The sequence below is a fragment of the Alligator mississippiensis genome, unplaced genomic scaffold (assembly GCF_030867095.1).
Source record: "Alligator mississippiensis isolate rAllMis1 unplaced genomic scaffold, rAllMis1 scaffold_27, whole genome shotgun sequence".
NCBI classification, from domain to species: Eukaryota; Metazoa; Chordata; order Crocodylia; family Alligatoridae; genus Alligator; species Alligator mississippiensis.
The window spans coordinates 14129-145283 of NW_026775408.1; the positions used below are offsets into that span (position 1 = coordinate 14129).

At 47.3% G+C, this 131155-nt stretch overlaps 4 protein-coding genes across 12 annotated transcripts; 3 read left to right on the plus strand and 1 right to left on the minus strand.

The window, feature by feature from the left end:
- Window positions 1-1577: 1577 nt before the first annotated feature.
- Window positions 1578-24672, plus strand: LOC132243175 (cytochrome P450 2K6-like). Its single transcript, XM_059720232.1, has 9 exons — window positions 1578-1941; window positions 3834-3996; window positions 6969-7118; window positions 9389-9549; window positions 12261-12434; window positions 15234-15375; window positions 17363-17547; window positions 17779-17920; window positions 20551-24672. Exons 1-9 carry the CDS (start codon window positions 1753-1755, stop codon window positions 20736-20738), a joined length of 1494 nt encoding a protein of 497 aa, XP_059576215.1. The 5' UTR covers window positions 1578-1752; the 3' UTR covers window positions 20739-24672.
- A 7427-nt stretch (window positions 24673-32099) lies between these two features.
- LOC132247633 (centromere protein Q-like) lies at window positions 32100-44487 on the plus strand. The gene is made up of 5 exons (XM_059720230.1): window positions 32100-32183; window positions 39514-39643; window positions 42928-43047; window positions 43290-43367; window positions 43767-44487. The coding sequence occupies exons 3-5, from the start codon at window positions 42946-42948 to the stop codon at window positions 43893-43895; spliced, it is 309 nt and encodes a 102-aa protein (XP_059576213.1). The 5' UTR covers window positions 32100-32183; window positions 39514-39643; window positions 42928-42945; the 3' UTR covers window positions 43896-44487.
- A 6203-nt stretch (window positions 44488-50690) lies between these two features.
- On the plus strand, window positions 50691-68228 carry LOC132247629 (glycine N-acyltransferase-like protein 3). 6 transcript variants are annotated; one of them, XM_059720220.1, is made up of 6 exons: window positions 50691-51030; window positions 57230-57332; window positions 60304-60411; window positions 62151-62277; window positions 62995-63121; window positions 64351-68228. In XM_059720220.1, exons 2-6 carry the CDS (start codon window positions 57255-57257, stop codon window positions 64775-64777), a joined length of 867 nt encoding a protein of 288 aa, XP_059576203.1. In that variant the 5' UTR covers window positions 50691-51030; window positions 57230-57254; the 3' UTR covers window positions 64778-68228. The 6 variants fall into 6 exon arrangements, with proteins under 6 accessions (XP_059576203.1, XP_059576207.1, XP_059576202.1 ...); XM_059720219.1 differs by lacking the exon at window positions 50691-51030 and adding an exon at window positions 56659-56942; XM_059720222.1 differs by lacking the exon at window positions 50691-51030 and adding an exon at window positions 56659-56942 and having other exon boundaries at window positions 62154-62277.
- Window positions 68229-72399: 4171 nt separating this feature from the next.
- On the minus strand, window positions 72400-119965 carry LOC106738781 (cytochrome P450 2K6). Of its 4 annotated transcripts, none has more exons than XM_059720215.1 (9): window positions 96700-96915; window positions 96448-96610; window positions 88620-88769; window positions 85599-85759; window positions 78049-78222; window positions 77233-77374; window positions 74954-75138; window positions 74589-74730; window positions 72400-72806 (listed from the first exon to the last, which is right to left on the minus strand). In XM_059720215.1, exons 1-9 carry the CDS (start codon window positions 96883-96885, stop codon window positions 72619-72621), a joined length of 1491 nt encoding a protein of 496 aa, XP_059576198.1. In that variant the 5' UTR covers window positions 96886-96915; the 3' UTR covers window positions 72400-72618. The 4 variants fall into 4 exon arrangements, with proteins under 4 accessions (XP_059576198.1, XP_059576201.1, XP_059576200.1 ...); XM_059720216.1 differs by lacking the exon at window positions 72400-72806 and adding an exon at window positions 73469-73554 and having other exon boundaries at window positions 96700-96918; XM_059720218.1 differs by lacking the exons at window positions 96448-96610; window positions 96700-96915 and adding an exon at window positions 119896-119965.
- Window positions 119966-131155: the final 11190 nt, after the last annotated feature.

Below are 131155 nucleotides of genomic sequence, written 5' to 3' on the forward strand. Positions count from 1 at the left end.
CAGACGGTGTCAGACTTAAGTGGCTAAGAACTGATTATAAATAATATCTTACCTCATTCAAGGTCTGGTCTCCTGAATGATTTGGAAATCAGACATATGGTCCAGGAATATGGAAGGTGGATTGAAATGATAACAAACTGATGGGCAACAGAAAGGCTAGTGGCGTGCATCCACTTGTTAGCTTGCGATTGGATGGTCGTATATATTATAAAGCTGTGTGTTCCTAGGGAGCTATGGATTTGTGTGTCCCCCCAGCATAATTCCCCAGTCAGGTGGGTTGACCAACTGGCAGTCAATAAAGGTTGTCTGATGTCTATTTGGTTTCTTTTACTCACTAGTGAACCTGCAGCTGTGGGACTGGAAGAAGAGTTCCCCTGGGGGCTGCAACACCCTCCCCTTGGCAGATACACACACAAGGCAAATTTGCTTTGCACATAGTCCCCAACTGAAGAAGAGCCAGAAAATGCAGCTACGTGGCTGTTTATGTGTCACCTTTGAATTGGACTCTGCTCCCACTATTCCTAAATTTGATGCCTACTACCTTTTAGCAAAGCCTAAAATTCAGCAATAGACAGTGAAACACAATGGGAGAAGCTCAGTCATGTGAATAATTTCAAACACTAAACCTGGCACCTGTTCATTCAGATGTATTTGCAGGAAGAGAAAAGAAGGAAATAATAAAAAAAACCCCCAAACATTTAAACCTCTATGCCTTGAAATCAGACTGATGCCTGAACATGTTTTCAAAAGTGATATGGAAACATGGGTTCCCTCCCTCTCCCCTTCCCCCTACGTTTAATCCATGTGGGAAATATGGCCCCATCTTCAGTGTTCAGGGGGAAACCAAGAAAATGGCAAGGCAGTTAGGATCCAAAGCAATGAAGGAAGCTCTTTTAACCCAGGCAGATTCATGGTTGAAAAGCCTTAATCCCACATTTTAAAAATTAGCAAGTGGAAATGGTGAGTGTGCAATTTGTGTGGCTCTTATTCTCAAAGAAGCCTAAGGGAAATAGGCACTTTACACCACAGAAAAGTTGGAAAGAGACACTCATTTGGTGCCTTGTGCATGTTGTCTTCTTGAAAACTGTTATAAGAAGCCCAGGTGAAGGTTATGTGATACCTTAGCATGGAGTGGTGGAGGCATTCAAATTTCCTTAAAGAAGCAGAGTGATTTTCTCCAAATTGGTTGTAGTTGGCCACACTTTGATCCCACAAAGCCCCTGGAAATTCCATGTGAGAAGAATTATTGCAATGCTGAGTATTTTTAAGCACATAGCACATTCCTCCTGTCGTGGACGAGTCTGGCATGCCAGCTTCAGGGTCTAGTTAGGAAATATAACCAATTGTTTGCTGAATTTTTGGTATCTGACTTCTCTCATACAAACTGCTGACTGGACAAGCCTCCTGCCAAGGCAGGGGGCTGAACATTCATCCAAGTGAAACATTTACAGATTTGTCTGCTGACTTGTTATGCTGGTTGTTTGAAACGGGGAGCAGGAACACTGTTTGTATTACACAGTGGTGCCTGTTCCCTTCTGAATGTGGATTGGTCGGTGAGGGGGGCGTGGATTAAATGATTTTGCAGGCACAGGAGAGTTTGAGTCCTTTATTACATACAGTGTTTATGTAGTGGTTAGTGAGTTTCTGCATTCGGTTTTCCAGCAAAGGCCATTTACACACACACTCTCTCTCTCTCTCTCTCTTTTTAGTTTTGGATTTTAACCTCTCTAGCCAACTGTTTGTTAAAGAGAAATGGATTGGACTGATCCCACTGGGGTATGCCTGGCATTGGTCATGACTCTTCTGTTTATCATGAAAATTGGGAGGTTCTGGAGCAGCAGCAGTAGCAGCAAGGACATCCCTCCAGGACCAAGGCCCTTACCCATCATTGGAAACCTGCACATTATAGACCTGAAGAGACCCTACCGGACTCTCCTTGAGGTAAGTCTTCTCTCTTCTCCCAAACTGTTTAGTTGCTAAGGTCAAGGGGATTTTGTGCAGCTTTTGGGGCTACCTGGGATATGGCTCCATCTGTGGGTTTAGGGACCCAATGTGACAGTGACTCTATTTCAAGTTCCTAATGACTCTCCTTCCTTGGCTTCTCCTCCCCTTGCTAGTGGTGGCACCATTTTTCCTGCAGCCACTGCTCCCAACTGTGGTCCTTTTATGAGCTGTCCTTACAATTTCTGCCAGCACATGGTATCTCTGCCCATGTCTGGGAAACGCGCATGGTCCTGAGTCGTTACTTCATTGTTACTCCTTGGCACACACTAGGTCACCAGCTGTGCTATTGCCAACTCCTGGCAGTTGAGCCCCTCTTAGCTTCTCCACACACTGACTTTCCTATAGCTGCTCCTACCTCATCTTTCCTGTCTTAACTTTTCCCTTTTCTTTTCTCCAAAGAATCATCATTCTCTTTATTCTTACATTTCTATAACGAGTCATATTGCTGATCATGCCTATAATTCAATTATATTACTGATCCTAAGCTAAGGATGCAACATTGCCCCTTATGTGACCAAATCACTTTTAGTACTATGCACCTTAATGAACTTATTCAAAGCATTCCTCCATACCTTTCATCTCCACCAGTTCATACCAATTGCATCCATCTCATGGGGTTCCTGTCACGACACACTGTTGCCTTGCACACAACTTGAGAACTGGACTTTCTAACTCCTTTTGCTCCAGGCGCTTCTTGTGACTTCCATGTTTTCCTTGTTCTTTCCCCCCAGCAAAAAATGACATGCATTTTTTTTCTCTATATTTTTTATTCTTACAGTCCTTACTTCCATCACTGTCAACACTACTCCAGAGCTGATTGCACATCTGATCCCCTTCATGAGCTTCTAGCGATTCTGAAAGCGATAGCTCATCATATTAATATTTGCTAGTATCTAACATCCATGTCTGATTTTCAGGTGGTCTTCATTTAAATTCCATTTGTGTGAATCCAAGTTTGCATTGGCACGTGGCTCCACCCACAGTGATTTCAAAGTGCAAATTGTCCTTTGATCTCTAATTATCCAGCCAACTAAATAGAAATAACTTTAAGTGAGAATATTTAAAGGTGCTCACAAACATGAACTCCATTCCCACAAACTGGTCCAAAGGAGGCAGAGTGGTAATGGATTGCCAGTTCTTTTGGTAGGTGTGTGAATTATTGTATATTATCACATAGACCACACCTGGGTACAGGGTCAAAGCAGGGTCAAAGCTTAATCTTCAGCTGACTCACCCTCTCCTGCTTAACTAAAGGTGAAACCCTGGCTTCTGGTAAAGACTGGTGTCTATGGATGGATTTATGATTCTGAAAAGAGATGAAGAGTGTTTAGGGCTGTGAAATTGAAGGAGAGAGACCAGGAGCATCTGTCAGAAAGCAAAATTTCCCTAAGAAAAGTTGTCTTGATTAGTGGAACATCAAGATCATTAAAAAGAAGAGATGATCATTAACAGCTGTGGAGCGACTCACTGTTCTTCACTCCACAGCTGTTAATGATCATCTCTTCTTTTTAAGTCAAGTGACCCTCTCAACTTCCTGAATTGTAATACCACAGCTGCTGCACTGTGGAGCAGAAATCAAAGTAGGGTGCTTCTATCTCAGGCAGAAAATCAGCGTCCCTGCTTAATACAAGTGGCTGTGGCAGACGGGTGGGGAGAGGGGCTGATTTTGGGGGAAGATGTGTGTTAAATGCAAAAAAATATAGTTTCCCTTCTGCATTTCAACTTTTTCAAGCAAAGTGGACCTACTCCATCTCTGATACAGCTCCACTGACTCCAATGGATGGATCTGGCCCACTGCTTTAAATGCTTTTCTTTTCTTCCCAATTAAGCTGTCAAAAACTTATGGGCCAGTTGTCAACATTCATATGGGAATCAAGAAGATGGTGGTGCTCTCAGGTTACGAGACAGTGAAGGAAGCTCTGGTGAACCAGGCAGATGCATTTGCAGAGAGACCTAAAATCCCAGTATTTGAAGATTTTTCCAAAGGAAAAGGTGACTTAGATTTCTTCTTCATAGACCAAATTTAGTCGAGGAAGCAGGCCAAGTCTACTCAGGTGGTTGGAGACCTCTTAGGGAGTGTGGATGGCCCATCTTTACCTATCTTCTGAATAATGGCTGGAATCAGTGTGCTCCATGTCCCAGCAGAAAGGTGCAATTGGATTGCTCTTGGGCTATGCTTTGCTTGTCTCTCTAAAACAAGGGTGTGCAATCATTTCAGCTGGAGGGCTGCTTAACCAGTTTTCGTGAGCTGTCCAGTCCTGCAGGGGTAGCCTTGACCCTTGACAGGTGCCTCACCACTTGGTCACCATCTTGGGACCAGAAAACTCACCCCCTAACCCCTGACCTTTGTTATCGGAGGTCCCTCCCTTTGACCCAGAAGTAATCCTTTTGAGAGGGGTGGTTGCCATCTTGGAAATGAAAGAAAAAAAAAGAATTGTATACTAAATGTCAAATATCTGCTATAATATATTTAAATTTTATTTAAAAAATATGTTTGTCCTGAAGTATGTGTGTTTGTATAGAGTATATAGAGGAGATTGCACAATAGCTCAAAATGAAGGTGCGTGCAGGGTTGGGGGGGTGGGATGTGTGGGGTTGGGGAGTAGGGATGTGTGTGTGGTGGGATGTGGAAGGTATGTGTGGGGTGTGGGTATGGTGGGGGGTGTGGGAGTGTGTGGGAGTACGTGTATGAGTGTGGTGGGGGGTGTGGTGCATAGATTCATAGATGTTAGGGTCGGAAGGGACCTCAATAGATCATCGAGTCCGACCCCTGCATAGGCAGGAAAGAGTGCTGGGTCTAGATGACCCCAGCTAGATACTCATCTAACCTCCTCTTGAAGACCGCCAGGGTAGGGGAGAGCACCACCTCCCTTGGGAGCCCGTTCCAGACCTTGGCCACTCGAACTGTGAAGAAGTTCTTCCTAATGTCCAATCTAAATCTGCTCTCTGCTAGCTTGTGGCCATTATTTCTTGTAACCCACGGGGGTGCCTTGGTGAATAAATACTCACGAATTACCTTCTGTGCCCCCGTGATGAACTTATAGGCAGCCACAAGGTCGCCTCTCAACCTTCTCTTGAGGAGGCTGAAAAGGTCCAGTTTCTCTAGTCTCTCCTCGTAGGGCTTGGTCTGCAGGCCCTTAACCATACGAGTGGCGCTTCTCTGGACCCTCTCCAGGTTATCCGCATCCTTCTTGAAGTGCGGTGCCCAGAATTGCACGCAGTACTCCAACTGCGGTCTGACCAGCACCCGATAGAGGGGAAGTATCACCTCCTTGGACCTATTCGTCATGCATCTGCGGATGCACGATAAAGTGCCATTGGCTTTTTTGATGGCTTTGTCACACTGCCGACTCATGTTCATCTTGGAGTCCACTAGGACTCCAAGATCCCTTTCCACTTCCATGCCACCCAGCAGGTCATTTCCTAGGCTGTAGGTGTGCTGGACATTTTTCCTCCCTAGGTGCAGCACTTTGCATTTCTCCTTGTTGAACTGCATTCTGTTGTTTTCTGCCCACTTGTCCAACCTGTCCAGGTCTGCCTGCAGCTGTTCCCTGCCCTCCGGCGTGTCCACTTCTCCCCATAGCTTTGTGTCATCTGCAAACTTGGACAGAGTACATTTGACTCCTTCGTCCAAGTCACTGATGAAGACATTAAAGAGTATTGGTCCAAGGACCGAGCCCTGCGGGACCCCACTGCCCACACCCTTCCAGGTCGAAACCGACCCATCCACCACGACTCTCTGGGTGCGACCCTCCAGCCAATTCGCCACCCACCGGACTGTGTAGTCATCCAAGTCACAGCCTCTTAACTTGCTCACCAGTATGGGGTGAGATACCGTATCGAAGGCCTTCCTGAAGTCTAAGTATACGACATCCACCCCTCCTCCTGTGTCCAGGCGTTTTGTAACCTGGTCATAAAAAGAGACTAGATTGGTCAGGCACGATCTGCCTGCCACAAACCCGTGCTGGGAATCGCATGGGAATGTGTGTGATGGTGTGGGTGTGTGCGCATGGGAATGTGTGTGATGGTGTGGGTGTGTGTGGGGGTGGGGTGTATGTGGGGTGGTGGGGATGAGTGGGGGTCCCAGAGCCACATATGGCAGCAACATGTGGTGCCAGCTGGGCCCAGCCTCATAGGCCCCATAGCGTGTAGCTCCCAGCTCAAGTCTCTGGCCCCATGTGGTGGCAGCATGTGGAGCCAGCCCTGACGAGCCCCATAGCGCACAGCTCCCATGCTCCCAATGGAGTCCCCAGTCCCATGTGGCAGCAGCGTGCAGCCCCACTTGGCCCCGTAGCATGTGGCTCATGCATTCCCACAGGAGTCCCTAACCCCACATAGCAGCACCTATGTGTGGGGCCAGCCCTGCCAGACCCAATATTGAATGACTTCCTACACTCCCAGGCCCGCTTCCCCCGCTAGGAATCCCTGGTCTAGTGGAGCCGTTACCCAGTGGAGCTGAGATACAGCAACAGGGTCACCAGGCAGATGCTTCTTGTCTCTAGCACCCCTCCCTTGGGGCTGGGGGTGGGTCAAGCCAGGCTGGGGTGTGGATTTCTTGCTCAGGAAGCAGTTGGAGATGCTGCTGCAGGGGCACTGGCACAGGCGCCTCCTGTGCAGAGGTGCCAGCTTTCAGAGGGGCAGCCGAAGGCCAGGGCCAGTGCTAATTGTTTTTTGGCTTTGGGAGAGGCCCTGTGGGCCAGATGGCCTTATGATCTAAATCTGGCCCGCAGGCTGTATTTTGCCCACCCCTGCTCTACAACGTGCTCTTCCTGAGGGTTTGTTTCCTTCATTGAAACAAAAACAGACTTGCAAACCTTTAAGTGTTTTGTGGATTGGGGGTGTTGCTTTACCATCTAGCCCTAAGCTAAACAAATACTGTGGATGGAAGAGTGATGTCTTTTGTATTTCTAAGAAAGCATTGCTTTGGATTACTCTTCTGACTTGAAATCTTCTCTTCACTTCAGGTATTATTTTTTCACATGGCCAAAACTGGAAGGTGATGCGAAGATTTGCCCTCTCAACCTTACGGGACTTAGGAATGGGCAGGAGAGTTACTGAGGATTACATTGTTGAAGAGTGTGGATATCTGATAGAAAAGTTTGAATCTCAGAAAGGTGGGTTGGAGCTTAGCTTCAGAAAACCTGTAAAATTTTGGCTTGTGCTGGTTAAGAGCTGCTTTTGTTTCATCCAACTTCCCCCTTTTAGTAAATACCACTAATCTCACTGAGATTTTTTTGCAACTGTTAGAAGAAGAAATGAAAGCTATTTTATGAAAAAGAGAGTTTTACAGCACATGGATGCCACATTTTTCTCTTGGGGGCAGCCAACCATGGAACCTTGAAAGCCCCAAAACACTGCCCCTGCTCCTCCCCAATTTTAGGGACTTAAACATAAGACCCTGTATTCTTCTAACCATGATCAATAAACTCAAAACCCTGGGCCAGAGTGTGACACTAGTAGAAAAGATATGTCCCTTTTGGGCGCAGCTCTTTCATTAGTGATAAACCTTGACCAGTTGAGGGCCATCAGGAATTGAAGTGGGAAGGAAATTTAGGAGCAGAAGGCAATATAATAAACACTTTTTGCTCTGTATTTTACCACAAACCTCCAAAGTCCCCTGGCTGCAAGATCTCTTCAAATGGGGAATATATTTTAGATTTACAGGTTTCCTTAGCATAATGCAGTATTAGTTCTTACTATTTCTGTGCATTGCAGTAAGCAGTTGCTATCTGATCAGAGATGGCTCTGCAGATGTGATGGCTTGGAGTACCTCTCTATGTCCAGTTTCTGGGTTCTGTTTGATTGTATGATCTCCGTATGTGTAGGCCCTTATGGCTGGTTTTTGCTGAGCACTTTCCCCATGCTTCATAGTTTAAGTATAGGGATAGTGATGCCTAAATGACCTGCTCTGAATGGGACAGACATTAAGGATCGTTCAGAAAGAACCAAGTGTTTCCCTAGCAAAATAACAGGATGAATGTAACAGAGGGAAAAACCGTTTTTTCAAGTCTAGCCTCCAGCTGGAGGTAACAAATAAACTGACCATCTGTTGAGAGGCCTTGTCTTACCTGGGGCCAGACTGAGACTGACCTGGAAAGTCACATAGCAGAGTGGACTGGAAGTGATAAAGGGTCCAGTCGTAGTCTGAGCAACTGTCTTGTAGCTCAGAATTCAAAGAGAAGACAGAGGTGGAGACATGACGTCCAGGACCTTAAAAGGACACTGTTGAAATCCCAGGGCACTTACACACATGCAGCAAGGCTGCTGTGATGTCCAGCACGTTAGACCAGACTCAATTAATTGAGTCTGCTGGAGCACGTAAATTGATAGACTCTGGCAGCCTCATGCATTATGTGTATCCATGGTGCGGCACACCTCAGTGTTGAGAAAATGGTGAAGGCACACTTTGAACTAACACACATTTGGTGTGCTTTAGTTCAAAGTGCAATGCAGCCATTTTCTCAGTGCGGAGGCGTGCTATGCTGCTGGTACATGTGATGCGTGGGTGCTTTTAATTAGCATGGCTTGCTAATTAAAAGTGCCCTGGGATGCATCAGGAGCAGGTGTAAAAATGCCCCCAAAGACTGTTCAAGGCTGATAAGGAATTGGGGCAGGGTATGGCATGCAGGGTTCTTCTTATTTTTTTTTTTCTTATTTTCTCTCTTGTGCTGTCTAAAAAAAGCAATTGGTTTGGAATTCCTTCTGTTTATACTGTCACACTGGTTGCAATGGTCACATACCACTGATCAAAGGCCAATGGTTATGTACCCCTGACTGGTTAATAAACTGTAAAACAGTGTAACCCCTTGATAGCAGAGCTTTGGAGAAGGTATGCTTCAACTCCTGGAGATGCTTGTGGTTCCAGCTTCCAAGGCCAGTGAACTATGAGAGCAAAAGATACACACACATGCTTCTTCTGTCCTCAGCTTAAGCCTGGCAGTCATGGATTTTGACCAATTCCAATGTTGGGCGTCTAAAATCCCTTATGTCCACAAGACATGTATGTATGTGCTAGGCTAGGGCAACAACCACACTTGCTTAGTCTGCCTGACTGCAAAGCTGAGCGTAGAATTCCTCTGGGAATGTAAGTGCCAAAAATGCTCTGTAGAAAAACATAGGCACTTAGATGACCTGGAGAGAGTAGAATGTCACTGTTAATCTCTCTTGATCCCTGTTTTCCTTGTATACATGTCTCGTCTGTTTTGATTGCAAGCTCTGTGGAGCAGGGGTATCTCTTATTACGAGTGTGCACAGTGCCAAGCACAATGGTGTCTTGATCTTACCTGGGAACATTATGTGCTACAGTCATACGAGGAGGAATAATAATAGCCACCTATTAACCATCCTATTTCCATAATCTCTTCTTTGATTTGAACATTTTTAGGAAAGCCCTTTGACCCCATTATGATAATGAATGGAGCAGTGGGTAATATCATCGTATCCATAGTACTTGGAGAGAGATTTGGCTATGAAGATCCCCAATTCGTTAAACTCCTACATTTGATCAATGAAAATGTGCGGGTTTGTGGAAGTCCATCAGTTATGGTAAATTTGAATATTTTAAAATCACTGTTCAAATGAATGCATCCTGTTGTATGGCCGCTGCAGAATGTTAATCTTTCCTATTAATCAGAAACAGTCCAACAAACTGGAGGATAATACACGGGTCCAGCTCAGAACTTCTTGCTTTCCAAAACTGAGCGCTGCAGTTCCTGTCGTGTAGCAGGCTGTATCTCCCAAATTGTTCCACGGCCCCTGCATCAAATCATGTAGTCACAGCCAGAGTGGTAGTAATGACAAGCACATGAACACCAACAACAGTGTGCGTGTGCGTGTGCGTGTGTGTGTGTGTATATAGTATAACATACACTATCTATCATTATCATCAGTATTATTATCATGAATACTAATGATGATAATGTTCAGGTCTCTCCAGAAAGGCTCAGTACAGTGCACAATACCTGAAAATAGCTCATAGGATAAGAAACAACATGAGACTCCCCAGTTCACAACCTAAAACTTTAAACTGCACCCCATCCCCCCTCACTTTCACTTCTCTGACAATTTAACCTCAGAGTGCAAACCCTCTAGTGCACTGCAATGGAGCTTCCCAATCCCCATCTTGTATACAAAACATCTTCCTACTCCCCTCCTAATAGAGAGACTTTAATCTGCAGTAGTTAGATACTTATGCTTATTACAAAACCCCCCCAGGTTAGTTAGCTGTTATTACTGATGGCATTAAACTCACAAAGTTGTAATGCATTTTTATAACTATTAGGCTAAGTACAGACAGTCAAAAAGCCCAAGGCTGAATTGATTCAGTCTTTGCAGTTTAGTTTAAGCTGCAGAGATTAAAATGAGAAACAACTGGACAGACATTTACTTTTGAATCAGGGAATGCAGTCACGTGCCTGCAGTGGCTCAAGTCAGAAGCTGGCGGGGGGCTACAGCATGGCCAGTGTTGCCAAGCTCACTTATTATAAGTGGAATTGGGCTTGTTTTTAAAGGCAGTGCGGCTTTTTTTTCTTGTGAGACTTGGCAACACTGAGCACAGCTTTCTGGCAAGTAGCCAGCATGGGCTGTGTTCGCTTCCTTTTCCTGCTGCCCCCAAGGGCTCTGGGATTTGCTCTCCAGACTCACAGCAGCAGGACTCTGCAGGGTTGCTCATCACTTCCTCTTCCTGTTTCCAGGTGCCTGTGGGATTTGTAGTCTACAGTTGCAGCCAGCACTAAGCTTCAGTAAGTTTAGCAGGCAAGCCAGCTCTGTACTCAGGGGAAGGAGGGTTTAGCTGTGAGAAGAGGGTTTTAACCCCACCTCCCAGGCCCCAGACCCTAGCTGGGGTTTGCCTGTAGGGAGAGGGGGGCAGTGCTTGCCTCCCCTGCCAACCCTTCTTTGCTGGAGCAGACAGCTTAGCCCAGCCCAGGGCTGGAGAGTGTGCTGGGATGCTGGGGGATTGTGATTTAACTTGGACCAGGAAGGGGTCAGGGATGGAAGTTTCACAAATTGGTTTGACCCAAATCTGTTAAGTCTGATACTACATTCAACCAGGTTTCTCTTGAACAAGTTTTCGCCATTTTGGAACTGGTTTATGTGCACAGAACTTCTGTTCTGTTACAGGTTTAAATCAGTTTCTGATGACTTAAACTGGTTTATGTGTCACTTCTGTCACTAGTCTTGCTGGTGCTAGGTGGGTATAAATGTGAATGATATTCTAAACTGAACAATTCTCTTTTTCATTTTGCTGTTTGTATTTGGAGATGCTTGCAGTCACAGCAGATGGTCAGGGGAGAAGCTTTTCTATGCTGCTGGGTCTGGTTCTTCCCTTAGCAGAGAGTAACTTCTTCAACCTCTTGTGGCTTAATGCGGGTGAGCGGAAGAAGGCTGGATGCGTTCAGGAGAGGGGAGCCAAGTGGGTGGGTGTCTGCTTCTAAGTGAAGTGTGTGTCCTGATTCCTGCAGGACCGAGGAGCACAGAGCTCTCATGCCTGTGCTTGCTAACAGCTAACACTATTATGCAATAAAAAATGGTAGGTCATTACTTACACAAGGCCATTCTTGATTTCATGGCATTTTTGACAGTTTTGACTGCAGTTAAATAATATGTGGCCAATTGATTAGTCAGTTGATGTTATTTGGTCAATTAATCATAGTCATATAGCTCTCTCCCAGTGGCTGTATCTTTCCAACAGCATTCCCAGTTCTAAGGCATATTGGTCTCACTGAGCTTCAAGGAGAATTCCTGCAGCTGCTCCTCATAAAGCATGCTGGAAAGTGAATTGAGATAAAGGATTTTGTTTTAAACTTGACACTTTAAGATTTGGCTAGCTCAAGTCAGCACATGGAGGGAGTGGCCCTGTCCACACAGCTTCTGTGCCAAGTCAGGGTGGGGCGTTGAGATGCATATCCAAATGACTTGCTCTTACTCAGCAGATCTCAAATCCTGGAACTGGGGGGACATAGCTGTTTCAGCACCACTCTGAATATATGTTTCTGATCACTCTCAGGCTCCCTGTTCTTGTGCAAGCATCTAGGGCCACTCTAAGAAGGCTCAGATAATGAGGAGTGAGGGCTTGGCTGATGATTACACCCCAAGCTCTCAAGATGTGAGCTTACCGTGCCTCAGTTAGCTGGTCAGCAAATGAGGCATAAAAACATTCATTTCCTTTGGTGGAGTGCTTTGGCCTATAAAAGTTACCTGCTCATGAAGTATTCTCAGCATTTATGTTTGTTTTCTCTAACTTCCTTTATTTTTAGATTTATAATCTATTCCCAGCCCTTGGATTTCTCCTGAAGGGCCACAAGGTTGTTCTTCAAAACAGAGATGAACTACATGCGTTTTCACAAGTTACCTTTATAGAACATCTCAGAAAACTGGACAGAAATGACCAGCGCAGTCTTATTGATGCTTTCCTCATAAGACAGCAGGAGGTAATGTCGTTGCAGTTTCTTCTGCCTTGCGTGTTTCCTTTTCAGACCTGATCGTAAAAGTTTAGGCAAAGCATGTACCTATCAAAGTAGCCAAACTTCACAAGTAGCTTGCTGCTGTTAGCCCTTTTTTAACCAAGGAGGGAACGTCTACATGTGCAATGAATTTGAAGTAGGTTTACTGCACACTAAAAATATTGCACAGTAAGTTTACTCGGGAGCACATTTAAAGGGCTGCTCCAACATGTAAGACATGGGAAGTCCCATTGACACTGAGCTATTTTTTAGCTGCTCATTGACATGGAGCAGCTCTTGAGAGCTGCTCTATTTAAAGTGCCGCCCCTCTACCGGGCATGTGTATAGGTGTCAATGGGATGACACTGATGGCAAGAACCATTAAAAAACAGCTCAGTGTCAATGGGACTTTCCATGTCTTATATGTTTTTTATTGTATCAAGGTTTAAGAGTTCAGCCTCTTGCAGGACTCAGGGCCTTGTTACCCATTGGACTTTGAGCTGAGAGCTGATCTAATTAAAACACCCACAGTGTCCTGTGCATTCAGCATCTCACATTTCAAAATGGTGGTGGGGGCACTTTAACTAAAGCTTGTTTGATGAGCGCTAGTTAAAGTGCCCCCACCACCATTTTGAAAGGCGGGGACCCTGAATACACGAGATGCTGCAGCACCCTGGAGTATTCTGATTAGAACTCGATTAACTGAGTCTGCTCTGATGTGTTTTAATTGGAATGCATCGGAGCATGTGTAAAAATGCCCAGTAATCTAGTGCTTCAATCTAAGCCCTTACATATATTCATGACTGGATGGGGTCAAGAGCTCAGACCTTTGTAGACTAAACCTGGCACAGAAAAAATGTGTGCATTTCTCAGGGCATCTGATCAAAGCCTTCTTGGATTAAAGACTTTTTTCACACTTTTTATTATATAGACCAGTGGTGACTAACCTGTGCCACAAGTGCCACTAGTAGTACAGGAAGCTGATGTGGCTGGCACATGATCCCTGCGTGCCAAGTTAAAGGGGGGGTGGAGGTGCTAGCAGTGGGAGTCAAGGGAGCACTCAGGGACAGTAAGGGAATCAAAGCAACGCTCAAGGGAGGGCAGAAATCAGAGTGGTGCTTGGGGAAAGGGAAGCCAGGTAGGGGAAGGCGATCAGTGTGGCAAATAGGGAGGGGACAGAAGTCAGGGGTAACTGCTGGCTTAAGGGTTTGGCTCCAAAGAAGCTGTGGGGTAGGTATTGCCAAATTCATTGTTGCCACGTTCTGGTGGCAATGGGATTTGCCGACACTGGGCGATGATTATTATACATTCACAAAGATTCATAGACGTTTAGGGCTGGAAGGAACCTCGGGAGATTATCAGGTCCAGCTCCCCTGCTCTGGGCAAGGAAGACTGCCGGGGTCAAATAACCCCAGCAAGGTGTGTGTCCAGTCTCCTTTCGAAGATCTCCAGGGTAGGCGCCTGCACCACCCCCGCTGGGGGGCTATTCCAGAGTGGTCACTCGAACCATGACGTTTTTCCTTATATCCAGTCTGAAACCTTCTTCTAGGAGTTTATAACCATTGCTCCTGGTTTTCCCCTGGGGTGCTTTGGTGAATAGTTGTTTGCCTAGCCCCTGATGCTCTCCCCTGATATATTTGTAAGCTGCTACCCAATTCCCCCAAAGTCTTTTCTTTTGCAGGCTGAACAGTCCCATATGTGTCAGCCTTTCTTTGCATGGCTTGCTCTTCAGGCCTTTAATCATATGAGTGGCTCTTTTCTAGACTCTCTCAAGCATCTCCTCATCCTTCTTGAAGTGCAGTGTCCGGAACTGGATGCAGTACTCCAGCTGCGGCCTCACCAATGCTGAGTAGAGCGGGAGAATAACTTCCTTAATTTTACTTGAGATGCAAGCTTGTTAAGTTACAGCTTCCCAGTCATGGCTGGTGAGAGAGATTTTGGGTGTCACTACTTCCTGCTGGTGGGGGAGCATCCCGCCTCCCCTTTTGGAAACAGGAAATGGAGAAATTCTGTATTTGAATTCTAAGCTCAATTCGTAAGTGTTGAAATAAATTTCTTGGAATGCAAAACTCTAGAGCTCTTGGTTCAGAGATGATACCTTATACTAGATCGACTAAGAAATTGCAAAAAAAACCAACCTTTTTCTGCAAGGTTTTGGGCGCACACACCTTTCTTTAGGCTGGACAAATCCAAGATAGTAATAATCCTCTTACTTAGAAAATAAACTTAATTTTGCACAGGGGAACTTTGAGGCTGGAAGTCTGTTCCCTTGGGTCTGTGAGAGTCTTTTGTGTGAGTTGGTCTTTGATGTGCAGATAAGGCTGTTCTCATCCCTGGCGGCGTCGGGTGTCAGGAAGGCAGGGAGGCTCAACAAATCTTTCCTTCTTGTTCAGCATTGAAGCGTATATTTTCAAAATAATAATAATATAATAATAAAATATTCATACATTATTAGTATATATTATTAATAATACATAATGCCCATACTATTATATTATTAATAATATATAATATATTATTAATACTAATATGATAATAACATATTTCCAAAATAATAATGAGCTCTAGAAGTAAATTTCTAGAGTTCATGCTTCTGATTTATTTACACACAGGTAAATTGCAATTATTATTACACTATTATTTTTTTCTATTAAGAAAGAAAATTCTCATAATTTGTGGGTACCCCCCGGGGTTGGGGACTCAGTACAACTGTACTCCCGTTCTTTCTGTCTCCCTCATGGGTTCTGTTTCTAATGGAGACCTTTGAGTCTTATTTTTTCCCTCCAGGAAGAAAATGACACAAATAGTTATTTCCAAGATGGCAATCTGAAAGCCCTCATAACCAACTTGTTTACTGCTGGCTTGGAGACCACTTCCACCACGCTGCGCTGGGGCTTTCTGCTAATGATGAAGTACCCCGAAATTCAGCGTAAGTGCTTTTAGGAGAACAACAATGGTGCTCAGCACACTGCATATTGAATTGGGGAACCCCCAAACCAAGGTGCTAGTAGCTTGAGGAAAGATAGTGAGGCCCTTCAGTAGAGAGCCATCAACAACTCCATGTCCTCTATGGCTCATGTTGTAAATGAGTTAGGGTTTTTATTTTCCTGCAGCCAGATTTGGATCTCAGTGGGTGTGTCTACATGAGACACTAAATGCACAATAGATTAATTCTACTGCGCATTAGCACATCACGGCAAAAGCTGTGGTTCTGCACCTTTAGTTAATACCTGTTATTACAGGTACTAAACTTAATGCACAGGAACCATGGCACATTAATACACGTGTAGACACGCCCAGTTACACCTATGTAAATATGGAGCTGTTGGGTTCTGGTCAATGGAAGTGCTTTCCTCTTGCAACTTTATAGAATTCAGTGTACCGACATCAGCACAGCTCTCCTGGGTTCAGGGCTGGTGCCCCTTACTTGCTGAAGGAAAGGGTCAATGATGCACTGGATGATCCAGACTTTGGCTCTGTAACAGAATAAGTATTGCTGTTGTTATAAGAACATATAAGATAACAAAAGAACTGCAATTTATTGGGTGAGATGATAGGTCCATCTTACCCAGTATCCTGTATTACAGTGGCAGAGAGTGGATGCTAAAAGGGAGAGTGAACTGTGTATGACCGCAGTTTCTTTTAGGGCTGTGTGAAGCTTTGGTCCCTAATTCAATACAACGGAGATTTGTCCTGATTCGGTGGCTGAATGTCTAAATCCAAATTGAATCAGAGGACCCTTTAATTTCTCCGAATCAAATCGGAACCCTCCGAATCAATATGGAGAGATTCAGAAGGATTCGGAGATTTGGACATACACACAGCTTTAAATGTTTTTCCTACATACCTCTAGGTAGCAGATGGTTCATGAACACCGTGATGCTGGGACACATGGAATGTCCCACAGAAGTGTGGGGGGCTCCCCAGTGCATTCGGCAGCAAACCCAGAAGTGAACCAGAAGCACTTCCGGTCCAATGCCGGGTCCACAGGGCAATGTGCTGGGGGGCTCCCTGGCACTGCCTGGCTCAGTGACTGGTGCCTCCTAGGTCTGGGGGGGGGTACCTATTGTCCCCCCACAGCCAACTGCCGAGCCAGAGGGTGTGGGGGGGGGGGGGCAGTGTGCTCCCCTGCAAACTTGGAAGTGAACTGGAAGTACATAGTATCTATATATAGTAATAGTATCTATATATATAAAGAAGATGATCAAAACATTTCATCTCTCTAAAAGCAATTTCAGTTTTAAATTTGATTTTAATTCTGTATTACATTACCATACATAAAAGTATATAAAAGTAAATGTGAAAAAGTCAAACAATTATTCATCAAAATGGAATATTTTTGCTCCAAAATGGTTAATGAAATAGATTTTTTCCAAAACAATGTGAGCTGCTCATTTCAATTTAATCAAAAAATTCCTTTCAATTTAACATTTTTGCTATATAAGAACACAAAGGACAGTCATTTCAACATAAAAAATACATTTTTTTTCTGAAAAGGCTGACATTGGATGTTCATTAGAATTGGTTTCTAGTTTTCTTCTAAAGCAACATTATAGCAAACTCAAAAGGAATTTGTGAACCGTTCTGATTTTGACAGAACTTTATAATCTAGAATACCGAGAGTCCATCAGAGTCCCTCTCTTCAGCTTGAGTTAAATGGCTGCATATTATTATTTGGCAATTTAATGAAGTGAGTGGGTTATCTATGTGTCTTCAGAAGCTCTCCATTCAATTGTGATAGTCCTGAGCAAATACAATAAGGTCAGTACCCCATTATTTTTGGAAGTACAGAAATTTCTGAGAGTTGTCTGTATGGTTGCAATGTAATTTCATGTATTCCATAGCAGAAACATACAGCATTTCTTTGGGATCAGTGAATTCAGGTCTCCTCCTTTAACATTTACAAATGTTTGCAGAAAAAGTCCAGGAGGAGATCGAGAGAGTCCTAGGATCAAACCCTCCACGTATAGAACATCGTAGTAAGATGCCCTACACAGATGCAGTTGTTCATGAAATTCAGAGGTTTTCTAACATCCTGCCAATGGACTTGCCTCATGAGACTACAATGGATGTAACTTTAAAGGGCTACTTTATCCCAAAGGTGAGCTGCCAGCAGCACTGCTTTGCTTCTCTTTTCTTATTGTCTTTATTTTTCTTAGCTGTAAACCCTCTGGAGTCCTGGCTCAGTTAGTTCTTGTTAAATCAGACTGGATCAGATGTCCTATGGCAGTATTGACGGGATTTATTGCTGTACTTTTTAACTCCTATTACCGTAGGAGTGATCAAATGACCATATTCCTCTATGGGATAACTCCACAAATTTGATTTCCAGGGAACTTACATCATCCCCCTGCTGGCCTCTGTGTTGCAAGACAAATCTCAGTGGGAGAAGCCAGATGCTTTCTATCCTGAGCATTTTCTTGATGCTGAAGGAAAGTTTGTGAAGAAGGAGGCCTTCATGCCTTTTTCAGCAGGTACTGTCTGTTTTCTATTTATTGCTGGGAGGGAAAGATGACTAAGAGTCAGGAGATTATAACCTCATCCAGTGGCTCTGGCTATGTCAAAGCCTAACATTTCCCTAACTGTCCCTTGCTTGGGACAGGTCCATGTTGGATTCAGTATCCCCCCATCAATGTAAGGGGGTGTGGTGATGAAGAGGTTAATACGTCTTGTTATAACTAGAGAGGTATGTGTACGTGCAACTCACTCTGCACTCCTGCCATAGGCTGCCCCTTTGCTGACCTCACTCTGCACTCCTGCCATAGGCTGCCCCTCTGTTGACCTCACTCTGCACTCCTGCCATAGGCTGCCCCTTTGCTGACTTTACTCTCCACTCCTGCCATAGGCTGCCCTTCTGTTGACCTCACTCTGCACTCCTGCCATAAGCTGCCCCTCTGCTGAAACCAGCTGTTCTTAGAACTGGTGGTTCAGGCTCAGGAGTCAGAGGTGGAGAAGCGTGGTCCTTGCCACATTGCCCAGTCATGTACCATTGGCTATGAAAACTGGTATCCTCTGCTCAGCTAGTCCAATGGGCTGCTAGACTTGAGCAGACCTTTGTCCATGATCCTAAATGGAACACTATGATGTCCCTAATGGCAAGAATATATATAAATTGTGTTTTATTGGGCATATGTTGGGCATACATTGTTGAATTGGGTATATATTAGGCATATGTCTAGGAGTGCCCATCTGGCACAATGTATTGTGTGGTCCTATTTTAAGGAGAGCATGGGACAAAATCAATTCTTATTGATAAGATCTGTCCAAACTTAAAGCTTTATGAGGCTATCCATAAATCAGGTGAAAGTAGTGCAAATCATGCCAGCTTGCTTGTTAGATAGAGTTTCTCAGAGTTTCAGGGCATCTGTTTTCAGTGACTAGCACTGCTGGTTTCCTGAGGGCAGTTTAAAATGTTGTTTTGACTAGCCCTGAACAAAAAAATCTGGTTTACAAAGATTTTGAAAGCAGATTCATCATATGGAAATAGATGCACGTTTTTTTTTGTTTTTTTTTTTGATGGTCTCTATAAAACTCAGTTGAAATTTTTCATTTTTAAATACTGTGATTGTTCCGATAGGAAATTTCTGACATATAGGGCAAATCTACATGTGCTATTAATGCTATAAAAGCTTACTGTGCAGTAAAATACTGAGCAGAAAGCCTTCCCTGGGAGCATGTCTACACATGCTTCCTATTGGGAGCAGCCTGGTACAGGGCTGCTCCTACCCTGCCTACAGCAGTTGGGGGAGCTCCAGGCCCTGGGGTGCTAGCCTGGGGGTTGGCAGAGAGCATGTGGCCGCTCTCGATATGCATGGGGCCTATTTGGGTAGGGAATGGCTGGAAGCTGCCCTAGAAGTGGGACAGCTCTTGGCCTCTTGCTGTGCAGGGAAGCAGAGAGCTCCCCAGTCCTGGTTCTGCTCTGCTCCTGGCTCCTGTGGGGAGCAGGGAGCTGAGCAATGCCAGTATAGGGGGAGTTGGGCAGAGAGCTACCCCGTCCTACTGCTGCTTGGCTCCTGGGGGTTGCTGGGAGCTGAGCAGCACCATGACTGGGGGAGCTCCCTGTCCCCTATGGTCCCCTAGGGGCAGGAGCAAATTTGCCCCCAGTCAGCATCTAAACATGTGCTACCATGTAGTATCTATTGCACAGCTAGTTTACTACTTGTATGTACAGGTAGTAGCTAACTGCTCAACAGACTAAGTTACTGCATGGTAAATGGTGTACATGTGTAGATGCTGATGCTTTCCTGCACAGTAGATTAGTCTACTACACAGTAAAGTATCTCATGTAGACACACCCACAGAGTTGGATGCTTGATTTCACAAATGCACTTTAAAAATGTGACTAATTTGCTCAATCCAAGAATAACATCAATGATCAAAGATAAGTCCATTTGACCTAACAGCTATTTCTGCAGCAAACGGCCCACAGCAGAGTGATATGGCCAGGCCCATAGCCAATCATCTTTAACTTCTCCAGGCTAAATGACCATCAGGGCTCCTGGTTTTCTCTGATAAAAAAACCCCATTTTTTTAAATGAAAAAAGTAACACAAACCCCACATTTTCCCATGAAAATGAAATGCTACACACACGCACACGCACGTGTGTGTGTGGATAGTACTGTTTTATTTTAATCATGGAAAAATGTGGATTTTGGGTTACTTTTTTAAATTTGAAAATTGGGGATTTTTTATTTTATTTGAGAAAACCAGGATCCCTGATGACCATGGACTCATTTACAGCTGGGTCACCTGGGAGAACAGAGACTGTGTAAGTATTTAAGAATGGGTTAGATACGTACTGGACTGGGCTGGTTTGGTCGGGGGTTGGATAAGATGACCTCCTGAAGGCCCATCTAGCTCTACTGTTCCATGATGATATGGCTCCAGAGCACGGCTTGGACATATAGCTCTGAAAAAGTAGGAGAACACCTTAATTTCTCTGATGTCTCACCTCTCATCCCTTGATACCTGACATAGATGTTTATGCTCTGAATTAACATCAGTTAAGTGAGAGGAGAAGCTGGCCTGTGGCATTCATTTCTCTTTCGTGTTAAAGAAGCAGCTGCTTTCAGCGTGCCCTGGTGTTTGTGTGTTTCCTTGCAGGCCGGAGGATGTGTGCAGGTGAGACTCTTGCCAAAATGGAGCTCTTCCTCTTCTTCGCAAGCCTCCTGCAGAGGTTCACGTTCCAGCCTGCCCCTGGCGTTTCCCGCTTAGACCTGGACCTCACCCCTGCAGTCGGGTTTACCACACCCCCAATGCCCCATGAGATCTGTGCAGTGCCCCGGTCCTAGGGTTCGCAAATCCCCTTTCTTCCCATGTGTGTTCTGTGCTGCAGCTCTGAGGATACAGTGAGATTCAGTCTCTGCACCTTTGGAGGCTGTTGTGCTCTCTGTGGATGATATCCAGCTTGGCAGCAAGGTCCTAGGAGGAGTAAGGATGGTAGAAGAAGAAGGCAGGGGGGGATTGCAGCACCATGTAGTCTCTGCTGCTGTTGATTTTACCGATCCCACACGGAAAGCAGGATTTTTTGCTTTCTCTACCTTGTGATGTTAAAAATAGGTTAAGCAACATGTATGCAAAACACCCCCTTTCTTTTATGAATAGGGATCTACTGAAATTGCAATTGTGCAATTTCTGTGGAAACCGTGAATTCAGGCAGGTTCTGTGAAAAAGTGCAGGCTCTGTGCTTCTGGTGGGCTTGCTTGAAAAAAAAACAAACACCCAACAACTTACTGGCAAGCAGAAAAGCCCTGCAGTCTTGGGGCATGGGGGTTGGGGGAGGAGGGAGGGTGGGGAGAGTTGTGGGGCGGGGATGATTACGGCTGGAAATGTGGAGGCAGGGCAGGGCAGGGCATGGGTGGAGCTGGCTGCATGGTGTGGCAGTGCCACAAGTTCCTAACAGCCAGACTGGGTTGGTGGTGGCATGGAGTGGGGTGCAGGACAGCAGCAGCTCATTTTCAGCCAGGCCAGGGTAGGCAGCAGGTGGGAGCTGCTACATCCCTCTGCATCAGAGCAGGATCGGTGGGGTAGGGGGACAAAGCACTGGCAGCCCAACTTCTATTTTGCTCCTGGCTGACATCACCCAGGGGTGCAGCAGCAGGCAGAGCACACGGCAACTAGCGGGGTGCAGCAGGGGTTACCCCTGCTGCCAGGGCCCCCAACCTGTGCTGAGTACAATGTCCAGGTCTGGCAGGCTCCAGCAGTTTCAAAAACAAGGAAAAAAACATAATACGCACAAATTCTGGATGCCTTAAATACATAGGTATTATGTGCCAATTGCTACAGCCATGTTTAGGATCAAATTCATTGTTTTCAAATTTGCTCCTCACTTCCATGTATTCAGAGAGCATGTCTACACATGCAATTAATGTGACTGAATATAGTGAGCTGGCCAGCCAGACCCAGACAGGGACTGCACAGCCACCTGGGCTGTGGTATGGACACCACAGCAGAGCTGCCTGCACTTCTGGGCCAGTTGCTAATAGGCCATAACTGCACAGTTGGCCTTCATGCAGCACTGCTGTCATGTCTTCTGGTGCTTCTGCTCTGCCCTCTGGGCAGCTATCATCAAGAAGATATCCTTGAGCTGCCCCTGCCCCCTTTGCTCACCAGGATGTGGGGCACTGAGTAGCACTGGGATGCCAGGGCCGTGCCCCTACCCATGCCCTTGCCCCTCACTCCTGACCCACCGTCTCTGCCTACTCTCACTAGCTCCCTTCTGGCCACAGCTCTGTCCCAGCACCAGGACATGAGTCCAGCTGTGGCTGTCCCACCAGCTGCTTTGTGGAGCTCAGAAGTGCCAGCCTTTACTGTTCTCCTTTCTGCACCTGTACCCAGGCCCCAACAATCCCCATGACATCCTAGGGAGCCCACAACTGGGGCTCAGAGACTGGGCTGAGCAGGCCCCTTCCCTTCCAGGCCAGCCTTCCTTTGCATAGGCTGCTTTAGGGGAGCAGAGGCTCTAAGCCTGGCTCTGGAGGCCTCACTTACCCAGAGTGCTTCTCCATCCCTGACCCCTATCTCACTCTATCTCACACATACACACCCCTGCTGCCACCTCCACCACACCTTGCCCAGCCCATCACACTCCCCAAGTGGTTCCTGAGGCCAGGAGCCCCCCCAGGCTGGGGCTGCATATCCCAGCACTAGTATGCACACAGGACAGGGCTGCAGTGTGACAGTTGGCTCTGCAGCTGTGGCTCCTGCCAGCAGTTCCCACCCTGTCTGGCAGCTGGGCACACAGAGTATGAGATTTATGGGAGAGATGTGGGGTTGTGGGGTGGGGGGAAGGGTATGGGGAGGTTTGTGGCTAAGTGTAGGGTCTGTGGGGGTGAGGCTTGTGGGCATGGGGCTTGTGCAGAGGTTTGGGGGGTGTGGGGTTTGTGGGTGGATTGTACGGGGGTTTGTGGGTGTGGGGTTTCTGGGTAGGTATGTGAGTGGGAGGGTTGTGGGGGTAGTTTGGGATGGTGGGGTTTGTGGGTGAATTGAGGGAGGGTTTGTGGCTGTGGGAGGACTGTGTGGGGGTAGGGGGACTGTGGAGGTGGGAGACTGCTTGGGAGTGGTGGGTCCCCTGCCTAACCCCCTGCACAGTGTACAGCCCCTGCCCCCCACTGCAGCAGCAGCAGCGTCCTGTGGGGGTGGTGGGGTGGGGGGATTTTGGTTGGAGGGGACTGTGGATATGGGGGGACTGCTTGGGAGGGGTGGGTCCCCTGCCTGCCCCCCTGCACAGTGCACAGACTCCCCCCACAGCAGCAGCAGCAATGTCCATCAGGGCGGTTATGACCCGTTCTTGGCAGAGACCCCTGGCAGCGTGCGGTGCCACCTGAGACTGGCAGCTGCACATGCCACACAGCACTGGCCTGGCTGGTAGCGTGCACCCTTGGACAGAACCACGTTGCTCTCACCATCACTCATGGCTACTGGCACCCCACACAGAAGCTGTGTACTATTGGGCTGGACCGGCTCCATGGAGGCAGGAACTGGCTTGGCCTGATAGTGCACGGCCCCTGTTTGCAGTGCCAGGAGCTGCAGGTGAGAGCAAGAGCCAGCCTGGTTTTGCTTGAGGGCACATGCCAGCAGCCAGGCTGGTGCCAAGTGTAGCCACCAGTCTGAGGTGATGCTGTGCTGCCAGGGGTCTTTGCCAATGATAGGTTATGAGAGCTCTGATAAGCACTGCTGCTGCTGCTCCTGTGGGGGGGGGGGGGTGGGGTGTCTGTGCACTGTGCATGTGGCAGGCATAGGGATGCTCTGGCTGGGTGCCAGAGTATCTCCTTGGAGGACCTAGCCTCTGGCTGCCTATGGGCATGCTCCAACAGAGTGTCCTGCTTTGCTTTTTTTCTGGTAGTTTTTTTTTTTTTTTTTTTTTTTTTTAATACTGGGATTACCAGCATTGCCACAGGTGCTGGCCCCAGCTGTATAAAAAGCTTCCCTGGTGAGCAGATCAGGGCTACTTGCCGTCAGGAGCTTCTGAGGCCCAGCCAGTTGATATATGTGGACACTAGCTCCCTGTGTCAGCTGGACTGCTGCAGCAGCCCTGACCTAGAGTGGCCTTTGCATCCTCTACCCACTACAGCAGTCTGGCAGTGGGGGCTGCTCCCTAGCTGTAACCTGATGCCACCTGTGACAGCATCCAACCACTTGGACCTGCATCCCCATGTCTGCACACCTGTCAAACCTGGACAGGGACCACACGGCCACTTGGACTCTGGTATGGGCACTGCAGCAGAGCTACCTGCACCTCTGGGCTAGCTGCCAGTGGGCCATGGCTGCACAGTTGGCTTTCATGCAGCCCCTGCCCTGCTGTCTGGGCAGCTATCACCTGAAAGATATACTCATTGTGCTGGCCTGCTTTGAACTGTCAAAGCATATCCTCCTGGCCCCCAGTGGCCAGAAGGTCCACCGTCTCATCTGCCCTCCAGCTGGGTCCTGAATGCCAGCTCTGGGCAGGCTCCTCTGCCTGGGTCCTGCCACTTGCCTCACTAGTGGGAATCCTGGTGTTCCCTGTTTAAAAATGGCAAATTCTTTGATAAAGAATCCCAGATTCATAAATTAAAATACCCCCAAATCTGTATTCTTTCACAATTAAAATGAAGTGTCACTATATCTGTGTATAGAGAGATAGAGATTGATCAGTTGGGCAATGTTTTATTGATATGTTAACCAGTTAAACCAGTTTGGAAGCCTACCAGTGCCTCTATCATCACAATAAAATAAATTATAAATATCTATATGCTTTGGTGTTTGCTTTGGGCTTTTTATCATAGAAAAATCAAAGGTCCCCCTGCCAGCTTTGTTAACCAGGATGTGGGGACAGCTTCCCCTTTAGGCACAGCTCCCACCAGCAGGTCCCATCTTGTCTGGCAGCTGGGCATGCAGGGTTTGAGATGGGGCGGGGATGTGGGGTGTGTGGGGGATGTGGGAATGGGTGTTGGGGAGTTGGGGTGAGGTTTTTAGGGGGTGGTATGTGTGGGGTTCATGGGTGGATATGTGTGAGGTGTGGGTGTGGAGGGGATGTGGGGTTTGTGGGTGTGGATGGGTGGGATTTGTGGGTAGGTCTGTGGGGTTTATGGGTTTTTCAGGGAGGCTTGATGGGGGGTGGCGCCACATGCTCACCCTCCACCTCCCCGTGGTGCACAGCCCCTACTGCTGGCAGCAGCAGCCAGCCAGGCTGTTGGGGTGCTCATGGCCTGCTACAGGCACAGCCCTGGAGAGGTGTGGTGCCACCTGAGACTCAGAGGCTATACGTGGAAAAGGGAGCTGGCCTGGCCCACTGGAGCATGCCTTTAAACAGGACCAGGATGGCTTCTGCCACCACGTGGGATCCCAGCACTTCATGCAGGAGTTGTGCACCATCAAGCTGGGCATGCATGGCTGTGTTCCATGGGGAGGTAGAGGTGTGTGTGTGTGTGTGGCAGCCTCCCTCAAACTCTCCACACCCCCCACAAACCCCATACCCACAACCCTTCCCAGAAACCCCACAGTTGCCCACCCCTATAGCACCCCCCACACAGTCCACCCACCCCCATATCTCTGCTTACAAGGGACAGATCCTGCATCTGAGACACTGCTGCCAGCCTTGCCCCACTTCTATCTGTTCCAACACACTAAAGCAGTACCTTGCACACTAAAGCAGTGTGCTGGAGCAGCACTGGCATGTGGCAAGCATAGAGATGCTCTGGCTGGGTGCTAGAGCATCTCCTTGGAGGACCCAGTCTCTGGTTGCCTCTGGGCAGGCTCCAGGAGTGCGCCCTGTGCCGCTTTTTTCCAGGGTGTTTCGTTTGATACTGGGATTTCCCGGTATCAGATGTCAAGTCCGCACTGGCACAGGAAGCATTTTTTTGTTTGTGGTGTGCCTTCTGTAGTGTCTGAAACTTCTTTGAGATGCTGCAACAGGCACATGCAATTTCCTAGTTAATCTAATAAAAGATATCATTTCTTATAGTTTCATAGTTTCATAGTGCTTAGGGTCAGAAGGGACCTAAATGTGATCATCAGGTCCAACCCCCTGCCCCGGGAAGGAACAAGTGCCAGGGTCATAACACCCCAACCAAATATCTGTCCAGCCACCTCCTGAAGACCCCCACAGAAGGAGAGAGCACCACCTCACTTGGGAGTCCATTCCAGAGCCTGGCAGCCCTAACTGTAAAGTAATGTCTCCTGATATCTAGCCCGAACCTTCTCTCTAACAATTTGTGGCCATTATTCGTAGTAACCCCTGGTGGTGCCCGGGGGAACAGAGACTCCCCCAATTCCTGCTGGTCCTCCCTGGTGAGTGTTTAAATGGCCACCAGATCCCCTCTCAGCCTTGTCTTGTGGAGCCTGGATAGATTCTGGCCCTTCAGCCTCTCTTCACAGGGCCTCGCCTGCTGCCCCTGACCATGTGAGTGGCCCTCCTTTGGGCCCTCTCAATGCTAGCCACATCCCTCTTGAAGTGCGACACCCAGAACTGGATGCGGTACTCCAACTATGGCCTGACCAATGCCACATAGAGGGGAAGGATCACCACCCTGGACCCGCTTGTGATGCATCTGTAGATGCACGACAAGGTGCAGTTAGCCTTACTGACTGCTTCCCCACATTGGCAGCTCATGTTCATCCTGGATTCAGCAATGACTCCAAGATCCCTTTCTGCCACCATGTTGACAAGAAGGGAGTTCCCCAGCCTATAGGTGTGTTGCTGGTTCCTTCTCCCTAGATGCAATACCTTGCACTTGTCTGCATTGAATTCCATCCTATTCTCATCTGCCCACCTCTGTAATCTGTTTAGATCTAACTGGATTCTGTCCCTCCCCTTCAGCGTGCCTACCTCACCCCACATCTTGGTGTTGCCAGCAAATCTGGACAGTGTGCTTTCCACACCCACATCCAGATTGCTGATAAAGATGTTGAACAGTACAGGCCCCAGGACCAAGGCCTGGAGGACTCCACTGCCCATATCCCTTCAGGTCGAAAATGACCCATCCACCACCATTCTCTGGGTGCAACCATAGATTCGTAGATTTATAGATGTTAGGATCGGAAGGGACTTCAATAGATCATCGAGTCCGACCCCCTGCATAAGCATGAAAGAGTGCTGGGTCTAGATGACCCCAGCTAGATGCTCATCTAACCTCCTCTTGAAGACCCCCAGGTAGGGGAGAGCACCAACTCCCTTGGGAGCCCGTTCCAGACCCTGGCCACTCGAACTGTGAAGAACTTCTTCCTAATGTCCAATCTAAATCTGCTCTCTGCTAGCTTGTGGCCATTGTTTCTTGTAACCCACGGGGGCGCCTTGGTGAATAGATACTCACCAATTCCCTTCTGTGCCCCCGTGATGAACTTTTAGGCGGACACAAGGTCGCCTCTCAACCTTCTCTTGCGGAGGCTGAAAAGGTCCAGTTTCTCTAGTCTCTCCTCGTAGGGCTTGGTCTGCAGGCCCTTGACCATACAAGTGGCCCTTCTCTGGACCCTCTCCAGGTTATCCGCATCCCTCTTGAATTGCAGCACCCAGAATTGCACGCAGTACTCCAACTGCGGTCTGACCAGTGCCCGATAGAGGGGAAGGATCACCTCCTTGGACCTATTTGTCATGCATCTGCTGATGCACGATAAAGTGCCATTGGCTTTTTTGATGGCTTCATCACACTGCCGACTCATGTTCATCTTGGAGTCCACTAGGACTCCAAGATCCCTTTCCACTTCCATGCCACCCAGCAGGTCATTCCCTAGGCTGTAGGTGTGCTGGACATTTTTCCTCCCTAGGTGCAGCACTTTGCATTTCTCCTTGTTGAACTGCATCTAGCAGCTGCATCTTGACCATCTAGGCAATTTGACACCCATCTGACTGTGTAGGCATCAATGCCACAGTTACTTAGTTTTTTTTAAGATAATGTGGTGGGAAACTGTGACAAAGGCATTTTTAAAGTCCAGGAAGACAACATCCACCTCAACACCCTTGTCCAGGGACTTTGTGACCTGATCATAAAAGGAAACCAAATTAGTCAGGCAGGATCAGCCCTCAATGAACCCACGTTCGTTGCCCCTGAGCATTACCTTCCCTGCTGGGCCCTTGCAGATGGTCTCCTTGATGATTTTCTCAAAGGTCTTCCCAAGGCCTGTGGTAAGGCTGACTGGCCTACAGTTGCCAGGGTCCTCCTTTCTCCCCTTCTTGTAAATAGGGACCACATTGGCCCTTTTCCAATCCTCTGGTACCTAGTCAGAGCCCCATGAGTGCTCATACAGCCCTGCCAGGGGCCCACTATGACCCCTGCCAATTCCCTCAGCACCTTAGGGTGAAAAAAATCTGGACCTACTGGAATTGGCATGGGTCATAGTGGTGTGCATTGGGACTGACTCCCTTTTTTGCTCAGAGGATTGTCTCCTTGAGGAACAACCACCCATCTTGGACTCCCATCTCATTGAGGCTCCGAGACACCAATGCCTCTCCTACTAATCTTCTTAGTTAATTGAAGTCAGCCCTCCTGAAGTTGAGGACTTTTGCCTTACTGCTTGCTTTCACCACCCTGTGCTGGATAGTAAATTCCAGCAGGTGATGATCACTGTCACCCAGGTAGTTGAGTACCCAGAGACCCCTCACCAGGTCATCGCCTGTGGCAAGGACCAAATCCAGCAAGGCATTTCCCCTGGTGGGACTATGCACCTCCTGGGGATAGATGGAGGTCCTGGATCCCAGCTAGGAATCTACATGAGTGGTCAGACCTGGCTGACTGCTCCTCCCAGCAGATGTCTGGGTAGTTTAGGTCACCCATGACAACCACATCCTTGACTTTACAGCCTCTGTGAGTTGACCTGAGAGTTCCAGGTCCAGCTTATCGCCCTGGTGAGGCAGTCTGTAGTAGATGTCCACTATCAAGTCCCTTTCTTCATGACCCCCTTGCATTCTTTCCCAGAACGCCTCAGTTTGCCCCACCTCTCACCCCATCCTGATCCTGGAGGATGTGTATTGCTCTTTGATGTAGAGAAGTATACCCTCCGCCCTTTTTTCCCTGCTCTTTCTCACCTGTACAGCCTGTAGCCCTTGATGTCCACTGCCCAGTCATGGGTAGAATCCCACCAGGTTTCCATGAGCCCTACTAGGTCTGGGTTTTTGCTAGCTGGCAGGAGGGCCAGCTCCTCTTGCTTATTCCCCATGCTTTAAGCATTTGTGTAGAGGCATTTGAGGCCTCCAGTAGGTGCAGGTACTGCCCTCTTGTTCTGTAGAAAATGAGGGTTGGAAGGGACCACAGAAGGTTATCAAATCCAACCCCCCTGCTCAAAACAGGACCTCCTTCAACTACATCCCACCCAAGGCTTTGTCTAGTCAGATTTTAAAAACATTCAAGGATGGAGATTCCCAAATCTCTGTGTAACCTGATAGTTTCCACTGAAAGGGCAGCCCAGTGAGAGAGGACGAGGATGCTCCAGTGACAGCCCCAGGCATGTAGGTGCCCAAGGGTGCAAGTCACTCTGTGAGTATCATGGGCTGTGAATATGCTACCACATGAGGCCCTGCAGATACCAGAGTGCTGCTGTATCCCATGCAAATGGTATTGGGTATGCCTGTGGGGAGTGGGATCAGAGCAACACTTGGGGCAGGGGAGCAGGAGGGTTTTTTTTGTGGCATGGTCATGAGCAGGTCCCAAGGCTCTGAGCCACTCAGAGGAAGCTCTGTGGTGGAAGAGTACAAGTCATGGGTGACTGGTGCTGCCTTAGTTAGGGGGGGCATGTGCCCCCCCTGTGACTGTAGCCGATCCTGATGGCTGATTGCTGCAGCAAATTACTACAGCTGCTTCTGGGAGTGGCTGTGGCCACTTCTGGGAGTGACTACTGCGATCTGCCGGCGCTTGCAGGGTGGGCACCAGTGCTTCCACCTGCCACTCCTGCCCATTGCCTAAGCAGTGAACATGGCCAGTCAGAGGGTGCACTGGTGCTCTCAGGGGGTGAACATGCACCCCTGTGCACTCCCTATGCATTGCCACTGGTACAAATGCCCTGAGCTGCTTGCACTCTCCCACTGCCTTGGGCTGCTCTGGAGGCTTGAGGGACCCTCAGGGTCCCAGAGCACTTGCTCGCTTCCTCTGTTTTATATATGGGCACTCAGGGGAATCTCAGGGTGTCTCTCCATAAGTGAGGATGTTGAAGTTCCTCACTCAGTCAGACCTGTGCTTTGGTTCTGGCTGAGCAGGGAAACTAGGGCTTTTCTTTGCCTAGCCAGACCCAGCCCGACCCATTTCCCCCACTCAGCTAGACCCTAAGTCTGGTTGGGCAAGGAAAGACCCCTCCCCACTAGGCTAGACCTGTCCCTGGTGATCACTGGGGAATCTGAAAAGGGAAAGTGGGGAGATCACATCATCCCTTGCACTACACCATCAAGGGTGAGACAAGGAGCAGCATGTGTTTTGTCCAATGAAGCAAATGAGCTGTGCCACGATACATCACATAGCTGATCCACTTCATTTGGTGACATCTGTTTCTATCATTGGATTAGCTATGTCAGTATGCCTGGAGTTCTGTGTAAAGAGCAAGTTGGAGCCCTAATATACCTTGGTGTGGCAGCAATCCCTCATGGTCAAGGATGATCACTCCCAGGGGTCAAGGAAAGGGTTGTCGATGAGTCTGTTGATGATGAAGAAGGCCACTCCTAGAACCACAGACTCTTTGGCAAATGCCACAGGTGTTGGTTAAAAAGAGGTTTGGAACACTGATTTCTCAGTCTTCCTGCCTTGCCCTACCCCCAAATCACTGGGAGATAGCAAGAAAATCTCTGCAACCTAGAGCAGGTAGATATTAGAGAGGACCATGCTCAGGAGTGTTAATGAAGCAAAGCATCACAACCAGCTTAGTTACAAAAGAAGACTAAAGCAGCTGAAGTAAGTTTGTAGCAGGGACAGAGAGGAAAGTTTTGAAAGCAGGACATGGGTAGTCTTGCCTAATGATTATACACCTGAAGCACTGGTGTTGTCCTGATCAGTTCCCCAGGGAGCTGGAGATATGGAGGAGTTTGGTGTCAGAATTGGATTCAGCAATCATACGCAAAGCAAAGCACACTGGGGTCAAAAGCTGTAGCTGGAGACAGGGTAAGCCAAGAGTTAACCAGGAGTCAAAAGAGTCAAAAACTAGAGCTGAAGGTCAAACTACAATCAGGGAATGACAAGGGTCTTACCAGATCAGAAGCTAAATTTGGAGCCAAGAGTCAGAACCAGAAAACCAGCAAGGAAGCACACAGCAGGCCTACAGCAAGAGCTTCCCCCTTTGCCTGGGCAAGGAGCCTACAGGTTGGGCTTGGCATTCAAAGACTGGAGCAGGTAGGTCCCGCTGCCTCTGGGGACTGGCTGCCCTGATGGCTTACTCAGCCTTGCTGGGACCAAGGTGCTGCTTTGCGCTTTGGGCTTGCTACCAGTGCTACTTGTTCTGGAGATGACTTACCCTGCTCTGTTGATTGGGACTAGCTGGGTGCAAGGTTATGACCCAGATCCATTACACTTCTTATCCAGCTGAAAATCATCCCTGCAGTGGGTATTGACTTTTGAGGGCACAAGAGTCAGCATTTTGGGGGTTTCTCAAGATGTAGATTTAGGAGGATTTCTATGCCAAAGCTACATCAGAAATTTGACCCTGTGTCCTGTATGTATGGATGGATGGATGGATGCATATCTATCTATCTATCTATCTATCTATCTATCTATCTATCTATCTATCTATCTATCTATCTATCTATCTATCTATCTATCTATCTATCTATCTATCTATCTATCTATCTATCTATCTATCTATCTGCTTTCAAGTGTCCCATAGCTATCAATCTAATGACAAGCATAGAGATTCCTGTGGTGCTTTAAAATATAATGGAAAATACTGAACACAGTTATAACTTTGGAACCCCACTAAGACCTCTGGAATAGTGGGATTACGCATTGACAAAAAGGGAGCCAGGAAAGAGCTGTAACAAAGCACTGGTCAAAGTGTACTCAAGGCTGCCTGCATTTCTCTCTATTGGCACAATTATATGGGAGGCCTGAAGACATACACGGATAAGATAGGGAAACCAGGTTAGAAGCCCTAAGCCAGAGGCACTACACAGATCTGATGGGGCTTTGGGGGTGTAGTAAACCCAGATGCAGGGGTGATATCCAGGTCTGAGCTGGAAACACCAGGGGCAGGGTGGAATGTGAACTTCTGGAGGAGTCTTGTGAAGAAGAGGAAGAGCTCCATTTTGGCAAGATTTTCGCCTGCACACATCCTCCGACCTGCAAGGAAAGGTATGATAAGTATGAGCATTTCAAAAGCAGCTGTTGATTTAACTGTAAAATGGAACAAATGCTACAGGAGAGCTTCTTGTCTCAGTGAAAACCTGTGTTAATTCAGTACAACGACATCTATGTATGCAATGTTTCAATGGCTAGGGAGTGTGGCATCAAGGAGATTAAGGGGTTTTGCTATGGCTCCGGAAGCATTCATTCAAGTCCTACTCTGGACTCATGATAAAGGTTGTTCCCAGTTTATGCAGTAAATAGCTACGTGGTCAATCTGGCTGGGTAAGTTAAAGGTGGTTCAATCTGGTGCTGGCCACATCACTCCTTTGTGTGCCACTGACTACAGTAACTAGTGTGCTAAACTGTAGGAATCAATTGGGGTGATAGTGGTGGATGGACCTTCCTTCCTTTAAGATACAGGTCTCAAACATACAGCCAGATATACAGCCCAGGGAGGTGGGTCATCCAGCACATCATCTTTTTTTTCCTGCAGTTCCCTCTTGAGATTGTTAGACTCTCCCTGAGCTCAGTGTTGAAGAAGAGTTGCAGATAGCTTCATTCACCTTAGTAGTGTAAAACATGATAGTGTTCTCTAGTGAACTAGACCAAGGTTACTTAGATCACCCCCAGTGTGTGCCCAGTTTTGTTTCCATTTTTCTTTCTCTCTTCTCAGCTTCCACCTCCTCCTTTTGTTTTGTGCTAGTACTGCCCAATGGGCATGGCTTGTCTTTGTTGTAGCCCTCCTGTCTCTGTCCCTTTCCTATCCTCAACTATTCTGTTTCTTTCTAACAGAACCAGGATGAAGAGTCAAAAGCTAGAGCTGAAAGTCAAACCAGAATCAGGGGGAACCTGCCCCCCCCCAGGGAATTCATGGTAATGTGAACAAATCTTTATGGAAGGAAGAGCACGGGGATGTGTTGGACATTTTGAGAAATACTCAAGCATGATATAGAAGTGGTGCAAATTGTACAAGTGGGCAAGCATGTGAGCCCTGGGCTCTGCCTGTGGTGGGGCTGCCCAACAGGAACAGACATCCCATGCTCCCCGTCCTTCTGCACCTTTTGGCTCCAGCTCTGGCAGCAAAGCAGCAGTGGCAGCATAGGGGTGTATCCAAGTGAGCAAAGGGCATTCTCAGAAATTTAGTTCTGGAAAGTGTCTTGTTTGCTGCTGGGGGAAAATGTCACCGCATGTTTTTGCCTCTGAAAATTGGTGAATTTTCTGGCTCCTTAATATAAGTGTCAGCAGGAAAAAATGAGGTGACATCTTCCTTCAACAACAAAGCTCCCAGCTTCTGGGATGTCACCCACTGCCAGAGTCTCCAGAGCCAGAGATCTGGAAGGAAGATAAAGGAGGTGGGGCAGTGGAGATGAAGGACTGCCCTGGGCGCAATTCTGGCCAGTTACACCTCGGTTGCACCGAGTTGTTTTTTTTATAAGAAACAGTCACAAGCAAAGAGTTGTGTGTAGATGAGGAGACACTGTATAAGCACAACAGCTGGAATGGATAAACGTTTGAAAACCCAACAGTAGTGGTGTTATTTAGAAGACTTATACCCATATTTGTAACAATGTTACTATTCACCTGTTGCATAATAAGTAAGTGTGGCAAGTGTTACGTCTTGTATTTTTGTGTTATCTGTAACACAAAATACTACGTCAGATACCATGTCTTTGAAGAAGACAGAGTTCCATCTCTTTCAAGAAAAATGGAAACTGGAGGAAGAATGTCTCGCATTTGAAAGCTTCTCTAACTTTATCCTGACTACACAGTTGGTAGGCCTGTGCAAAGTAGCTGGTATTCATTTTGGTTTCGGTCAATTCGGGGGACAGCAATTCGATTGGGTGATTTGAAGCACTGTCCTGAATCAATTTGGCTGAATCTGATTCAGAGGTTCGGCTGCTGCTGAATCAACTGAATCTCCAAATTACACAGGCTCCATCCCTGACCCGCTCTCAATGGCTGTCCCACCCGGCTCCAGCTCCTGGCTCTTTGAAAAAAAAAAAGCTGGCACTCACCGGCTGCTGCCAGGAAAGAGGGGGGGGGTGACCCCCACTGCCCCCCCCGTTCCATGTGGCAAGGAGGGCTCTGCCACGAGCCCTCCAACCCTTGCCCACTCTCTCACCCCCCCGCCCCATGGCTGCCCTGCCTGCCCCAGCTCCTGGCCCTTTAAAAAAACAGCAACAAAAAAGCCCCAACTCACCGGCTCCTGCCAGGTGGGGAGGATGATCCCCACTGCCCCCACTGTCTCAAGCTGCATGGGGGGCTCTGCCATTAGCCCCCAGAAGCTCCAAGGCTGCTGCAGGAGCCAGTGAGTTCAGGTTTGTTTGGGTTTTTTTTAAAGGGTCGGGAGCTGGGGCGGGCAGGGCAGTCCTGGGGGGGCTGGGAGAGCAGGTAGGGGTCAGGGGGCTCATGGAAGAGCCCCCCACGCAGTGTGGGGCAGCAGGGGGAAGTTGGGATTTCCCCCCTGCCTGGCAACACCTGATGAATGCGGGCTTTTTTCTAAACAACTGGGAGCTGGGGCCAGGTGGGGCAGCCATTGGCGGGGGGTGGGTGGGGCTGGGGCAGTGATTGGGCATTGTCGGGTGCTCAGGAGGGCTGCAGGAGCAGGCAGGGGATGGGGTCTGGTGGGGGTCCCCCATGGTCCATTTCCTTCTCCTCTAGCCTTCCCTCCTCTGCCCCCTACTTATCAACATGGAGTCTGGGTCCAGCTCCCTGCTGCAGCCGGTGGGGACTGCCCGAATCGCCAAAGCTCTCGGCATCTTTTCAAATTGATTCAGAGACCTTTGAATCAATTCAGACCTTTTAATTGATCCCCTGATTTGATTCAGAGATTCGGCCACCGAATCAGGCCAAATCCCCTCTGAATTGAATCAGCACCCGAAGCTTCACACAGCCCTAAAAGTTGGACGAGTAAAAGACAACACCCCCAGAAATCCTTGCCTGTCCAATAAAATGTAGGATCTTATTAATTCTTTGTGGAAACAAATGGAAAACCTGTGTATTTGGCTTGGCTTGTAAGTAAGCTGTGGCTGCTTTTAAAGAGCTCCCCGGGCAGAGACATTATGAGTCCCGCCACGGCATGAAGCACAGCAAGTTTATCAAGACGATGTGAAGACAAAGTAAGTAAACTCGAACAGTGGTTATGAAAGCATAAAAAGCAAAAAAGAAATCTTCCTCAAAGCCGTGGGACAGCTCTAGTAGAAATGTGTGATGAAAACAGAGTGTGCTCAGAGAGCTGCAAGCTTGTGAATATATCAACCTCTCAAGAAACAGTAGGTGACAGAATCTGTGACTTCTCTGATAATTTGCAAAACCAACTCCAGAACAAGGCAAATGCATTTACTTTTAACTTTTCAATAGCAATTGATGAAAGCAGAAAGGATTGTGACATTTCTTTGTGAGCTGTGTTTGTTCCAGATCTGGATCAAGATCTGAATGTCACAGAGGAGTTTGTGCCAGTCAAAGACAACCTCAGTGGGGATCATCTTGACCTTCATTCAGGAGAAGACATTTTCAACAGCCTGACCCAGGCTTTGGACAACTTTGGTGTGGACTGGAAAAGGACAGTGAGGGTTGCAACAGATAGGGTTCACTCCATAGCGGGAAGGAAGGCAGGATTGGTGGTGAAACTCAAGTGCAAAGTTCAGAAGAAAATACTGGTTTGGAAGCAAGGGGTGACTTGCTTACAGCGGCCAGGAGCTTGGTGCTTTTCATTTGCATTCTGGCCAAAGGCCATGTGATGAATATTGCAGTAACAATAGTGAATATTATCCGAGTCGGAGCTCCCAGCCTTTGACACTTCAAACAGCTCTTGGAGGAAGCATGGACAGGTTCATGGATTTTACTGCTATGGCTTCATGATTTGAGTTTGACCCGCCTGACTTAAGGGATGGAACCGAGAGCAGGGTATCTGCCCAAGGTGCCCTGCTTAGTAAGAAAGGAAATGAATTATATTAGAAGTAGGTAAAAGAGAGGACATTTGTCTTTCAGAACAGCGATGATGCAGCTATAGTTTTTATGTTGTTTTGCTTTAACCACGTTTGTTTGACTAGCATTTATTTTCTGACAGAATTTATAGGGAAAGGAGGGTTGAATTTCTGAAACTTCTTGTTTCTCAATCAAAAACTTGGTTTTTTTTTCCTGTTTAAATGTTAAAATATTCAGATGGTTGTTGTTATTGTTCTTTTATTTTTAGCTTTTGACCTGGATGGGATGTGTTTTTCACTCACTTGATTGGTCAGAATGTAAATACTTTTTAAACTGAATTTTCAAAATCAAATATTTGACTTGATACAAGAAAATCAGAAAATCAGACTTTCTAAATTAAACATTTCAACAAATAATCCAATAGAAACTTAAACAAACAAAAAAAAAAAAACAAAAAAAAAAGGAAACATGTCCATGGTGACAACATGAATCTACTTGCAGAATATCTGCAAATACTAGTAATCTATTTTGTCTGGCCTCAGTCAAAATCAACATAAAATGCCCCAAGAAGATGAGTACAACAGATCAACGAATGCCCTGTGATTCTGAGAAACTCCACTAAACAAGCAAGCTGCTGTGATTTAAAGTATTTTCACCTTTTAAGTTGACTTATTATGTGGCCTCATCAGGTACCCACCAATTGAACCTCGTTCCCATGGAGCCTGGAGCTGGCTGGGACCTGCCTCTGCCCCAAAGAACTTCAGGGGAGGGGCAGGTCCCAGCCCCCTGCCCCAATCTGCTGGTGGTGTAGCTAGCAGTGAGCCCCCTGGGGCCCTCAACAGTTTACCAAAACTCATTAAGCAGAACTCCAGCTGAAATAATTGCCCCCCCGGGTCAACTACTTATCCCATACCCTGATACACCCGGACTGCACCCCACACTATGCTGCTCCACAGCCCACCCTGTAGTCTAACCTCTGATGCCTCTTCTTCCCCTGTCCTGGCACAGACCCCAAGGAAATACTATTTGCCTATTTGCAACTTAGCAGTGTTACAAGAAGACAAGACACAGCTGCAGTGGGAGCACCTGGCTGGATGGGACACGAGGGAGCTACTGAAAGCCCTGAAAAGAGCTCCAGGCAGGGTGCTGTGCTTTCACTCAGACATACATTGCTGTGCTCTGTTTGCCCTTCAACACTGTTTCCATCTTCTTCCCAAGGACAGAGCTTCAATCAAGCTCTAGTTGCTTTGTTCTTTATGGATGACTCTTTTAAAAAAAAAATTATTGACAGGTGTTTTTAGGATTTAAAAAAAATGGAGTGGCTGTAAATATACAGACACTGGGCAACCCTGATGGTAACAGGCAATGAAAAGTGCTGCCGTAGATATTGATGAAATTGCAAATACTGTGATGGTTTTCCAATCTAGTTTCCACTGAAGAGGATGTATAATTGTTGCTCAGAGTATCAGGGCTCACTCTAATCATATTTTAGAAGCAATATTCCTGGGAGCTCCTTTATTAAATTCCATGCTTGAGAATTGTGAATTGTATCTGAAAGCAAGACGTTCAGTTTGGCAATTCATGACCGTCTGCTTTTGTGATACCAGGAGTTCAGTAAGTAGGGTTAGACTTATGTTGCCAATCATCAGCATGTATGGAGAGGGATGGATAAATGCCAAGTGTTTTGGCATAGTATCTAAGTGCTATTTCAAAAATAGTTTGACATGTAGGAGATCTTGGGGTTTTTTTTGGCTACTATCAGAAGCAGACTATTAGACTCGAAACAATAGTCTTGATTAGATGTGACATTTTGTGTGTTAAATATTTAAGAGAGAAGTTTTTAAAGTGATGTCTTTGTGGTGCTGAATTAAGGAATCTTGGGCCTGTTTTTTTCAGAAGTGCTGATTTCCCTATCATCAGCTGAACTCAGTGGGGATTGTGGAATGTCAGCCTATATGTAAATTGTACCGCAGGTGTCTTATATGCCTTCAAAATCAATGGCTCCTTTAAAGCCTGAAGAAGTTGTTCTGTCATGCATCTCTACACCGTGCACCATCTTTAATAAAGGCATGAGTTATGGTGTTGGGTTACTCCTTTGAAATATTCCCGTTTTGGAAACCGATAAAATTGCTATTAGTCTTGTATCAAAAAGTGGGACTAGATCAGACATTACTTAGAAATAGATTCATAGGCAGGGAACATAGCCACAAGCCAAACCTAATATCTAGTGTCTTTTATAGTGAAGGCACTTAAGGGCCCTGCTTATTTTGAACTCTGTAGCTGAAAGTGGGGATATAGTGTTGAAAACCAGCACAAACTTAGTATTCGTTTAATGTAAATACTGACACTTTAATCCTGTTGCAGAATTTTATAGGGAGGCTGTGTAAATATTTCACAGCGGCAATATGCTGTTGAAACAGGTCAGTGTCTTTAAGAACATTGGCTACAGCAGGGGTGGCCAGCAAGTGGCATGCTGCAGACTGGTTAATGACATAACCAGCAGATAGGGCAGATACCTGATATGCTGCAATTTTCTGCTAAGGAGCACAGATCAGGGAGCAGAAAGCAGAGTGGGAGATAAGGCAGGGGCCAGAAAGCAGAGCAGCTGTTCAGTCAAGGAAAGACAATTGGAGTGGCAGTTGTGGAGGGTGTGGGGCAGATTTGTGGCACACTGGCCAAAAAGGTTGGTCCTCACTTGGCTACAGTACTGTCTCTGACTTGCACCCTGGGCTTTTAAAACCAGAAATTACTTCAGTGAAGATTTGTAATGATTTAGTACTAAAACGGCAAAGACTTTTATGAGCAATTGCATTCCTTTGAACAAAATGAGGGTTTGGGCTTTTGTGGATAATAAACTGATGTCTGAACAAGTACTAACTGTGAAAATTGTTTCATATCAGTTCGTTTCTACTTAAAAAGAAAGACTTTTTTGCGTTGTGACCTGGGCAAAATCACTAGACCTCTTGGCACCCATATCAAACTCAGGCAGGAAGCCTGCTTTATGCATAAGAATCCTCAGTGAAAATCAAGTAATCAATCAAAACTTTTCTTTCAGGGTTTAAATAATAATGCTGAGCTTTTGCACTTGAGACACATTAGTTGATTCTAATGAAGACCTGGGGATAGTCATTAGTTCTCTTACTGATGGCAAATTCAGCCAGCTGAATGTGGACCACAAGGCTCATCAGTGTGATAGCCAAGTTTAGACCTCTGAAGTTCTAAGCTCTCCATTCTGTGTTTGTACTCTCTCATTTCTTTCTTGGTTAAATATCTTGGACACTTTATTTCAAAAATGGCAGCTCTGGAATTGGCTGCTGGTGAATATTACTTCTCCCCAGCTGGGTTATTTGTGGGTTACCTTTTCATTTTTTTAAAGTGACCAATGAGTTGTGCTTTCCTTATAATCAAGGCTACAGAGACATTTCAAGAACCTAAAGGTGCCTTCGGGGAAGCTCGGCAACTTGAAAAATGTAGTGAACCTCAAGGTGCAGGAAAAACAGAAGCTCGCATCCAATGAAGAGTCGTTGGCCTTACTGAAGGTAAGGGAAGTATAGGACTAAAGAGGGAATGAAAAGGGAATAAAGAATATCTGTCCTTGTGGTAGTGCTCCTCATTACAGGCTAAATTTTTAGTGGAAGCAAAATCGACTTGGGTTGGAGGAGAATGCACTGGTGACAATACACTTTTCTGGGAAAAGAAGGAAATTTAATCTCTTCGTTTTGTTCTGTTCTTGTTCACCTCTTTTATCGGGCCCTTTGTAAATTTGTTCTCATTTGTACCACGGTAATATTTGAGCAAGTTGCTGATGTGACATTATTCTTATTGTAGTGTTTTGGGTTGAAGCAAATTCACTAATAATCATCTTACCTGTTTCCTGCTGGTATTTGGTTATGAACTTGAAGTACAGATGGGTTTCACGAGGGTGATTCTCTGATCTGACTGATCGGTACTTTAATTTTCTCATCCCTTCAAAATCTACAGGGAGGTTTTTAATTTCATGCCCTATTTACTCTGAAGATGAGTGTGCAGGGTGGCGCATGTAGTGTCACAGGAGGGCTACAGAATATATAGTGTGTTCTCTCTCTTCCGCCCATCAAGTTTCATTGTGAATGTTGGCAAGATGGCATGAATGACCACCAGGACTCAGACTGTGTTGACCATAAAAGCTCTCCCTGCTTTTCTTCCTATTAGCTACAGTCTTTATACAAAGATTGGATTATTCCATATTCTCATGCTCCAGGAGCTAATCTACCCAATACGGACCTTCCACAGATGAGCTGGGTAACTGGATAGATCAACACCCTGTGGTGTAGGGCATGGAGGAGGGAGGGTTTTCTGTTTGTTGGCACCTTAAGCAGGAAGATTCTGAAATATCTTTGAGTTGTGTGTCTGGCTTCCCTTGGATTTTTGCATCCTCTATTCATTCCTAGAGGTAGGAGTGAGCAAGAGGTATCCCTTGGTTTTGTGGGAGAAACCCACTGTGAAGTTTTGTATTCCTTCACTATCTTCCCCTGCCCCCCCATCCTCCCCCAAAAAGCAAAGAGTAGAAGTGCTTCTGTAAGCAGATGGCAGACCCAGCCTGCTCCCATTGCATGTGATCTGATCCAAACCTATTCTTTCCCAAGGTTTTACCTTTATTATTGACTTAAATGACAAAGCAAATAGTGACTTTAATGTTAACTTTGTCCTGTGATGGCTGCTCCTACAGATTTTTCCTCTGAGTCTTTGTTATGTGGGTCTGTATCATGCTACCCACCCGTCACTCAAGCACGGTGTTTAATGTGTTACATATTAAATCCATGCTTATAGCGCTGCCCACAAGTTCCAAGAAGCACCACATTGTCTTTCAGGCTTCTTTACGCTATGCAGCATGGGATCCTTTTAGGAAATAGTTTACAATCAAGTTGTCTTTCTGCCACAAGCCTGGGGCAGAAGTTACTGTGGTCCTTATAGCAAGCAACTTTGTTAGCCCAGCACGCACCTTCATTAAGCATGTTTATAGCAGTGTGACTCAACTATGGATCCATTGGGGTATTCCATGATTGCAGCCCAAGTCTGGCTAGTCTCAGAAAGATGCCCTTGAGTGGTCTTCAGGGTTCATTAGAGGATGCAAATGGTAGCAGGCCATCAGATAACAGATTGGGAGGCATTTAAACCAGATTTGGCCCAAATGGTACATTCTGCCATTGCTGACCTAACTCCAAGCACAGAACTGCATTTCTGGAGCATAACTAGCGCGGAGTAGGGGAGGCACATTGCTTTGCAGGTATGGGAGGACCAACAATGGTTTCAGTGGTGGTGGTTTGCATTGCTGCTATGAAAGCTGTTTATCAGAAAGTATCAGGGATGTACTTGTGACAATAGTTGGCTTTCAAGGAGTGGGCTTTCCAGCTACGCTGGGTCCATTGATGTCATGCTTGTGCCCAGAGTTTTTTCTTTCAGCAGTTGCATTCTGGCACAATTTGGTAATCATTGTCTGCCTCTTTGCCACTTAGGGATCCCATTTTTGAATGAGGTAAGGGGAAGTAGGAGCTTAGTGCTTCGACACGCAGGCAAGTACCTTATCCACTTCTATATAGCAGGGGTACGTAGCTGGAGTATCACTGGACCAGCTAGTTAGTGTCTCTAGCAGCCTTGTAGAAGTGCTTCACAACTTTAGGTTCAGAGCCCTGAATCTTGGTTTAGTGAATGCTTAGCTGAGCGAACATGCTGTTTGTTTGACTGTTAGAGATATCATTGTGGTGCTGCTTCTTCTTCCATATGTTCAAAATAATTTGGTTATGCAGCTCAGGCCAGACAGCATCTCATCCAAATGAGATAGCATTCATTAAAAAGAGCAGGGATTGCCCTGGGTTGTGCTAATCACTATGGAAAAATCTGTAAGGAACGTATATGAGTTTAAATGCTGAACAGGGAGTAAAAGGACAACCTAGTTGCTGGAAAGTTAAAGGGAAGAGGACTAGAGCCAAATGACTGAAAGACAGGAGCAGGGCATTGTGAATGAGTAACTGAAGGTTTTGAGGTATTCATGTGTTGCAGCATGTGGCTGTGTTGCAACCACATCCTAAAATACTCATGTATGGAGGGATGTGTGTTGTGGCTGATGTGTGTTTACTGGGAAGTTTGAAGAGAGCTTATGGAGCTGTTGTAGACCTGCACCAGGATATGGGGATAGAGTTTACAGTGTGGGTGGTATGAACATGGGCCTGGGACTGTGTCTAACTTTCAGCTTAGAAATAACCTGAATTTTTGGGTTGGCAACAAACTCTTGTACCTCTGAACTATAGCTAATAGGTCGTAGGTTCAGTATGTCTGTCATTGTGAGTCAAAAAAGCTATGCGTCTCTACATAGAGTCTTAGAACTTGACACCCATATTTCATAAAACTTATTTAAAATATAGTTTACAGATTCCCAGAATGTTTTTTCCTGGTTGGTTTCCTCCAAAAAAGTGTCTAGATGCATAAGGTGGCTTTCACAGTGGCATTTCAGCAAGACTGTATCCAGCATTGTTTGGCACATTGGAACAGCTGTATCTAACAGTGAAGAAGCTATGCTGGGAGAGGGTGAAGCTGATTCTTCTAGGCTTCACTGACCCAGACACAGAGATTGGCATCCAGTTCTTAGAGCTGTTTTCCTGATCCTTCGAAATTATATTGGGATGATCTTTTAATGATTTCTTATTTCTTGATTGTTCAGATTTTTTTCTGTGTCTAGGAAAGGTAAAGTTAGGCCATGCTTGATTGAATCCTAGCGTAGTGTTTGGTGTATGAATGCTTTGCTGGCTTTTTGTATGCTTATTTTCCACTTTCCGTTTTGACCCAGGAAGAAATTGAGAAAGCTATGCAAGCAGCAGAGCACACAGATGAGAATATTCAGAGTCTGCAGGACAAAATTCGGATGCTCCGGAGTGAGTTAGAGGAAGAGGAAAACAAGGCTAAAATGGTACTTATAGCAAAGCTTGCTGTATTGAGCCACAGAGTGGTTGTTCTGACCAGCTCCAAAAAAAACCTGTCTTCATCAAAAGTCTTATTTAGGGGAGACTTCTTTGGGATAAGGAATGATCATTTCCAGGACTTTCTTAATGTCATCTCTGTATTTCAAGATGAAACAACTAGGAGGATGGTAGCATGAAAACAAACACGGTGGTTGTGTTTGTGAAGACTTGATTTTTATCTGTCCTTCAGGTTTTCCAGGGAAGTGGCAGAGGGGTGCTCAACCTCCCAGAGCTACCAACGAACAGTCTGGAGGCACCTATTCTGCAGGTGAGCAGGGGAAGGGCACCATCTTTTCAGACACCCTTCTGGCAATGAGGAAGCGACAACAGAAACTGTATACTTTGCCCCCTCGGGTGCAGTGGTTTTCACTTTTCCCTCCTAACCAGAGCAGTATAGTTGTGCTTGAATATTCCATCAAATGGTTCAAGTAAAGATCAACCAGCTTGTCCTATCTGTGGCCACGGAGAGCAGTTTCTGAAACGGTCCCTCCTGAACTATTCCTATTTAAGTGCTAAGTAAGGATAATTTATGCTTTCTGTATTTTTGATCTGGGGTATATGGGGCTGTCTTGGAAAGTCTGATTGGGTGAAACCCCTGATGGAAATAAATCTGTTTTGTGTTCCCCTCGTATGTTTTTCATGTTTCCTTCCTTTCTTCCTTCTTTAGGAGGAGATTTTGAAGATCCCAAACCAGACAGGAGTTTTGCAGAACTTGAATACCATCCAGCGCTCAGCTGAGATGAGGAACATGTTGAGTCTCCTTAAACAGGCCTATGAAAAAGTGGACTCCCTTTGAGGAACCCATACACTGAAGTCTGCCTTTAAGACAACTTTATCTTGTGCTAACAAATGCTGTTCCTGTAACAATGTTTTTGCTCCTAAGGACTTAACTTGTATGGTAACTAGGTGTCTTAGTCAAACTTTTATCAGATAAATATTGGAAAAATATGTTGACAGACGCTCAGTGGAACGGCAGTGATATGCTGCATTCCCATTGGAATAAGATAAGCAGAACTGATCTGTCCATGTAGACATTTACAGTGTATATGTTGCCTTTATTAATACAACAGAGTTAAAACTCACATTTACCTTTTTGGAAAGCCTTTTTTTTCTTTAGAGAACTATCTTGAGAACTGACGGACAAACAGCAGGTTTCACTAGCTCTTAATATTCTTTGTTTTGTAATATTTTTTTCTTTTTGGGCGAGGACTTCTGTCTCATTGTATCAGACCTCCCCTGTCAGGGCTGTAAATTTACCATTTCATAGGAACCTCACATTCACTTCAAACAGGATTTAATGCTCCCCTTTTAAGGTGAACCATGTAATTGATATATATTTTTAATGAGTAGTTGCTAATCCACAATAAATGTCCTTTTTTCAAACAAAATTGGGTGTTATTGAAATGTAAATCAAAAGCCTATGTGAGTAATTGAAGTTAAAGGATCAACATTTCATTGTATATGGTGGACAGGATTCTTTACACTCTCACTCCACTGTAAACAAAGACAATTGCACCTGGTTTTCCTCAAGCAGTGAGGGCTGGGCTGCAGATTATTGTGCAGATCTCTGATCTCAAAGTTGTGTACTCATCTTTTGTTTCCTTAATTGCCAGGTCACCTTTAGCTTTGGAAAAGTGAGATAACACAAAATGTGCATTTCTCAAGGGTTTTGTCACTTTGGCTGCTTGCAGACATGAAAAAAACAACAAAACTGTGCTTTGCTGGGAGCAGCAGCATGTTAGTTTGACCTGGCTCTGCAGCACCTGTATAGATCAGGTGCATCAGTGGGGCTTTTTATATAAAGATGATTCAATCAACTATTTGATAAAAGCTTCAAAAAAGCCTCATTAAAGTGCCCAATCTATACAATTGCTGCAGAGCCAGTTCAAATTAACGCGCTGCCTCTTCTGGGCATGTGCTTAGCTCAGTGCGGGAACGGATTGAGTTTAAAGTGCATTTTTTTTTGTGTTTGGCTTTTTTTCCCCCCTCATCTGCCAGCAGCCTTTGTCTTTTTGTTAAGGCATCTTGTTATGTCAAAGTACTTCCCCTGTTAAATTCCCATCTGGCAAATAGTGACATTGACTTGATAGTGACCTGTCAGGGAACCTTTCTTTTGCTTACTGGCTGCTTATCTCTCTTAATGAGGTAATGAGGATAATTTACTTATTTTTGAACCCTATGGGGATTAAAAACCATCATGTAGTTCCTATGTATAGGAGCGGGAAATGTAGAGTTGAGAACATTTTCTTTGCATTGGGTGGGCCAAATGAAGCTTGTGTTTTAACCTTTCTTGATCTGTTTTTCAAAATTTATGGTCAGCAGTGGAAATGAGCACATATTTCTATAACCAATTATTCCATTATGGACTGGTTGTGGTGTTATACCTTGCGGCTGGTCAGTTAATAAATTGAGATATCTTTTATTGATGTGCCGATGTCAGTAAGTTAGTCTCCCATGTGAGTATGCCCAAATGTAAGTGTTCTAGCAGACTTAATTGGAAGTATCCTTCAACTAAACTACAACGTAGTCTTCAATGTGTGTGCCCCATTGCATCTCTTAATGAACAATCCCAACTGGCACTCTGAATGCACTAGTACATCATTAGGTCTGGTGCTGATGTCTTTTAATTTGGGAGGAGCTATTGGGTGTTAGCAAATAGAATCCAAAAAGAATATTCATTTTAATTAACAAGGTACATCTACACGAGACACTACGTCATTGTAGCGACGCGCTATGGCGATGTAGCATCGGTGGGTACAAACCATGATGCTACAGCTATGTCATCATAGCGACATGCTCCCTCACTATAGCACATTGCTACAGTGATGTGATGGCTAAAAATATCCATGCGCTGCCAGCAGGGTGCAGTAACAGTTGTTACTGCGCCATCATTTAGTACTTCCTAAAGGAAATACCAAATGACAGTGCAGTAACAATGGCGCCATAGGGGCATCTGATGATGCTCCTACTGTCTTCAAACTGAAGATCTCCCAAGTGTTTCATAGAAGAGGACAAGGATTTGGGGAAAAAATGAGCATAGAGAAACTAAATGACTCGAGGCCATACACTAAGTCAGTGTCAGGGCTGGGGAAATACAGAAAAGAAAAAAAGTCTATTCACCTGTAGCTCAGTGTCCATGGGCTTTGCTTTCTCTTTTTACTGGTCTCCAACAGGTTTTCCTGACCAGTTCTTCCCCAAAACATTCACTGAATCGTGCTGGACGGTTCTTGTAAATGAGCAATATGGCCAACTAAAGCAGTGGTTCTCAACCGTTTTTTTTGTACCAGGACCCACTTGTACACATCAATAGACAGTCCTGACCCAGTGCCCCTCACTCCTGACCTGCTACCCCCTGTCCCCAAGACCCAGCCCCCCAGTTTGTGGGGCAGTTTGCGGGGGGGGACCCCAAGCAGCCCCTCGCAGGCTGGAACAATGCCAGCCTGCAAGAGAAAAGCCACTGCTTCCCATGTTTTTCTCCTTTAAAGGAGAATCCCTTCTTAAAGTTTGTTCACGACCCTTTCATATAGTCTTGCAACCCACTTTTGGGTCGCAACCCACGGGTTGAGAAATGCTGCATTAAAGAGTCAATGTTTATGGATCTGCAATCTGACCTGTTCGTAGAACAGCATACCCTGTTATTAGCCAGAAAGCAAATCATCTGAAAAACATGTTCCCCACTGGTTTCAGATTTATAAATCAGTGACTTATGTTCAATATGGTGTATTGAGAAAAAAGATGATGAGATATTTCAACATGTCTCTTAGGGCAAAAAGTACAGAGAGCAGAACCTCCGGTTGTGATCTGATTAGGTCTCTTGTGCTAATAGATCTCCAGATGAAAGCTGCTGTACTGTGGTCAGCAATGTTGGTGACTGGAGATTTGGTAGTAGGCATTCTACTAAAACCAAACCCTTGTACAACATCATGGGCCTGTTTGTGCATTGTTAAATGTAATGTCATTCAAATAGATGCTCCTTTGATGGCTTCATGAAACAATAACGAAAGAGGGTCCTTTATTGTTGTATCCAGCTCTGCTTATGCAGAGGTTTGGAGGTTATGGTGAATGGGAGTGTGGGATGGAACAGAGGTGCAAAATGCAATACAATGCAGTATTTGGTATCGAGGTAAGACTAGCAGACCCCTCAGTCTCTAATGGGCTCAAAAGGAATACTATGACTAATGTGTGAGGTTTAGTAAGCCTTATTTCATCTGCCATGCATCTGATAGCATTAGACTGGTTATGCAGCCTCTTCTTGAGTTCTCTTTTAGCTTGGCTAGGCTAGAAGGTCAAATTTCTGGAACCCTTGTATATAGCTGCAGATGACTTCTGAGCCAGAGTTGTATAATCTTCCTCTTAGATGATATATAATGCCATTGAGACGTGTCCTCCTGTAAGGTATGAAATGTTGTTTTCCTTAAGATGCTCTATCTTTTGTCTAGGAGGAGTTGGGCCCAAGCAGAATGAATCATAGAGCAGCACTTACTAGAATTTAGCTTTTCTGACATTTGGAGGAGAAGGAAAAGGGGGACGCAACAGGGAAAACAAGAGGTTTAAGGTACCTAAATGCTTTTTTCTCACAACATTGCTTTTATTGCTCAGCTGGATCAGTTTCCTCTGTGGCAAGAGAAAGTCTGTTTAACTCAGTTTGCTTGTTCCAATAGGGGGTAAAGACCAGCTTTGAGAACAATGTGAACAACCTTAGTTGTATGAATGAGGAGATGGAGTGCGCATTGTAATTATGTGCAAAGCAGATCATTAGCTGATACCAATATGGTCAGATTAAATGTCTTACTGAGCATGGAGAAAGCCTCCTGCAGGAGTGATATGCTCTTCAACCTGCTTCTTGAAGCTTATTTTTAACTATGCAACATGAGCCCCTCCCTTTCGGTAGGTGTGGCTATTGCTCCTTTTTTCCTTCCTGGTCCCACAAAAGGACAGAAAAACCAGTGTATTTGGAGCACTCCAGTTTCTCTATTGTTCCCCACATTAAAGAAGTTATTGAGCTGATGCTTTGCTATCTTGTAGCCCTACACGGATCACTGTAAGCCTGAACAACAAGCTACAATATTGACAGCAGGTAAATTATCTATCCATGTGCTCTTTGTGTCAGCACTGTATCCGTATTTGTGTGTATGTATATTTTTTTAAACCAAGAGTTGATAATATAAGGGTAGCTATATATCCAAGAATACATCATTATTGGTCTTATATGGAGGTTCATAGATTCATAGATTCATAGATGTTTGGGTCGGAAGGGACCTCAATAGATCATCGAGTCCGACCCCCTGCATAAGCAGGAAAGAGTGCTGGGTCTAGATGACCCCAGCTAGATACTCGTCTAACCTCCTCTTGAAGACCCCCAGGGTAGGGGAGAGCACCACCTCCTTTGGGAGCCCGTTCCAGACCTTGGCCACTCAAACTGTGAAGAAATTCTTCCTAATGTCCAATCTAAATCTGCTCTCTGCTAGCTTGTGGCCATTGTTTCTTGTAACCCACGGGGGCACCTTGGTGAATAAATACTCACCAATTCCCTTCTGTGCCCCCGTGATGAACTTATAGGCAGCCACAAGGTCGCCTCTCAACCTTCTCTTGCGGAGGCTGAAAAGGTCCAGTTTCTCTAGTTTCTCCTCGTAGAGCTTGGTCTGCAAGCCCTTAACCATACGAGTGGCCCTTCTCTGGACCCTCTCCAGGTTATCCGCATCCTTCTTGAAGTGTGGCGCCCAGAATTGCACGCAGTACTCCAACTGCGGTCTGACCAGCGCCCGATAGAGGGGAAGTATCACCTCCTTGGACCTATTTGTCATGCATCTGCTTATGCACGATAAAGTGCCATTGGCTTTTTTGATGGCTTCATCACACTGCCGGCTCATGTTCATCTTGGAGTCCACTAGGACTCCAAGATCTCTTTCCACCTCTGTGCCACCCAGCAGGTCATTCCCTAGGCTGTAGGTGTGCTGGGCATTTTTCCTCCCTAGGTGCAGCACTTTGCATTTCTCCTTGTTGAACAGCATCCTGTTGTTTTCTGCCCACTTGTCCAACGTATCCAGGTCTGCCTGCAGCTGTTCCCTGCCCTCTTGCGTGTCCACTTCTCCCCATAGCTTTGTGTCATCTGCAAACTTGGACAGAGTACATTTGACTCCCTCGTCCAAGTCACTGATGAAGACATTAAAGAATATCGGTCCAAGGACCGAGCCCTGCGGGACCCCACTGCCCACACCCTTCCAGGTCGAGACCGACCCATCCACCACGACTCTCTGGGTGCGTCCCTCTAGCCAATTTGCTACCCACCGGACCGTGCAGTCATCCATGTCACAGCCTCTTAACTTGTTCACCAGTATGGGGTGGGATACCATATCGAAGGCCTTCTTGAAGTCTAAGTATACGACATCCACCCCTCCTCCTGTGTCCAGGCATTTCGTAACCTGGTCATAGAAAGAGACTAGATTGGTCAGGCACGATCTGCCCGCCACAAACCCGTGCTGGTTTCCCCTCAGCATAATTTGCTCTGCCGGGCTCTCACAAATGTGAGCCTTGATAATTTTTTCAAAGACTTTACCAAGGATGGAGGTGAGACTGACTGGCCTATAGTTGCCCGGGTCCTCCTTCCTCCCCTTTTTGAAAATGGGGACCACGTTAGCCCTTTTCCAGTCCTCCGGGACTTGGCCCGTGCGCCACGAGCATTCGAATATTCCCGCCAGTGGCTCTGCAATGATGTTGGCCAGTGCCTTCAGCACCCTTGGATGGAGCTCATCCGGGCCTGGCAATTTAAAGGCATCCAGTTTTTCCAAGTGACTCTGCACCATCTCAGGATCTATGTATGGAAGTCTGGTGCCTTGCTGCTGCCTCTCTACAACCCCAGGGAGAGACTTGTCGTGTCCCTCACTTAGGAACACTGAGGCAAAGAACTCGTTGAGGAGTTCAGCCTTGTCCCCCCTGTCTGTCACCAATTGCTTCTGCCCATTTAGTAGGGGTCCTATTCCTCCCTGGGCCTTCCTTTTACTCCCAATATATCTAAAAAACAATTTCTTGTTGTCTTTACTTGGGTTGCCATCCTCAGCTCCATGGTAGCTTTGGCCCGTCTAAGGTTGATGTAGTTTGATGCAGAGCTATTCTGATATGGAAGCTGTCTGCATCTTCAATATAGAGAAAAGATGGAAGGAGAGACACTTGTTCACTTAGCACCCTGCGTAGAGATGTGCACATATGAAGGAAAGGGAAAAACAAAGTTTTTATTTTTTTTAATGATGGTGCAGATTGGAAGGTTTTAAAGCTTTTGAAAAATGCCAGATTAATAGTCCTGCATGATGGAAGTCTCGCTAGTAGCTGTCACAACCAAATTAAGTAGTGCCCATGTCACAAGCAAGTAAAACCATTCAAAACAGTTTTATTTTGCACTAGGTTAACTAAGGGTTAACAAAAGTTTTTGCCAGTAACTGCCTTTTTGCTGCGCATGTCAAAAAGAAATTTATAACTGCGACACCAACATGAAATAGAACTTAGCCTTCTGTGCTGTACATAAATCATTATAATTGGTCAGAGAAAACAGGGAGTAACCCTATGATAATACCCTAGCGAAGACCGCTAGATAATTGGCGATTCTAATTAAATTTATGACGTGGCGAAAAGCAATTGGCTAGTACACAAACAAAACCCCAATACACTTCCGCAAAGAAGAAGAAGAGGGGGAGAGCGACTCCGTATACACCTGGAGACCTCTGACATAGGCGTCAGAGTAACTGGCAATTTGATCACTTGCCAGTGCCGCCCCCCTCGCGACTCAACCCAATCTCAGACGTAAATCAGCGACCTGCCAGCTCGACCATTTTTCTCGCCGACCATTTCTATCCGACCACTTATGCAGACCGATCTATGAACTCTAAGCTGTAACTAACCAAGTATCTCTGACCTCCGTCTTTCACCACCTTGACGGCGTGAGTAAATAATCTTGCTTTACAACCGATAAGCGTCCGCCTAATTAATTCCACTCCGAGCATCACAAGTACCCACCTGACGGCCTTCTAAGGCCCCCGGACCGACCCTGTGCCGACCACTGCCCGGGTGGGAGTCAGGGAGGGCTGCTGGCCGGCTGCCCTGGGTCCCAACAGTAGCCATATAGAGAATAAGCGGTAGTGCAAGCATATGTTTCTCCAGGCTTGTCTGTTCAAATATCTTAGCACTGACCTTGGGGGAAAGGGGTACGGATGGGCTACCTTTGGTGTGTACCTTTACTGTTCAATGCCCTTGGCTGGTCTGTTGAGTGTGGCACTCACTCAGCCTTTTGTTGGCAGTCACAGCGTTACTTTGCATTATGTGTATCCTTGTTTACCTGCAATTGGATTGAGAAGTGCCTTGAGTCGAAGTGGAGAAAAAAAAATCCTGTTACAAAATGCAAAAGACGGAGTAAATTCTGTATTGATAAATCAGTGGAGTAAATAAAGCTTCACAGATGGCAGTGTGGGTATTTAGAATAAGAGGTGAGATTTACTCATGGGTAACTGATAAGAAAAACTCACCCCATTGCCAAGTGATCTCAGACTCACAAGTCAGAAATCATAGCTGGAAATCAGCTAAAGATGGTTGTGGGCCAGCACATCCTGCTCCCTCTTTTCCAGAAATTCCCAGCGTTAGGGTAACACTATGTGGATTTTTGGGGAGCATTGGATTTGCAGCTGAATAAAGGCATGACCTGTGGCTTAGCAGAGCTGCTGACCACAAGGCAGCGTGATATCTAAGCCAGCCATTTGCTTATGCTAAGTAACCATCTTAACTGTGTCAACCATTTTCAAGTGAGTCTGCATGCTGTGAATGAGGTCAAGTTTTAGGAATGTGAAGATGGTACAACCTGGGATAGAAAAACAGACTGGAATGTGAAAAACAACATGTAACTGGTAACAGAATCCGAGATGAACATATGCAAAAAGGTGAATGGGGATTGGTGAAGAAGCCTACAGAAGCTTCCAGGTTTTGGTCAAAGTCCGCCCATTGACCAAAGAGCAGGAGTCAAGGTCTTAGACATGCACTCATAGCAAAAAGACATGTAAATGAATGAAATGCATAGGCAATTCCATGCTAATGACGCAAACAGTAAATAGAGGCGGAGCTTGAGATGGGAGGAGAAATGGGTGGAACATAGAAGGGACAGAGGTGGAATGAATGTTAATGAATATAAACCAAAGTGTATAAACGTGGGGAAAAAACTATTGTTCAGTGCAGGTCCCCTGGTTCACGGGCTGTGTGTGTATGAGGGACCCTTGTCCGAAGCTGTCTCCATTCTGAATAAAGCTGTTGCGAGCAATGTGTGCTGATGTTTGCTCCCTGCCTGCTCTGGCTAATGTGTAACAGGACCCATGAGCAATTGGATCGTCGCCTCCCTAGTCACTGGGCGCCACATAGAGGCGGGGTCTAACATCTTGGTGTAGTCGGCAGGATTCGACACACATTTGGAGGGGACTGATCATCGCGATCCTACCAGGGCAAGGCCCAGCAGGCGTCCTGGGTTCCTCCCTTAGCCTCCCAGTTGCTCAGTTCCTCATCTCTAACAATGGAGGTAACAAATGCTCTGCCCAGCGGGGTGCTGTAAGGAGAAATGCTTTAAAGACTATGAAGTGCTTGGGTACTACGTAATAGGGAAATGGAGTTGGGGTCTAACACCCAGCGTTTAAAAAAATGTTGCAGTTATTCTTCAAATCATGTAGACTAGCATGGGCTCTGATGTTAATGTGAATCCTTTGTACAAGATACCAGGGCTATCAAGAAATGAAAGCAAAAGCTAAAAGCTGACTATTCCTGGGAAGAACTTCAAAGACATCAGGAATAATAATTATTTATATTTACCTCAACAAGTTAAAAGGCAGATGGGTTTGATCCCTGCATTTTAAGGGACATCTATCCAGAAAAACTATCAGAAAAGCTGAGAAGTTCTTTGGCAGTAAAAAGAGATATTTATTGAAATATTTTTCATTTCACTGACTTTTGTGTTCATTGCCTAGTTGTCCTATTTGTCTTTGCTGTATGCAATGTCATGCCTGCCGTGCAAAAGAAGCTTCTCCTTTGGCCCAGCTGATCTAGGGATGGCCTCTGGGGGAAGGACTTCTACCCCTGCCGTGAAATCCTGAATGGCCACAAAGTGAAGACATGTAATTAAACTGTGACCATAAGACCAGGATTGATCACATGCACAGTCTAAACTGTATTTTACTCCAGGATGTGTACCATCTCTATACTGAGTGAGAAATACTGGCAGGGCAGATTGTGCTGCTGAATTACTTGTTCCGAGGACAAATGAAAATCACCTCTTTACTGGAAGATTTCTTCATAATCCCTATTACGTAGTACCCGAGCACCTCATAATCTTTAAAGCATGTCTCCTTGCAGCACCTCACCGGGCAAGGCACTTCTGTTACCTCCATTGTTAGAGATGAGGATCTGAGCTACTGGGAGGCTAAGGGAAGAAATCATAGGAGGAAAACCACAAGGAGGATTTAGATGTCACAATGCTGGGCATTGCACAGCCTATAAATTAGGCACTTGGCAGCTTCCTGAAATTCCCCTGAGCTAGGGTCCTGGGCTCCCTACCCAAAATGAGAGTTACACACCAAAGGATAACGTTCACAAAACCCACCGCACACCAAGCAGGGAGTGGATTAAGTTAGCAAATAGGAAATATTCGTGCATCTACATGAGACATTTACTGCGGAGCTGCCTTATTAGGTTCTCAGTAAATGTCTCAGCATCTAATAAACTCTGCAGCAGGGTAGTATTGGTAAATACAAATAGTGCCCTGCTGCAGAGTTTTTTCATGCACAGCAGCACATGTGTACATGCTGGGGCACGAGGGTGTTTCAGGGCTGCCTGCTGGCTATCCCTACATTGAAGCACTCTTGTGCCCCAGCCAGCCCCTCCACAGCACACTGAACCCAGTCGAAGCAGCCCCAGGCTGGCAGGCTGACCCCCCTGCAAGCCTGGGCTGCTCTGACCTGGCTCAATGTGCTGTGGTCTGGGTGTACGTGTAAACGGTGCCCCTGGGAGCTTCCTGAGAACAATAAACTCCTGGGCAATAACCTCCAGATTTTATTGCTGCACATTAATGGCACATGTAGGTGTGTTCAACTGAGGAGAGAGTAGGGATTCAGGGGCCTAATTCTTCAGCTTTCACCGTGATGAGCTCTCTTCTGAACTAAGTTAGGTGTTGAAGCCCATTTTTCCACATTGAAGGTGGTGTTAGTGCTCCGGCTATGTTCCTATTGTTCAAGCATTCAGTGGTTAGGATGCTCAGATGGGATTTTGTATTGAATATTCAGTGGAGCAGAGACTTCAGCCCATTGAGTAGTGCCCTAACAATGAGGCTTTTGAGCCATATTTTGTCATTCTCTCTGGCTTATTGCCTAGTTAAGTATTTTACACAAAGTGGGCATGTCTACATGTGCAATTAATGCGGCTGAACATACTCTGACTCAATTTGAGCCAGCGTAAACTAATCTCAATGTCATTGTCTATATGTGTGTTGAAGCACAGTTTTTTACTGTGCTGCCGGATACCGCTTGTATCTGATAGGACTATCCAGCAGTTGCAGTAAATTTGTCTACTGTGCCCTAATTGCCATGCACGGGTAGACAGTGATGCTTTACTGCGCAGAAATTAGTGTGCTGCACAGCAAAGCATCTCGTGTAGATATGCCCAGTGGGGTGTCAGCAGGACGGGCTGAGAGAGAACCACCCCAGGAAGCCCCATCACCTGCTGGTTACATCCCTAAGAGGTGGGAAATGTGAGTTCAGATCTTTTCAGGCAGAAGAGAGATTTCAATCGGGATCTCCTACACCCCAGTTGAGTGCTCTAATCACTGAGCTATTTGGTAATAGTAAAGAAGAAGGCACCAGCTCTGGCTTGGTTGTCTGAGTGCATACGGGGTCTGAGTGCACCTACTGGATCAGGCCCTCCAAGTGACCTAGGCGCTAAGCAGCTTATCTCTGTCAAGACTTATGACTCTATACCTGAGTAAGAGCAGCAGTTTAGTTGCTTACAGTATTTATAGGGTGCCTGTAGATGTGCAGGGACACTGCTCCGAAGTGCTGTAATTACTGGAGCGTGCTAATTAACATGCTCCAGCAGCCTTCAAAATGGCAGAGGGGGCACTTTAACTAAGCTCATCGAACAAGCTTTAGATAAAGCAGCCCTGCCACCATTTGAAGCACAGGACGCTGATAACATGAGATGCTGCGGGCACTTTAATTAGGGTGGCTCTCGGACCCCCTCTATTTAAAGTGCCCTGTTCCCTACCCCTGGAGCATGTGTAAAGATGCCCATAGAGACTTAGGCACCAACATGGTGAGGTGAAGGTTTGTAAATGCCAGTCTCTTTCCATATATCGGTCATAAGGACTTAAGCCTCTTCCTGAATCTGCTCTGTTTGTGATTTACCGGAGGCAAGATGGAGCAGAAAATCGACTGCTTATTTCTCCGTGTTTTGATGCAGTGTTTTATTTAACTCTGTGTTAAGACTGAATCTTTTTAGCCTGTATTCTAAGGGAAGCAGTGAAAAGGACCTAAGTCATAGGCAAGAAACTTCTTGAAAAGACTAGCTTGCCTTAGGATATTGTATCTTGATTAAGGGTTCAGGTCTGTGTTCTAGCTGCACCAACAGGAAAACACACGAGCATCTCCTTTCTGACCATATTTGTCAAAGTCTCTATTAAGTAATGTTGTAAGCCTTTGTTTGAGGAGGGCATAAAGAGGGACGCAGCGCTCTGAGATGTGTTCCTCTGGCACCTTTGCTGAAGTTCCTGTCTGCAGACTTAATGAAGATCCAATGCCTTTTTGGAACATTGTCTCTGAATTTATAAGATCTCCCAAACAGGTTAGCCATCAGTTAGACATTCTCAGGATTTTAAGATGTAGATATTCCCAGTTCTAAAACTGCTTATTTCTGCTTGGAACAGAAAAGTGTGTGTGTGTGTGTGTGTGTGTATATATATATATATATATATATATAATCTGTATTTACTAGCAATAGTCACGATTAGAAATTCTAATAAAGTTTGCTTCTATGTTCGCTCCATTGAAGGACTCATTTTGTATGAGCACAGGCCTGCCAAAAGAAACCCTCTGATCCCCAAATCTACTTTAGTGGGGGAGGGGGGGGTCAACAGCTCTAACCACTAGACATTCTTCCTTCTCAAATGTAGCACTAAATCCACTCTATTGACAAAGAAATTTGAGTCCCAAAATACACTTCTGTCAGAACCCATTAATTAGATGCCTATAGCCCAGAGGAGAATTGGTATAGCACAGAGGAAAATTCCATGGGTTCGATACATATGGCATTGTTTTGCTGTCAATCATTCTGGTGGCAGTAACTAGGTCATGGAGGAGAATTCTGCTATGCCTGAACCAAGTAACCAAATGCTACAGTAGTGGAAAATTACAGTTTAGAAAAAAAGTTCTCGCCACTCATATGCAAATTCACATTATTATTGGCCAGTTCTAAATTATTCACACATGGCGACTAGCGATTGGCTTGCTAGCCGTATAAGAGGTTGAAGCAGTTCCGCCCAAGTTGGAGAACTCCACATACATCTGGTGGAGAACTCTGAGTACACTGTGGAGCCTAGCAAACTCCATGCATGTTTCAGAGCAAACTTAGCGGCCTGATCAACCACTAAGGACTCCCCGTCACCGACCCAAGGGGGCCTAGCACACCCCCACCCGAGACGTAAGACGACTGCCGGCCCGAACACCCCGAACACTTCTGCAGACCAACCAAACGAACTTTGTAATTTCTGCCTGACCCCTGTACCTTTTTGCAACTGTAATCGAAGCAAGCTTCTGGCCTGCACTGTACGAGCAGTGTAAGTAAACAACCTTTTTTGTTTAATCAAAACGCGTCAGTACCTGATTCCACTCCAAGCGTCACAAGTACCCGCCCACCGACTATGGCTCCTAAGGCCCCGAACCCCACGCCGCGGCTCTCGGCGGGAACTTCATACAAATACTCTGCAGTAGGTGATTATCAGGTATTTCCAGAGCAATTATCTATTACAGAGTGTGCAATTATCTGCTTTAGTCAGCCTCTCCCCACATGTTGTTGTAATGACAGCTGGCTACCCTGTGCTGCTTCATATCTGTTTCTACCCAGGCTTCTCCTAAATGCTTTTGGAAAGATGCCAGTACTGAAATGTTCCACAAAGCTACAGCTATTGGAAAAAATATTAATGTGGAGCTTCCCTGAATCCCTGAAGGTAACACAGATCTAATCTGCACCTTTTCTGTGCCATTTCGTTTGGGGAATCAGAATGCTATGCAAGATGGAAGCCGGGTGGGGTGAAACTTCTTTGCAATTACTGCTCCTTTTATACTGATTTGGCTTCAAATCCAGAAAGATACAAAATCCAGTGGCCGAACACTTTAACCTCCATTGGTGATGCATAGGGGGTGCACGCGCACCCCCTGAGCTTGGCAGTGCACCCCTGCAAAAAACTGCCGCTCGCCACCCCCCTCTTGCTGCCAACACCACTGGCGGTGTCTGCAGGCAGTCCCCAATCGCCGCTGGCTGTCACCGCCACTGCCGGTGGCCTCTGTGGGTGGTCACTGACCTCTAGTCAGTGCTTGCCACCCCAGCCCCCCCACTGCTGACACCCCTGTGGCTGCCTGTGTGAGCTCCCTGGTGGGCCGACCCCTGCTGCTGACACTGCCGTGGCTGCCTGTGGGAGCTCACTGCCGGCACACCCCCACCGTCACCGCTGCCTGCGGGCAGTTGTCATGCCCCCCCAGCCTCCAGGGGCATGTGGCGTTCATGTTAACCTCCCCAGATATTCCATCACTGACCTCACAGTAACTGTTCTTAAACAACAAAACTTCTAAAACCATAGGTGACACATAGGGCATTCACAGGGGGTGCATGTGCACCTCCTGAGAGCGAGCACTCTTGGCTAAAGTGATGGGCAGGGGGGCAGGCAGAGTGCTGGTGCTCCCCACTCCGAGAAGTGCTACTGGCACTTCCGGGCATGCCACCGGCCGATTGGCTGTGGGGGGACACCCCCCCACCACTGACACCACCATGGCCGCCTGCAGATGGTCCTCACTTGGCTTGCCATCGCCGTGCCTCCCCAGCCTCAGGAGGCACACGTCACCTATGTGTAAACTCCATCCCAAATGGGAAATTGTGGAACAAGAAATCATCCACAATGATGATTGTGGGTTGTGTTAATTATGTTCTCCAAAGAGACTCCAGATCAGTGGTTCCCAAACTGTGGGTCACAACCCCAAATGGAGTCACAACATCAGTGGATGGGGTCGTGGGCGTGGAGCTGTGGGTTGGGAGTGAGGGGCCATGCTGAGGAAATGGGGCCATAAATGGGGTCATGCTGAAGAAAAGTTTGGGAAGCCCTGCTCTGGATTCTTATCCCATCACCTAGACTAGTTTTTATAACTCTTATGTCTGGATTAAGAGCTCAAATTCACATGACCTGGACTATTTTTATAACCCCTATGTCTGTCAATGGATGAATTGCTTTGTTTACTACTTCTGATTTCTTCAACTTATCTTCTCCTCTCCCAGCCTCTCCGTCCCTTTGCTCCCCATCTCCTTGTATTTAAATGATTTTATTCCTTTCTATATAGTACCCCTGCTCTCTGCAAGTCCATTTATAGCATCTGACAAAGTAGGACATTGCCCATGAAAGCTTAGGATCTCTGAATGAGTTAGTCTGTAAGGGTGTGTCCGGACAAGCACTGCAAACCACACACGCTGCACATGCAGGTATTTGCTGCACTGTTAATTTGCAGCACAGTGGGGGTTTTTTATGCCAGGACATCCTGGTGTAAAAAAAAAACCCACGTAAAAAAAATGCAAGGCTGTGCACATGGCAGCAGCATATGCCACCCAAAACCAGAGCGTGACTGGCTGGAGCCACAGTCTAGCTGCCGGCCAGGCTCCATGTGCCTGGATCACCAGTGCTGGAGCTGCAGTATGCCCCTAGGACCTCAGGTAGGACTGCAGGGGCCAGCTCAGGTGCTGGCTCCAGCCTCCCCTACCCCACCCAGGGTAACTTGCTGTGCGCCAGAGCATGCCTGCATTTGCATTCCCCAGGGACAAGTGACAGCAGCACAACTATGTGCCACTGCTGTTTGTCCCCAGGGAAATGCATGTGCGCGCTCATCTGGACGTGCCCTAAGGTGCCAGCCTGCTCTGCCTTCTGCCTGACTTAAGACTAAGATGGCTAACCACCCCTCTGGGCGTTATACAGTTTTTGTCCTGGGGGTGAATATCATGTTTCAGTCTCCAGAGTTGTCCATCTGGTAACTTTTAGAACCCCAAATTCATATTCCTTAAGAACAGGACCTCCCCTCCCCCACAACTAGCATAGGACTAGTTATGCCAGTCAGGGAAGCTATCATCTGATAGTACTGGGTATGACCCAGTGGTTAGTGTATATAGGTTGGGCTTTTCCTTTTTGTGGCTGATCAACAGAGAGTACGGGTGCATCCTCACATGCAGGGGTGTGCACTTGCAGTGGCAAAAATAGTAGCAGCACAAATTTGTGCTGCAGTGTATGCCCTTGCATGTGTGCTTTGGTGTAGGGCAAATTGCCCTGTTTCAGGGAAATTGCCCTTTCCCCACTTCTCCTGCCTCCCGGCCTGCTGGAGGAGCCAGGGGACAACTAAAGGAGTGGAGATGCTTTGGCCAGTAGCCACAGCATCTCGCAGGAGGACCAAACCTCCATGTCTGCTGATGCACGTGAGAGGAGTGTACATGTGCTGGTTTTTTTGTGCCATTTGTTTTTGCTACCGGGATTCCCCAGTAGAAAATTTGCCCCTCTGCTGCAATTTTCCAGTGCAGGGCACGTTTTAACGTTCCAGGTGTGCTGTTTGTGGAGCCACACAAAATGTAAAGTTTCAGTCTCCAGAGTTGTCCATCTGGTAACGTTTAGAAACCCAAATTGACATTCCTTAAGAACAGGACCTCTCCCACAACTAGCGTAGGACTAGTTATGCAAGTCAGGGAAGCTATCATCTGATAGTAGTGTAACCCAGTGGTCACTGTGCATGCAAGTTTGCATGTAAGTGCGGCACCACAAACTGGACATGCCTGCACATCTGGCTGCAGCCTAGGGTTTGTTTCAGAGTCTTATTCTGTCACTCTGGATGGCTGTATGTGCTGGGTGTCCAAGGGTAAGCCTCAAGCCTTTATCTTTGCTTCTTATCTGGCAGGTTTATGGAGCTGTGATGAACATAAACCGAGGGAATCCCTTCAGGAAGGAAGTGGTGGTGGATTCATGGCCAGATTTCAAAGCTGTCATTACCCGGCGACAGAGGGAGGTAGATCCAACTGGTTTTAGTCCAAGTTCCAGAGACGCTTACAAGATGTGGATCTTGTTGTGACCGTCTCTTCTATTAGCATCTTGGAAGAGTTGCGTGGGCATACGACCCTGAGGAAGAAGTACAGAGCAAAACCTGCACTCTCTAACACTTTGTGGAGTATGGCTACACCACAAGCTTACCATGGCAGTCAGCAGCATGCTTCAACATGCAACAATGATCGGTGCGTGTTGCTACTTGAACCAGAAGTTGTGTAAATTAGCTCACCTGCAGTTTTGTGAAAATGACTACACTGCTTCTGGTTCAGGGGAGTGGCTGGTGTGCAGCAGCACCATAGGTGTAGGGAGAAAAAATTATTTGGGGGGGCTGATCGTGCGCATGCATGCACGCACATGCCCCCACAACAGGTAAGTGTGGGGGAAGTGGGGGGAAGGCATGCACAGCCAGGGCAGCGCATGGGATGAAGCTGCAAGCCGTGGGGGCATGGGGAGGGGGTGGCGGCTCCTGCTGCTGCAGGCACCCTGGGAGGGCATGTGCCCTGGATCTGCGCATGGGGCAGGGCAGGCTGCCACTGGGCTGGGGCCGGGGCTGTGCCGCGCTCTTCCCAGTGCGGGGTTAGGCCATGCTGCACTTGGGGCAGGCAGCGGCAGTGCTGGGAGGAGGGTTTGGGGGGCTACTGTGAATTTGGGGTGGCTGCAGCCTCCTCCACCCATAGCCCCCATCCCAGCGCCACTGCCACCTGCCCCAAGCACAGCCGAGCCCAGTCCCCCCATCCCCCACCCCGCTGGGAAGAGTGGTGCAACCCCAGTCCCAGCCTGCAGTGGTAGCCTGCCCTTCCCTGTGCAGATCTGGGGGCACACGCTCCACTGCCTCCTGGGGTACACATAGCAGCAGAGACATGCCCCCCATACCCCGTGGGACTGTGCCCCCACAGCTCGTAGCTGTGTCCCATGCCCTGCCTCACCCCACCCCGGCTGTGCAGTGCTTGCCCTAGCCCCAGCCCCACTCCCTCTCTCATTGCTGTGTGCGTGCCCCTCCCCATGTCTCCTGCAGCTGCCAGAAGCTCACGGGGCCGTACTGCTGCCCCATGTTTGGGGGGCTAATCCCTGTTAGCTCCCCCCTTCTGCCACCTATGAGCAGCACAGTGTGTTCTGAGCATGCTCCCTCCTGCCATGGTAACTTTGTGCTGTAGACATGTCCTTGGCTCAGTCCTGGGAACCCATGTGTTTCTCATTAGTGGGACTTGCAGAGATAAATGTAGCAGGTTAAATTAATCTTTGCTGGAAGTAGATGTGATGCCCAGTAACATCAGCGGACTCTTGTTTATGCCAGGGCTGGTTTGGGCCCATCTCTACAAGACAGAGAAAGGGACCAGAAGCAGCTGGCAGCAAAATGCACCCAGAGTACTCCAATATCCAGGAGACTTAAGAAGCTGCCACTGGATTCAGGTTAGGTGGTCACCTTGGAAAGGTGAGGTCTTTCGTCCTACACAACTATAAGCTGTTGCAGGGATACGAATAGCAATGAATATCTCAGTTTTTCTACCTGATCTTGACATTCACTGTGGAATTACTTAATTACTTTCCACCATAAAAATCCCCCAAAAGAATGTTTTAATTCGAGAAGCCTTGAAGATCTGATTATTGGATCTTTGGTTGGGATATCTCTGAGCTTTGATTTATTAGATAAAAGGTAAAGGAAGAATGTTTCTTAGCAATTTAATCTATTCTTCTATCCAGAAGGAGGTGGATGACCGTGACCATTACACCAATGCATATGCAGTTTTCTACAAAGACTTACAGGCTTACCGGGAGCTACTAGAAGAGAGAGACACCATCGACTGGGGACAGATCTTTCAGCTACAGGGTATAAACTGATGTAACACATTCTAAGGGAAAATAGACCCTGCCACTGCATTTGGGATAAGGATTCCTTGTAAAGATGTGAAAAGCAGGATGCAGGAAAGAAGTGAGTCAGGCACAACCGTCCTGGCTTTTGCATTTCATGCCTCCTGTAGGTTTCTCTGTCATTTGGTCAAATTCAGCTTTCAGTTATATGGGTCCAAATCCTTGTTTCATGAGATGTTTATTTTTTTCATAGTCTGTTCTCAGTTAAAGCCACAGATCCCTAGAGACTGTTTGGCTAACTAACATGTCACATGACAGTAGTAGATGGCTCTTTAATCCAGTAAATAAAGACATAATGAGACCCAGGGGTTGGAAGCTGAAGCTCGACAAGTTCGGAGGAGAAATGATGTGCAAATGTTTAACTTAGCTAGGGGTCAGGTGGATACTCTGCCCATTTAAATCTTACAATCAAGACTCGATGTCTTTCTAAAAACATACTATAACTCAATAGGAGGCAAGAGCTAGAGATATAATTACTGTGTGAGGGTCTGACATGCACTGGGCAGGAAATCCTAGGTAGATGCTGTGATGGCCCTTTTTGGCCTTGATATCCATGAAGTCAAGAAGAAGGTGTAGAAGGGGGCGGACATTTTGAATAACACCGAGACCTTTAAAGACGTCAGATGAACAAATGAATTCAAGCCTTGATGTCCCATATTTCTCTTTGTACACACAGGGCTCCAGGCAGGAATATATGAAACATCCAAAGCTGTTGCTAGGTCTAAGCAGGTTGATGTGAAAGTATCCTCCTTCCAGATGGTTATCCACCCAGACCCTGACACACTGCCAGACGTCAGACTTCAGTATGTCCAATTGCATCCTTCCATGCTGCTATTGAAATAGTAATATGCAGACTACTAGGTCATTAAACCAAATGCTACATGAAAACTAACACAGTTGGAGGGCTGGAGGTGTAAAAGTTCTATTTTCTTATCCATCTTCCAGTCTTTTTATTGACCTATATCACTCTTCTGCTATTGTATCTTCCAGATTAAATATCATTCCTCTTTCTCTTCTCTTGTCACATGCATGAGTTCCAGAAGTCTGTTCTCTTTTCATCTTTCCCTTTTTTATTGATGCCCTAATGTTAAAAAATAGATGCATTTTTCCACAGGGACCTTCCAACACCACTTTGGAGCCTATCTTTTCTCATGGTCCCTCCATAGGTTAGATGTCTGTGAGACAGCAACATTTTGCAGTGTTCATAAGAAACAAAGGCTTTCTTTTTCCTAGATGTAATTTCTCAGTAGTGGATTCAGAATTCACTGAGCACTCCCAAAGCTGTCCCCCACATCCAAGGCATGGAGGGAAAGAGAACAGAGAATTGTATACATTTGGCTTTAAGAGACAGTAAGGCATGTTGCTATGTGTCCGCTACGATTGAAGTTTCATTCAGACACATCTCCAGCTCCCTCTACTGGGTTCTGGATTGGTGCAGTCCAACAAACATTTCTTGTGCTGAAAATGCTATAATTAAAATCATGCCTGAAGGACATTTAAAACCTGTGCATTGACTACTAGATTGCACTTGGCTCAAGCATAATCCTTACTTGGCCATTGGGTAGATAATAACTGGACTTCACCAGCAGCAATGGCACTATTTCTCTCAAGCAGCTAGCCTAGCTTACCCAATCTTCTTTTATTCTGTTTTTTTTTTTTTTTTTTTTTGCAGTGTAATGGGAAACCCATTCATATTGAGAACAATGGCTTTAAATTGCCTTTGCTCTCAGAACTGTAGGTTTATAACTTCCTAATGCCTTTAAGTAACATAAGCATATAATTGCCTTTGACTGATTCAGACCACAGGTCCATCTTGTCCTGTATCCCGTGTCTGTCAGTTGTGGAGTGGATACTGAAAGGGAGACTGAACTGGGTATGACCAGGACTTTCCCCCCGTTCCCCTCACTAGCAGCCTCCAGCATTTAAGGTCTAGGAAGTTCTGGTTCAGAGGCTTAAAACTCCCATGCTCAGTGGTTACCGATGCCCCTTTTTTCCAATAATGTGTCCAATTGCTTTCCTGTACTTTTCCCAGGATGGACCCAGCACCGAGACTGGCTTCCCTGGACATCTCCCATGCCAGCCTGCTCAGTGAAACCTGGTCACGGGGAGGCACTGAGCAATGCCGGAGGTACCTTGCTAACCTCATTTGCTGCTTCCCCAGCATCTGTGTCTTGGATGACAATGGACAGCCCATCTCTTGGGGTCTAACTGACCAGTTTGCCACCATGATTCATGGTTATACCCTTCCAGAATACCGCAGAAAAGGTTATAACCGGCTTCTTGCTACCATATTATTTAAGAAGTTACATAGCCAGGGCTTTCCAGCTCAAGGTAATGTCCTGGAGAAGAATGTATCTTTTAAAGCATTGCTGAAAAGTATGAATGCTCAGTTTCTTCCCTGCCAGTTTTTCAGAGTCATCCACACTCCGTTGTGTTTCTTAGCTATACCTCACCTATAGTCCTCAGTTACAAGACCTGAGTTAGAGGTACAAATGACTGAGTTTTATAACACTCACTCACCTGCTCCTTTACAGGGCTTACTAGTGAAATTCAATGGTCTCTCTTATATGGGAGATCACCTTACATGATTCTTTTTCTGGCCATAAAAACCTATGAAACTGATATATCCAAATAACTATTCAGGACTTGATAATTCATCAAATCAAACACAGATAAGAATGGATTTAGGGCTACTGTTTTGCCACTGCAATTCAACCATACATGCATTTCCTCTGACTGAAAAATGATTCCTCTAGTTTTCCTATCTGTGTTGTATATTCATTGTCACAATTCTGGGGTCAACGCTAGCTCTGTCCCCTTCTCTGTCCCCTGAGTTCACCCCTTTTGATTCTTTTTGTACCAGGCCTTGGATTACAATCCCCTGCATATCACCCCTGTTTTACATCAGCAAGTCTGATATATGCCCAGACCACCATTCTGTTCCTTCTGGGGCTGACAGAAGTAATCAGTGACCAAGCAGCCTCCTTAAAACAAAGTATCATTTATTTAGAATAAAAGCATTTTAAAGGAAACTTTTCTTAGACAGTAAAATAAACAACGTGCATATCTAGTGCACCCACCTTCCACATGGGGATCCTAGAAGCAGTAAATTGCTATAGACTTTGCCTCTAGATTGTTTCTATATCAGCTTTTGCCCTGTTACACTTATCTGCACAGCCCCTGGTATCTCCATTCCCTCCCTACATCCCACTGCCTGCTTCTGAGTAATCAGGACAAATTAATTGCCTGCAGTAATTTGTCCCAGTAATTCCAATTGTAACCATACAATGCAAATCAATGGTTTGCAAATCTTTGGAAGCAGAATCCTTGAAGTTAACAGCTCTGTCCAGTTTCTTTCAAGGCTGTACTCAATATTCTTATCTGGGAAGTCACTATGTTGCTTGTCTGTTGATTCTTTTCATAGCTTCTTTTGACTGCATAGCGGTTTTGCAATCATTACTGTAATTTCATGTTTGGTAGCAACCAAGTGATAAAATAGTTCTACCTCTTTTATTAAGAAAGGTTGTAAGAGTTGTTCACAGAACCTAAGAACTGAAACTCGTATGTGCCAATCCTACTGCCGGAGAACTTGAACTCACGTGTGTCAGCCCTACTAGCAGTAAACATATTTAGCAGCAATACACTGGAATACTGGAAAGGTAACTATATCAGCCTTTGTGCATTTGCGGACAGATCTGCTCATCTACATGCCCAAAGAACGATACAAGGATAAAAAATATGCTCAACCATATGCAAAAGAACTAGATCTCAGGTGCTTCAAAGGTTTCACAGCTATGATCTTAAAGGAAGGGATTATGATTCTTTCAGAAGCTGTTACATTTAAATAAATTCTCCTCAGGCAGTAAGATAGCATAGATCCTCCTTTAAAAGATGCTTCATATGAGAAAACTCCCTACGTGAATACACCCAGGATAATTTTTGCAATCGCACTTCTGTCTGGTCTCACAGTACCTTACCTGTGCTGTGCCATACGCATTAGGGTCTAATTTCTATTCAGTCCTGTGCTTAATGGGTCTCATTACACTGCAAGAGCAGAGATTTGACCTGCTGCATTTGATCAAAATTCTGCATTGTTCTGCAATATTGTTTTTTCCTATGTGCCACCTGCCACATTTCCCCCATTTTATTGCATTTCCGGGGATTCTGATTCATAGGAGGAAACCTGCTTATAAATGTAAGACTATGCATAGAAGAACCGAATCATCTTTCTATAGAATGAAAATATTTTAACATGGTAGAATAGCCACTGGGCATGAGGCCAGTGGGAGAAATTACTGTGTGTGTAGAGTTCAAAACTGGGTCTTTCATAAGACTGCAAGGATTTAAAAAATTCTCAATCAGCAGCAATTGGCAGGAGAAGTGGTAAATTAGGTGTGTATGAGGGTAAAGTTCTATTATAAGCCTCTGCATAGATACTGAAAATACAAGTAGGACACACATAGGATAACCGAGGAAACCCTCATAAATTCCTACTAAAAATTACTAGGTTACCTAAATTCCTTGAATTTGGCCCAGATGAAGAGCGGGCTTATATTTAAAAGGCCAGATCCCACTCCACCTATTAGGCGCCTTCCTGAGATCTAAGCTGATCCCTGCTTATATTTCTGGAGAACGGTTTATACTAAAAGTGGGCAGATCATTTTCTTTCTTGCTGTTTCCTGTGATTTCATCTTAAAACTAATGTGATGATATGCTACAAAAGCAGGTGAGTTAATGCTTCTTTGGGGATTTGAGCAAGAAAAGGTCACCCTTAGGCGTCTAATTAGGCACTGAATAGGATCTGGCCCAAAGTTGCTTGGGTATTACAAAAAGCACGATGTTGCCCCAGTTTAGCTGAGCCCATACCACTCTGTCTATGAGCACTCTATATTAGTCTAAACCTAGCTATATAGTAGGTTGGCATATGAAATAATATGGAATATACCAAACAATTGTAATGGAAAGGAAGATTCAGTGGAGAGGGTGTGAAGCTGGGATGTGGGAGAGCTGCTTCAACAGCAATCTTTCTGGATGAATCACTTAAGCTCTGATGTATTTAGGCACATAACACCCACTGAGGTGCCTAAGTTAATAAGAATCCCATATTTAAATGTACTGGAAGATCTTGCCCTAAGTCTCTCTAATAATGCCTTGGTTTCCATTCTGTAAAACAGACCCTTTTGTACCAGATTAGGTAAGCATATTAGGACTGAGAAGTATTCAGATATCATGTTAATGGAGTCAAGTATATATATATCCAAGATAAAGAGAGGTCCTGTTATATTAGACAAGTTTTTTGAAATTTTAAAGGATAGCTTACAAAAAAATCTTGTAACAGGTATGTAAGCTGCCTGTGTTCATTATAATCCACACTTTCAGAACGTATCACTTTATATGTAGTGATCCAGAATCTTTGTTGTTACTAGGGTTAGCAAACCAGTCAATTGACTGGACAAATATTTTCAATGACTGGTTAAGTGACTGCATATTTTTTGACTGGTCAAGGATTCTAGCATTTCTACAAGAAAAACTACAATTTTGGAGTTTTTTTGACAGAAATATGAATTTTTTTTACACATTTCTTAATGGAAAATTTGTGCTTTTTCTGTGTATTATTTGGACGTATTGATAATTGTTTTTACAATTTTTGACCAATATTTGACTGGTGAATTGACTGAACTTTATTTGACTGGTCAAATACCGAACCCTAGAGCTAAGTACACCCCATCAAAAAGCCCAAAGCTGAATTGATTCAGTCTTTGCAGGTTAGTCTAAACTGCAGAGATTAAACTGACTAACAAGTGAGCAGACATTTACTTTTGATTCAGGAAAATGCAGCCACATGCCTGCAGTGCCTCAGGTTAGAAGTAATATGCAGAGCACTAGGTCATTAAACCAAGTACTAGCGCATGGCTCTCTGGCTGTGTGTTCACTTCCTCTTCCTGCTGCCCCCAAGGTGTCTGGGATTTGCAGTCCACAATCACAGCAGTGGGACTCTGCAGGGTTGCTCATCACTTACTCTTCCTGCTTCCAAGTGCCTCTGGGATGTCTAGTCCACAGTCACAGCCATCAGTAAGTTTGGCAGGGCAGGGCAGGGCAGGGCAGGGCAGCTCTGTGGGGGAAGGTGGAGTTTAACCAGTCTAGAGCTGGGGTTTGCCTGGCGGGGGGCAGTCCCTGCCTTTTCCCCTCCCCAACCCTTCTCTGCTGGAGCAGACCACCCAGCCCAGCCCAGTCCAGGGCTGGAAAGCATGCTAGGATGCTGGGGGACTGTGATTTAACTTGATCCAGGAAGGGGTCTGGGACAGAAGTTTCATAAACCAGTTTGACCCAGATCAGTTAAGTCCAATACTATATTCAACCAGGTTTATCTTAAACTAGTTTTAGCCACTTTGGAACTGGCTTATGTGCACTAAACTTCTGTTCTGTTACAGATTTAAACCAGTTTCTGATGACTTAAACCAGTTTACATGTAACTTCTGTCCTTAGCCTAGTTGTTACGATAAATGCATTAAGATTTTTCTAAGATTTTACTTGACCAAAAATATTATTTAAAATATAAAGATAAATGTATATAGCTTAAAAGAGCCAGGAAGTGTAAATATTAGCTTGATGTAATGAATATATCAAGAAATATTTTCATAATATTAGATTTATTCACATCCTTTTAGAAGTCTTTCTCTCCAGATTTTCCCAAAGCATAGGCTGGAATCAAAGAAAGCCAGCTTGAGAACAGTGAGTGGTACCAGGCCAGCTAACAGGGGAGTGTGGTTGGGAGTTTGCCTTGGCTGCAATGACAATATTTTTTCACTGTAAATTTGCTGAGCATCAGCAGGTAAGGATGGGAGAAGGGATTTCTAGTAGGAGGAGGAGTGGTTTTTGGAAAGATGACTACAGCCCATCTTTGATCAGGACCTTTTTGGCAATCTTAGACACAGTAAGCTGCATATGAGTCTACAGTGTGCCCTTGTTATGAAGAAGGCTAACGACATACTGGGCTGCATTAGTAGGAACATTGCCAGCAGACCGAGGGAAGTGATTCTTCCTCTCTGTTCAGCACTGGTGGGCCCAGATCTAGGGTACTGCGTACAGTTTTTTTGGACACAGATTACTGTGTCCAGCATATTTGTAGATGACACCAAGCTGGGTGGAGCTGCAGACATTTTGGAGGGTAGGATTTGGATTTAGGGTGACCTTGATAAACTAGTGAAATGGTCCAAAATTGGGGTGGAAAAATAGCATACACAAGGAGGAATGACTTATTCGGCTGTAGTCCTGCAGAAAAGGATCTGGGGGTTACAGTGGACAATAAACTGAATATGTGTTAACACTGCTCTTTTGGGGGGAAAAAAAACAACAAACAAACCATATAACATATTATGCTGTGTTGATAGGACTTGCTTGAAAGCCAAGGAAAGTGATTTTTCCACTCCATTCAGCACTGGTAAGGCTTCACCTCTAGTACTGTGTCCAGTTTTCAGCACTGCACTTCCAGGGAGACACGGGCAAATTTGAAAAGGTCCAGCAGAGCACCACAAAATTGATTAGAGGTCTATGAAAGATGACTTACAAGGAAAGATTGGAAGAACTGGGATTATGTAGTCTGGAGAAGTGAAGACTGAGGGGGGGATTTCAGAACTAACTTCAAATTGTTGGAGGGTGATTATTAAGGATCATAGGAAAGTAGGGTTGGAGGGACCTTATGAGGTCATTCCTGATCAAGGCAGGATCATCCCTAACAGGGCTGTGCAAAGCTTCGGCTCACGATTTGGATTCAGAGATGATTTGGATGATTTGGAGGCTGAATCTATTAATCTGAATCAAATTGCTGGAAGCTTTAGGCTTTTCGAATCGATTCGGAGCTTCCGTATCACTTTGGAAAAGATTTGGAGCTGATCTGGCCATAGAATATAATGGGGAATCAATGAAATATCTATATCTTTGCTGTTTTTTGTCTGATTTGGATCAAACTTGCAGGGATGGTAGCCTATGCTGAGAGCATGAAGCTTGCCAAGTTTCAAGAAGATTGGTGCAGGGGTTTGGGGGGAACTGCACCCCAAATTCCTAAAAGCAAAACTCATGTCATGTGTATGTGTTACACCACGGGGGGGGTGGTGGTGAAAACTGCAAGGATGGCAGTCCCTGGTGAGGCCACAAAGCTTGCCAAGTTTCAAGGAGATAAGTGCAGGGGTTTGGGAGGAACTGCACCCCAAGCTGCAGACAAGCAAAACTCGTGACATGGGTGACACTGCGTGTGTTAAGGCACAGCAGGGTGAAAGCTGCAGGGATGGTGGGCCCTGCTGCAGCCAGGAAGCCTGCCAGCTGTCAAGGAGATGGGTGCAGGGCTTCTGGATTCTGGGGCCCTGCACCTCTAGCTGCTGACAGGCAAAACTTGTGCCATGGGTACTCTAAACATAAGCTATCACTCCTGCACGTTTCATCTAAATCAGACTAAAAACAATAGAGTTATAGATATTTCATTGATTCCCCATTATAACCTATGGCTGGATATCCAAGGCAGCTCTGAAGCTTTGGAGCTGCTTCGGCCAGATTAAAGGGGAAACCTAGTCTGGAGCTCTGGATCAGATCCCAGGCATCCGAAGCGGCTGGGTCCGAAGCTGGATCTAATAGCTGCCTACTTGCACAGGCCTACTGACTAAACCATATCAGCCAAATGTCTGTCCAAACTGCACTTGACAATTTCCAGGAATGGAGACTCCACTTCTCCAGGGGGCCTGTTCCCTGCTTGACCATCCTCAGAGTCAGAAAGTTCCTTCTAATCCCCAATTAAATTTCCTCTGCTGCAGCTTGAGGCTATTGCTTCTAGTCTGTCCCCTCCAGCCACAGGGAAAAGGCTATCTCCATTCTCTTTATAATCTCCCTTCAGGTTGCTATCAAATCTCCCTTCAGTTGTCTCTTCTCCAGACTAAATAACTCTAGTTCTCCAAGCCTTTCTTCAAAGTCAAGCGTTCCAGACCTTTAATCATTTTGGTGTTCTCCGCTGGACTTTTCAATCAGCTACAACCTTTCTTGAAGTGCAATGCCCAAAACTGAGAACAGAACTCCAGGTGAGTTTTCATGGGTGCTGAACAAGCTGGAAAAATCAGTTCCTTTGGTTTCAGAGATATTGCTGTTAATACAACCCAGAATGCTCTTGGCCTTTATTTCTTTTTTTAACAACAGGAGCACATTGCTGGTTTGTATTCAGCTTATGTTCCACTATAACCCCCATGTTCTTCTCTGCACTCTTGTAACTGAGCCAAGCATTCCCCAGTGTGGATGTGTTTATACAATAATGCCTTCCCAAGTGCAGGACCTGGCACTTGTCCTTGTTAAATTGCACCAGATTGATTTTGGACCATTTCTCCAGTTTATCTAGGTCATTATGGATCCTAGTACTCCCTTCCAGAAGGTCTCCTACTTCACCCAAGCTGGTATCAATCTGAAAAAAGAGTATGGTAATGAATTATTATCTGTGGCTGCAGGGAAGTGGACAAGGAGCAATGTTCTTAAATTCCAGCAAGGGAAATTTAAATTGGAAATTAGGAAGAACTTTTTCACCAACAGGGTGTTTCAGCACAGGATGAGGTTACCTAGCAAGGTTGTAAAATCTTCACATTTGGAAGTTCTTAACAGCAGGTTAGACAAACACTTCCCTGGGACAGAGTAGTCAGGGGTGATCCTGTGCTGATCAGCGGGATGGTCTCTTCCACCTTTACTTATCTCGGAAACAAGTTTGGGGCAAATTTGAAAACTTAGGAATGGTAGCAGAGGCTTTGTGGAGCTGCAATCACTTTGCTTATCTCTGCTGAAGTCCTGACTTCTCCTAGACCCTTCCTGCCAAGCTGAAAGTCATAAATGTGAGGGGGTGGTAGGGAAATGGCATCTAAGAGCACAGGCTCAGCACTTTGGGGCTTCAGAGGAGCCAGCATCAGCAGGATTTCTGTGCCAAAGCTGCCTAAGATGCTTAACCATGTGTCCTGCAGCCATCCATGATGTTTGTCTTGGCACCTGGCTGGTGGAGGTTGGGTCTTCTATGCAAAGCAGTGTTTCTAGTTGTGAATGATTTAAGGGAAGACAGAGATTTGTGCCTGTTTTTTTATTCTAATGAAAAATGCACAGCACATTTATAATGGTGGAATTTCACTAAGGTCACTGGCATCCATGGGGCTGTGAACTAGTATGAGAGGGATCAAGCAAAGACTAGCAAAGCATTGCTCAAACTACAGCCAAAGGCCTGTGCAAAGCTGTGTGGGAAGGACAGAAGATACACAGATAAGATAGGCATGCCAGAAAAGGAACCCTAAGCCCGTGCTGCCACACAGATCTTATGGGGCATGGGCCCTGAAGTCAGCCCAACTGCAGGGGTGAGGTCCAGGTCGGAGCTGGAAACACCAGGAGCAGGGTGCCAATTGAACCTCTGCAGGAGGCTTGTGAAGAAGAGGAAGAGCTCCATTTTGGCAAGAGTCTCGCCCACACACATCCTCCGACCTTTAAAAAAAGGCATGACAAACATCAACATTTCAGGACCAGTGGCTGCTTTAACTATAGAAAGGACCTATTGACACAGGGCGGCTTCTCTTCTGATGTAACGATTCGGAACAGAAGCATCTCTTTGTGAGAGGTTTCGTGGCATGGGGAGTGCTGTGGCAGGGTGGCTAATGCAGCCTGCTATGGTCCCAGGGGAATGTGGTCAGGTTTTCTGGACTCATGCTAAAGGCGGCTCCCAGATGCTCTAGCTAAACATGAATAGCTAGTCATTCAGCCCCGGGGAAGTCAAAGCTGGCCCGATAAAGTGATGGCCACATCAAACCCTTAGATAGATACCACTGGCTACTGAAAATGCGCCCCTTAATCCTACTAGCTAAAAGGACCACTTGAGTTGGATGGCCTTTCCTTTCATAAGGGGGTGGAGCTGAGAGCAGGGCGTTTTCCTAAAAATGTTCCAGTTTGTAAAGAAAATTACAAATATCTTAGGAGCATTTAAAAAGAGAGTAAATTTGTCCTATGGAATGGTGATGGTACAATCATAGATGTACTTTACATATTATTTTAATTAATCCACATATATTTATATTCTGAAAAGTCTTATGCATAAAACCAATTTGAAAGTTTTGAAGTTTTTGTTTCTCAGCAACACCTTCATTTTTTTTTGTTTCGCATTTATACTTTTCAATTTGTTCTTGTTTCTTCTTTCATTTCCACCTCTGATCTGGCTGGGTTTTTTTCATCAATTGACCTGACAGATCACAGCATGACTAGATTTAAACTGAATTTTTTAAATGAGCATCTGAGTCTACATGTGAAAAAATACATTTAAAAGACCAAATTAAAAAAAAAAAAACAACACTCAGTCTATTTAAAACTTTAAAAAGTCTTTCTATATCAAGGAAGAATCTACTTTCCAAACTTTTGTATATATTTGTAAAATTTTTTGCTCAGCTTTAAAAGCTACATCTTAACTGATTTGAGTGCACATCACCGAGGGTTGATGCCCTGTGATTGTGAGCAATGTATTTCAACAGGTAAGCTGCCATGACCTGTGTAATTTCCACCTTCTGAGTTGACATTTGATGTGGTCTCCTCAGGCTCTGGTTCAGGACAGAAGTTAACAATAAAGAACTGATTTCAGCCCCTTCAAGTCAAATGATGCTTTGCTTAATTGGCGTTATACAATGCATTGTAGTAGCTTAATACCAAGAGGACAAAGACATTGCTCATAGAAGCAAGATCCTTATTGTAGTGGAATGAGAAATACCCAAATTGGGTTACTATTGGTGAATACATGCTCTCTGGAGGCTTATATTTAGGCTTATATTTAGAGTCAGGCTTATTCTATATTTATATACAGGCTTATATTTAGAGTCAGGGTCAAAGGTCTTCCCAGCTTACTAGACCATTGGGCTAGCAGATTTGATGCATGTGTGTTTCCAAAGCTGACAACACACGAAAAAGTGATGTGGCCAGAGCCACATTTTTCCACCTAATCCCCTGTCCAAAGGGCCAATGTCTCATTTATAGACAGGCATTAAAGGAGGAAACCCACGGAAAATATCTTGAGTGAAGTGCATGCTTATCCCTCTAGACTTGTAGCCAGAAAGTTTAACAACTTCCCACTCCAGCCCCTTCCATGAATGGGGGAATTGTTAAATTCCAGAGGAAAAAAATGAGAGGGTATGAGGTTTAAAATGGAAAGAAACACTAGGTTATGGCATAATATGCTGGATCCTAGCTCTCTCCCTCTCACAACAATAAATAGAAAACAGAAGGTACCTGCTGAAAAAGGCATGAAGGCCTTGTTCTTCACAAACTTTCCTTCAGCATCAAGAAAATGCTCAGGATAGAAAGCATCTGGCTTCTCCCACTGGGATTTGTCTTTCAGCACAGAGGCCAGCAAGGGGATGATGTAAGTTCCCTGAAAATCACAACTGAGGAGTTATCCTATGGAGGAATATGGTCTCTTGGCCACTGCTATAGGAATAGGCATTGACAAGTACAACATACACAGCTTGTTAATAAGGCCATTGCAAATACTGTCCTGGGTCTGCGGATCCACTCTGATTTAACGCAACTAACCAAGACTGGAGCTAGAGCTCACAGGAGAAGACTGAAGGAAAAGAGGGCTGCCAACAGCTCACCTTTGGAATGAAGTAGCCTTTGAGAGTGACATCCATGGTAGTTGCATGAGGCAAGTCCATTGGCAGGATGTTAGCAAACCTCTGAATTTCATGGACAACTGCAACTGTGTAGGGCATCTTACTTCGATGTTCTATTCGTGGAGGGTTTGAACCTAGCACTTTCTCAATCTCCTCTTGGACTTTTTCTGCAAAAATTGTATATGAGGAGACCAACATTCACTAATGATGGAAAAGTATGGGACTTTTCTGCTACAAAAGATACAGAACCGTATGTAAAAATGATATGGTACAGTCTCAGAAATCTCTCTTTCCAGATATAAGTGGGATGCTGACAATAGTTGACCTTAACATATTTGCTCAGCACTATTAAAAGTGAATTGAGAGCTTTTAGAAGTGCAAAGGAAACCCATATTCTCATTGAAGTGCCACGTAGGCCTTCTGAGCACTTACAACCAAGTAGTGGTAACAGATGAAACTTGTGCACCCTCTTGCCACGAATAGAAGCAGCATTTTTGTACATGGTGAAATTTGGACATTCTCCTTCTGGCGAGAATGGCACCTGCAGGGAGAACAGGGGTTGACTTCTCCAATGTGTTCTCTGGTGAACATGCTGAATTCTGCTAAGTTGCAAATTTCTAGCACAAGACAAAAGCATGGCCAGTGACTAGAACAGAGCAGCTCCAGGCTTGCATCGGTGTATCTGAGATTGGAATCTGGCTGCAAAGAAATGAATGCATAAACCCACTCCTAAACTGATGTTTCGTGTCCCTCTCTGTACATGATTCAGAGAAAAAAGGAGCCATAATGGCTCCCTGATGGAGAACCTGACTATTTTAGCTGAAGCCAAAGCACTTTAGGATTTAGCTGTGGGATTCCCCAGTGCAGGGAGGTCCCAGGGACGGCGGGGGAAGATGCATACTCATTATTTCATTGGGATCCTTCCTGTGGGATCCCCCAGGGCTCCATTTTGTTGCCTTTCCTGTTCAACATATATATGAGGTCACTGGGTGAGATTATGCAGGCATTTGGAGTGAAGCACCATCAGCATGCTGATGACCTGGGCCATGCGGTGTCAGTCTCAGTCTTTTCCTAGAGCATGGTTGCAGTTGGAGATTGGATGAGGTTGAACCAATTACAGGTACTCCTCACTTAACGTTGTCCCCGTTAACGTTGTTTTGTTATTACATCGCTGATCTATTAGGGAACATACTTGTTTAAAGTCTTGCAACATTCAGTTATAACATTGTTTGGCTGCCACCTGCTAGTAGGTAACTACTGTGACATAACTGGATTTGTTTAACATCGTTTGGCTTAAAGTTGCATTTTTCAAGAATTTAACTATGACGTTAAGCGAGGAGTAGCTGGAAAGCTGAATCCAGGCAAGACAGAGATGATTGTGGTGGGAAGACTTCTTGATCTGGGCAGGGCAGGATTGGGACACCTGTTATTGATGGTATTTAGCCTTCTCTTTTCACTCAGGTTCATAGCCTTCAGGGGTGGCTCTTGAATCCCCTGCTGCAGATGCAGCAGTGGCAAGAAACACCAGCTACCTCTGCTGAGCTGGCTGAGACCCTTTATTTAAATATTGATCGTGGTAACTATCATCCATACTTTGTTGACCTCAAGGCTAGACTACTGCATTATGGTCTACAGGGGGGCTACCCTTGATGACTGAAGTTGCAGCTGCTGCAGAATAAGGCAGACTGCCTTCTGACATGGGTTAGTCACCCAGCGTTGCCAAGTCAAGAAATATTTTTTTACTGACAACCAATCTTTTTTACGCTGACTTTTTTTTACAGGTGTATGTTTTATATAATGTCAACAGTTACCATTCCTCTATTTGTCCTGCTTGCTGCCTCAGACTGCCATGGGCCACGTAGCCCAGTTTACCTTCAAGGCTAGCAGCTGTAGCACTGTACTTAGACTCTTGTGGCCCTGGGTGAACTTTTAGTATCAGCCCCCCTTTTGCCAGAGATAATGATTTTTTTTTTTTTTTACAGACTTTAAAGACAAGCCGGTCTCCAAGCTTGTTCTGTTCATAGCTTTCCTCCTGCTTTCATATTGTTCCCTCACAGTTTGCTCCCCTTTCCAGTCTTTCCCTTGGGGTTTTAAGCTTCCTCATTACCTGAATGTCCCCCAGCTGGGCTTCCTCCAGAGGGCTGAGGGTGCCCCAGGGCCAGATCACCCTGTAACAGGCATCTCATCAATCTAACAAACCAATAAATAGGGAGAATCTGTGTAGTGTTGGCCACCATGAGGTCTGTCAAAAAAGCACTTACGCTGAATTTTAGGGTACTTCGTCATTAGCAGAATGCCCCAGCGCAGCGTGGAGGACGTGGTGTCCATACCAGCAGAAAACAAATTACTTATGAGGCTTTTGAAATTGTCAGTGTTGAAATAACTTTTGGTGTCACTTTTCTCCTGGGGAAAGAAGGAAAAAATATTAAAACTAAAAGATCTCCAGTGAGGTAATAAGTATTTACTAAGTAAAATCTGTACTGAAGTGCTAAAGGGAACTGGAAAGTCTCTGATCCGTTGCATTTGGAAACCTATCAGTCATCAATCGCCTGAACGGGACAGTTAAGGCACTGACGGAGACACAGACACCATTCCTGGCTATTGCTTTATGAGGGCTTCTGTGCCTGCATATGAAACCAGGAAGCACGAAATACAGCCTGCGCAAGCACTGGGAACCCGACCTAAAGAAAGACCAAAGGGAAAGAGCACTTTAGGCCGAGGAATGATGGAGATGGGCTCAGAGCTACAAGCAAAGAGACCTTCTCTGGGTTTTTTTTCATCTCTGTTGTAATCAGGAAAATAGGATTGTGCACAGTGCCTGCAAGTAACCAAAGCTGAGTCAGTGTTACTGTGACTCCATCCTCAAAGTATCTTCTTTTCTGAAATGACTCTCAAGGCCCTGAACTTTGGGTAATGCCTTGATTACAAAAGAGCCAAGAGCAGCAAGCTATCTGCACAGTTCGGCTACTTTGTTAGGCATGTACTTTGCCAGCGCTACGCTTCTGTGCAGTATGTTTTTACCTCCACTATGCAAAAAGGAAACAAGCAAGTCTGTAGAAATGTAGAGACTCTGTTACCTCCTGCTGCCTTATGAGGAACGCATCAATAAGACTTCGCTGGTCATTTCTGTCCAGGGTTTCGAGGTGTTTTGTGAAAGCAACCTCTGTAAAAGCATACAACTCATCTCTGTTTTGGAGAAGAGTCTTGTGACCCTTCAGGAGAAAGCCAAGTGTTGGGAATAGATTATAGATCTAAAAACCAAAGGAAGTCAGAGACAGCAAAAATAAGTACTGAGAATACTTAACAAGAGGGTAACACATGCAGGTCAAAGGTCTGAAAAAACTTTACTAAAACATGTGAGAAGAATCTCCCACATGGGCTGCAGCTCCACGTGCCAGAGAGCCCGGGAGTAGCCTAGGGCACGTGCTCAGGACTGTTCTGAGGCAACGACATCACCGTATTTCCAGGATTTGGTGCTTGCTGAGCAGGAGTGAGTGTTTGGTGTGCACGTCCCAGTGGGCATCCCAGGTTAGGTGCAGAGGCTGTGTAAGCAGATCCACTCCTGTGCTGCTGGCTGGAGTTAGTTGAATCTTTAGGTGTCAAGTTTAAGATAAAATTCTTAATCTCATTTCATTCTTTCAAGGACTTGGAGAAGAGCCCTTGATGCCTGAAAGTCAAGAGATCTCCTGATGCCAAGAGATCTTCCAACTATACAGTTGGTCCAGTAAAATATACCACAATGAATCCTGCCCCCCTGATCACTTCTCAACACACTCCACCAGGAGCAGCTAACAGAAATCTAAGTTCAGTGCCACAAAATCAGGGCTCGTGTGCCATAGCATTGTGATCTCTTGTCAGAGATACCTGGGAAGGATCCAAATTTATTGGGACGTAACTTAGCCATTGTGAGATACCATGTCATGTATCTGAGGGTGAGGGAATACCTCTTTGGTGCCCATGGTGCTTGAATGCAGTAAGCGACATGGGAAGAGCAGACAGAAGATGTGGCGGGTTCCCAGACAGGACCAGTTAAGAGCAACCAGGTATGTTATGGAGCAGGGGAGTCAGACTCATTGGCCCTGCATGATGGACCCTGCAAGATGTGCAGCTTCTCACAGCCCAGATCTGGACCGCAGGGCTTCCTGTGGGCTGGACAACCCATGAGCAGCCCCCTTGGCAATGTGAATCCGCACAGGGAGCTAAGACCACTGCTGATCATCTCCCTCTTTTCCCCTGTCACCAATCTTAGTTGCCAAGGGAAACTAAAATCCCTGATTTTGGTGGTGGGTGAAGGGATAGGGGAAGGTGAGTGTCAAACAAACTTGATCTTCTTTGACAAAGTAACTAGCTGAGTGGATGGAGGGAATGCAATAAGTGTAGTGAAAACACCGATTAATATCTGGTATCCAGGTTGTTGCCGTATTGGTCTAGAGGAAAAGGCAATCAGGTCTCATAATAGAGGTGATCTCTTTTATTAGACCAACAAGATTTTTGCAAAAAAAAATCTTTAATTCATAGGTTTCATAGGCATTAGGGCTGGAAGGGACCTCGGAAGATCATCGAGTCCAGCCCCCCGCCCAAAGGGCAGGACGTCAGCTGGGGTCATAGGATCCCAGCAAGATAAGCATCCAGTTTCATCTTGAAGGTGTTCAATGAAGGCGCTTGAACAACCTCCGGTGGCAGGCTGTTCCAGACCTTGGGGGCTCGGACAGTAAAGAAATTCTTCCTTATGTCCAGCCTGAAACGATCTTGTAGCAGTTTGTGACCATTCGTCCTTGTCATCCCTTGGGGCGCTCTGGTGAACAAATGTTCCCCCAGATACTGGTGGTCACCCCTGATAAACTTGTAGGTGGCCATCAGATGACCCCTGAGCCTGCGCTTTTCCAGGCTAAAGAGCCCCAGGGCTCTCAGCCTGTCATCGTAGGGTCTGCTTCCCTGACCTCTGATCATGCGCGTGGCTCTTCTCTGGACTCTCTCAAGCTTCTCCACATCCTTTTTGAATTGTGGAGCCCAAAACTGGACACAGTACTCCAGCTGCGGCCTCACTAAGGCCGAGTACAGGGGGAGAATGACGTCCTGGGATTTGCTTGAGAAGCATCTATGGATGCAAGCCAGCGTTTTGGTCGCTTTACTAGCCACAGCATCGCACTGCAGGCTCATGTTCATCTTGTGGTCAATGATGACCCCCAAGTCTCTTTCTTCCATAGTGCTAACCAACATAGCACCGCCGAGCCTATAAGGATGCTGTGGGTTTTTTTTCCCAAGGTGGAGAACCTTGCATTTATCGGCGTTGAACACCATCAGATTCTCATCCGCCCACTTGCTGAGCCTGTCCAGGTCAGCCTGGATCATCCGCCTGTCTTCTGGTGTGGATGCTTTGCCCCAAAGTTTGGTGTCATCGGCGAACTTGGCCAGTCCGCTTCTGACTCCAGTGTCCACATCATTAATGAAGATGTTGAACAGTATGGGTCCAAGGACAGAGCCCTGGGGGACCCCACTGGTCACAGGACACCACGATGAGTGACTTCTATCAATTACTACCCTCTGGGTCCGACCCCAGAACCAATTTTCCAGCTAGTGGATCGTGTTGGACCCAAGGCGACAATTGGCCAGTTTCTCCAAGAGACGATCATGGGACACCAGATCGAAGGCTTTTTTGAAGTCAAGATATATGACATCAATCTCTTCTCCCTTGTCCAGGTGATAGGTCACCTGGTCGTAGAAGGAAATAAGATTGGTCAAGCAAGACCTACCCGCAACAAACCCGTGCTGGCTATCCCTTAAGATGTTGGCGTCGGCCAGTCCATTAAGGATGGCCTCCTTAATAAACTTTTCGAAGATCTTCCCCGGGATAGAAGTCAGGCTGATGGGCCTATAGTTAGCCGGATCCACTTTCCTCCCTTTCTTGAAGATAGGCACCACGTTGGCCTTCTTCCAGTCTTTGGGCACTACACCAGAGCGCCAAGAGTTTTCAAAGATCCGCGCTAGAGGCTGGGCTATGATGCTCACCAGTTCCTTGAGTACCCTGGGGTGAAGATTGTCAGGGCCGGCTGACTTGAAGGTATCCAGCTTCTCAAGATGTTCCTTCACAAAGTCAGCATTAATGGAGGGCAGGGGATCACCCTCACCCGGACTTCCTGGCCCTGTAGCGGGCACGGGCGTCCCATGGGGCTGATGAAAGACCAACGCAAAGTACCTATTTAATAGGTTGGCTTTTTCCTGGGCGTCAGTTGTCAGTTGCCCCATCTGGTTCAGCAGGGGTCCAACGATGCCCCTGCTTTTCCTCCGGCTCCCCACATATCTGAAAAAGGACTTTTTATTGTCCTTGATGCTCAAAGCTAGCTGGAGTTCAGTTGCAGCCTTGGCTTTCCTAGTCTGCTCCCTACAGGACCGGACCAGTGCAGAATAATCCTCCTTGGAGGTGACTCCCATCCTCCATCCTTTGTAGGCCTTTCTTTTTAGCCTCAGGAGGTCTGCTAGGTCCCTGGAGAGACCTTGCAAGCTTTTGGGCACAAACACCCTTCATTGGGCATTGGAGAAAAAATTGTAAAAGTTCTCCTGGGTAGAAATGATTAGTATCTGGTTTAGCAAGGCTTTTGACAAAGTCCCACATGACTTTCTCATATACAAATGGGAGAAATGTGGGCTAGCTAAAATGACTACAACATGGATAGACAGGCACAAGCAAGGTGTAATTACAAATGGATCCACACAGTCTGCAGTGCAGTGCAGCTGTGCAAAAGGTGAATGTGGCTTTGGGATGCATCAACAGAAGCATTAGGTGCATGACACAGCAGGCACATCTACATGTGATGCTATGTTGCTGTAGCAACACGCTATGGCGACATAGTGGGCAAAAACCATGATGCTACCACTATGATGCCATAGTGATGTGCTTCCTCAATACAGTGAATTTTTAGGGCGATGTAGAAGCACAAAATAACTGTACGCAGTGTGCATGGCACAGTATGGGCTGTTACTTCACTGTCATCTAGTACTTCCAAAAAGAAGTACTAAACGATGGTGCAGTAACAGCAGCAGCATAGGGATACCTGTCGACACACCCAACATGTAATAGTGCCTCTTTATTCAGCACCGGTTAGGCCTCATCTAGAATTGTGTGTGCAGTTGTAGGCTCCTCATTTTTAAAAGGATGTGGAAAAGTTGGAAAACGCTCTAGAAGCGGGAGACAAAAATGATACTGGACATGGAAGGCAACCATCTGAGGAGAGGTTGAAAGAAATGGGCATGTTCAGATTGCAGAAAAGGTGCTTAAGAAAGGACATGACAGCAGTCTTCAAATACCTGAACGGCTGCCATAAAGAGGAGGGAGAACCTTTTTTTTGTTTGTGCACTGTTGCAGAGAGCAGGACACACACCAGTAGCTTGAAGCTGCAATAAAGCAGTTTTGATGGGATACAGGAAACATCTCCACTGTTAGAGCAGCGAGGAAGTGGAATAGGCCGCCTAGAGAAGCTGTGGGATCCTCACAATGGGAGGTTTCCAAGCAGTGCAGAGGTGATCTAGGATTAGGTGTGTGATGATGTAGTACACCTGGAGTGCTCTGTGAAAAGCAACCCTTTTCACAGAGAAGTCCAGGTGCTCCTCCACTAAAATGACTGGGAAATAAGAGGTGCTCTACAGCCCAGAGCAGATGCATACAACCAGCTTAGTTATGAAAGACGATTAAAGGAGCTGGGATAAATCTGTGCAGACGATACAGCAAGAGGAGCTCTGGCTGCCCGGTTACAGGATATGTTGTGTGAGTTATACGTACTGCCCCCGGGCTGCAGAGCACAATGGAGGGGTTTGCTTTTTCTCACTTCTGAGCTTTGCTGTTTCTCTTATGGGGCTGGGAAATAATTTTTTCCTCCTCTGGCTGCTAGAGGTGCAGGTGTCATTTTTTTTTCTTTTTTGCCTTCCTCAGAAGTATTGGGTGTTGGCTGCAGCCCAGGCTGGGGTGTATCGATGCTCCTACTAGGACTAAGACCTGGAGGTTCCTGATTTCTTCACCCTCCTGACTACACTACTGGGACTAATTTCCCAAAGAAGAAGGGGCTTGCCCCACTGTCCAAGGTCAGGATGATCACCACATTTGGGATCAGGAAGGACTTTTTCATCACAGACAGATTGGTATGGACTGTGGAGAAATTTGGCTTCCTTTATAGCGGGAAGCAGGGCCGTCTTTCTTGGATCTCTCAAATGTGCTTTTAAAAACATTTGCAGTGGGAATAGGTTAGAAAAGGACTCATAGAGGTGGTTTGGAGAGGGATGATCTTGCCTTGAGCAGGGGGTTGGACTAGATGACCTCCAAAGGTCCCGTCCAGGCCTATTTTTCTATGATTTTATACTTCTGCAGCCACTGACAGAGCTGGGAGCCCCATGGGCTGAACTCAGTCCACAAGGGTGGGTGGTCCAGCCTACAAGAAGGCCCATGAGCTGGATGTTTGATACTCCTGTTGTAGAGGAACAATCAGTGGCATAACTAATGACTTTCATACTGAGGCAAAACTTCCCTGTCCAGGGGTGGGGAGAGATACTCAGTGCTAGAGAACAGGGTATCTGCTTGTAACCCTCTTGCCCCCTAGTTACAGTACTGGAAACAATGTCTGAAATTGTTGGCTTCAAGAATCCTGCCTCCCTCCACAAACCTTGCTCTGCCTGGATGAGCCAGGTGATTAAAAGGATACTGAACAGCTGAGAGGCACATTAGAAGAGCAAGGGGTTGTTAGTTATTGTGGTGTATGAATCACTTGAGGGTAGCTGTTTGGGAAGGCAGGCTGCCACAGACAGGATCCAAGGAGAGCTGGAAGAAAATTTGGAGTTCTCCGATCCAGGGAATTGTGACTCTGGGTGCATCAAAAAGGATGGAGCTGGACTGTTCTCAGAGGTGACAGATGACAGAACAAGAAGCAATGGGCTCAAGTTGCGGCAAGGGGAGTTTAGGTTGGATATTAGGAAGAACTTTCTCACTAGGAGGGTAGTAAAACACTTGAACAGGTTGCCCAGAGAGGTGGTGGAAGCTCCATCCTTGGAGGTTTTTAGAACTGGCTAGACAAACTTTGGCTGGGATGATCTAGTTGGGAATGGTCCTCCTTTGAGCAGGGGGTTGGACTAGATGAACTCCTGAGATCACTTCCAAGCCTCATTTTCTAGGATTCTTTGATCTATATGAGACGTTTATTGCAGAGTTGCCTAATTAACTCCACGGTAAAGTCTTAGCATCTACACGTGCGTCCCTATTAGGCCTCAGTAAGCTAATTAACTCAACTGTAGGCATTGGTGACGTGTAGGGGGTGCACGCCGGTGTTGTCTGTGGCGCCTCTGGGAGCTCACTGCTTACCCCCCCCCGCCAACACCACCAATGATGTCTGCGGGCGGTTGCCAATTGCTGCTGGCTTCTGCTGCCGCCACTGCCGCCACTGCCAGCGGCATCTGTGGGTGGTCACCAATCGCCAGTTGGCGCTTGGCACTGCCCCCCACCACTGACACTCCCGTGGCCACCTGCACGAGCTCCCCACTTGCCACTGCCACGCCCACACTACTGCCATCGCCATTGCTGCCTACAGGCTGTGGCCATGCCCCTGCAGCCACGGGGGGCACGCGTTGTTCATGGTTGTAGGTTAGTACAGTAAAATCCTTGTTATCTGGTATTTAAGTAACCACAAATTCTATTAACTGGAATTTCTGGTTGTCTGGCCGGATTTGGATGGGGTGTGGGGGGAAGCTCGCATATGGTGACCGCTGCAGCCACCCACCACCCTGTGCTGCAGTTGCTCTGGGTGTGGCTGCTGCTGCCACCCGCCCCACCCCCTGTTTTGCATACAGCCACTGCCACCCACTGCCCTGCACTGCAGCTGCTCCACGTGCGGGTGCCACCACCCCGCGTCCCTTGCTCCGTGTGTGGCCAAAAACCACTGGCCTCAGGTAACCGGCATTTTTAGATACCCAGCACTCCCACACCATTCCCCACTTGTGCCAGATAACAAGGATTTTACTGTACTTGTAAACATATTCCATGACAGTGCTCTTTATTGCGCAGCAGCATATGTGTACATGCTGACATAGCTGGCTGGGGCAAGAGGATGCTTCAGTGTAGGGGCTGCCTGCTGGCCAGCCCTGTACTGTAGCACCTTCATGTCCCAGCCAGTCCCTCTGTGGCACACTGAGCCAGGTCAGAGAAGCTCTAGTTTGGCAGGCTGACCCCCTGCCAGCCAGGGCTACTCTGACCCAGCTCAATGTGCTGCAGTCCCAGGTGCACATTCCAAAGTGATGCCTGGAAGCAATAAACTCCAGCATACTATAAACTGGAGTTTATTGCATCACAATAATTTCACATGTGCCCTCCGAGGGTGCAGCTAGGTCACTGTGTCAGGCAGGGTCTTCCAAAGATGTGTTTTCTTCAATTTTTTTTTTTTTTGCAGTAAAAAGGGTCTTTGAACGTTGACTGTCACTCTGGGTATAACTAAATTAAGATGTTTTAAAGCAAGACATTCCCAGCTGTATATGTGTTGGGTCACACTCCTGCATAGACCCATAGATTAGCCTCCTATTTGTTGGGTTTCTCAGTCATTACTAGGAAAAAAATTCTAGATCCTGCAAAGGCCATGCAACAATCCAACATTACCATAACTGATGGAGTTCCAGCAAGCTTGATAGTTTCATTGATCAGATGTAGAAGTCTAGTGAATCGGGGGTCTTCATAGCCAAACCGCTCTCCCAGTAATATGGACACGATAACATTAGCAACGGCTGCATTCATTATCATAGTCAGGTCAATGGGCTTTCCTAAAAAATGTTTGAATGAAAGAAGAGATGTTGCAAACTGGATGGTGAATAGGTAGTTAAGTTAATAGGAAGTCAAGAGCAGGACCATGCTGTGCTCTGTGGTGTACATACCCACAAGAGACACTCCCTGTTCCATAGAGTTCGCTGTCTACACAGACATGATAAGGGGTAGAAAAAAACAAACATTATCCTTATCTATTTCCATTTGCAGATAGAAAATTGAGGTAAGGAGAGATTAAGTGACCACAGCAGGTCACTTCAGAGTTCAGTATCACAGTAAAGAACCCAGTCCAGGTGCCTTGTATTCCCTCTCCCTCGTAGAGCCTCACTTATTCTTATGGATCTCATGGGGCATTTTCTTCATGGCTATTCACTTGGCTGCCATATGTGCCATGTGCTTTTAAACTTCCTTCAATCTGGGTAAGTTCCTGGTACTGTTTTTTCTTCTTTGGCCTCTAGATTCATTGCCAAGGCACTGTGTCACAGTTTGAACCCATACTTTATCTGCCCTGGGCTCCCAAAATAGGCCTGAACCCCACGATTCTTTAGGAGGTGAAACACACCTGCCCCCCACGTCTACCCTTCAGGGTCCTTGGGTTTACACTTTAGCCCATCTGGGATACCTGATCATTGAAATGTGTGAGGGCATGTGACAGCCTGAGGGTGTGTGCAGAGGGGAATTCTTAAACCAATCAACCTTTGAGATGGCACAAGAGATACAATAATGACATGCCATTCCCTGTATGCCTTTTTTCCGCCTCAGTTTATTCACCACCCTTGAACTGTCTTTGGATTTTGGACAATGACTTTCCAGGACTCCAGATCCAGTTTTCTTGCAGCTCATGTCTCCAGCTCCATATTCTCTAGTGCGACTAGGCTAAGACATACAGCTGCTCAGAAAATAGCTGAACCTATTATTCCTTCCAGCCCTTTCTGCTATATGATATTTCTAGCTAGTCACAGTCTTGTCCTTAGGTGATCAAGTCTCCTATCAGGTGGTTGGTGGCTTGGTTATCATTTAATGGGAGACTAGGCAAGAAAAACTGGTTTTCCTAGGTTTTCCAGCCTATTCTTTTGCTGGGGAGAAGCTTGGTTGGTTGGTGCAAATCCTTAATGACTCTCCCATTCAAAGGCAGACCCCCAGGCATCAGTTTCCCTGCCCTTAATTCATGACGATGGTACAAGGGTAGAGCAAAATCCAGTCATAAGGCCATAATCAGGGAAATCATGAAATCTAACATAACCCAAAAGATTGACTTAGGCAGGTGCTCTAAGCTAGTGGTTCTCAACTTTTTTTGTACCAAGACCCATTTGTAAACATTGATGGACAGTCCTGACCCAGTGCCCCTCATTCCTGACCTGCTGCACCAGCCTGCACTGTGTGTGGGGTGTGTGTGTGTGTTGGGGGGGGGTGTATGGAGCAGGGGATGGGGGGCCCAAGCAGCCCCTTGCAGGCTTGAACTCTACCAACTGTCATGACCCAAAGGTCTGATTTTTTTGTGTGTGCTTCAGCACTAAGAATTATCCCCGTGGGTATACAACTTCGTTGCACGGAGGAGTTCTGCTGCGCAGAGAACCCGCATGCAGGGAAGTGTTCCCGCCACTTTGCAGCGATCTTTGCAGCACAGAAATGCATAGTGCAAAGGTTTCCCGCTCGTCGTATGCAAATTCGCGCCCCGCAATTGGCTAGTTCCAAATTATTCACACGTGGCGGCTAGCGATTGGCCTGCTAGCCGTATAATAGGCTTGAGCAGTTTCCGCCCAAGCCGAAGAGGACTCCGCATCCATCTCGTGGGGACTCTGGGTGTGCGCGGCAGGGTAATAGAAACCCTGTGTGTCGCTCAGAGGAGTTTGGCGGCCTGATTCACCGCCCACCTCTTCCCGTCTTCGAACGGAGCCTACTATAAGACGTAACGACGAGTTTAATGTGTGCTTGTCCTGGACATCCGGAGTTTGTGTGCGTGGAGCCTTGCAACCTCCACGTGTGTTCGTGTTTTTTGTTGTAACCGCAACTCAAGCAAGTTCTCAGCCTACACCACGACCATCTCGGTGTAAGTAAAATAATCTTAAAATCAACCGTTACGTGCCTGTGCCTAATTCTAGCTCGGCGCCCGCCCTCTCCGACCTGGTCTGCCCGGGCTGCTGGCCACAGCCCGCGTGCAGAGCGACGTAAGCGACCCGGAGTCAGACCCGGCGCGCACACCAACCTGCAAGGGAAAAGCCACAGTTTTTCATGTCTTTCTCCTTTAAGGGAGAATCCATTTTTAAAGTTCATTCACGACCCTTTCATATATTCTTGGGAACCATTTTTGGGTTGCGACCCACAGGTTGCGAAATGCTGCTCTACGCCATCACATTTGCAAAACCAGGTCTATCACACAGCATCGGCTTGCTGCAATTCACAACAATGGTAAAAATACGAGAAAGCACAGAAGAAAATGATAGAGGTGTATGATATTCCCTGTTCAAAGGGTATATTGCATCTAAGGGCCTTTAGAAGTTTTGCTTAAAATAAGGAGCAAAGACGTTTGGTTTATTGGTTCTCTGCTCCTAAAGTTCCTTCCCATTTTAGTTCCTGGTGGCCCCGAATTGATCAAGGATTATCACCTTGTCCTAAAAAGCGTGTCTAATTCTCTCCCAACTATGCAGCTGGTCCAATAAAATGTATCACCCACAAAGATCCTTGCCTCTTGCACATTCCCTGGACCATCAAGTCTACAACACAACTCCAGCACTGCCATACAACAGCTAGTGGTTTTTCCTAAAAGGAGAAAGTTTGTTGAAACAAAGAAGCTCTTGTGTATCCTAGTGGGTAGGAATCACAATCTCAGAGCTTTGATGAAGTTAAGCACCCACTGACCTTTCTGAGAGTCTATATTCTTGATCAGATGGCCACATTCTTCAACAATCTGGTCCTCAATGACCCTCTTGCCCATTCCTAAATCTCGTAAGGTTGAGAGGGCAAATCTTCTCATCACTTTCCAGTTTTCACCATGTGAAAAAAGAATACCTGACGTGAAAGGAAGACGTCACGTTATAAGAATGATAAAAATAAATGGTTCTTAAACAATAAAAGATGCATCACACTGCCTTTGATAGCATTTGCTTAGCTTAAGGCTGGGTGGAAAAGCTGCCATTTCCTCACAGAAAACATTTCCAAGTTCCCAAACCTCTTCTTGTTCCAGTGCAGGATGAAAATGAAGAATCTCACATTAATTTCATGAACAGCGTGTTCTACAGAAAAAGAAAAGCACGGCTCAAGATGGGCCGCATTGAAACTATGTGCTGAGGCATAGGCAATGCAAGTTCCAGTCGTTGTTCAGCAGAGGTGTGAACACGTCGTCCACACTTGTGACAACCCCAATCACTAGATGAGGTTGGGGTGGCTCCTTCCATAAAAATCTTTCTTGGATTTGCAAACCCTCCCCAACAATAATTTCATTGAAACTTATACATAGAAGGAAATATTTACATTTTGATTAGATGGTATTCTCTGATCGAGAAACAGGACGATTGTTGTCTTAAGCTCTAGCTTAGAAAAGTTAGAGATGATGAAAAAATGGGTGAAGAAAACCTTATGCAACTGTTCCTTGGATTGAGAAATCCAAGAAAGAGGGCCTTGCTTCCCACTATAAAGGAAGCCAAATTTCTCCCCAGTCCACAACAATCTGTCTGTGTCCGGGAACCAGCAGCGGGAAGGAGAGGAGGCAGCACACGTGTGTCCCGCACGCACGTGTGCCCTTTTACCAACCGACTGACCGGAGGCGGCGGCGGCAGCAGCAACAACAGAGGAATCGGCAGCGGGGGCAGCAGCAGCTGATCCCCCGAAGGTAAGTGGGGCGGAGGGACCTGGCACAGCTGAGCCGGATCCGGAGGGGAAGCCCCCTGGGTCCCATATAGCTGAGCCGGTAGGGAGCCGCGCTCCCGAGCCGCGCGGCGCGAACAGAGCGCGCAAACAGGGAGGGCTAGGAAGGGGACTGTCCCCCCAGGCCAGGGAGCAACCCCGGGGCTAACCCTTGGGGGAGCAGGCTCCTGTGGCAGCGGATCCCCCCAGCGGGGGAGCGTAGGGGCGGAACTGCCGGCAGGCACTTCTGGGTAGACCGGGGCGCCTGATTGGCTGTTGAAGCGGGGCGGGTAATTCAAACCGCGGGCTTTAAAGCCGTGGGGTGACGTAGTTCCCAGCACTTGGGAACCAGCAGCGGGAAGGAGAGGAGGCAGCACACGTGTGTCCCGCATGCACGTGTGCCCTTTTACCAACCGACTGACCGGAGGCAGCGGCGGCAGCAGCAGCAGAGGAATCAGCAGCGGGGGCAGCAGCAGCTGATCCCCCGAAGGTAAGTGGGGCGGAGGGACCCGGCACAGCTGAGCCGGATCCGAAGGGGAAGCCCCCCCGGGTCCCATATAGCTAAGCCGGTAGGGAGCCGCGCTCCCGAGCCGCGCGGCGCGAACAGAGCACGCAAACAGGCACGCTCTGTAAGAGCACGCCGGCGTTTGCGCAGGCGTTCGTGCCGGCGGGAGGGCAGGAAGGGCCAGGAGTGGGACTCCTGTAGGGGTAGGGCGTAGACACCGCGCAGGTCTACAACCAGCAGCTCGGAACGGTGTCTCCGAGGAGTGCTGCTAGGGCCTCTGCCCAGGGGGACAAGGCTACCCGGGGCAGGTCTGAGGCCTCCACCCAGACCGAGCCCATGGGGGAGCTGATGTCCCCCTACCTCCTGGCCTGTGGGGGATCCCCAGCAGGGCCGGGGGGGCAGAGATTGGGGGCCCCCACACCTGTACGGCAGGTGCCCGTCTTACGGCTCTGGAGGTGCAGGTGAGGGAGCTCCGGGAGGAGGTTAGCAGACTGAGGGGGATCAGGGAGGCGGAGGATGAAATTGACAGATATTTCCTTTCCCTGCAGGCCCAGGCACCCAAGGAAGAAGCAGCCCGGGGAGTGCCCTCCACAGCAGAGTGGCAGACGGTCACAGCCAGGACCGGAGCAGCTCGCAGCGAACCAGTACCAGCTTCTCCAGTCCGACTGGTGAACAGGTACGAGGCCCTGGCGACCCTGCAGGAGATGGAAGGGGAGGAGGACACCCTTGGGCAAGAAGAAACACCACGTTCTCCATACTCCGAACAGACCAAGAGATCCACGAGGACCCAAAGGAGGAGGCGACAAGTGCTCGTCATAGGCGACTCCATCCTGAGAGGTACGGAAGGACCCATCTGTCGCCAGGACCCCTCGGCATGAGAGGTATGCTGCCTCCCTGGAGCAAAGATTCGGGATGTGACGGAGGTAATTCAGGCCAGGATCAAGCCCACCGATTATTACCCCATGGTCCTAGTCCATGTGGGTACTAATGATGTGGCCAGGAGAACCCCCGATCACCTGATGGCGGACTACAGTGCTCTGGGTGGCGTGCTGAAGGAGTTCGGTGCACAGGTGGTTTTCTCTTCCATCCTACCAGTGACTGGATGAGGAAGATGGCAGGAGAACTGTATCAGAGAGACCAACTGGCGGCTTCGGCAGTGGTGTCTCGAGGCAGGCTTCGGATTCCTGGACAATGACCCGCACATCACGACGAGGGACATGCTCAGCTGGGATGGGCTTCACCTGTCCCCCAAAGGTAAGTGTGTGTTTTCTACTAGGTTGGCGGATCTCCTCCGGCGGGCTTTAAACTAGGCTCGTCGGGGGGAGGGGAGTACGAGGGCAGGGGAAGCTGTGGACCACCAAACCATGTGGCACCCACAAGGACAGCCCAGCCTGAAGAAGGAGAACGTTGGAAACCTGAAAGCCATGGGGAGACCAGCACTACGGAACAGGTAAGAAACAAGAAGGTAAGAAACAATGGGCCCCTTGGGACTCGGAGCGGGGGGGGGGCAGCAAAGGCACCAGTCGCAGGCCTCAAGTGCCTATATACTAATGCTAGGAGCATGGGGAACAAGCAGGATGAACTAGCGCTCCTGCTTGCACTAAACACCTATGACTTAGTGGGGCTAACAGAGACCTGGTGGGATTCATCCCATGACTGGGCGGTACATATTGAGGGCTATAGATTGTACAGAAAGGACAGGTCGGGGAAGAAAGGGGGGGGGTTGCACTTTATGTCAGTGAGCAATACACATCAACCCTCATCAAGACAGAATCCGAGGTTGAGGAAGTAGAAGGATTGTGGGTTAGGCTACATGGGGGGCAAGGAGAAAGGGATTTGGTGGTAGGGGTCTGTTACAGACCCCCACACCAAGGGGAAGAAATAGATGCGGGGCTCCTGAGGCAACTCTCGGAGACCATAAAAGCTAAAGAGGCGGTAGTCATGGGGGACCAAAACTACCCGGACATCTGCTGGGAGACGCAGACAGCAAGGTCCCATCGCTCATGCAGGTTTCTAACTTGTGTACAGGACCTCCACCTGACACAGGAGGTCCATGGTCCCACTAGGGGGAATGCCATACTGGATCTGGTATTGGCAACAGGAGATGACATGATAGGGGACCTCCAGATCGGTAGCCATTTGGGAGACAGTGATCACCTTATAATAGAATTCAACGTAAGACGGCAAGTGGGTAAGGTAACTAGTAGGGTGAAAGTGCTAGACTTTAGGAAAGCTGATCTCAATGCACTCAGGAGATTAGTCAAGGACGCACTGCAGAGTAGGAGTTTTGAAGGGATGGGAGCCCAAGAAGGGTGGCTGTGCCTAAAGGAAACGATCCTTCGGGCACAAAGCAAGATGATCCCCGAGCGAGGCAAAATGGAAAGGGGCCAGGAGGCTTCCATGGCTGACCACAGAAATCCAGGGCAGCCTAAGGGCCAAAAGGGGAGCACATAAAAAGTGGAAACAGGGTGAGATCACTGAAGATGAATATACCTCCTCTGCTCGTGCTTGTAGGGAGGCAGTTAGGCGGGCCAAAGCTACCATGGAGCTGAGGATGGCAACCCAAGTAAAAGACAACAAGAAATTGTTTTTTAGATATATTGGGAGTAAAAGGAAGGCCCAGGGAGGAATAGGACCCCTGCTAAATGGGCAGAAACAATTGGTGACAGATAGGGGGGACAAGGCTGAACTCCTCAACGAGTTCTTTGCCTCAGTGTTCCTAAGTGAGGGGCACGACAAGTCTCTCACTGGGGTTGTAGAGAGGCAGCAGCAAGGCGCCAGACTTCCATACGTAGATCCTGAGGTGGTGCAGAGTCATTTGGAAGAACTGGATGCCTTTAAGTCGGCAGGCCCGGATGAGCTCCATCCGAGGGTGCTGAAGGCACTGGCCGACATCATTGCAGAGCCACTGGCAGGAATATTCGAACGCTCGTGGCGCACGGGCCAAGTCCCGGAGGACTGGAAAAGGGCTAACGTGGTCCCCATTTTCAAGAAGGGGAGGAAGGAGGACCCGGGCAACTATAGGCCAGTCAGTCTCACCTCCATCCTTGGTAAAGTCTTTGAAAAAATTATCAAGGCTCACATTTGTGAGAGCCCGGCAGGGCAAATTATGCTGAGGGGAAACCAGCACGGGTTTGTGGCGTGCAGATCGTGCCTGACCAACCTAGTCTCTTTCTATGACCAGGTTACGAAACGCCTGGACACAGGAGGAGGGGTGGATGTCGTATACTTAGACTTCAGGAAGGGCTTCGATACGGTATCCCACCCCATACTGGTGAACAAGTTAAGAGGCTGTTATGTGGATGACTGCACAGTCCGGTGGGTGGCGAATTGGCTAGAGGGTCGCACCCAAAGAGTCGTGGTAGATGGGTAGGTCTCGACCTGGAAGGGTGTGGGCAGTGGGGTCCCGCAGGGCTCGGTCCTTGGACCGATACTCTTTAATGTCTTCATCAGCGACTTGGACGAGGGAGTCAAAACTACTCTGTCCAAGTTTGCAGATGACACAAAGCTATGGGGAGAAGTGGACACGCCGGAGGGCAGGGAACAGCTGCAGGCAGACCTGGATAGGCTGGACAAGTGGGCAGAAAACAACAGGATGCAGTTCAACAAGGAGAAATGCAAAGTGCTGCACCTAGGGAGGAAAAATGTCCAGCGCACCTACAGCCTAGGGAATGACCTGCTGGGTGGCACAGAGGTGGAAAGGGATCTTGGAGTCCTAGTGGACTCCAAGATGAACATGAGTCGGCAGTGTGACGAAGCCATCAGAAAAGCCAATGGCACTTTATCGTGCATCAGCAGATGCATGACGAATAGGTCCAGGGAGGTGATACTTCCCCTCTATCGGGCGCTGGTCAGACCGCAGTTGGAGTACTGCGTACAATTCTGGGCGCCACACTTCAAGAGGGATGCGGATAACCTGGAGAGGGTCCACAGAAGGGCCACTCGTATGGTTAAGGGCTTGCAGACCAAGCCCTACGAGGAGAGACTAGAGAAACTGGACCTTTTCAGCCTCCGCAAGAGAAGGTTGAGAGGCGACCTTGTGGCTGCCTATAAGTTCATCACGGGGGCACAGAAGGGAATTGGTGAGTATTTATTCACCAAGGCGCCCCCGGGGGTTACAAGAAACAATGGCCACAAGCTAGCAGAGAGCAGATTTAGACTGGACATTAGGAAGAACTTCTTCAGAGTTCGAGTGGCCAGGGTCTGGAACGGGCTCCCAAGGGAGGTGGTGCTCTCCCCTACCCTGGGGGGTCTTCAAGAGGAGGTTAGATGAGCATCTAGCTGGGGTCATCTAGACCCAGCACTCTTTCCTGCTTATGCAGGGGGTCGGACTCGATGATCTATTGAGGTCCCTTCCGACCCTAACTTCTATGAATCTATGAACAAGTCCTTCCTGATCCCAAATATGGTGATCCGCCTGACCTTGGACAGTGGGGGCAAGACTCTTCTTCTTTGGGAAATTAGTCTCAGTAGTGTAATCAGGAGGGTGAAGAAATCAGGAACCTCCAGGTCTTAGTCTTAGCAGGAGCATCGATACACCCCAGCCTGAGCTTCAGCCAACACCCAATACTTCTGAGGAAGGCAAAAAAGAAAAAAAAATGACACCTGCACCTCTAGCAGCCAGAGGAGGAAAAAATTATTTCCCAGCCCCATAAGAGAAACAGCAAAGCTCAGAAGTGAGAAAAAGCAAACCCCTCCATTGTGCTCTGCAGCCTGGGGGCAGTACGTATAACTCACACAACATATCCCCTAACTGGGCAGCCAGAGCTCCCCTTTCTATGCTTAAGAGAAACTGTGGCCCAATTCTGGAATGAGCAATGACCAAGGACAGATCCATTGCATAGAACTTGCAGGATTAGGGCAGGGGTGGGCAAAATACAGCCCGTGGGCCAGACGTGGCCCACCAGACCCTTTCATTTGGGCAGTGGTGCCCCTCAATGAATTGCACATTGCCCAGCCCTTCCACCCATGAGGGTGGGAGCAAGGTGGCCACATGTACAACCCCCCAACATAACCTATTGGGCCTCACTCCCACGCTCGTGGGTGGAAGGGCTCTGCTCAGCCATCAGCTTCTGGGCAGGACTTCTGCTGCAGCTGGAACCTGCTCACGTGGGGCAGCAGGTAGGGAAGTGGCGGGGCTGGTGATGGTGGTGGAGTTTCAGCTAGGCAGAAGCGGGAGCGCAGCGTGGAGCCTGCACCCAAAGGGGCAGCAGAAGTGCAGAGCTGAGCAAGGCAGGGTGTGAGTATGAGGGTGGGGAGTGTAGGGACCCCCACACTCCCCCCATGGTGTGCAGTCCCCGCTGCCTGGCAGCAGCAGCAGGCAGGGAGACCAGGGCACTCGCATGCGGCACAGGCGCCCAGTGGGGCGCGGCTCCAGCCAGTGCTGTGTGGAAGGAGGAAGCGGAGCCTGCCCTATTGCTGGGGCTCTGCCCCATGTGCCTACAGCTCCAGCACTCGCAGTGGGGGAAGGCCTGCACTGGAACCTGCTGCCTCTCCCACTCCCTGCTGCACAGGTCCCGCACTCCGCCGGGAGTGGAGGGAGCCCTGCAGCGAGTGCGGAGCTGCAGGCCGAGATGTCCAAGATATTTTGGATGTCCAAGAACTCAGAGGAGACATGAGAAAAAGAAATTTAAAGGTGAGTGGAGATTATTTCCCTGTTGCAAATCTCAAACATGAAAAAAATAATGATTCAAGGGCCTACATTTTAAAGAGTTTTTAAAAGACGAGAAATCTTAGGGTGCCTGCTCAGCTGTTTATTTGTACCCAGGCAGCTGGATTCAGGGGTTTTCAGAGCCAGCAAGCAGGTAGTGCTGCTGTTTTAGAGGTCAAGGCTTTGTTTTTTTTCCAGCTTTGCAGCAAGGGATTCCAACCAAGGACTCATTTCTGATTCCATGCTGAGGTATGTTGGTGACATACAGTTTTTAGAGGTCTAAAGAAGTGGTGCTCAACCTTTTGGCCCAGTGGGCCGTATGGGCAGTGCCCGGTCTATCTATGGGCTGGATTCAGCTAGTGGCACTGATCCAGCACCCACAGTGGGGACAGCAGGGCCCCCCTGGCCCAATGGAGGAAAGGAGGTATGGTCCAACCCTGATTCAGCGGTGGTGGGGGGAAGGCAGCACAGCCCAGCCCTGATTCAGCTGTGCAGGGGGGAAGAGGTCATAGCTCACTCAGGCTGTTCCTGCTCTCTCGCACCAATTTCACCTTACCTGACGTGGCCCTTGTTTACATTGATTTAAAAGGGTGCTGGTCCAAATAGGCATATAAGCACCTGAGCTCCTTTTTAAAAGAAACATTTTTATCTGCTTGAGCAAGTATGAGAAGCAATTAAACTGAAGTCACCATTTCCTCTTGATAGTTCTTCAAATGCTGGGACTTGAGCTCTGTCTGCAAATGCATCTGCTTGGTTCACCAGAGCTTCCTTCACCATTTCATAGCCTGAGAGCACCACCATCTTTGTGAATCCCATCTGAATACTGAAGACTGGGCCATAGGTTTCTGACAGCTTAAATGGAAAGACAATAAGAGTTTTTAAAGTAGTGGGCCAGATTTACCCATTTGAAGTCAGCAAAGCTACACCACAGATGGATTTACCTCCAGGAGAGTGCGAGAGGGTCTTTTCAAATCCATGATGTGCAGGTTTCCAATGACAGGTAAGGGTCTTGGGCCTGGGGGAAAATCCTTCCTGTTGCAGCAGTTCCAGAAATTCTTGATTTTCATAATAAACACAAGAGTCAGAGCCAACACCAGAAATATCCCAGTCAGAGCAGTCCACTCCATTTCCCTTCACTGAGTGCAGCCTCTACTGGACAAATGACTCACATAAAGAAGGATTTAATCTCTCCAGAGACTGCAAAATATTTAGTCTCCTCCCCACCTCAGCTGTCAATTCATGCTCAGGCAAAAGCGAGCATTTGCAGCTAAGCACATTGTGGGATGGGGCTGGCTTATGCTTGCAGCACTTTGGCAGAGATACCTGAATCTCTCACTGTCTGGCTAAACTCCAGATCCCCAGTTCAGCAACCTGGTCATCCCATTCTCAGTGGGTGTGTGTTGGCAGGTGGCAGGGACAGCCAAATGATGGAGGAGTGCACTGTGGGTGAGGTGCTTAGAAATGCTCACCACTGCAATAACTGCTCCCATTGGAGTTCTTGGGGTTTCTATGGGAGTGAAACTGGGCCAACTCTGTGCAACTCAGCATAACTCAGTCTGCCTGTCCACTTAACACCTAGGGGCAGCTTGGGGGCCAGATGACAGGTCTCCACAGGCCAGGTCCAGTCCATGTTTTTGATACCTCTGGTCAGAAGGAAAATGAATGTAGAAGAAGCATGTATGTTTTGGGAACAATAAGCTAGGCCTGTATGGCAGGTGGGGCTAGGTTTGATCAGTTCATGGAACTCAGAGGAAGACGATGTAATGAGGGATGGGAGAAGATAAAATGAAGCAAGAGAACAAGTTACTCTGGTAGGAAACTACTCTGCTCTAGCCAGCCTTGTAACAGGGAAACTCTCCCTCTGTTACTAGGAAGGTCTAAATAGGTAGGAAAACAGGGATCAGGCAGGGAAGCCAGCACAGAGGCCAAGGTGGACTGAACTGGATGACAGTCTCACCTCCTGTCTGAAGGGTGTGGGCAGTGGGGTCCTGCAGGGTTTGGTCCTTGGACCGATACTCTTTAATGTCTTCATCAGTGACTTGGACGAGGGAGTCAAATGTACTCTGTCCAAGTTTGCAGATGACACAAAGCTATGGGGAGATGTGGACACGCAGGAGGGCAGGGAACAGCTGCAAGCAGATCTGGACAGGTTGGACAAGTGGACAGAAAACAACAGGATGCAGTTCAACAAGGAGAAATGCAAAGTGCTGCACCTAGGGAGGAAAAATGTCCAGCACACCTACAGCCTAGGGAATGACCTGCTGGGTGGCACAGAGGTGGAAAGGGATCTTGGAGTCCTAGTGGACTCCAAGATGAACATGAGCCGGCAGTGTGACGAAGCCATCAGAAAAGCCAATGGCACTTTATCATGCATCAGCAGATGCATGACGAATAGGTCCAAGGAGGTGATACTTCCCCTCTATCGGGCGCTGGTCAGACCGCAGTTGGAGTACTGCGTGCAATTCTGGGCGCCGCAATTCAAGAGGGATGCGGATAACCTGGAGAGGGTCCAGAGAAGGGCAACTCGTATGGTCAAGGGCCTGCAGACCAAGCCCTACGAGGAGAGACTAGAGAAACTGGACCTTTTCAGCCTCCTCAAGAGAAGGTTGAGAGGCGACCTTGTGGCCACCTATAAGTTCATCACGGGGGCACAGAAGGGAATTGGTGAGTATTTATTCACCAAGGCGCCCCCGGGGGTTACAAGAAACAATGGCCACAAGCTAGCAGAGAGCAGATTTAGACTGGACATTAGGAAGAACTTCTTCACAGTTCGAGTGGCCAGGGTCTGGAACGGGCTCCCAAGGGAGGTGGTGCTCTCCCCTACTCTGGGGGTCTTCAAGAGGCAGTTAGATGAGTATCTAGCTGGGGTCATCTAGACCCAGCACTCTTTCCTGCTTATGCAGGGGGTCGGACTCGACGATCTATTGAGGTCCCTTCTGACCCTAACATCTATGAATCTATAAGTGCTGGGCCCCTTTTCTGGTTGCTTGTCCCAGCCCCTGGCAGGGCTCAAAGCAATCACATGGCCCCTCAGACACTACTGGGATCTCCTACCTCCCCTGCTAGTCCAAAACCAGATTACTGGTACAAACCGCAAACCATAATACAAGCCATCTGGCTGTAACAAAACTCCAGGCTCACCAGCTATATGACAAAACTGTCCTCATCCTTGGTTCTAGATCCCTGCAAGCTCTCAGCTCCTTGCTTGCAAGTCCCAGAGGTAAGAGGACTTCAGTCATTTGCTTTGCTACAGCACTCTTGCTTCAGAGCTCTTCTCCCTGTAGCTTGTAGAGTCAGACTGACTGCCCTTGCTGAGGCCCTGGGCTTGTATGCCTCTTAAACCCTGCCCCTTGTTGCTTTGAATTACCAATTTATCAAATCAAGAGCAAGACCTTATAAAGGGGGATAAGGCAAAATGCCGCATTTATTGATTACATGAATTAAACACAGAGGTTTGGACACACCACTCATACGGACACACACAGTCATCCTACACATCATTACACTCAGACAAACACAGAACAACCATTTCATTCAGATATTATAGTTACCAGCAGCAGTTGTTCAATAGGAGTACTGGGTGGCCGGCCCAGGCCTATTGAGAGAAGATGCAGATAGCAGGCTGGAGCTGGGTGAACAGATGCATCTGGAGTTTTTCCATACCCAGTGTCTGTTTTTGCAGTTGTTTCTCATGCATCTTCTGCTTATACCAATTTTTTCAACCAAACTGATCTCCGGTTGAGATCTCAGCCTTGGAGTGTCCTTGTTGCCCATCTGAGAGGAATGCACACATCCTGCTTCTCATTATCTCCTTTGTGCCCTAGGCCTCAGAGAGATTCTTCAGCCATCTATTAATTAGCTTACTAACTGGTAACTTACATATTTGGTGCCTTGTTGCTTACAAAACACAGTTAAATCTTCTTTTCCTGTCTCTATGCCATTCTCTCACCATTCACCCTTTCACACACACTCATACATAAAGGGCATGCAGAGTTTATTCACTTATGTCAAGCAAAAGAACACACAATGGAGTTTTCAAATTACTTACAGGACAAGACTGACGTGGTTCCAGTTCACTGCTATTACACTCTTTGGTAACATCAGCTACATTCATTCAGATCATGCTACACCCTTTCAGTCAGGTGGCTCCTAAGCCACCCACAGAAGTTTCCAGTTAGAGGCCTGATAGCATAAATTAACTGCACAACTGCTCCTTGCCTTGGGATTTGATAAAGGGATTTTAGCTGAATTACTGATATAGTCAATCAAATTCCAATAGCAATGTGCTATTGCTTAAGGGGAGGACTTTTATCCCCATTTTACAGGTGACAAATGGACACAGAGTGACTTGACAAAGATCTCAGGTCCAGGCTACTGACCTACCTTATGGTCACTGGATAGTCCTTGCTTTAACTTCTGTGAGAGAGAGAGAGCTCTCTCTCTCACAGCATGCGCACACACACACACACACACACACACACAAGTTAAAGCAAGGTCTTATATATAAAATGTAAATTCATTTTCATTGTAAGCATCTTTTTGAGAGAGAGAGGCTCTGCAAATGCTATGATCTCTGGTTCCCTGGGAACTGTTTTTGGGAAGTGGAGGCAATATATAGAGGGATTCATTTGTTTTGTTGGTATGGTGCAATTGCATATATTGCCTGAGAAACAGACAGCATAGCACCTTAGAGCTAGTGAGGAAACAATTTCTATTTCCTACCACCCCCTGCCCCCAACCTCGACACTGGGAACCAGCTGCAGCAATGTGAGTAGGGATTGCTGGGAATGGAGCCCACTGGAGGCCTGATCCCTGTGTCTTGCCAGTACTGCTAGGGCTGGTCTCCATGGAAACCCTGGCCCTATGCTGTCACAGCCCCGTCACTGCTGGGGTCTCCATGGAAACCGGCAGCAGCAATGCAGGCAGGGGTTGCTGGGAAATGGAGTCCACTGCAGGCCCGATCTGGCCCATGGGCCAAGTTTTGCTTGCCCTTGATCTATCACTTTCTTCCTCCTGTAAGGGCTTGTGTTTTGAGTCAGGGGGCAGCAGCTGTTCATTGGTGAAAAAGAGGGAGCTTCAAGTGGCTGTCACGGCGGGGTCTTCTCAGAGGGCCGTGATCTCCTCGAGGTCCCTCGCTCCGTGTCAGGCCGGCCCAAGGGCACCCTCTAATTCTCGCCCGCCATGTCTTGTTGGAAAAATATAAAAGGTTGGGAGGCTGCCTTGTGTCTTCCCTGGGCACGGCTACTCGGGACCTCTGTCCCCGCGGTTCTTCCGGACCCCCTGGGGGTCTCCTGATACAATGGGTGCTTCCTAGGCACCCCAGCCTTAAGGGCAATGCGTGGCTCCTACCAGCCCCTAATACTACACCCCAAGCCTCGCAGATGTAATAGATGTTGGTGTGTCTGTACACCCGCTTCCCGGGCCTACTCTATAGTCTAGCCCACTCTGGGCTCTCTCTAGTACCCAGCCTCTCACTGGGACTCCCGTCCAGCCCACTCTGGGCCTTCCCTGACGGTGTGGTCCCGCTCAGGGACTCTCTAGCGGGCCTCCGGTCCTTCCGGCCAACCGCACGGGTACCCTCTCTGATCCCGGCTCCCCGCGCTGCTACTCCCCGTCTTCTCGGGGGCAACCACAGCACCTTGCCTCCGTCTGAGGGGTGTTGCCACACTAGCCTGTGGCCGGGCTCGCTAGGCCCGTCTTGGGCTCCTCAATATGGCCCGCTCTAGGGCTCCTCAATAATCACCCCTCCCTGGGGCTGGGGTCTATGCACCCCGCAAGTGATGCCCTTGCTGGCATCTGCTGTGCCCGTCCTGGGCTCCCTAATATGGCACTCCCCCTCTTTGGGGCTCACCGTGCCCACCTTGGGCTTCTCAACATTTCGGTATAGCGCTCCCCCTCTTCGGAACTCACCGTGCCCACCTTGGGCTTCCCAATAAAATCGCCCCTCTCCCTGGGGCTGGGGTCTATGTACCCCACACGCGATCCAGGGTCTACATCCTCTGTCTGCAACCTACTGGTTGTGCTCCTCGCCGCCAGTCGCTCCTGCACTGGCGTGCGAGCTGCGCCTTCACTGGCGCTGTGAAATTAATGCGCCCTCTTGGCGCTAGCCTGCGCCCTCACTGGCGCTAGGGCACCCCACACTCTCTGAGGTCCCTATGATTGAGGCCTCCTCCAACCCCTACAGCCTCACCCAAGCCTCCGGGTGTAATATCACAATGTCACAGCAAAACCACAAGCCCCTAGGCTGTAACACAAACGCAAGCTCCAGCCGTCTGGCTATAACTAACTCAAAGCCCTATGGCTCCAACAACATGGCTCAATGTAACCGCGGTACTTGCTCTTAGGCGTCTCTCTGCGTCCTAACTCCAGGAGCTCCTGCCTCTCTAGCTGCTGGCAGAGAACTGCCAGCCTGGCCTCAGCCCTGGGCTTTATAAAGCCCAGGCCCTGCCCCCTACAGGCAGCTGGCTCCCCGTGGTTGGTCCGGCAACCCGCAGCTGCGCTCCTTAGGCTCTGCCAGGGCTCTCTCCCTGGCAGTTTCTCCTCTCTAGGAGCAGGCACCGAGGTGCCCTGCGACAGTGGCATTATTTTTTATATCATCATCTTGCTCCTTCTGGGTGAGTAAAGTGATTGCTATAAAATCTCTGCACTGGAGAGCATGGGAGAAGTTAGGCAGAGTTCATTATCACAAAGGTAGCTGGGAGCCCTTGCTCCTGTGAGTTTTTCTTTACAGGTGAAGTTCTTTGGCATGTATCAGCTGGTTTGAAGCAGTCTGGGAACACAAAGTATCTGCCAGTGTAATTTCGCTGGCTGTTTAATCTGGATTTTTGCCTTTTCACCTCAGGAGAGAGTGGCCAAAGAAGCAGAATGCATTGTATACCAGGGACGTAGATTCAAGGTCTTAATCTTGTAGAAATGAAACATTAACCTGTGGTTGACTAATACACAGCTTGAGTATCAGATGGTCTCTGGTACAAGCTGTCCCTGTTTTGGATTTCTCTCTGCACTTCTGTCATGGTAGGGTACTCTATGGAAGTAAATAATGGGTTTAAGACCTGGCATCTTGGCTGGGGCTCCTCTGGACTACAATGGCAAGCCAGCAATTGTTACAGCTGGTAACTGGGTCCTTTGTTCGGTCTTGTCCTAAAACAGTTCTAAGCATTTTACTAAAACCCTTGGGTTGATGTTGTGGCTTCCTCACCTCTCTCACACGAAGAGGAATTGGCTTCATTGAGATCTTGATATGCAGGACAGGAGTCGGTTTTGGCAGGAGTAACACCAGGGAAAATAAATTCTGCCCGGGTGTTCCAATGTGACCACATTTTAATACTGGCAAGCAGTACTGAACTATGACAGGGTTTAGTAATGGGGGAAGGAAAATGGGACTTTGAATAGATTTAGGAAACACTTAGCAATCAGTAGTCCACCTCAGCCCATAATTAACAGTTTAGTGGAGTCAGTATGTTCAGAGTTCTCTTTCTGTCTCATGGAGGGTGAACATTGCATCCAGCAGAGCCAGTGTAGATGCTAGCCCGAGCTTTCCCCTGCCCAGAGCCATCCCTTGGGTAGGGAGAATTGGGGCAACCTCCCCAGGCCCTGCACTTTGGGGGGCCCCATGGAGCTGGGCGGAGAGGCCACGGCCCCTTCCACAGGGCCCACCTGGAGCTGGTGGCTCATCCCCATGCCGTGGAAGAAGCGTCCAGTCGCTTGCCACCCCCTTCTCTGCCGCATGCCACCAGCTTCACATCTGCTGAAGAGCGGCTCGTCTGGGGCACACAGGATCTGCTTGGCCCTGTAGCAATGAAATTAATTTCATTGCTACAGCACTGCCATGCCCTGTCTTTGTGGGGGTCCCACAGCCCTGCGCAGTGTTAAAGGGCTCCTGCACAGGCTGATTTGCCCCAGGCTCCGCACCCCACCAGGGTCGGCTCTGCCCCTGCCTCACCATTGCTGTTGTCACTGCTGCTAGGGGGCATTGCTCTCACAGTGCAGCTCTTAATAGACCTTGAGCAACCTCAAGGATTTTAGCTCTTTTAGAATCTAGTAGATGTTGTCTTGCATGTGACCTACTAATACTCTAGGGTTTTCAGCTCTTTGAAAGCATGTGGGAAACAAGTTCAGCCTGAACCCACAAGAGGAATTTGTATATCACCAGTGCTTATCCTTTATAGCTGGATGGTAAAACACAACAACATCCCTGCTACCTTAAACTTCCCCTCTCTTCAAATCCAGTGGTGGTCCCACTACTGGTAATAACAGGTTCCTGTGTACAGTTTTTATCTGGCCTGGCCCTATTTCACCAATCCACAACCACACAAGGTGAATCGAACATCAGGCCGGGGTACAGAGACCATATTTCTAGAAGTTTTAGAAGACTGCTTCCTAAAAGGTAAAGAGGAAAGATCATTCTTGGCTTAGTCCTAAGTAGTGCACAGGACTCAGTGAAAAGGGTAAGAGTTACTCAGGTGCTTGGCATTAGTGACCACAATGTAGTTGGGTTTGACATCCATGTAGGAGGGGAGACAAGAGGAAAATCTACCATAGTAGCCTTTAATTTAAAGAAGGAGACTACCACAAAATGAGGAAGCTAGTTAGACAGTAATTAAAAGGGGCCCCTAAGGATGTAAAGAACTTGCAAGCAGCATGGGGATGGCTTAATAACACTGTATTGGAGGCACAAATGCATACTGCAAATCAAAAAAATAGACAGCAGACCAAAAGAAAGGCAACGTGGTTTAGTAGCAGAGCTGCAGAGGCAATAAGCAGAAAAAAAGTTCCTTTCAAAAAGTGGAAGTCAAATCCTATTGAGGGAAATAAAAAAGAGCATAAACTCTGGCAAATCAAATGTAAAACTGTAATAAGCTAAAAAAGAAGTTGAGGAGAAACTTGCTAGGGACATAAAAGATAACAATAAAAAATTCTTTATTTAGAAGTTAGAAGCTGAAAACCTGCCAGGGAGTCGGTTGGGCCTTTCGATGATCAGGGCGTAAAAGGGGTACTGAAGGATGATGGGACCGTTCTGAGAAACTAAATGCATTTTTTCCATGTGTTCATTGTGGAAGATGTTAGGAAAGTTCCCTCGGCAGATCCATACCTGTTTAGGGACAAGTCAGTGGAGCTGGCCTGAAATGAGGTTTCAATAGATGGGGTTGTAGAGGAAATCGATAAAATAAACAGTAGCAAATCACCAAGACCAGATGGCATTCACTGTAGACAGTGAAGAGTGGGTATAAATGGTCAGTTCTCAGGATGGGAAGATGTTAACAGCAGGGTCTCCCAAGGATCTGTGTTGGGTCTGGTGCTATTTAATGTATTTCTAAATGACCTGGAAAAACAGGTGAATAGTGAGGTGGCCAAATTTGCAGATGACACAAAACTATTTAAAGTGGTAAAGACCAAGGTGGACTGTGAGGAACTACTGAAGGATCTGGCACTAGTGAGTAGATGGGCAACTAAATGGCAGGTGCAATTCAGCGTAGATAAAGGTAAAGTGATGCACGTGGGCAAAAACAATCCAAATTATACCTACACTATGATGGACTCTATATTAGCTGATACCACACAGGAAAGAAATCTAGGAGTCATTGTGGGCAGTACGCTAAAAACATCAGCTCAGTGCTCAGCGACCGTCAAAAAGGCAAACGTTAGGGATCATTGAGGAGGAAATTGTAAACAAAACAGAAAGTTATCATCATGCCCCTTTATAAATTCATGGTGCATCCACACCTTGAATACTGTGCCCAGCTCTGGTCCCCACACCTCAAAAAGGAGACAGAAGAACTAGAGAAGGTCCCAAGAAGGGCAACAAGGCTGATTAGTGGTCTGGAGGGCCTTCCATATGAGGAGAGACTAAAGAGGCTAGGCCTGTTTAGTTTAGAAAGGAGATGCTTGAGGAGGGAAATGAAAGGGTTTACAAAATACTAAATGGTGAAGAGGAGGTCAATAGGGATTTATTACTTAGTCCCTCACACAGTACAAGAACTAGGGGTCACCAAATTAAACTAGTAGGTAGTACATTAAAAGTAACAACAGGAAATTCTTTTTCACACAGCATGTAATTAAAGTGTGCAACTCATTGCCACCAGATGTTGTGAAAGCTGATAGTTTAGCGAGATTCAAAAAGGGATTGGGCAAATTCTTGGAGGAAAGGGGCATCAGTTAGCTATTCAGCAGGGGAGTTAAGGATACAGCCTCTGAATCAGGATACTCACATGTTTGCCAGAAGGGGAGACTAGCTGTCCCATGCAGATGTGACACCCAAAGGGGGGTGGTGTGTGGGGGGAGGTAGCCCCTGAGTTTTAGCTAATAAATAGCTATAACAAATGTTAAAGGCAGTCTCGGACACCCATGGACAAGTGTTAGTGGCCCTCGAGATAAACCAAGACCAAATGGATAAATGTTTTGGGCTGCTAAAAAACCAACAAAATAAGAAATTGAAGAGCAAGTAATGTACCAGACCTATCAAGAAAAGGCACATGCCGTGTGCTCTGTGTGGGCTAGCCCTGCCAAAATAGCAAAGCTACCAAAGCTAGTTCTACTGGGTGCATCTACACATGCAATTAATTCAAAGTAATAAACTCCAGGGCAGTTTGAGCAGGAGTAAACTACTCCTGGGCACAGTGTCTACCTGTGTGCCTGGGATAGCAGCAATTTGAGCTGGGGTGGAGCAGTTTACACCAGGGCCTGGGGAACAAGGCACAGAGGGTCAGCCCCAGGCTTCAGGTAGCAGTCTTGGGCGGTGCGGGGGCTAGCTGGGGCACGAGGGTGCTCAAAGTGCAGAGCCACACGTGGAGAAATCAACCTCCCTGCCTGTCTCACTGCTCTAGGGCTGCAGCCCAACCCTGCCCCTCCTCCCCTCCCTTTAGTATACCACAGAGTGACTACATGCAAAGATTACAGAGGGAGAGGTAACCCACTCCTCCTCCTTTGTCCAGGTCCCTTTGTTAAACTTCCCGCCACTGACCGGCGAGGCCGGTCTTAAGCCAATGGTCACTCCACAAGGTGGTGGTGACATTTTTCAGAACTGACTGGTCAGCATCAGTGGGGCTCAGAAAATACTTGATTTTGGTTGGAACTTGGTGATGAGGGCAAAGGTTATAAGGGGGATCCCTCCATCTTGGAGGGCAGGGCTTTTTGGAAACACCGACTCACATCATACAACCCTGTTGTTTTGCTTTTACACACATCTTAGAAACTGGATGGTTTAGGTGGATACATAGTTTATCCCCCTCATTAAATAGCCAACATGTCAAAAAGGTTAAAAACAGTCAGTCTAAAAAGATGTATCATAAAACAAGGATTGAAATTCATTGATGAAAACCGTGCCGTAGATCCCACAAATGCGTGTTTAAATTTAGACACCAGCACATGTTATTTTGTATTGGCATCACCACAGCAGCATGGTAATTCTATTGTCGAACACGTGGGGCAAGGATGTGTCTGTTTACACATTCATTCCCCCGTTTTTGTTATTACTAAAATCTATAATGAAACCATAGACAGTAGTGGTAATCTGTGTAGTTGTAATGTTATTAAGATATATGGATGTGACTTTGTGTTCATAGAATCATAGAAAATGAGGGCTGGAAGCGACCTCAGGAGGTCGCATCTAGTCCAACCCCTGCTCAAAGCAGGACCAGCCCCAACTAGATTATTCCAAGCCAAGACTTTGTCTAGCTGGGTCTTAAAAACCCCCATGGAAGGAGATTCTACCACATCTCTAGGTAGCCTGTTCCAGTGCTTTACCACCCTCCTAGTGAGAAAATTTTTCATAATATCCAACCTAAGCCTCCCTTGCAGCAACTTGAGCCCATTCCTCCTTGTTCTGTCATCTGCCACCACTGAGGACAGTCCAGCCCCATCCCCTTTGGACCCCCCCTTCACGTAGTTAAAGGCTGCTATTAAATCCCCTCTCAGTCTTCAATTCTGCACACTAAATAAACATGGTTCCCTCATTCTCTCCTCATAAGTCACATGCCCCCATTTTTTTTGCCCTCTGCTGGACTCTCTCCTACTTGTCCATATCCTTTCTATAGTGGGAGGCCCAAAAGTGAATATGCTAGTCCAGATGTGGCCTCACCAGTATGGAACAGAATAATTACTTCCCTCGATCTTCTGGCAATGCTTCTACTAATGCAGCAAGGGCACACTGTGGGCTCATATTCAGCTTATTGTCCACTGTAACCCCCAGGTCCTTTTCTGCGGAGCTGCTGCCAATCAGTCCCCAGGCTGTAGCTGTGCATGGGATTGCTCAGTCCTAAGTGCAGGGCTTTGTTGAACCTCATGAGATTTCTTTTGGTCCATTTCTCCAATTTGTCTCGGTCACTCTGAATCCTAGTGCTACCCTCTGGTGTCTTTACTACACTCTCCAGCAGGGGCAATGTGTAGGGGTGCATGCGGGTGCACATGCACCCCTGAGTGTGGCAGTGCACACCCTGCAAAAAAGCGCCACCGACAGTGTCAGTGGTGTCTGCAGAAGCTCCATGCTTACTGCCACGGGGTTCCTGCTGCCACCAGTGCAGCCATGCCCCCCTAGCGGCCAGAGGCACACGCCATTTATGCCCTCCAGCTTGGTGTCATCTGTGAACTTGCTGAGGGTGTACTCCATCCCACCTTCTAGCTCATTAATGAAGATATTGAACAAAACCAGCCCCAGGACTGACCCCTGGGGCACTCCACTCGATATCAGCTGCCAGATAGAGATTAAGCCATTGATTACTATCCGTTGAGCCCAACAATCCAGCCAGCTTTCTAGCCACCTTAAAGTCCATTCATTCAACCCATACTTCCTCAGCTTGCTTGCAAGAATGCTTTGGGAGATAGTATTAAAAGCGTTGCTAAAATCAAGGTGTATCACGTTGACTGCTTTCCCCATGTCTGCAGAGCCAGTCATCTCATCACAGAAGGCAATCAGGTTGGTCAGGCATGACTTGCCCTTGGTGAATACATGCTGACTGTTCCTAGTCACCTTCTTTTCCTCCAGTGCTTAGAAATGGATTTTTTGAGGATCTGCTCCATAATTTTTCCAGGGACTGAGATGAGGCTGACTGGTCTGTAGTTCCCTGGATCCTTCTTCTTCCCTTTCTTAAAGTTGGGAACTATATTTGCCCTTTTCCAATCATCTGGGACCTCCCCTGATTGCCATGAGTTTTCAAAAATAATGGCCAGTGGCTCTGCAGTCACATCAGCTGTTGACTTGACAGCACCCCCAGATGCATTGCATCTGGCCCCATGGACTTGTACACATCCAGCTTTTCTGTCCCTAACCTGTTCTTTCACCCCTGAGGGCCACTCACCTCCTCCTCAAACTGGGCTGCCTGGTGCAGTAGTCTGGGAGCTGACCTTGCCTGTGAAGATCAAGGTAATAATGGTATTGAGTACTTCAGCCTTTTCCTTATCTTCTGTCATAAGGTTGCCTCCTCTATTTAGTAAGGGACCCACACTTTCCCTGACCTTCCTCTTGCTACCAACATACTTGTAGAAACCATTATTTGTTACCCTTCATTTCCTTTCCTAGCTGCAACTCCAATTGCTTTTAGGCCTTCTTGACTTCATCCCTGCATACCCAAGCAATGCTTTTATACTCTTCCCAAATTGTTTGTCCAAGCTTCCACATCTTGTAAGCTTCCTTTTTGGGTTTATGCTCACTGAAGAGTTCTCTGCTAAGCCAAGATGGTTGCTTACCATGTTTGCTATTCTTTTTGCACACTGGTGTGGCTTGTTTCTGTGCCCTCAGTAAGGTTTCTTTAAAACACAGCCAGCTCCCCTGGACTCCTTTCCCCCTCAGTGGGTGCATCTACATGAGACAGTTAACTGTGCACTAGCATAGTTTACTGTGCAGTAAGCATGTGCTTCTACATGTGCACATGCTTACTGCATAGTAAACTTTGCTAATTGAGAGTAAATTTCCTACCTGCAAATGCAAGTAGCAAGTTTATTCTCAATTAGTAATGGCGCAGTAGCACTCATGTAGACACCTGACTGGGAGCAAATCTGTTCCCAGTCAGCCATCCACCAGGTGGCAGGAGATTGCTCCCTGCCTCTGGGAGCTGCCTGCTGCCAGGGTGGGCCCTGCTAATGGAGCCTGCACCCTTACTCTGAGATTGTGACTAGGGAGTGGGGACTGGGAGATCCTTATCCCTCTGCTGTTGTGATTGGCAAGTGAGGGGCACAAGCAGAACTCTACACTGGCAGAACTGAGCGGGGCACAAACTCCCAGCTTGTTGCCCATCCCCTCCCGTTGCAGGCCCCCAGGAAGCATGCAGGACCCCATTACTAGCCAATCTGCTCCCACTTCCCTGCATGTGTAGACGCCTGCCCAGGAGTGTTTACTCTCAAGTAGTTTATTTGTAAATAATCTGATCCTGGATCAAATGTGTGTGTAGAGGTGCCCAGTCTGGCATCCCAGGGGATCCTGTCCATCAGTTCCCTGAGGGAGTCAAAGTTTGCTTTTCTGAAGTCCAGGGTCCTTACTCTGCTGCTCTCCTTTCTTCCTTTTGTCAGGATCCTGAACTCAATCATCTCATGGTCACTGCTGCCTAACTTGCCATCCACTATTACATTCCTCACCAATTCTTCCCTGTTTGTGAGCAGTAGGTCAAGAAGAGCACAGCCCCTACTTGGTCTTTCCAGCACCAGGAAGTTGCCTCCAATGCTCTCTTTGCACCAGGAAGTTGCCTCCAATGCTTTCCAAAAACTTCCTGGATTGTCTGTGCACTGCTGTATTGCCCTCCTAGCAGATGTCAGGATGATTGAAGTCCTCTATGAGAACCAGGGCTGGAGGCATTCTGGATGACTAAGGCCACTTTTCTGGATCTCCCGGAGTGGCAGAACACAACCATGTGGCAGCCTGTCCCTGTGGGCTCCTGCCTGGCCATTGCCCTGCTCAAGCTGGCCACATCTGCCAGCCTCCGCTATGTTGGCCACCTCTTCACCATAGGCAAGGCCACTGCCAGGGAGGCCATCCTGGAGGTGTGCCCTCCAGAACATGCTGGGGAACAACCTGCTCTGCGTGCATGATCCCCTTGGTGGTGGTGGTGGGATTCAACCCCCTGGGATTCCCCTAGTACATTGGGGCCCTGGATAGGACTCACGTACCCATCATATGCCCACCCTTTGGTGATCATCTCTGCTCCAGGTGGTGGGGCTTCCACTCCATTGTGCTCCAGGCCATTGTTCACCACTGTGGTGCCTTCATGAATGTGAGCACCAGCTGCCTATGACACCTGCATCTTTTAGAACTCCATCTTGCCAGTGCTAGTGCAGAGCAGGCACTTTGTGTTGGGGGAACTGGACTTTCAGCTGGCTGTGGTGGTGGGTTCCCATCTCGAGTTCACTGAGGCCAACATCCCTCAGGTCTTTGTCAGAGCCTGCATGCCACATAACATCTGTGAGGTCCAGGGGGAGCTATTTAATGAGGCATGGGCAGAGGAGGCACAGTTGGCAGAAGATGCCTGGCAATAGGAGCACAAGCTGTGGCAGCAGTGGCAGTGGCGAGCCCCCACACTGAGGCTTTAGGTGAGCCACACACTCATCAGTGGAGGACAGGGTACTGGGTGCAAGAGGCTCTGGCCAACCACGTCCTCCTGCATTCCCTTCTGTAACCTTCCTGGGTAGCCGTCCATGGACCCCTGCCCAACTCCCACCCCCAGCACCACACTCACTGCAGACAGTTCTCTGAAAAGCAATTTATTCCCTTCACAGAAACAGACCGCACTCCATCCCCAACAACAGAGTCCTCCCTCCCTCCCCACAGCACCCCTTTACCAATCACCCCACCCCACCCACCACCAATAAAACACCCTCTTCCTTGTGTAAACTGTGTACATGATGTGTGCCCTCCTAGGGTGGGGGGCTGTGGGGTGAGGGTGCCTAGGGGGTGGAGCTCAGGGATAGGCACCCAGCACTCCAGCCTCTGGTTCTGCCATTGTGGGTGCACATGCTGCATCAAGCCCAGTGGGCTGGGGGCTCACCCAGGGGTGACAGTGGCTGCTGCTCTCCTGGTGCACCCATCTGCACCTCCTGCAGACAGTGACCAGGGCCAGCAGGGCCCACACATAGTGATGGCCCTGCTATGGGCAACTCCTGCTTTATGGCTGCATGGAGCTGGGGTGAGTGTTGGGGCTGGGCCCAGGCGGAAGGGCTAGGTGGTTGGGGGCTCAGTGTGGGGGTGGGGGCAGGAACTACTGGATGGTTGATGTAGTGCTGGACCTCTGCCCAGGCCCATGGCGGGGTGGGGGGGGGGGATGCTGCTGGGCAGCTGCTGGGTGCCAGGGGGCAGGTGGGGCTGCACCCGGGGGCAGGGCAGTGGGTAGCTTGAAAGTGACCACCAGGGCCAGGACAACATCCAGCACCTGGCGGTCCTCCTCTGCCACCTCCACTGCCCTGGCCACCAGCAGAACCTGCTGCTCCAGGGCTTCAATGTGATGCTTCTCCAGGGCCAGGAGCCTTGGACTGAACTCCTGGTCTGCCTGGTCCTATGCCTCCTCATGGGCGACATTCTCTGCCCATCAAGCCTCTTGCCAGGTGACAACCTTCACCCACCACACCCATGAGTCCACAAGCTGCTCCTCGAATGCTGTCACAAGCCAGTGCAGCAGGAGGGTCCCATCCTGGGTCCTCCTCTGGCAGAGCTGGTGCATCCATAGTGCCCCAGCCAAGGCTGGCAGTAACCCTGAGATGCCATCTGCTGCCTCTCCCCTGTGTGAAACTGCAGGACCTGCAGAGCCATGAGGAAGGGTCTGTTTGTGAGCATTTGCAACATTTCTGTGATAAGATGCTCTGTAGCAGGGGGCCATGTGCTGCCAAGCCTCAAATCAGGGATCATGTGTGCATGGGTGCCCACAGGTCATGGTAAGCTGGCCATGCAGGCCCAGACGCAGGTGGCCACAGACTGATCCCCCCATCTGTGTTTGCTCCACAGGGGCTGGTGTGCTGTGTGATGCTGGCCACAGGCAGCCTGGCTCCCTCTTTCCTAGGCCTGGGAAGGCCATGTACCTGCTGCCATGGCTGCAGAGCCACTTCCCCCTCTTCTCCTCCTGCAAGCTAGCCTGTCTCTTGTGCTGCTGCCAAGCTCACAGCACCCAGGCTTGGTGGGCATGGGGCTCTGGGATGACTGGGATACAGAGCTGCCCCTGACCTCCCCACAGGGGGCACTCCAGGGAGGTGCCCTGGGTCTGCCCCCACAGCCTGTGACAGAGCTGTGCCCTGAGCATGCCCATGTTTTAAGTGTCCTGGGCACAGTGTGAGGAACTGTTTGCACAGACTGAGGAGTGCCCAAACCACTATTCCTTGCTGCTGCTGAGGGCCATGGTGCCCTGGGCACACCTGTGCACCTGGCACAGGACTCTGAGTTTTGATGGTGCAGCGGGCAAGCCATGCTGCCTCACAACCTCTGCCACTGCCTTGAAGGCTCCTATGGCTGTGCTACATGTTCCTGCCCCCTGCAGCTGAGGAGGACACTGCTGCTGGCATCAACACATTCCTCAGTATGTGAGAGGCCTGTGCCCACCTAGCTGTGAGGGCAAAGGCTGCTCAATACAGTTTTCCACTGTCTCCTGCCTCCCTGTGTGCTGTGGTGGTGGGGGACTTGGGGACCAGGGGAATGTGGCCAAGCCAGATTGGGGAGGGAGGGGCGATGCTTGGCCAGGGTGGGCCCTCCCCCAGTGCTGGGCTTACCAGGTGGGTGTGGCAGAAAAGCCTGGCAGCTTTGGGTTGGTCCATGCTGGTGGCAAGGGTGTGCAGCTCCTCATGGTGTCCTGGGTTAGAGGTGTGCAGCATGTGGTTGCCTAGGCAGGGGCCTCCTCTAGGGAGGAGTTGGAGCTGCTGGTGTAGCAAAACCCCCAATTTTTCTTTTTTATTTATTTATTTATTTAAAAATACATTCCCTCCCCTTCCCTAACCATTTCTGACTTTCTCTCTGCCCTCTCTATCCCTTATAAGTAGTTATAAGTAGTCATAGATAAGCTAAGTTCTTGTATGCCATTATTGTGACAAGCCCCTTTTTATATTGTAAATACAGGCAACCCCTGCTTAGTGCTCCTAATTGGTTCCTGAAAAACTGAGCATTAAGTGAAATGAGCGTTAAGTGAAACTGAAAGTTTTTGACAACCCAAGATGGTGACTACAAGTGTTTTTAATGACCCAAGATGGCGACCGCAAGCATTATAATGAAACTTGCTGCACGCTAAGTTGAGTCGGGTATCAATTTAAAATGAGTGTTATAGCGAAACAGCGCTAAGCAAAACAGCAGTAAGTGGGGGTTGCCTGTAGGGTTCTGGTATCTTTGCATTCATTTTTATTATTTTATATTGTATTCCTATTATGTTTGTATTGATTTTTACTGCTTTATATTGATAATGTATGATATAGGCCTATTCTTGTAAGTTAACCAAAGTAATGTTAACCCTCCATCTTATAATGTTAAGTGTCCATCTTGTAATGTCAAGTCTCCATTTTGTGTCCCCTGCCTGGGCATACCCTATTGTAACTGTGTTCCAACTCATACCTACCCCTTCTATGTAAATCGGTTCCCTGGATGAGAGAAAATGAGGGTGCTTTAGACATAATGGTAGCAGGTCTAAAAATAGCTCCTGCTCAATGACCGGACCATCAACTCAACGACTGGACTATCATCTCAATGACTGGACCACCACCTTGCATTGACTCTCCCTGAAACCACAAACCTACTCCCAGGACACAATATTTGAAAGATAAAGACCCTCAGGAAACCAGCAACATAGAAACAAAGAACAGAATAGAAACCAGAAACTCCACCGTTGTATCCCACTGGACAATGAGGACACCTGGAACTGCTTGACCTCATCTGAACAGGATTGGCCCTTGCCTGGACATGTCCTGCCATTTGCAGTCACAGGTAGCCCACCTGTAGTAAAAGGGGTGGTAGAGCGTGACCTCCCTGGGACGCCCTCTCCATCTGGACCAGCACTATGCTGCGCCACCTGTCCACCCAGAGGCCCTGCCGGCAACCCTCCTCTGGACAACACCTTGCTGGAGGAGACCCTGGCTGGCCATCGAGGATCAACTCTCAGCCTGGGATAGGTAGCTATCACCCACCTTCTTTCCCCAAGCAAGGAACCTGAACTCTGTCTCTGCACACCTGGACCTCAAATCCCTCCATTAAGCCTTTCCTCTCCTGCTACCATTGTGTGTGTGTGTGTGTGTGTGTGTGTGTGTGTGGGAACCAATAATTTCGTGGGGCTGTATAGTGCGTTGCCTATTTAATAAAACTGTTATTTTGGAACCCTGAGTTGGGTTTTTGTCTTACTAACCTCCTGGCCCCACTCCAATCTCTGCTCTCTGCCCCTCCGACCTTTGTTCTGTCTGTCTGTCTGGCTCTCTCTGTCTGTCATCTTGGCTCCATCTCTGCCAACTCCAAAGCCCTGGCTCTGCTCTCCTCTAAAGTCCGGCTCTGCTCTCCTCCAAACCCTGACTTTCACCACCCCTCACTTCTGCTCCATTGACTTGCTGTCTCCCAGCTTCTGCCCTATTATCTTGCTGCTTTCCCAGTCTCTCCCAGCCGTCTCCGCTGACTGTCTCCTCCACCTCCATTTCTGCCTCCATCCCTCAGCTGCCTCCCCCAGCTGGCCCTCTGATCCCTGCTTTTTTCCTTGGCTTGTTCCACCTCCCCGCACCCCTCACCTCATCTCTGTTCTCTTTTACCCCCCTCATCCAATCTCCATCCTCTGGCTTTCTCTTTCTCTCCTGACCTTCTCTGTGTCTCCCTCCATTCCCAGGTTTCCCATCTTTGCCCTGCCACCTCCACTTTCTCTCCCTGGCCAGATTTCCTGGCTAGCTGCCTCCACCTCCCAGCTTTCTGTGCCATCCCAGCTTTATTTCCTGGCTTGCCTCTCCGCTCCCCTGTCTCTGCCGCTCCTCTGCTGTCCTTGGACTCTGCCATTGCCCCTCTAACCTGGCCCTACTGTCTCTGCCATCTCCCAGCTCAGCCCCCTGACTTCTCCCAGCTTTTTCCCACTCTGCTGCCTGGTCAGCTCTCTGTCACCCTCCCAGCTTATCTCTGCTCCCCCACTATGTCTTTTCTCCCATGGCTTCTGCTCCAGCCACTTTTTCAAGCTGCCCTCTTCTGTCCCCTGGCTCCTCTCCGCTGTCTCCTGGCTTCTCCACTCTCTCCTGGCTTTTCCCAGCTCCTGGCTTCTGCCCTTTGATCCTCCCCGTCTGCTGCCCAGTTCCCCAGCTCTCCAGCCTGGCTACGTCCACCTCCACTGCCTCCGCTTTCTTCCCAATCTCCTGAGTTCCTTAGCTTTCCCTGCCGCCTCTGCTCACCCCTGCTATTTTCCAGCTTTATCCTTGCCAGCTCCATCAGCTGCTTGGCTCTCTCCCAAGCTCCACAGCTCACCACTCCACCTTCTCTTTCTAGTCCCAGCATGTCTGCCGGCTTTTCCCACTGCCTCCAGCCTCCTGGCCCTGGCTCCTCACTTTCTTCCCTGGCTTATCTCCCAGTTTCCTCCATCTCCTGGAGCTGGCCCCAGTGGCCACAAGCCAGTTGCACCTGGGTCTTGGTGCTGCCAGGCCTGGCAGGTGTCTGCAGTATCCTGTGGGGTTGGATGGTGTGGCCCAGGAAACCATATGACACTGAGGTGCTAAGGAGTGGTGCCAGGGTGCAAGTAGGGTGCTTCAGCTGCCCTGCAGCCTGTGCTGGGGGAAGTAGTAGCCAGCTGTCATCACAGGCTGCCTGCATATGCCCCTAGGCCCCAGTGTGCCCACAGACTTTAAGGCCCTGGGGCTGGGGACAGGAGCAGAAACAGGAGAGGCTCTGGACCCTGGGGCAGAGCTGAGGCTGGCCTCCTAATGGCAGGGCTGGTTGGGGGAAAATTTGCTGCTGGTCAGCATCTACATGTGTGTTACTTTGCAGTTACTACTTGTGAGTAAACTTGCTACTTGCATTTGCAGGTAGCAAATTTAATTGCAAGTAGAGCAGTTTACTGTGCAGTACGTGTCTGCTCATGTAAACCACGCAATTTGTTATAAATAAGTTTGATAACGAAAAAGAAAGAAAATGGAATGGTTTGGTGTTGCTTCTAGTTTATTGAAAGCACTCTTATGTAGCACAGAAATTTAACATACTTTACAAGGCCAGAAATGGCGATTAGATAATTTAGGCGATCCTGTATATCTTAGGCTCTTAACTTTGATCAAACAACCCTTTTATTCATCCCTGTAATTTCTCTTTGGCTAATGGGTACCTTCTAAAAAAGTGCACAGTCCCTTTTCTACAAAGGAGCAAAGGTTACAATACATATTCAGTATCACAGCACATCATTTTAGGTGCTTTACCCCCTAGTAGAATCTGCAACCTCAAATGGACAGAATTAGGCCAAAATCCAATTTCCTCTCATGTAGGTAAGGAGTGGCATTAGGGGTCTCCTAGCAAGCTTTAGATCTTAATTACCTCTGTGCTCAATAATCTAGGGCTGAGGGCACACGTCAAGGAAAACAGAGATCAGGTTTTGGGCTGTACTGACCAACAAGGGGTTGGAACCTGTGTATCTCCCATTTCTCAGCAAAATTGCCTGTCCACAAGTTCTTTGTGTTAGCTGGAAGTCAGACCAGACATTATTCAGCCATTGCAGCCTGCCTTTTTTCCCTGCTATACCTGACTGTTCCTATGCCATCATTCAGATAAGGCGCACTGAAGTGCGGCTTTGCCTGGTGTCACGCAAGCTGCCCCTTCCATCTCCACTACCCGCATTGTCATAATTGGGCAATTATAGGGTTAAAGTGTTAGTCTTTATTATTATGAGATAGAGGGTGGAGCTCTGATCTCAAGCTCTGTTGTTCCAGAGTTACTTTCATTTTCCCACTTAGGTGTTGTTGATTCCTGAATAAAACAGCATGAGGTTTTGGGCCTGCAGAGAAGTAAATCTCAGTATGCCTACACCCACCCCCAACATACCCTATTATGTCTCACTCCCACCCTTGTAGGTGGAAGGGCCGGCTGCGCTAGCACAGGGTGGAGCTGCTGCTGTAGGCTCCCCTGGTGCTCTGCTCCCTCTGGGCAGCAGGTTGGGAAGCATGGGTGGGGCTGCAGCTGGGCTGGAGTGCAGACCCTGGGGCTGGGGCAAGCTGTAGCATGGAGCCAGCACTCCTGGGCAGGAGTAGCATGGAGCAGGGTGTGGGTGTGAGGAGAGAGGGGCATGGGGACCCCTCTGACACTCCCCCCATGGCACGGAGCTCTGGCAGGCAGCAGGGGCAGCAGCAGCAGGGGAGGGGGTGGGAACCCTGCTCTGCTGCCTGGCTCCAGCCAGTGCTGCAAGGAGTGCAGGCCCTGCCAGGCCGTTTGTTTCTCTGGCACTCCTCGCACTCACAGCGCACAGGAGGAAACTCCAGGTACTGGAGTGGGCTGGAGTGCGGAAAGCATCTGGCTCCAGTACCTGGGGCTTCCTTCCTGTGCCCTGCAAGTGTGGGGAGTGCCAGGGAAACAAATGGCTGGGCGGAGGCTGTGCACATGCAATGATGGCCAGAGCCCGTCACCAGCGCCCCCACCTGCTGCTGCACCATGGGGGAAGTTTGTGGGGTCCCTACACCCATCTCACCCTCCTTCACACTCCACAACCCACACACACAGACACACAAAGACATACAGATACATACACCCCCCCCCCCCCCCGTGTTGCCCGCATTTATTGCAGGCTAGGACAGTGTGTTCCATAGCCACACCCCCACACCCCACAAATGCCACACAACCCCCCAACATACCTTATGCCCCCAATACACAGCCACACCCCCCACACACCCACACCACCCTAAACACCTCCACACCCCACCATACACCCTCCACCATAAACACACACGCACCCACCCACCATGCACCCCCACCATAAACACGCAAACACCCCACCATCATACACCCCCACCATAAACACAAACACACACCATGCACCTCCTACCATAAGCATACCCACCCACCATACACCCCCCCACCACACACACACACACACACACACACACACACACACACACACGACTAAGAATTTATTTTTGAGTTATTATACAATCACCTTGATATACAGTACACAAACACAAATCATGACAAAATTTTTTAGTGCATGATTTGTTTTTTTCTGGTTCTAAGATGGTACCCACCCCCCTCCCAAAAGGAGTATTGGGGGTGGGGAAGGATAGGGACTTCTGATGGCAAAGGTCAGGGGTTAGGGGCAGGACTTCTGGTCCTAAGATGGTGGCTAGGGGGTGGGGCACCTGTCAAGGGGCAGGGCTACCCATGCAGTTCTCGATAGCTCACCAAACCTTGTTAAGCAGCCCTCCACCCAAAATAATTGCCTGCCCCTGATTTAGATGCATAGTTGGCTAGAGCTAGGGAGTTGGTCTGGGGACAGAGCTAGGCAGCCTTTCAGCCATGGTCTTAGACTACTGCAGTAAGAAACCACAAGTACTTTTTACATCACTGATCATCTCTGCTCCTGTTTACTGATTTCAGCAAAGGAGGAAACTCAAGAGAATAACTATTGGACAAGGGATTGCCGTTCAGCGCTTCTGGAACCCAAGGTTTCCTGACAGAGAGGAACCACCACTATGGAAGAAGGCCATTTTTCTGTTCTCAAGCCAGAGAAATTGTACTCTTCAACAGAACTTGCACACAGCTAATTTGGGAGAAGAAACTTGGAAAATCCTCAGAAGAACATATAGGTCCATCTAGCTCAATATTTTGAATCTCACACGGGCAGAAGTCTTGCAACAGTCTTCCTGTCAACTTTCTTAGCAACCTGCCACACAACACAGGAGGCACCTGCTAACTTACTACACGGCAGGTTAAATAGTGTTGGATAACAGATGCCTGAGCTCGACAGCCCTGGTATAAACTAAACTGCCCATAGGAATAGCAAAACCACAAGGAAAACCCAGACAAATGCCAGGTGGGAAGGATCTGAAATGTGAATGTGTTTTGCTTTCACGTGGATGAAAACCTGTAATCTTGCAAAAATGAGAATCTAGGTTCTCACTCACTGTTACTGAAGACACAAGACCGTACACCTATAAGCTGTGAGAAGGATAGCTATGGAATACCAACTACCTCCCATGTATCTACTGAGGATGAAATAGAGATCCCTCAGCTCAGTTTTCTGTCAGCAATGTCTTCACTTTACCTTCCCCAGGGTGCACCAATGTCCAGGAGAATTCATCTGACAGATATACTCCCAGCACCAGGCAATGATCTGCATGGACTAAAAACAGTATGTGAATACAAAAAGGGGGCTTTGGTCAGTAGTGCTGGTTGCTTGTTTTCTATGTCCAGTTAAATTATTACTTTTTCCCCCAGTTACTGATTACTAACATAAACAAAAATCTATTTCTGCTCTGCTGTAAAATGTGGAAAGTGCTTTTCTGCTGGGAAAGGGAGAAAAACATTGTGTTGGAGTTCTGACCCTGAACAGGAGAGAGCTCGCTAGTATTCAGGATGGGAAGGTAAAAGAGATATGTTCCTTCATAACACAAGCCAATGGATCTGATCTCTGGGATGCATCTGGGTAAGTGGGGAAAGCTGGAGTTTCCCTGATTGCCTAGATGCATTTCTGGGAACTCCAGGGCATGTCTGGGTAAATAGGGAAGGTGTTGTCCCTGGGATCTCTGGTGTGCATCTTCATAAATGGGGATGACTTTCCCCACTTTCTCAGACGTGTCCTGGAGATCCCTGCTGCTAGCAGCAGACTGTTCCTGACCCCTCTGGCCCTGCACCGGGTCCCTGCAGCTGCCAGGGGGTGGCAGAGAGCATGGGGCCAGGAGACAGCTGTCTCCTGGGGGGGCTGGGACATTGCTCCCTGCCTCCAGGGCCCAGCATGCTCCACCACTGGCACCCAGGTAGGGAAAATGTCCATCTGCCCTGGCAGCAGGGAGCTCCCAGCCTTTGCTCCCTGATCATGATTGGGAAGCGGGGGCTGGGAGGTCCCTGCTGCTGGGGCGGGGGGACATTTTCCCCACCTGGGCTCTAGTGGTGGAGCCCGCCCTGCCAGCAGGCCTCTTTCAGGGTCAGAGAGCAAGCTCCTATCCCATGCTGTCCAGCTGACCAGGAGCACATTTGCTCCTGGTTGGCCACCTCCACGTGCTGCACAGTGCAGTAAGTAATTGGAGTAAATTTGCTGCTTGTATTTACAGATAGCAAATTTACTCATGGTTAGAGCAAATTACTTCACAGTAAAGCATCTGCACATGTTGGCAGTGATGCTTACTGCATAGTCTAATCTTAAGTAAAGCATCTTGTGTAGACATGCCCAGTTATTACTAATCAAGGCCATGTGGCCCCAAGCCCCTTCCCATTGATTGGTTCTGAAGCTGTATTTAAAGGACTTCTCCCGCACCTGGACCTCACTGCACAACACACTGGTCTTCAGTCTCTGAGCAGCTCCTGCCCCAGCAACATCTATGGCTTCCCTGGTTCCTGGCCCTGCCTTTGGCTTGCTCTTGGCTTTTGAATTCTCCCTCCAGATCTGTTTCCTGACTCCTGACCCCTGCCTGGCTTATTGTTGGATAAACCTTGTTGTTTTTCCTTCACACTTGGTAACTAGGGGCCCAACACATGCCCTGATGCATTCTAATTAGCATACTCCAGCAGCCTCGGCATCACGTGTAGTCAGTGTCCCCACATTTCAAAATGGTGGCTGGGTGCTTTAACTGAACATTTGAGAGGCTGCCGGTGCTTTAATTAGAGTGGATCCCAAGAGGTGTTCTAATTACAATGCACCCCCTCTCCCCCATGAAGCACGTGTAAAGATGCCCTAGGTTTCTGATTCCTGGTTCTTGACCTTGGCTTGGCATTTTGTCTCTAAACTTGTGGCTTCTGACCCTTATCCCTAACCCCCCAGCTCCATGCCTAGCTCCACCCACGAGGCCAGTTGGCCTGGTGGATCATGGCATTGATAAGAAGGGAAATCATTGGTAAGAAGGGAAATCTGGGCAGGGTCTCCCAGGTCTTGAGGGGCCTGATCCTGTATGGGAACTCCTGCAGTGCACAGGATTAGGCCACCCGAGCCTCTTTCAGCTCAAAGCAACAATAAATAAACATCTACTGTAATAAAGCATCACAGTTATCACTACCTTTTGTTGCAGCCACAAATGTGGAAAGTTGTGGTGCAACAAAAGGCATGGACATCTATTTGCTTTTGCTTTGTGCTGCCATAAAAAAGTTCATGGTGGCACGAAAGTGAGGAAAGGCAACATCCATCTCCACCTTCTGTGAACTCAGTAATCTCTACACAATACCGAGCAAGTACCACAGAGGCAAGGTGACAGAGTGGCAAATCCTTTAGATGCCTAATAGGCAGCTACATATCACTTAGGTGGAAAATCTTTCATGTGTCCACCTTTGTACTGTACCTTCTTTTAAAGCTCAAGCTGTTTTGGCTGCCTACACACGTACTCCGGGGTGCGGGGGCATGTTAATTAGAGTGGCTCCTGGACACCCGTTCTAATTAAACACCTCACTTTCAGGTGTATTAAGCCCCTGCAGGTTTAAAAATGGCCACAGAATGCTATATTTAAACCTCATTAGACAAGGTTTAGATGAAGTGCCCCAGTGTCCATTTTTAAATGCACTGGAACTTATACACATTTTGGTGAGGCCACTCTGGAGCGTTCTAATTAGATTTGATCAATCAAGTCTGCTCTGACATGTTCTAATTAGAACTTGAACCAGCGTGTGTATAGGCAGCCTTTAAGACTAAGGTCTGCGTGTCACTCTTACAATGGCTGCCAAAATATAAGACCCACCCGAGCACTCTCACACCACACCAGAGATGACAATCTCAATCTCAGCAGCATGGGATGCCAATACCTCCGTTGCAGGGTAGCTGCATGTTGAATGGAAGCAGGGTTGGGCTCATATTTTGGCAATAGTCTTAAGACTAGGCCAGATCCAGTTTATCCATATTCCCCATTACAAAATGGCAGTAGGAGGGTAAGGACGTTCCTATCTTTTTGTTAACCGTTTTCCAGGGACTGGAGTAGGATAGACTGGGATCAGGCCCTCTTCATTTCCATGCCTACATCTGAGGTGTCCAGGTCCAAGTTAAGTATTAGCCAACTCATCCAGTTAAGTCAGGCCCATATGCAACTTTCCTAGCTCAATCCGCATTGTCAATTCTATTCCAGTGCATCTTCCCTTTGTCTGGGGATCTTGTGCATGGCAGTCAGATGCAGGCAAATATAGTCATGTGAATGTGCTTCATGTCTTGACAATCAGCTGTTTCTAGCCATGAAGAGTCTCTGCATGACAGCAACAACCATGTCCTCAAGCCCCATCCTGTTCAGTTCAGATCTGACTTCAAAAGCATTGAAAAGTGCATACATTTAGTCCTCTGAACCAGGCATCTCCAATGCTTTCTAGCAGCAGTCTGGAATGACCCTGCTTGGTCTGAAAGTGAGCTGGCATTAGGATCTGGCTATTGCCACTGCCACTTCTCCCTGCTACCACTTCTCTTTGTGGTCCAGCTGCTATAAGACATGGGAAAAGGCCCTGGCTACCTGGTTATGGCATGAACAGCATCGCATAGGCAAAACTCCCACTCTGGGAGCTGGATCCAATGGCTTTGTGGGCCAAATCCTGGATTTCACAGAAGCTTTTTCAAAGCAAACCAGGCCAAATTACAACTCAGGTATAATGCCATGGGCAGTAATAGATGATTTCAGCCCAAGCAGTTTGTCCTAGCTAAAGACTGAAGTGTACACTTGCCACCTACGTAAGTACACGTTGAACCTCAAAAGCCTTTGCAATATTTGAATTGAATTTGATTTTACCAAATTCTGGTTTCTGCATAAATCTGAAGTAGCTGCTTCACCATAAAAGAACTTACCCTGGATTTTATACAAGTGCAACTAGCTTTATATTATTACAATTATATATTCATCTTCATTCTTTCACCAGTAATTGTATGTCTCCTACTCCTGGGATCAAATAATGAACTTTGTGCTTGTTTATTCAATTGCTTTGGGTAAAATGGTGATACCTATCCAAACAGGTACTCAGTTATCTGAACATATCTTCTGTACAAAGAAATTCAAGCTTAGCTAAAACAGGCCTGTGAAATCCGGTGTGCAAATAGACTTGTTTAGGGACATGTCACAAGATGGTTAATGTCAACTAAAGACTCTGAAACACAGCCTGCCTGCCTCTCTTAGCCAGTAATGAAAGTGAAGCAAATTTGATCCTGATAGTGGAGATGAACAAAACAAGGTAAGTGGTAAAATAAGAAGCAGGGTTGGGACTTCAAATGCAAAACTAGGCTAATTTGGATTAATGACTAGTGGCATATTGTTTAGCAGGGAGCAGACTGCAGCTGCCTTAGAGGCAGAAACTATTGCTCCCTGGTCACCACCCTGTATCCACACGGAAATGAATGGGGGTGGGGGCTGCTGTGCCTCATAAAATCTGATTGATTTACTTGCTGGCTAATTCAACTAGTTCAGAGCAACCCCCAAACTGCTCTGAATTATGTCTGGGCTGGCATACAATGAACTCCACCTCCACAAGATACAGCTAACTCCTTTTTTCACTTCATTCCCATCCAAGCTACACCAAGCTGAGATCAGGCAGAAGGCAGGGCAGAGGAAGACCAGAGTCCATAGATTCCTTACAGAATACAGAAGACAATCTAGTTCTGGATGAGAGAGGAAGGATGAAGTATTTAACACCTTTTTTCTAATCTCAGTCTTCAAAAAGTTAGCTAACAGATGATTAGCACAGCTGGCAGCAAAGATAGAGCAGGGAGACCAACAGGCTAGAGTAGTGGAAGAACAGGTTAATGATTATTTAGAGAAGCTGGATGTTTTGAAATGGGGAGGACTGAATGGTGTATACCCCAGGGTACTGAATGAATTAGATGAGGTCCTAGATGATTGAAAAAGGGGAAATATAGTGCCCATCTTAAAAAAAAGGCAAGAAGGCAGATCCAGGGAACTACAGACTAGTCAGCCTGACCTCAATATGGTCTGCATGAAAGGTATGCGCCAAAAATTTATAGTGAAGCACCTAAAAGGAGAACAAGGTGATCAAGAACAGATAGGATTGGGTTTACCAAGAGCAAGTCATACCTGATTGATCAAAAGTACTGTATGATGCATAATTGGTTGAATCATCATGCTCAATGACTGGGGGTCTACCAAACTTGAGGGGGTAGCCAAATAATTTCATGGGCCATTTAGGGCCAGCTACCTTCTTCATGGGCTGAGCATAGTGGGGACCCCCCCACCCCATGCCTCTAATTGGGTGAGGAGCCCGTCAGTCCCACCCCTGCCTGCAGATTTCCAGATGGCCTAAGCCTGCATCTTAATTACCCTGATTAAACCCAGGGATGCCATTAATCCATGTGTTATTAAGCATGGATTAATGGCATCCCTGGGCTTAATCAGGGTAATTAAGCCCAGTTTGGGCAATCCCCAAGTAGGAAGGCTACACTAGGGTTCTGGGCTGGCTGTGGCAGGCATCTGAGAGGTTACACTGGGGTCTGCAGAGCCCTGGCCTGGCTCCTTGCTGGTGGCAGGTACACGGATGCAATGAGCTGGGGTTAGGCTCAGTAGACCCTGGTGCAGCTTCTTGGCTGCCTGTCACAGCCAGCCCAGGACCCTGGTGCAATTTGCCTATAGCCTCCCTACCTCCTGCTGCAAGCAGCCCTTTCCCCACTCCTCTTCTCCCCCACCCTCTGCCTCTGCCCCCTCCTCCCCCCTGTGCTCCAAGACTGAAAGTGTTTCCTGCTCTTTTCTCTGCTTGCAGGTAAGGGGTTTGTTTGGTTTGTTTTTTGCAGCCAGCCTGCTGTTTTTTGTGGATCCTGCTGATTTCACGTTTTCCACAAAAATTGCACAACTGCAAATTTGGTAGGTCCCTCTCAATGATTAACCATGAAGGGCTCAAAGTCTAGTTGGGAGGAAGTATCAAGTAGGGTTCCCCAGGGGTGTGTCCTGGCTCTGGTATCGTTTAACATCTTCATTAATGATTCGGATGACGGATTGAGCACATTCTTAGTAAATTTGTGGATGACACCAAGTTGTGTGGAGTTGCAGACCATCCAGAGCATAGGGCTAGGACCCAGAATAACCTGCATACACTGGAGAAATGGTCTACGATCAATCAGATGAGATTCAACAATGACAAGAGCAAAGTACTGCACTTGGGTTGGATGGGGGAGTGATTGATTAGGCTCCAGTACTGCCGAGGAGGACCTGAGGGCTACCGCATACCATAAGCTTAATATAAGCCAAGTTTTTGCAAAATAAATAAATAAATACATAATTAAATATATATAGAGAGAGAGAGCACTAAGAGCATACTGGGTTTTGTTAATATGAGCATCTCTTGAAAATCAAACATGATTCTTTCAGTCTATTCAGCACTGGTGAGGCCTCACCTGGAGTACTGTGTCTAGTTTGGGGCCCCATGCTTCAAGAAGGATATAGACTGTTTGGAAAGAGTCCAGAAGGGAGCAATGAAAATGATTAGAGTCCTGGGAAACATGAGCCAAAAAGAACTAGGGTTATTTATTCTGGATGAGAGCAGATTGAGGGAGTATTTGATAAATCTTCAAATACCTCAAGGGAGGTTATTAAGAGAATAGTGACAATTTTTTCCCTGTGGCTGTAGGGGACAGGATGGGGAGGAAAGGCCTCAAGATGCAGCAAAAGACATGTTGGTTGGGGATTAGGAGGAAGTACAACAGTGGCTAAGCATTAGAACAGGCTACTTAGATAAATTTTGGAATCTCCATCCCTGGAAACTTCCAAGAGCAGATTAGACAGACACTTGGCTGGGATGGTTGGGGATGATCCTGCCTTGAGCAGGGGGCTGGACTAGATGACCTCATGAGAGCCATGAGTCCAGATCACTTTTTCAATCATTTATGGTCATACCCTAATATCAGGTGTTTTTGGAAAGAAATTAGAACTACCGTTAACATGGCTTTGAACACTGCACTAATGCCTTTGGCAAATAGGTGTGTTCTTGAGCATATTACTAGGGAATTCAAATGGAAACCTTCCCAGCTTGCACCTAAAAAAAAGTAGTAGAATCACTGAGCAATAGCCAAGAAGACACTGTTTTCTGCTGACGGGTAGGAAATATAATAAGATTATAATTTCTGGTGATTTCATTAAAGAATGAAAAAAATATGGTTTTATTTGAGAAATGGGTCAGCGAAACTGGTGAAAATTAAAAAAAAAAACAACCCAAAAAAGTGAGTATCAAGTTTAGTTGTTGTGAAATAAATCATTTCCTGACCCATCCGTAAGGTGGTGTGTTAGCCACATGTGGCCACTACAGTAGACTTATGCAAAGAATCAATTTCAGTGTGCACAAAGAATTGATTATAACTAATCTCTTTACATAAATCCTTTCCCCCTCCCATCCAAGCACAAACAAGAAGCATGTGTGCATGCACCTACACACACAGGTACAGATTGTGAACTTATTTGTATCTCTCACAGAAATTAACACAGTGTCTATCTAGAGAGCCAGTAGGTCGGACCCTAGCCAGGGCCTGAGAAACCTGACTTCAGTTCTCTGATCTGGCACTGACTTCCTGCCTAACCTTGGCTAAGTCACCTTGGGTGCAGACAGAAGTGCTGGTCCCCATTGAAACTGAGAAGGCTTTGAAGGAAACGTTCTGAGTTACAATGATGCCCTGGACCAAACAGAAGTTCACTGTTGGTTCTGGTGGGAAGGGGAATCTAGCTGCTGCCTGCCTGCCTGCCTGCATCCAGTTTCTCCTAGTAATAGCCTCTCCTCTCTCTCAGCCTGTCTCTGTTTCAGAATGGGACAGAGGAAAGGGAGCAGAGGGAGCTTGTTCTAGGGGTTCCCCAGGTAATGCTGGAGGGTGGGATGGGTATATTAGAGCCCCCACACCTTGGGGGGTGGGGGAGGAAGGTGCAATACACTTGCTTCATGCTCCAGCAGCGGGCTGAAAACCCCACTAGACTGAACTCTCTCTGCTCCCATTCCTTCCTCCTATTCTGAAAGCAACAACAGGCTGGGAGGCAGCGCAGATGCAAGTTACAAAAGATACTCTGTTTTGAAACGTCTTCATCTGATCTCTCATTTCTATCTACAAGGAAGGAAGGAAGGAAGAAGCATTCAGGGAATTACAGACCAATCAGTTTGACCTCATTCCCTGGAAAAATCCTGGAAAAAAAATTATCAAAGAATGCATTAGCAATAGGCTAACGGAAGGCAATGTTCTAATAGATAGGCAACATGGCTTTGTTATGGGCAGGTCATGCCTGACCAACCTCATTTCCTTTTATGATCAGGTAACATGCTGCCTGCATAAGGGAGATGAGGTTGACATCATATGCTTGGATTTCAAGAAAGCTTTTGATTTGGTTTTCCATGACATGCTCATGGTAAAATTGGGGAATGGCAGCCTGGATAACTCAATGGTCCAGTGGCTAGGGAAGTGGCTCCAAGGCAGGATCCAGATAGTAATAACAGATGGAACTGAGACAACATGGTGCTTGGTGACCAGTGGCATCCCTTAGGGTTCAGTACTCGGACCAGTGCTTTTTAACATATTTATTAAGGATTTGGATTCAGGTGTTAAAAGTTGACTGGCAAAGTTCGCAGATAACACCAAATTATGGAAGACTGGTCATGCTGGAGGATAGGCTGGGGATACAGACTGACCTGGGCAGGCTCGCAAGGTGGACAGGTCAAAACCTGATGATGTTTGACATCGAGAAGTGCAAGGTGCTCCCCCTGGGGAGAAATTACCTGCAACATGCTTACAGGCTCGGCCATGCTACACTTACTGGCACCACAAACAAAAGAAACCTGGGGGTCTTGATAGACCATAGAATGAACATGAGCCACCAATGCAATGCTGTAGCCAGCAAAGCAAACAAAGAACTACATGCATCTACTGATGCATCTGAAACAAGTCTAAGGATGTCATCCTCCCGCTCTACTTGGCCTTGGTGAAGCCGTAGCTGGAGTACTGTGTCCAGTTCTGGGCACCACACTTCAGGAAGGATGTGGAAAGGCTTGAGAGTCCAAAGGAGGGCTACGCATATGGTTAGAAGTATGGAGAGCAGGCCATCTGATGGAGAGGCTCAGAGACATGGGTTTGTTCAGCCTGGAGAAGAGAAGACTGAGGGGGGACTTGGTGCCAGCCTCTAAGTATATAAAGGGTGCATATCAGGGAATGGGAACATGTCTGTTTGTAGTATGAATTTTTGCATATTAGTTATTATGTTTAAATGATAATTTTAATATTGAATTGATTGACCTCTATGATTGTATGAACAACTAAAACTCCATTTTGTGCTCGTTCCTTCCTTGACATGAGTAGGTGAACTTTGTATGCCCTGTGTACATGAGTGTCTCTGTGAGAGGGTGAATGGTGAAAGAATGATAACTATTTGCCTGAAAAAAGAAGAAGATTTAACTGATTGTGTAAACAACAAGGCACCGATATATAAGTTACCACACAGTAAACTAATTAAGCTAATTAATGGATGGCTGAAGAACTCGTCTGCAATCCAATTCAACGAAGATAGTGAGAAGAAGGAATCCTGCATATTTTGCCTGCCATGTGAACTACACAATGCTTCCAGGACAGAATGCTTCAAGCAAAGATACCATCTACACAATGACTGGAATGACCTGTTCAAAGATACACTAGAATGACCTAAAGACTGAGCATGGAAAAACCCCAATGCTGAACAAAGACTTGAAATCCCTATAAAAGTGGGATACAGACAAGCCAAGATGAGGAATCCACTCTCTGCAACCTCATGGAGCACAGGCATGCATGTCTGTTCTTCCCCAACTCCTATCACCCTCAATAAGCCTGGACCTGGCCATCCAGTGCTAATATTGAGTAACATCTGCTGGTAATTATAACATCTTACTGGAGTGATTTGTCTGCATGCCTGTCTATGTATGCTTGTGTATGTCTCTTTGTATGACTGATGTGTCCAAGCTTCTGTATCTGCTTCATGTAACCAATAAACACGGCATTTTTACCTTATCCCCCCCACTCTTAATTTGAGCTATTGGCAATTTTATGTAACATGTTCACCAAGGCTCCCCAGGGGAAGACTAGGACTAACAGTCATAAATTGCTAGAAACCCACTTTAGATTAGACATATGGAAACATTTCTTTACAACTTGAGTGTACAGAGTCTGAAATAGACTCCCCCCAGAGGTGGTACAATCACCTGCTCTGGATATCTTCAAAAAACACCTGGAGGCACACCTTGCTGGGCAGGGGGGCTGGACATGATGATCTTGAGAGGTCTCTCCCAGCCTCTACCATCTCTCCATCTATAAATCTATGAAAAAGGAGTCAGATTTTCACTTGATTGTCCATTTTTGAAGTGGTCTGTCTGCAGCTGTGCATTTGTGTTTGGTCACAGCTATAAACAACTTTCCATGGCCAGATCAGACTAAAATTGTCACTTCTGTCTGTGCTGCTTGTGTCTCAGCTGCTCACTTATAAAAGGGGGTGACAGCCCTCCCCTAATGCAAGAAAACTCTGTGTGGGCAAAATCATTCAGTGCTTAAGCCTATGTTTTTATGTGCCTAAATGACACGTGTTCAGCAACATCATTTCCTGTTTGAAGCATTTGCACACACTGTGTGATTCAGTTCTGCATGGACAGGCTTGCATGGTCAGGGGGTCTACACTCTGGCCGGGCAGCCATGTGGTGAAATCAAATGGTTTAGGTATATATGTGAGGCGGGGTAAGTCCTTAAATTTTAGTTGCAGAAAACCCACAACCAGCAGGTCTTAGATGGAGGAGGAGGCCCTCCTCATCTCTCAGTGCAGCAGCCTAGTGGTTGAGGTACTTGCCCAGAGAGTGGGCAGATTGAAAAAAGGATGCCACCAGTCCGGGTTTCATTCAGAAAGTCCAAGCATAGATTCATAGATTCATAGATGTTAGGGTCGGAAGGAACCTCAATAGATCATCGGGTCCGACCCCCTGCTTAAGCAGGAAAGAGTGCTGGGTCTAGATGACCCCAGCTAGATACTCATCTAACCTCCTCTTGAAGACCCCCAGGGTAGGGGAGAGCACCACCTCCCTTGGGAGCCCGTTCCAGACCTTGGCCACTCGAACTGTGAAGAAGTTCTTCCTAATGTCCAATCTAAATCTGCTCTCTGCTAGCTTGTGGCCATTGTTTCTTGTAACCCACGGGGGAGCCTTGGTGAATAAATACTCACCAATTCCCTTCTGTGCCCCTGTGATGAACTTATAGGCAGCCACAAGGTCACCTCTCAACCTTCTCTTGCGGAGGCTGAAAAGGTCCAGTTTCTCTAGTCTCTCCTCGTAGGGCTTGGTCTGCAGGCCCTTGACCATACGAGTGGCCCTTCTCTGGACCCTCTCCAGGTTATCCGCATCCTTCTTGAAGTGTGGCACCCAGAATTGCA

Excerpts from the sequence above, each read along its gene's own strand:
- LOC132243175 (XM_059720232.1), top strand. The coding sequence starts at position 1,753 with ATGGATTGGACTGATCCCACTGGGGTATGCCTGGCATTGGTCATGACT. Across the intron at positions 7,119-9,388 it reads AAAGTTTGAATCTCAGAAAG|GAAAGCCCTTTGACCCCATT; the intron begins GTGGGTTGGAGC and ends GAACATTTTTAG. Across the intron at positions 17,921-20,550 it reads CTTCATGCCTTTTTCAGCAG|GCCGGAGGATGTGTGCAGGT; the intron begins GTACTGTCTGTT and ends GTTTCCTTGCAG.
- LOC132247629 (XM_059720220.1), top strand. The coding sequence starts at position 57,255 with ATGCCAGTACTGAAATGTTCCACAAAGCTACAGCTATTGGAAAAAATA. Across the intron at positions 60,412-62,150 it reads TTACCCGGCGACAGAGGGAG|AAGGAGGTGGATGACCGTGA; the intron begins GTAGATCCAACT and ends TCTTCTATCCAG. Across the intron at positions 63,122-64,350 it reads CTGCCAGACGTCAGACTTCA|GATGGACCCAGCACCGAGAC; the intron begins GTATGTCCAATT and ends TACTTTTCCCAG.
- LOC106738781 (XM_059720215.1), bottom strand. The coding sequence starts at position 96,885 with ATGGAGTGGACTGCTCTGACTGGGATATTTCTGGTGTTGGCTCTGACT. Across the intron at positions 96,611-96,699 it reads CCTCTCGCACTCTCCTGGAG|CTGTCAGAAACCTATGGCCC; the intron begins GTAAATCCATCT and ends TTTCCATTTAAG. Across the intron at positions 78,223-85,598 it reads CTGGAACTCCATCAGTTATG|ATCTATAATCTATTCCCAAC; the intron begins GTAATGTTGGAT and ends TTTGGTTTTTAG.
- LOC132247633 (XM_059720230.1), top strand. The coding sequence starts at position 42,946 with ATGCAAGCAGCAGAGCACACAGATGAGAATATTCAGAGTCTGCAGGAC. Across the intron at positions 43,048-43,289 it reads AGGAAAACAAGGCTAAAATG|GTTTTCCAGGGAAGTGGCAG; the intron begins GTACTTATAGCA and ends TCTGTCCTTCAG. Across the intron at positions 43,368-43,766 it reads TGGAGGCACCTATTCTGCAG|GAGGAGATTTTGAAGATCCC; the intron begins GTGAGCAGGGGA and ends TTCCTTCTTTAG.